Source organism: Gymnoscopelus microlampas, assembly GCF_963454915.1.
Source record: "Gymnoscopelus microlampas genome assembly, chromosome: 20".
NCBI classification, from domain to species: domain Eukaryota; kingdom Metazoa; phylum Chordata; class Actinopteri; order Myctophiformes; family Myctophidae; genus Gymnoscopelus; species Gymnoscopelus microlampas.
Window position 1 is genome coordinate 19,381,574 of NC_139957.1, and position 136,036 is coordinate 19,517,609.

Here is a 136,036-nt window from a genome sequence, read left to right on the forward strand (position 1 = left end):
AGGGACGATAGGGTTCAAGTGGTTAAATTAACACTGAGGATTTTACTGTGTATATAGGCAACTCCTTAGTGTGCGTGCAAAGTGTGCACGTTAATCTGTGCTTTGACAAAATCATTACAGTGATCAAACTCCACTAACAAATCAGATGAATAGCTAGGATAATAGCATTCAGAAGGAAAAAAAAGCTGAATGAAAACATAACATTTAGAACAACAATATTTGAGGAGCGTCTTTTTGTTCTTTTTGTCGACACAGTGTAATAGGTTGTTGAGACCTTTTTACTTAGCTTATAAGATAGGCTTACTGTACAAATCTCACATAAGAGTTCACGCTTTTTCTAACTTCAGGACTCAAGTACAGCTTGGTTTGTTTTGCCCAGTTGTTGGTACAGTACGATGCAGATTTCACATACAGGTTTTACGCACACACACACACACACACACACACACACACACACACACACACACATATATATATATATATATATATATATATATATATATATATATATATATATATATATATATAACACATCCCTAACCTTATGGATTTGTCCAACACAGTATTATTACTTCCTTACAAACTAGACAGATTGCACTGAAAATCGTCACCATTACTATAGCCAGATATAGCGTATTGAGATGGCCACCCAGAATGTCTAAAATCTCCACCAGAAGACAAATAAAAGTAACTAAGACCTGATCGCCTCCTGATTCAAGTAAATATCCTGTGTATGTCGACAGCTGTCCCTGTAGTGACTGACCAACACTCCTCAAGGCAGACACACTAATTCACAGACACAGACTGTGTATCCACTGACATGCAGCACCAAAAAGCACTTCAGAAAGTTTGCTCCCTTTAATAATCTACATTCCTAAACCTTTAGCTACTTGCTGTTACTTCCCTCTAGACATCTCGAGAGTTTCATTCCAAAATGGGATATAAACCTGTGTCTTAACCTATGTGTGTTCATATCAAAGTAAGATATCGCCAAGGAATATTACTGAATACCTGAAGACATTTGATTGTTGTTTAAAAGATTGTGTCATTACTGGCTTTAGATTGACTCAAAATGGACATATCGCATTTTGGATTGAAACCCTTCCTTCAGTATTAACACTGGCCCCGTGACCTCTTAACAGAGCAAAGCCAGTCTGTAGACAATGACTTCCACTAACTAAAGGTCATAATCATGACCTTTCACCTACAATAATACAACAATCCCTGAGCACCTACCTTCATTGCACATAAACATACGTATATTCCACTTCTTTATTAACTAAATAAAGCTATCAAATGCATTTTCCTACTTACTTATTTTCTCACTTACTCACATACTGTATGTGTCCCCATTTTGTAATTCTCAACAGAAGATTTCAATGCCTAATTCATAATATTAATCTAAACATCCTGAGGTGTTTTGCCACCTTTTCATTAAACAATAAATACCACCTACCCACTAGTCAGTGCATTCAGATGGAAGAACCTTGCATTGCAAGTTTTAAAATGCGCAACAGGTGCTTCTACAAGGTTTTTTAAGTCCATTCAGATTTTCACAGAGACAAAACAATGAGAGTCAGCGTGTTATTGAGTTGATAGTAGCCCCTCTGTTTCTCTGATCCAACAGCCCTCTTATTCGCAAGGATGGCTCACTGAGCTCACAGTAGCAGCAGCAGTACAGTATGTGACTCAGCGAGTACATTCACATGCACACAGTATTCTGGATTACTATTGTATCACGGCTAAGGTCTTTTTTGGGATACGCATACCCATGCGGTGGGGGATTCCCATTTGGATGAGCACTAGATGTCTGACCCAGGTTAGAATCCAGGTGGTTACATTGGTTCTGTGACCTGGATCAGGTTTCCGAATAGGGTGGTCATCAGAGGCAGGGAGAATGTAGCAGAGTTGCCCTGCCTGAGGCCCATGAACTTAATCTCCCTCAAATCCACCACAAATAAACCAGTATCTGTGAAATAAACAGATTATTAGGAAATTCAATTAACACAAGCCACAGATGGGATTACGCACCTCAGATTGTTTTCTGGATAATGACAAATCTTAGATCTTTCTCATCATTGGGATACAAGATTATAGCTTATTGTAAATGGATGTTCTTTGACGTGGTGCATACATGCGCCTCTTGACATTCCCCTGTAATACCAGAATATGAATGTGCATGTAAACATACTTTGTGAATTCTGGGGCTAGACAACTTCCGAAACCCCAGCAAGTCACAATAAACCCCACAAAGAGCTGGCATAACAGTGACAAATCCAGACATGAGTGCAACGTCATGCAAAGAAACCCAAATGGAAAAAAGGAAACAAATACTAACGCTAATTATACAAAAAAGCTTTGTCCCAAAGTCATGTGTATGTTTTACATTATTATACAGAATGATCTGCTTCAATCAAACAGAGTTTAGGGGTTGGGGGGTGGAGAGGAAAGCACAGCAAGCCATTCTTAGCAGTCATGAGGGAAATTGTTAGGTACTTAGAGCAGTTGATTTTTTTCATCTTTTTTTCTTTTTTTGTATACAGAACGACATACACACTCGCTAATTATACACATCTTGCTCCCTTGCAAGGTGTGAAGAAACAGTTTCAATTCACATAGTGATATCCTGTAAAGGTTACAGCATGCATTACTCTATGTGCTAACGCCAGAGGGGATTGTTGTTGTTGTTGATGCTGATTCTTTCCAGTAGAGGTCTGGATTTCCTCATAGGATGGAATGGAGTTCTCTTTTCTCTCAGTGCTTGTATACCGTGACTGTGCCTATGGGTACATTGCACACAGACGATTGTGTTTAGTGCTCATGACGGTCACTCTGTGCACTACAGACTGTTTAATCTAAACCCTAGACACAGCTGTTGACCTTTCAAAACATGTTTGTCAACCAGTGGGTCAGAACCAAAAAGTGTTCAGACCGTGTCATGGACCAAGAACGACCTTTTACATTTGTTGGTCTTACCATTAGGATCTGTATACACACATGCTGTACATACATATACATACAGTACATACATACACATAAGTACATGTATGTACTGTATATATAGGACAGTACTTAAAAGAGTACTTTGAAACTCTGTTAGCCGTCAATGCCTTTGCATCAGTCATCAAGACAAATTCCTGATCAGTAGTAACAATTACAATATATCTAAACTTTTAAAATGCTATTAATGATATAAAATAGAAATGCAGTGCATACTTTTTGTCTTTGTTCAATCTGCCTCGGCTGGAAAACAGAGAAGGAAAATATTCAGAGACATACTATGACTCATTTTCATTGGAGAGAAAATGAAACAAAAATGTAGAAAACAAAATGCACAGATTTCATAGTTCATATTACGAGACATTCATCAAATGTGACTCATTTTAAAGGTTAGAAAGGTTAGGTTGTAACTTAGAGAAAAGAAACTAATTATACAATTTAGGCATTTTGCAGATCTAGAGTGACTTACAAAATGCAAGATGCAAGCAAGCGGCATGAACCCTAATCAACTAATCTGAGTGAGAAGGGCTAAGAAAACAACAAAGTAACTAGCAGGTAGACATCTGTATAGTACATGCATCTAGTCTGGCAAATCTGCAGACTGACTTACCTCGGTCCCCACCGTTCCGCATGCTGCTCTCTTCTTCATCTACATCAACTTTAAACCCAAAACCCAAAACTTCAGTTAGGGTTGCTTTTAGCACCCACGTTAAAACACTTTAACACAAACAGGCTAAGAATCTGACAAAAGGAAAACCTAATCATATAAATAGTTAACAGACTAAAAAAGCAAACACAGAATAAAACAAAACAAAAAACCTCAAACTCAAACATGGGCAGAGACAAAATACAATCTAAAACTGGGATACCAGGTATAAAGTGGTTAAAATTAAAGCAACTAGCTAACACTAATAAAGGACAACATCTAGACTAACCTGAATGGAGTTCTTTGACCAGCGATGACATGGTATTTGTGATTGAATCAGCAGCAACTAACAGATCATTCCGAAGATTTCTTGGCACACCTGGAACAGAGGGAGTTATGTTCAACGCCTGGATTTCATTCCAAAATATAATAGCAGATATCTATTTATCTATACATTTTACTTGTATTGATGTTACTATTAGGCCTAGAGCCTGTAACATTTGGTAAGGAGGTCCGCTAGTATCCCTCTACACCAAATCCTTTTGCCGAAAATAGCTGATCTACAAGCTCACAATGCAATGCGCTGTAAACTTGTAGATCAGCTACTTGCACTGAAATTCACGCTAGGGTTAATTGTTTTGTTGTGTTATTATGCAGTTATTTGTATAGGACACTGTAGGGCAGATTAGGGATGCTAGAGTTAACAACATTAATGAATCAAGTTCTAAGTCATTCAGACCGACTCACCGTGAGCAAAGGCCTCCAGCACATCACCTCCTACGCCTGCCAGGCAGTCCTGGGGTGTGTGAGTAGGCGTGGACCCAGCAGAGGTGGACCTTATGGGCATGGGCATTGAGCAGCCTGCACCATGGCTCGGGGACGAATGAGGGGAACCTCCAGACTGGGACTGAAATGTACAAACATTGTTACCAGTTAAAGAGCAACTTGACACTCAACCCATTTGTTTTTGTTAGATAATGACATATACAGTAGGGAAATTATTATTTATTGCAATCACTTGTTTATTCATACAAATCACATAAAATCAGAGACATCCTGTGTTGAAAATGTAAAAAAAAAAGAAAAGAAGTCAGTGATGTTGCAGTGTACTAGAATTACAGTCCAACATCATACTGTGTTGATGGTATTGATGTACCAGCTCAGTGTTTGTACTAAGCACATACTAAACACATTCCTGCCTTAAAGGTGGCCGTTTCACAAAGAGACTTTTTACATGTTGGTAGCCGTTATATAACGGTCTCACATTCACACCCAGTAGCATCATCAGCCACTGCACAAACATGAGATAGGACTAGGAGAATGTAGAGACAGGAAACCTAGGGCAGAAAAAGAATAAGACAATACTAGACAATCGCGGTTCACAAGGAGCACATGTTCTGTGCACTGGCTGAGCCACCAGGCACCCCACATGGCCAAAATGTTTTGACCCTGCCAGAACTCCGCCGTAGCCTACTTACGACATGGATAAGCTTGTAGACAGTCAGGGTCAAGGTCATTGACCCTGTCACACTGAACAACCCAGGACGGTCACAATGAATGATTTTGCCACGTTAATATGCTATGATATGGAAATGTGTCACAGTGTGTGCTCACCTGAAATGTAGACGTAAACAAATGTTTCTAGTCTTTTCTCAACTGATCAGAACCTTTTTATGTACTGTAGGGGTTTACATAACGGCTAAAAAGCATTTAGAATTATAGTTAACCGTTACACCCTGGCAGTACCTGCACACAGAGGTCAGATAATTAATTCAGAGTTGAATCACCACTAAATCACCACATCAAGTCAGTAATGAAAATGTGACTTTTATTAAAGCAAACATACACACACATGTGGCACTTAATTCCTTAAAAGGATGGGGAAATAAAGCAGTAATCCAAATGGCAGATAGCCTTATGGTAACTTTACACCAACTGCCTGAGCAGCAGCTCACCATCCATACACTGTCCATCTATAGTGCACCGTTACTGTGTCCAGATCGGTAATGAGAACCATGTGTGGGCGAGGGGCTGGGGGCTGTGCTGGGTAGGGTGCTATAGCCTGCAGAGAAAAGGGGCACTGTGTGCACGCCTGGTAGCGGGGCAGAGCCCAGGCCTGTGGCATGAGGCCAGGCAGCAGATGGCCAGCCAGACTGCAGTCACATTAGACGGGAGGTTGTTAGCGTTGATGAAAGGAACAGGTCTCTGACATTTCGAGCAAAGAAAAACACAGATCTTGACAACCCGTGCACACCGTAGGCCTGAGAAAAACCTGCTTTAAAAGGTCATATCTGGCATTTAGGCCCGGTCTATGGCTTAGAACGACGCAATGTAATGCTGAGCCAGCCTGAAATGAGAAGACTGATTTGTGTAACTTGGTTAGATAGTGGATTCCTAACATTATCTTTTCATAAGATTTATACCATGTGTATACATGGTCTATATATCTTATAACATTCACACCATTCATTTATATGGAGAGCTAGGAAAGCATTGCAATTCTACACACTATGTGAATCGTCTGTGTAAAGATGGAAGTACAGTGGTGTTACACTAAGTGCTGTGATGTCAGCCAATTATTGCGCCTCGCAAACTGAATTAAGGGCCACTTACTGCCTGCTTTTGCTCTTCATCCTATTAGCCAGCCAAAGGTAAGGGGAGAGAGAGAGAGAGAGAGAGAGAGAGAGAGAGAGAGAGAGAGAGAGAGAGAGAGAGAGAGAGAGAGAGAGAGAGAGAGAGAGAGAGAGAGAGAGAGAGAGAGAGAGAGAGAGAGAGAGAGAGAGAGAGAGAGAGAGAGAGAGAGAGAGAGAGAGAGAGAGAGAGAGAGAGAGAGAGAGAGAGAGAGAGAGAGAGAGAGAGAGAGAGAGAGAGAGAGAGAGAGAGAGAGAGAGAATTAAAGCAGTGAAAGATAGCAGACAGCTTTTCTACATGCACAGTAAAGTACTTTGAAGTGACTACAAGGGATACCTTGGTATTTTAAGTTGTACTCCGCCAGGATATTCATGCATTTGCCCCTGTGTGTATGTGTGTGTCTGTCCACAGCTAAACTTGCATACTACTTGGCCAATCAGCGTTATATTGTTTTTGTGCACGCTACCAGCATATTAGAATTGGCTAATGGAGGATGGGTGGGTGGACCACCGCCACGATACACCCATATATAGGCAGGACCACGGCCACGTCACTATGACTCAGACATAACCATAAACAAACCCGCTATGCCCATATACTGTATGGTTATCTGCATATAGGGGACCGACCGACTTCAAACTCGGCGTGGGCATCGGCAAGGACTCTCGCCATTGAGTCATTCGGATAAGCGGATGTCCAGAACCACCGATCCGACTGATATGCCCATATATGGGCATACCAATATATGGTCATGGTCATATACTGATGACATAGGGGATCTCCATATGTTATGGGCATAAAAGGGACAAGGACAAGGACTGACAGATACAGAGATCTCCATATGGGGATCAAAGGGACACAGGTAGACAGACAGATACAGAGATCTTCATATAGGCTATGGGCTCAAAAGAGACACAGACAGACGGGTACAACGAGTACTCTGACAAAGCCCCCAATACTATGACTCAGACATATCAGCGGTGCGACGTAGGTGTGTGGGCTGCATAGCGGCCCAAACTCTAGATGTGAAGGCTGACGCGAACTCTAGATGTGAGGCCATACGCGAACCTCTAGTCATTAATAATCGCAGAGCAATCATCCCCCCAGGGGATGTGCGTACGTTACCTCTTCATGCATAAAGGATACCCATCCAATGAGGCTATAGACTGGAACTAGCCAATCAGGCGCCTATCTGGCTTATGGGATCTATACTACTAACTAGCCATTTACAATGCTCCTGCCCCTCCGTCTTACAGGTTGTACCAGACTTAGCCAATCACAGACATGCAAATACGGCAGCACAAGTCGACGTTAGATTAACACCAAAAATATATAATTGATAAACATGACAACATAACCCAGAACCCCCAAATCTGGAGAATCTTAATGTCTGTGCACATTCAACTCAGACACAATTTAGAGTGCTGACGTTTGCCAATGCATGCATGCACCAAAACTAATATAGCCAACTACAGCCAGGTCTTTAAAGCGCAGACATGTACAGCTGCTGATCAAGCATACTGGATGTGAAAATGACATGTTTTGCGTGTTTTGATCGGGACATCCCTACTGAATTTAATGTGTCATGCATGCACATGGGTTGAGAAACCAATCTGTGTCTTTTCTCTCTCTCTCCATCACATACACATGAATGTCACACACGCACACACAACTCTTTCCTGAAACTATCCACCTTTCAGATATACCTGTGGACATCTCAACCTGACCTACATGCCATTATTTTTCAATTTCATGTACAGTTGTCAACTTGTGTAGCTGTTATGTCAATGACATTACAGTGCTTACTTCCTCTTGCAAGGACTCGCAAAGTGACTGAGGGGCAGCAAAAACCCAGCGCATTTCAAAATGGTGATACAAACATAATTGATACAGTATATGGCATTAACAATCAGACTTACAGAGACATTTGAATGACAGTACTCTGACAGAAAGATGGAGAGAGGTAGACAATTAATGTGTATGAGAGAGAGGGTGGAAGACAGCAGGACTATGAAGAACTGGTAATCACATGCCGCTCTATTGTTTCATAGCTCTAGGTATAATTTAACTGAATAAAGTACAACCTTATTATTAATAGGGCATGCCTCCTGGCGGAGATTTGCGTTCTACTGAGTGCAGTTTCAAGTGCTTGTCGTCACACATAAGGATTTGAAACGTTTTACCTGTAATGACTTATAGTTAAACTGAGATGCCTTGTCATAATGTCATAATATCCCTTTAAAGTCACTGTCCTTTGTGTCAATTAAATGAACACTGTTCAGTTACCAAGTATCTTACCAGCTTTAAAAACTGTTTTGCATTCTACATAGTCATACATAATTAGCATCAACTGGAACATACTAATTTCATTGTGACAGGGGGCGTGTGTTTACTATCAAAAGCTCTAAATGTGGTTTGTCTAATGTGCTAAGCCGAATTCATATTTCATCATACGACACTGTCGCTAACTGCCGCTCACTGAAAATAACTGATTGAAAATCTGTTGTATGAGTGATAAAGTATAAATGAGGCTTTTTAGACACCTGTGTTCTTACCTTGAGCAGCCTCATGAGCCCCTCCAGTTGCACCATGAGCTCCCGTCTGCTCTCCTGCAAGGCCGACATGCGTCTCTCCAACTCATCTTTCCTGTGTCTGTGGCCAAAGAGGGTGAACAAAAATGTGAAAACAGTGGCTTAGACTAAGACTGCAATTAACGATTGTTTTCATAATCAATTAATATTCATGTCAGTCAAGTCATTTTCTGTCGCACTTTGACCAGACCACGTATATGCAGGTATATGAATAATATTTGTCCACTTAAAGGTAAAGCCTAGCATCCATATTCTGGGGGGAAAATTCGTCAAAAGTAGCAGATCTGCAAGCTCACAATGCGCCACAAAGCTTGTAGATTTACTGTGAAGTGATTTGGTGTAGAGGGGGAAAAGGGCAGACCAAGTACAGAGCCAAACTAAGCATAGTTTAACTATTAGCCTTTCTCCTCCAATTAGACACCTTGTGACCAAATGAGTAAACAAAAGGCACACCACCATTGATGTATAGACAGAACAGAATACAAAGGTTTTATTGACCACACCATCCTATTTAACTGGTCATTACAAACACTTACTGATGTAATTAATACTGGCTTGTATAAGTTTGTAGGCTCACAGTATCTCCGCATCTTCAACAACCACTATACCTCTGGATCGGACCTTTCACTAGTTGTCGGTCAATTTAACACCACCAAATATTGTCATTTTCTGTGAGTTTGGACATCCTCCAAGGTTAAATGTCTGGCGGCTTTGTCTTTGGTAAGGACAAAACTGGCTCATCAGTTCCCTCTGGTGTTCATGGGGTGTACTCCAATTTGAGAGTGAGAATCCCAACACTACAGAGCAGCACTGCTCTCCTGTCTGTCTGCCCAGTGTCCTGGTATCACACTCTCACAAACATCTGCTGCGTCTGACTATCTCTGCTCTCCTATACCCTGGGGCGAGCGCAAAGCAATATCAGGGCAGTCCAGCCAGCCATCCAAACACCAAACACAATCCAACTCCTCTAATTTGCAATCAGAACATTAGATTGATAATATATCCTTCTCCAAGCTCTGAAATCCTCTCCAGGCTGGGCAGAGAGGGGATGTCACACTTGAAAACTGGCTCAAGGAGTCAGATAAGGCCCTTTTAAACGCATTTCAATAACAACAGAGTTTTCCGCCACCGTGCCTCAGCCAAAACAAGATCGTCTGATCCTGATGATCACTGGAGGACTTGCATCAGTGCATACCATCATATCAAAAATAATTACACTACCAAAGAAGAACAGGGAATTGAATAACCAGAAGAGAAAAAGAGAAAAAAAAAGAAAGGGATCAATTAACATAAGCTTCGGTGATTCTCTTATAATGTACTCTTGAGTCACTTCATATCTCTGAATGGATCACACGGAAACTTGAAAAAGACAACATAATCACGTTAATTAATTAAGTACAGCAAGTGTCATTCATGGTAGAAAGTGCTGCCACTTCCCCCAGGATGAGGCTCTATCCAGGCTTGAGCCCAAGATCCCTGTGCTTTGCCTACAGACCGATAACATTCTACAATCTAGAGATGGCGATGAAGCCAATTCAAAGCACAGTCTATAATTAGAACGACTGTAGCTCTACCAGAGGAAAGTATTTTGCTGACACACATACAAGAACCCTCGAGTAGTTTAGTTGCTTGATTACCTCGATACACCCCACTCCTGTTATTCGCCAATCAAAAGAAACACTGCCATGCTGGGCCAAGCTATGGAATTCTAAATTTGTTTCTGTCAGTTGTTATCAGTGTGGAGTAAACTAAGCCACAGGTTTCTTCAGACAAAAGACGGAGCATTTTGCAGAACATAATATATAGAATCACTAGTCCATCCCCGGGGTTGTGCGCATAGCCGCAGGAACTAGGGGTCCTCCCCAAGGTACCACCCCCCACCCCCTCTGCACCCCCCTGGTCAAAACTACTCTCCGAGGCTATGGGTGTGCGCACTCAAAGTGTTTGCAGTATCTATCATAGAGCTATAATATATCTAGAACGGACGGCCCCGCCCCCTAATCATTCTTCCAGGATTGGCTCCAATGTTGCTAAGGTATTTGTGCTTATAACACGATGTTCATTCGAACATTGCGTTTGTGAATAAACGCTGTGTGCGTGGGCTATTGTACATGATGTCCAAACGCTCCCCCACTCATAAAACCCTTTGTATGGACACGGCTCCAAAATCAAAGTCCTTTATAACTGTAGCGCTTTGTACTGCTGGGGTTCTTCTCTGTGTGTGGCGTTGTGCATGAGTGTGTATACTGTACTGTAACCCCAAAGCTAAGTCCACCCACCGGCTGGATCCGTAACCGTGACAACAGAGCAGATCCCATAGCCTGCGGGGACCATAACTGTGGCAACAGATCCTCTGCAGAATTCACAAAAACACTAAAAAAGGGCTTAAATTTGGGGAAAGTGAAAAACGGGCCCCATCACTGTCTTTATATGGCAATGGTCAATGTCTGTGAGCAAGTTCAGATCAATTGCTCAACCCATTGAGGGAGAAAAATGTTTATCAGATTGACGGAGGTTCCTTCATTACTGTACATGATACCATAGTTAGATAACATGGCAATGCACATGAATGTTTACAAAGAGTAAAATCCTAACCTAACCTTTAATTTATACGTTTGTAACTCTGAGTGTACAAATGTAATCAAATACCACAAGTCTTATGATTTTACCCATTACAAGCACATACTGTATACTTACTTACATACACACGCTGTTGTAACATTTTGTCAATTCATGTAATATTGTATGTATATCATCAATATTGTAAAACACTTTTAAATGCATTCTATGTATTAAAGGTGCTATACAAATACAATTTATTATAGTATTACCATATACTCTACCTGAGGAGCCGTAGTTCAGCCAGGAGGGTAGGATTCTGTTGGGCTTTTTCTGGGGTGGGCTGGGAGGCCTGCTCGTGCTCCAAGCGCAGCCTCTGGATCTCCTGAAGGATCTCCCTGAGGAGCCCCAAGATACAAGAAAAATCATCAACACACTAGACCACTGTTTCCCAAACAGAGCTTGTAGATTTGCTATTTTCACTAGTTTGGGTCCCAGTTAATGAGTGAGTCATCATTTGTTTTAGATCTTTGGAGAACAAAAGTGAGTAATTAGAAGAACTGACACTGCAGTTCCCACTAAGGTCAGCCATACTGAAACATTTGGGAATCACTAATCTGTTTAAACTAGAACTCACCATGTGCTTCAATATGTCTTTAATGTGACGGACAGTTGGAAAGCTGACAGAGAGACAGCACAGGAAAGAAGTCTCTGATTGGATTCAATCCTATGCCAGCAGGGCTAAGGTTATAGAGATGGGGGGCATCACCACTGCACTCTGGGCAACTTGGTACACAGTTATGTATGTAGGCTGTCATCTTATGTAAGTAGAGTACTCAATCATATTGTATGGTTACGGAAGCATAATTCAAATTCAGGTCACCTCAGGCGAGATGTGATAAGACTAAATCTGAAGACGTCAATCACTATGATACACAATTTGCAGCATCGCACCTGTTCTTGTTCTCTAGCTCGGCAATCAGCTGTCTTTGCTGCTTGTTGGCGTCAAAGTTGAAACTCAGATCTGTTGGAGGACATTGTTGCTGAAAGACAAATGTATCATTAACATTTTAATTAACAAAGAATAGAAGACTAAAAGTCAAATCCCACATACTATCTGTGACAACAATGAAACAGTAATTTCATTTGTCCTAGTAGAGGGTTTATATTTTATATGTTTTGGGGACCTTCACTCCTGCTGTGATTTACCCTTTTATTTAACAATGCACAAGCTCAGTGTCAGGGCAGCCAATACAATTATTCTGATGCCAATACAATTATTCTATTCTATTCTATAGGGGAAAAAGATTATTATTATTATTTTTACCTTATAGTTCTCAAAATGAGACAAAAATCTCACATCTCTTGCCCTTTCTTCCCCCAACATAAGTGAAACTAACAAACCAAACAAACAGAGAGATTTGCCTATTCTTCAAAATCTTGCCAAGGAAGAAACAGTATTTGGCAAAGAAGTTAAATTATCTCGCCCCCGTTGGCACTTTTTCATTTTCACTTGCTAAAGAAATTAAATTCAGACTATGACAATACAGGATTAAACGTATAAGGATGAACAGTTTTCTGCAGAGTGGATTCATCCAGCTCTTAGATCAGTGTTGAAAAGTTCTCCAGCAAGACAGAAACAGTGCACAGTACTCTGTTGTACGACATAGTATAAATCAGCCAACTTGTCAGAATGGTAAATGTGAAATGCGGGTTGACTGAAGTGGACCACGGGGCATTCTTGGAGCTCACTCACAGTGGAGTTGCCTGCTTCAGCTGCCAGTCGGGCAGCGTAGCGAGCGATGAGGCGGTGCTCTTCGTCTAGTCGGCTAGGACTCTCCAAGACACTGACCGAATAGACAGAAAGAAAACGTTACACAGAAACACACACACACACACACACACACACACACACACACACACACACACACACACACACACACACACACACACACACACACACACAAACACTCTTCCCTTGTACCCTCATTGTTTTCATGTCAAGTAATTTTTTACTAAAATAAACTTCAACTGAACTGCCCATAAAGAATGCCACGTGATTATGACTTGTGTGGTAATGGACTGATTATTGGATATTATGATTTGAGATGGGCATAAGAGATTACCAATACAGTATGCCAAATGCATTGGCAGCTGTTGTGCCCATGACCATTCCCAAATTATCCCAATCCCCATCATTTTAACATTTACTGGAAAAGCCAAATACGTGTGTGACTGTGAATGGCAGTGGGTGTGGTACATGACATGAACAGATGATGGGGAATATGTTTGCCCCTGTTTAGTGAGTGGTCTGTAATGAGAAGAGAAGGAGAGAAGTGAAATGATGCTCGGCTCCCTGCCTGCATACATGAGGACAGCACTCTTGATCTGACTGGGGAGTGAGCAATGATTAAGCCCATTAAACCCAATCTGGCTCCAAGCAAAACACATCAAAAACTAAACTCCAGTCACTATATGTTGCAAAAACGCCAATTTTGTGTGAGAAAAGAAATAAGGAATAAGGTTATTTCACCGATTTCTCTTCTTTCTTTTTGTTTCTTACACCAAGTATCTTGTAATGAAGCAGTTCACCCACAAGGCTTTATTACAAAGTGGTTGTGATTCAGTGAACATTACTGAAATACGATGGCTTACAATACATACAAGTCAAATAATCTTATCTTGGTGGCAGGTTTCTTGTCACGTTTGAAGACTCAACACACATTTAACAAAAATTCTATGATTCTAAGACAATACAAGATTACATTATTTTTTAAAGGAAGACTTTTTTTTGCAGTGTACAGCTTAATTCGTGGTCTAAACTCTAGACGTGCCGGAGGTTTAATCGTAGATTAAAGTAATACATTAAGGTACATCTGAGTCCTTCTCTGTTGGCACATAAAGTGAGTCGACCCTACAGGGGTCATTTGGATCTGGACTTCTCAGGCTATTAATCTGCATGCCTCTCTCTATGACTTTGATTCAGTGCCAAAGTTTCCTGGCACTTACCTAGAATAAATATATCAGACAAGGATTCGTCAGTGATGTCATACACTTCACACTACACACACACTTCCGATTGTTTGTGACATCACTGTCCAATGGAATCTTAATTTATTCTAGGTGCTTGCACCAGTCTCCAGATGCATGTGTGAACTGTATAATATTAAATATGAACTAACATTATTGGCCAGGCTTCCTGCATTGGAATTGATACCCTTCTTTGCTAAGTCACAATTTAGCATTTTAGGAATTTAACTTATGCTCTTATAAGCTACATTTCCCAAATAATCAATCCCACAACCAGCTAAAAGGCAGTACATGAAGTAAAACTAAGTCTATACCACCAGATTAGCTCAAACGCTTGACATCACAAGAGTTGACAGAATATAGATATACCAATGTTATAGATATATCAATGAACATGAATCATTATGTATTTCCAATGTTTAGGTTGTTACAAAGTATATGACATCTAGTATTTTAGGAGATAAGTCTCTGTGTACATCTTGGACGTAATAGTATTGGCACCACTCACACAGCTATGTCTACCACTTGAGTTAAAAGATTTCATATCCACTGACATTTGTTCAATACCCAAGTTAACTCTAAATTAAAAACTCATCCAGCTCCGACAGCAAATTCGTTTTTTTTATATATATCTTCTGGCACCGGTGGTTCTGCATGACTAACGGGTAATAAATTGCGGGTTGTCGGTTCGCCCTTGGAGGACTGGTGGTGAAACGACTGTCTGCGAGAGAGAGAGCGAGAGAGAGTGCGAGGCAGGAGGGTAGCAGATGCCGTGTCAGCACAGCAGACAGTATCAGGGACAGGCTGTGATGGAGGCTGGCTGAGAGCATGACTCGCACGTCTAGACCCGAAAGGAAACACCATTTCATACACACCAGGATGCGCTGCTTTCTTGTCTGCAATGACACCACAGCCTGAGCTCGCAAAATTCTAGGGACCAGAGTGTCCCAACCGAATCAAATGAATTGTCTTTCTTATTACAGTGAAAACTGTAATAGGAATGGGAAGACACACAGGCGATGACATTCAGTCTTGAGGCAGAGAGGCATTGCCACCAGAGGAGATCTGCATTATTTAGCAATGGCATCTTCAACTCACAGGACTTTAATGTGAACAGAGGCAGGCGAGTACGAGGCAAGTGTAACCGTTTCAACAGACTCATCTTTACAAGACAAATGCGGCAGCATATGTCAACTCGCTCAGACCTAGACAGTCTGGAAGAGACTGGAAGTCTAAACAGGCCTGCTCCTTTTTGCGGCTTATCCAACAATATTAACCAGCATCCACGTGGATACTCAAACACAAACCATTTGGCATTGGCACAGTGGCGTAATGTGCCCGAAATATGGAAGCAGCTTTCAAGTTGTTATGGCTCCTGCCCCTACTCTCCACCCCCTCACCCCGTCTCCCATGCTCCGACGCCTTCAGGCGAAAACATTGTTTGGCACGTGACATCTCCCTAGAACAGCTCTGACTCACAGAGCCAAATGTCAAGACAAAGGTTATCGGGCTCTTTCATTACTTGCCACAGTGAAATAAACCCCAGGAGAGCACAGATTTTTTTCTTTCTTCTCTTTACACACTGCAGCATTCCACTGACCTCCGTTGGTCAGGATGAACGGCACGATTTACCGCCTGAGGTGTCTCAATCATGTCAGCTCTCTAAAAATCACCTTTATTCTGTCCACTCTCTCAAGGAAAATATGTAGCTTCCGCATTGCTCAAAATGTTCTCCTTAATGAGACATTTGCTCTAATAGTGAACGTGTTTTTTTTTTTGTATTAAAAATAAAATAATTACTGTCAGTGGGGTGACATTTCATTTTATCTCTTCAGAATGCAAATTATCTTGAATCATAACATTACCTTGACACTAGAGTTGGGATAGAGGAATCTGCCTCATTGTAAGATGTTGGCACTTCTCTGATGAAAGGTCATGAACCATGCGATTCTGCACTGTAAACAAGCTAAATTATCTGCCTCGGTGGCAGTTTTCTTCCACTTGAAGGGAAAAACTGGAATTTGGAACTCAATAATAGATTAAACGACTTGTAACCGTTGGCATTGTTTGCAGTGTGTGTACTGCCCTTCAAGTGCCTTGAGTTTGCTGTCTAGGTAGCATTACAACCCAGCACCATATGGGCATGATGGCACAAATGGAAAAAAATCCCCACATTGGCTTGAAGCACTCAGTACACCACTTTTACACTAACAACTGGTCTTTGTCAGGCAAATTAATCCAGCAGCTGACATAAAATAGTTTGGATGTGAACACTTCTGCTTTTCCTACAGAACAATGGTGGCCATTGCATCAGGACCACTTCATGCTTTCACCACACAACATTCTTTCTATACATTCTATTCTATACATTATGGTATAACATTCAATACGATAAATCTGTATACTGTTAGGCCTAAAATACACAAAAGCACTGTTACAGCACCATTCTTTCTTTGACGTTATGGTGTAACATTCAATCAATATACTAGATCAATATGCAGTTAGGATTACAATTACCACAGACTGTATTTTTCTTTAACATCTCGGTATAACGTTCAGTCAATATACTAAATCAATATATCGTTAGGCTACAGTACACGAATGTGGCATACTGTACCAAATTAGTACATTGTAACAGACATTTCTAATGTCTCTCAGCCAACCGGTTATCAAAACATTCTTTGTAACATATGACAGTTGAAATTTTTGATTTGAAAACAGTTGAACTTATTGAGGAGCAGAAACAGTAAATTCCTCTGAGGTACAAATGGATAAATTAACTCTGAGGATATCACTGTGAAAGGTTCAACAAGCCTGCAGTAAAAAGTAACACTTCTACGATGGCTGCATCCTACAAAGCACACCTGCTCCTCCCTCCCTCTAGATACACGTGTCCTGAGAGAAGTCCTCAGAGAATCGTCTCAGAGTGGTTCCATCTCGCTCGTGTAAATTACTATAAAGATACGGCTGAACAACGAGATGCTGTACGCTGTATGTAATGGGCAGACATGGTGGACAGAGTGCAGACACATTACAGCGCTCTCAGAGTGCACTATTGTTATTGAATTCATAACCACAGCACACTATTAGACGGTTCATTACCATTACAAATAAATAATAATAGGGATGGCCTTTAACTGAGGGGCTGAAATGAAAGGACAATTAGATAGCTTGCACAGAAAGCCTCGCATCTATCTGGTTACACTATAACGGTGTAATTCCATCATGATCTCTTTGTCAAATGAGCCTGCTAAGTGGGTGTGCTCAGATATTCTTCATGACAGCGTAACAAATTTCCCTCTAAAAATACACTCACAAGGGCATATTGCTCGGGATGCAAACAATGTGTGTCTAGAGAAGCAATAACATCTGTAGTCCTGTTGTTCTCCTCCTTTTAGCTTGGAAGAGAAAGTTTGTCTCCCTCCCTTTTTTTTCTCTTCCCATGCGCAAAAAGTGGATATCATTTGATATACAGCGTGTGTGTGCTGTAACTTGAATAAATGCATTGTCATCTGTAAAATATGCGGTACTGGTTTTCAAGTTAACTTGTTCCCACCAAGTCTAATTCCATGGCATAAGTCCAGAAACATCTTCAAAAGCTGTGTGTGTGCAGTGTGTGTTTGTGGTTGTGGATATGCCTGGGGGGCGGGGGGACGTGTACCTGAGGCACTTACCTTTTCGTGGGCGTCGGTGCCCCAGAGGACATTAGCATTGTGTCGTTCATGTTGTTGGTCACTGGTTTCGGCTGACTAAAAGACAAGATTAGAGGTCTTTAATGCTATACTGCAGAGCCCTTCGTGCTTGTCACCAGGGAGAGTGTGTGCATGTGTGCGTGTGTGTGCGTGTGTGTGCGTGCGTGCGTGTTGGGGGAGAGGACATTTGCATTTTATTAATAACCATGGATCAGCTATCCTGACTGCACATGTACAAAATGGTTTTATGTCAGGGAATTATTATCTGAAGTGGTACCCCACACAAACTGGCAATGTGACACATTATACACCAGTTCATTCTAAATCCTACTGGAACAATTGACTTTTCCGATAACAGCTATTTAGATTTCCTCTTATTTATTTAATGCCATTAGCTTGAACCTAATTAAAACAAGCAAGAGGAACAACCGCAGACAAGGAATCTAATTAAACTAGGAAGCATGTGGTAAAAGGCAAGGAAAGGTGACATTGCAGAAGGTAATTTGTGAGAGTAAACAAAGCAATGGAGGTCCAGCTGGTGATAGTCTCTCTCTCTCTCTCTCTCTGGCACCCAGACCTGGACAACAGCACCTCATTAGCAGATCTAAATATCTGTCCGCACATCTCAGGTGTTCCAAGTTCCTACAATAGCACTTCCCAGGGATGGAAAACAAACAGCACAATGACAACGCCATATTCCATATCTGTGTGTACTGTAACTCCCATCGCGATCTCTCCACCACATTCAAATTTGTTTTATATAGTATATTTTTGAATGGATGGTAACACAAAGACGGCAAAGTATAGATAGCACAGTGTTGTGTTCTTGCTGTGCTTATTTCTGAAATGAAGAATTGTGGAAAACTATGAAACTATGAACTGTTCCTCCAGGTCGTATAGAATAGCGTTTCCAGCACAATGTAGGAAAAGCTGTATCCTGCTGCTGGTGGTGTCAACAGTTGAACAGCACACACACAATCTTTTATGTACAGCGGCTGAATACTGATGTAGTAGTTATGTCTGCATGATAGTAATCACAACACAGCATAATTTGTGGGTCCCTAATTGCAAGTAATTTGAGGCATTTTTTTCCTTTTTCCTATTTGTCAATAGGCTGAATTACTTACTTACTGCATGAATTTTCTTTGCTGAGGAGTCAGTATATATGTTGTTCTCACAGAAAGGGCCAATTATGAATTGGATATCACAAATCTAACACATTCAAAGGAAGCCATGGAATCATTTTTGATGGTCCTTCACAAGTAGTTCATGGAGTCATAATGTTCCGTTTCCATAATAAATGGCAGAGACATTAATTCTGCTAATCTGGTTAACTTTCTCACCACAAAATAAAATGGAGAAATAAGACATGGCAGCTGAGGGTATATCCCTGTGAATACTCAAAACTGGAACATGTGGGTGAATATGCCATATAAGAGGCAGACCGTGTACACAAACACCAACATAACACACACTCTAATCCAATTTCACTGAAATCCTTTCTTTCCATACTCTCCAGACATTACAGAACGCCAGCTTAATCTTTCCTTCCAGACACGCGAGCAGCAATACCACTCGAGGTTCTTCTGATTAAGGAAATGGGAGACACGAGGAATCACTTACTTACCTCTGCAAGGATGGAAGGCACCTGCCTGGCTGGTCAAATACATCCAACTACTGCTGCTGCTGTTGTCAGATGCCTTGCTGTGCCCTCAACTGGGCGGGCGAGCATCTCAATGTACTATACTGCTGCTGTCTCCAAGGAAACTCAGCAGTCACGTGCCTCTATGACGACACAGACTCTCTCTCTCTCTCTCTCTCGCCCTCCCTCTGTCTCTCTCTCTCTCATACCCAGTCCCTCGCTGTCTCTCTTCTCTCAGAATTCCCTGTCTCTCTCTCTCCCGCTCCCTCTCTCATGCACTGGCCCCTGCTCTCTGTTCAATCACTTTCTGTATCACATAAATGAACATTCACATACCGGTACATGCCCACAATGAAGGAAAAGGCAAATATCACAGCCCAGGGTTTTTCCTGCATACAGTAGTTGAATTTTTGGTGCCCCCCAAAGAGGTTTTAACTGCCCAAAAGACAGTCACCAGCACCAAAATGGTAAGAATTATTATTTGCCTATCAATCAATAAATCAATCAATCACCAGCCCCTTCGAATAGTTTATGGCATTCCACTCCCCTCTCTCTCAAACTCACTCCCATCCCCCTCCCTTCCAATTTCTTTTTTTTTTTCATTTTGTTAATTGGGGTTTCATTTACAAAAGCATAATCGATAATATTTTTGTTCATCAAATGAAATGAGGTAACGCAGGCTCATTGCCTTTACTGTTGCATATAGTCGCAACGTGTACAGATCATCCTTACTGTCGTGCGTAGTCAACCCTCAAAGACCCATTCTGAGCCAGGAAAAACCCTGCAGCCACGACCTCCAAATAGCCTGGTCACCTAAATTATCTCTCTCTCTTATCTCTCCCTAGAGCCATCTAAGAAAAGAGCATAATTTTGCCCTCCAAATAATTACATTTACATACTCTGACCCTCTCTCACCTGGCAAGTTACATAACAAGCATTTCACCTGTATGTTTTATGGGGAAAAAAAAAACAAACAAAACAAAAAAAAAACTTTTAGAGCACACCAAAATAACTTGTGTGGAGCAGCGGGGGTGAAGTATGAATAACAATACTTGAGGTTGTTATGTAAAGGCTTCATTGTGTGTGTGTGTGTGTGTGTGTGTGTGTGTGTGTGTGTGTGTGTGTGTGTGTGTGTGTGTGTGTGTGTGTGTGTGTGTGTGTGTGTGTGTGTGTGTGTGTGTGTGTGTGTTTCACTGCTACAATTTTGGATCAGTTTAACCGCTTAAGCCCTATAAACGATGTTGCCTATAATAATAATAAGTAGGGACGGCAAGTTAGAAGTAGTTACAGTGATGTTGTTTAACTACAACTACAGCATCATGTCAGTGATGCTGTCAGTGACGCTGCTTTTGGCCAACAGAATGATGAATGTTGATAAATGCCACTATCTCTGTCTCTCTCTCTTTTTTCCTTTCTCCCTCTCTCTTCTGTTTATTTCTCACACTTTCTCTCTCTGTGCCTCTGTATGCCTCTCCTCCCTCCCAGACAGTCTTAAGATTCCCACAGTCTCCATGGATGACAACACATCAAGATGTGACAGAAGTCACAAAAGCGCCCGCACACCATCGGCCATCGCTCCTGCTGGAGCCAAGAGGTACCTCGGAGGTCACACAGCAATAGATTGACTTAACATTTAGGCACTCAAAGATCAGAGTCTGCAATGCGCTAAGCCTCGTGCTACCTGTGTGCCGTGAATGACAATGTTTCCTCATTCTCCTTGTACATCACCTTTAGCAGAAAGGACGGGAGGGGGACTTAAGTCAGGGCTTTGATGGCTTTCCGCTCAGTTCATAACACTGTTCAGCCTCAGTCTATTTCTGACACTGCTCGATGCATGGTAGCATTTGATCATCGTCTCTCGGCTAAAAATAATATGCAAACACAATGAAGCCTCCGCCTCCTATAGTAGCTTCCTGGCAAAGGTCTGTTCTCTTTCTTCCCTAAGCTTGTCAATAACGCCATAAGGCCATTAAAAAAAAAACATGGTCGATGCTAACAGAGAAATTACTTGCGGGCATGTGCCCCCATTTTAATGGCATTAATGGAATTTGCATTAATCGGGAGAATGAATACCTGTGTAAAACAGTGGAAACCATTAAGGAATGCAAGGGGATTTCTGGGGATTATGTAGTTTCTATAAAATTCAGTTAAAAAGGCAGCACTGAAAATTTGACACTGTACTGTATGTAGTATGTGCATTATGCATTCCACATCAATGCAGTGTCGGATTTGGTACGCATTTGTGAATAATTTCTCTGCTTGAAAAGTTTCGGCTGAAGCAATGCAGAACAATAGGTCTGTGTTGTTAGCCATATCCTACATTTAGTGTCTGAGAAGACACTAAACCTATGTCTTTACTCTTCAGTCCCAGCCGCAAATCCCCAAGAATCTCACGGAGAGTTTTGAGATGACAGCAAATGCACAGGTCAGCTTGCTGATAGTCTTTGCTTTCAGGCGCAAGTAAATATTTCAAAACACCATCAGATTAGCTACATATGACTCTGCGGACACATGAATTTGGCCAGCTGGGAGGCTCACATCTGTTCGATTCAGGTAGGGAGTTTGATCAAACCCAATGTTCTACCTTGATTCTGCCATTGTCACTCAGTCGAAAGGTACACACATGCACGTGCTCTTTTACACACACACACACACACACACACACACACACACACACACACACACACACACACACACACACACACAGGCACACGCAAAAATACTCACAAATATTTTACACATCTGGGAGATCATCTTGATCATGGCTTTTTGTGCTAATTTGTTCAACATTTCTTGTATATCAATGAATCGACACAAGACATTTGAATCCATTTTTTAATAATGGACTAAACCGATTACTCTAATTAATCACTGATTAGTCTAATTAACCACTTAAGCCCTGTATTATACAATAGTTCAATGTACAAAAATAGTGAAAACAGAGCATTGTGAGCTTGAAGATCTGCTATTTTCACTTAAAAAATATATATATATTGTTCATAAATCATAAGAGAGGCAAAAGTTTGAAATAATTGTGATATTGATTTGAAGTCATATCCCCCAGCCCTAACTGCTGCAGTAGGTTTTATGACACTACATTCTCTCTTTCTCTCTCACTCTCCCACTCTGTAATAATAAAGAAATAATAGCTACGCAGTCAAAGAGTGTGCAAATTTAAGCAACTATATCTTACTTTACTCGGGAACGAGCTTGAAGTCGGTCGGGCGAACGGTTTTCGAGATACAACAGATGAACTACAGACAGACGGACATTCGTACATACTGGACGTATAGAAATGTTGTGCATTTATTTTAAGATATGTACACTCTTGAGTTACAAATGGATAAATGAACACTGAGGATGTACTCTGTGTACTCTCTTAAATACATATTTTAGGTTACTGTTCCAGTGAGAATTGGTCTAAACATCGTATTCAAATTGAACAAAGCTAGTATAAAGGAAAGACACTGTGTTTCCATTATAAGTCTGTTGAAATCTGCAGTTAGCAGGAAGTATTCATTCAAATTCTAGCAAGTCAAACAGAACAGTTCATATATCAATTTGATTACTTTTGATTAATATAACTTGAATAATATTGTATCTATTCCACTGTATTATGGCCTTTTTAGATCTAATATCACATCATGCTTCTTCATCATATCCCAGACTAACTGAAATTCATGATGTTTCCATCCATGCTTAAAATGTATTGCCTGTTTTATGGATTAGCCTTTAAAAGTCATTTTGTACTGTGATTTATTCAGATGAAATTAGTTAATATGGGGGCATTAGACCTTAGATACAATATTTAAACCAAGAAAGGAAAAGGGCAGACGTGAAAATACATCCTCACTCATTATATTTCAAAATGTCATTAGGTTCACAAACACACATTTAATCATACCATTCTTGATGACTTGCAGTACTTAGATGACTTAGTTCCTGTATTCAACGAACACAGTGAGGTGACGCGAACTGATGCAAACTAATATTCTCACAATGCAACGCATTGTGAGCTTGTAGATTGGCTATTTTCACTATATTGTAAATAGGGCTTAATTCATAATGTACTTTTTCCCTTCCTAGAAATGTAGTTGTGTCAAAAGTACAATATTTGTCTTTGAAATGTAGTGGAGTTAAAGTCATAAGTATCCAATAAAACAAATACTCAAGTAAAGTACCGATACTAAAAACAATTACTTTGTTACTGTCCACCACCGGAGACAGGAAATTGAGTGCAGAAATGGGGGAAAGACATGCAACCCAGGTGGTCGATGCATTAACAGTCATCTACGAGAACGCCCCAGAAATAAAGTTGTTCAGTGAATGCTTCCAGTTATTATCTGTTTGTCTTTTTAGCAAAAATAAACGGTCGAGGGATTATCTATAGATACATTGCTAGTTTTGAGTCAAACAGTGGATATAGCTCTGCTTTCCCACGAGAGCCTTAAAACCTCAAATTAGAATCCTGTTTCAAAGCAAGTCTTTCTGAGAAATAGAATCAATGTGAAGGGCTGTTGTACCATAAAATCCTATACAAACGAAGAGTCCCGGATGAATTCACCCTGATTCTCCAGGAAAGTACTTGATATTCTCGTGGCCCTAGTTTGTGTAAACCAATGAACATTGAGAAAAGGGCATGGATTACCGGTTTCCGTGGTTACCGGAGAGATGTGATCTTCAAATAGTTTTAGCTGCAAATTTTGTTTTTAATCAATATCAATCTACTTGCGTAATGCAATTTCATGCTACACAGCCTGTACCGCACGGGCTAATCCAATCGCCTGATCTCTTGCTGGCGGGAAACATTTGGGTTGACAGTTTATTTTCCGCGTTGTAATGAATTGTAAATTTATGTAAATGTTAACTTAATCTTAAATACATAACTTTGGTTACAATGCAGAAAAGAATCTTTCTGTCAGTGAGCTCCTGGAACTTCTGTGAGAAGTCACTCGAGGATGTTGGATATTTATCATGCCGTAAAACAGGAAATCACTCTGATGTATTTACGTCCTGTCTATTTTCCATGGTAGAGCGAGTTTCTCCTCCCTGATGCAACCGACTATCAATTACTCACTGACACTTGCCATGAGCGGCACATAAAGAAAAATAGCCGACAGCTTAGATTTATGGCCGTGACTTGAATATGGAGCATGATTATGTAATGAAACGTGCCATTAACAAATGCAGGCTTTACATTCAAATCTTCACGTCACAAGTACATTGTGACATTTCAAATGATGCTATGAATACAATGAAGACCATATCATAAATCATTTCAACATTAACCCGTTATGTGCCAGTGGGTGAGGCCATGTCTGCAGACCTAGAGCACAGTGATAAGAAAGATATGAAGCGACCTTAGCAATGTGGACAACTGCAGATCTATCTCGATGGTGGAATTGATTATGGAAATCCTCCTATTTCTCAGCTGAAATGTAAATGAAACTGAAGGCTTAAGACAGCATTGGAATATAATGCATTTTCTATAATGACTTCCAGGAGCCTTCAAAGGCAGAGCGCAGAGATTTATACCATCACTCTAGTTTCATTGCCAACAGACTAATGGGGACGGCTGTGCTGCTCACTGCAGCTCCGCACAAACTCAGATAACATATCAGCATTTTCACATTATCAAATAATCAGGGGCTTGATATCTTTGAATGATGTCAGCCAATACTTGATTTTATGAAGGCAAGATGGAAAGATGGAGGTGGGTTAACATGGCAAGAATAGACCATACATCACCAGTATACTGGACCTTGCCATGCTGTTAATCAACATATCGGTTAGACTTCTGTCATTAATAGCACAAAGACCGTGACAAACGTCTTGAGAACAGCACTTACACTGTGTGGGTTAGCTCCTGTGGTCTTTCAGCCTGCTCTGGGAACAGTGGATGAGGTGACTCTCCGATGGGGACGCAGCCTAGAGATTTACTGATTGCATGGCTCAGCTTTTTGGCCGGAGACTTCTGTGAGAAGGGCAGAGCAGACGTTATATCTGTTATCTGATATCTGCTGCCATCAGCTTGTTCATCTATAATGCAGTACAGTGGCTTATGATTGGATTTAACCTCATTTAGGTGTAGCTTGCATATCTAGAGCTAGAAATGTCACACTTAATGCCATACTATGTCAACAGTGGCTCATTGATTACATGCAATTTCATATGTACTTTTAGTAGTTGCTTTTCACAGCACAATAAATGCATACATTGTCAGTATGGTTCGTCTTGGTCTTAATCAAGCCTCATGTTTAGTGCCACACTCTACCCACTGAGCTGATTTCAACATGCTTTTCCTACTTTCTATGCTCAGATATTTCCTTCTGGTCTTGAGGCCTCTTGAACAATCCTTCTTATCTGTAGAACACTCAACGGGTTGGGAATTGGATTTGGGAAGCAGCGCACATATCTTCCCTTGTTTCAATTACAACGCAATGATTGAGTATTGGGGAAACGAAGCAACACTGAGAATCCAATCAATACAATTTTATTGGCTAAACTGAGTGAACCCCCTATGAAATCCCCTTCTGAATCGCGTTGAATGCATGAGCGATGTGACGAGCAGGCTGGGCGCTTCGCGGTACCGATGGCTGAATTCACAACAAACAGAGTAGCGATGACCACACTGCGCCCTATAACTATAACTATGAAAATATAGTTTTCAAAATTGTTCTAAGTCAAGTGAATGGCAGAGTTCACACCAACTATAAAAAAATGCAATGGTGAACGTCAACGATATAGTTATAGCTATCGTTATAGTTATAGTGCTCAGTGTGAATGGCCCTTTACAGTATGTATCTTTTGGATAGAGGACCAAAAAAACACATTGTAGTATTTGAGTGAAATCCAGGATCTGCCTTACCCAAGACGAATGTTCTTTCATCTGGTGCTGGTTGCTATGGGGACCATTGGCATGGCCACGCCAGAAGCAGCTCTGGCAGAGTTGGTAACCATGGCACTGTTGGCAGCGGTACCGAAAGCCCATCATGCTTTCACTCCGGCAATATGAACACTCCACTGGATGGAAGACTGGGTGGTGAAGAAACCACAGGGGAAATAAATGAACAGGCTGAAGGCAAAACGCTTTAAATTGCCATTTGAAAGGACTTGTAGTTATCAAAAAAATGATTGACAGCAGACAATTTAAAAAAAAAAACTTTTCAAGGGGTAAGGGTTTTGTTTGACAAAATGCCAAGGGCCCAGCTTCCTGCTTTGAAATTGACTCGAATAAGGAAGAGAGTTCAAGTGACAGTTTATATGAATGGCCTGTAGTTTCGCTGTTTTACCCCTGCTGGTGTCAGAAAGAATTTATCTCAACGCAAGTGGATGGGTTTTTGACAAACTTTAGACTTGATTTTCTTACCTTAATAAACTAAGTAAAATAAAATACTATATGCTTCCAGTCGCTAGTTTAAAGTCTCCTTTCAATCATCATGATATGCGTTTTGGTAAATTATGGTCCCATATATTTTAAAATTGACGATAAAGTAGGCTATGCTCTAGGAGGGGCGGGATGATTTGATTGACAAGCTACACAACCAATAGCATTCATTCCCCGCCCCCGCTCTTGATTGACAAGCTACCCAACCAATACTGCTCTGGTTGCATTCTGCAGGATATGACGTGATACGACGCGATATTGAAAGATGGCGGATTTGAAATTCCTGAACAATCGGCTTCATTAGCGGTCTAAAGAAACCAATGGCGTCGCTTTTTCCATTATTTTTATACAGTCTATGGTTTAAACTGATAATACTTTCCCACTATGGCCCTGTATAATGTAAAAATATTTATTGAGAATTTTCAAGTAATTATCCCTCCAACAAAGAGTGTTTTGGTAATGCTAGACCCATATGTTACGAAAGCCAGACTTACCATTTTCAACATTAGCGAGTCGGTGCATGAGAGGTAGCCACACTAGACACTGCGGGGGAGGATCTGCCATCAACACATCCAAAAACGTGTTCAGCAAGATCTTCTTCTAGATATGAACAGACACATGCATTCAGTGAAAAGCATCCAATAATAGCAAGAGAAGTTAAATAAAGATCTGTAGCAAGACCTGATTAAAAATAGCTGTAAAGTTCATTTTGATATGAGCTGTCATCAGGGTTCGATATGTAAAAAATATAACTGAGCGGGTACATTTTCTTAACCTCTTAAGCCATATATATACTTAGTCACATCGTGACGTGTTGTGAGCTTGTAGATCTGATATCTTTGCTATTTTGGAAATGCATACATACATTTTCAGGTGTGATACCAGTTTTACCCAATCAGGAGAGAGAACCTCACAAATATATTTTATCAGCTTAAATCTTATAGTGTATAGTTTCCAATATTGTCTGCTTATTTTTCCATTGTCTTCCAATTTCACTTGTTAACCTGTATCCTGTTGGAGTTCTCTCTCCTGATTTGATGAAATAGGTATCCCACCTGAAAATGTCATTTCTGTTTACTAAAGAGCTGTAGAGCCCTGCATTGGGAGCGGGATCCTACGGTAGTCTACGCAACTTTTGCTGGAGTGGGCAGATTTTAAATACCTGTCGGTGGGAATGGCCGGTCACAAAAACCTGCGTTTTTTCCCGAACTATACCGCAATAAACTGGATATTAGTGCACCTGAACATGTCGAGCTTTACTTTAGCTTGATATGAACACCTTTATCCTGTGGCTAAATGCAGAGGAGAGTGAACATAATATCGAAACATTGTTCCCAGGTATGTGCATAAAGCATCTATTTAATAACATACTGTCAAGCAGTAAATCCAACTGAGCCCACTGTGTCGCTGTCCTCTGTGCTGTAATGGCCAACTTGAAGTATCTCTCTCTCTCTCATTCTGTGTTTCTGTTTCTAATGTTTTTGGGTCCCAATGGAAATGTCACAGGATTATGCAGAACTAGATGGTTATTACGGGATTATGCAGGACTAAATGACTACGTTTTGGTTGCGGGCGGTCAGAAATTATACAATTATGAGCACGGGTGGGAATGGTCAGAAATCCATGAGCAGGACTAAGAAAACTGTCCTAACACGCTATAGCAATGATTGCTATAGAACTATTTAACTCTTATTTTATTTTATATTTAACACATACCACTTACAGCACCTTTTAAGGTGGTTAAGTAATGGGCCAAATAACAAAAGTAGAGGTGTGGATTTCTCCCCCATACCTTCTAGCAAATCAAACCCTGGTTGTTCAAATGGGAGGAGAGGGGCACCAAACGGCGTGAAGAAGAAAAAAAAACGGCGAAAATCTGCGAAATTTAGAAGCAGGGCTCCGCGCACCGAACCGGGTCCAAGCACCGGGCACCACGAAGGGTTAATCCGCCCCTGGCCTCTTACCTGCTGAGGGAAACATGTGCGTACTGAGTGCTCGGTGTAGCCAAACGAGGGTCCCTCAAACACTGCAGTGGGCAGCTTCAACACCTCACGAAGGAACTGGTCAAACTTGGCAAAGACCATCACTCCACTCGAGTCAGAGATCTGTGAGAAAACATCTGAGAGAAAGAAAGATTGTCATGATTTTGTATTAATTTAGAGACAGTCGTGCCTCAGCCAGATTCTTAACCATTCAAGCCTTATCTTATTCTACTTCATTGTACAACAGTGTCGCATGGCAAATATAGCTGATCTACAAGCTCACAGCGTTGTGCAATGAAGTACAAAAATAAGGCTTAAGTGGTTATGAAGGTGGCTGAGGCTTGAGTTTCTCTAAATTAATGTGAGCTTGTGGCTCAAGAGGTGGTAGTGGCTCAGGAGGTAGAGCGGCCGCTTGGTGAACCGGAAGGTTCCCAATTTAATCACGGGTGATCACACCAGTGAGTGAGTGAGTGTCGAAATGTCCTTGAGCAAGACGCTGAACTGAATTGCTCTCGATGAGCAGGTTGTTGCCTTGCATGGTTTCCTCTGCCATCAGTGTATGAATATGGGTGAATGTAATGCACAATCATTGTAAAGCGCCTTGGGTAAAGGCGCTATATACATTTACCATTTGTAGATCTACTATTTTGGCTATTTAAAAAAGAAGACCTATAAAATAACATGCCCAAAATAGGGTTGCTATGTTTTAAGTGGTTAATAATTCCGGTGATCACAGTAATAATAGACAAGATTAGCAAAGATTCTCCGGGTGACTTTACACTTAGAGGAATAACCCACATAGGACGAATCCTTTCATTAGAGTCTCATGAAGAAGTAGTAGGGTCGAATCATTGGTCTGTTTGCAAATTACATTTTTTTGTTTTGTTTTGAAGAAGATCCATGTGCTCCATTGCCTTTCTCCAGGTTATTCCTACAGTATGTGAATTTACACAGTGTCAGAGCAAGAGACTTCTTTGCTGATGATTATATTCATAAGAACAGGATTGTAATGTTGAAGAAGGCAGGGGGTGCTAAGCTCGTCTAATGTGATTGAGATGTTACTAATTAAATCTGCTATTTTTCAGGCCCCATTCTTTTGTGAAAATAACATTGCAAAAATCGCTGTAGAAGTTAAAACAATTCGCTCCAATTGCCTACCCTACAAGAGCAAGTGCAATCTATTAAAACATCTTTAATGTGTACTGGCATGCAATGTTATGTTATGTGTCCCAACAGCGCCCCTGTGTGCATTATTTGAGCCACTACACCAAGTGACAAGTAGCCCCTGAGGGGGTCTTGTGTTGGGATCTGTGAAAAACAAGTAGATAGAATACCAGCAACCCAGGAAAACAATATTCAGGTTAAATACAGTTGACTCTGAAGCATGGTCTGTAAAGTGGTTAAAAAACTTACAGCGTAATTTGTCCACAATTTTCCCTCCACACATAGTTGCCAACATGGATTTCATAGAGAACACTGTAAGCTTCCCATGGCCTTCACTGTAAAAAATAGAGAATACATAATAATAAATACAAATTCATTACAAGTGCACACGTCTAGCCTGGGATCCAGACTGATTGCTACGTTTGGCGTTTTTTGCCCCTCACTTAGCGAAGTCTGGATTCCAGGCTAGCACACGTCATGCTTTTGAACCAACCCACCACATAAGACTTGAAGGCACAGCAACAAAAAAAAAAGATTGTGAACTTGCAATGAACATCTAATCTAACATCGCATCTAATTCGTTTTCAGTCATAATCACTTTCAAGAGTTAGCTCAAGGGGTTAATGGTTAGTATATTTAAATGTTCTACTGTTTAACCTGGTAGTCGCACTGAGATTAATTTGGCGCTCTGGCTTAGAAATGTATATCTTTGCAAATACAGAAGTTGGATGAAAAACAAGTTAAAATAACATGCTGTATATAAAGTAAAAACATTTAAATAACAAACTGTAACAGCCAAGTAAATGGTCTAAATGTACTAGTCGAGTGATGCAGTAGTTCAAGAACAGTCTGCCGGGAATAGGCAGATCTTTATCAAGTCTGCCTCTAGATGCTTTAAAATGATGGGAAGCCAGCTCATTCACGTCTAAATCAGTTTGTAATGAGTTGCGAGCAGAGGGAACAGAACCTTATTTTCTTTAATTCAGTTTGGACCTCAGTGACAGATACTGTAGCAAAAACAACTTCTGACATCATTGGCAGTATTTTCCACCTTTCCACGTTTTTTCTAAAGGCTATAAGAGCAAAAAACATGATAAAAGAAAGCAGACTTGTAAACAGTATAATGGCGCAATAAATATAGCACACAAATCACAAAAATCTCAACGTGAGCTTGTAGATCTGCAATTTTTTCAGCTTTTCTCAGTCGTCCGATGAAGTACAGTGCTTAGTTCATTCCCCTCAGATCAAGTACTCAAGTAACCTACTGTACCACAGAAACAGCCCTGGTAATATAGTAGGCTACAAGTACTTTGTAATTAATTGTATCTTCTGATCAGTCTTGATAGATGTCCAGATGAAAACAAAAGGGAATCTGTGTGTTTGAAGTTACAAGGGGTAGGTTTTTGAACACAGCTTGACTCTACTGCTGAGAAGAGTTCAACCTCTACAGCAGTGGTTCTCAACCTTTTCAGGCCGTGAACCCCCAAAATAATCATATTTGAACTGGGACCCCCCACCCTGATAAGCACTTGGAATGTAGGAGTTGAGGCATAAGATTTAGTTTGACTTGGTTCCACCGATAACTATTGTGAAAATCGCAGATCTACAAGCTCACAACGCATCGCAAATTGTCTAATTATAATTTTTTTGCCACTTTCGTATATTATTTGACAATTTGGCCAATGTTTGACCAGTTACTCTGTTGATTGTTTTTTTAATGCAGTAATTGTCTTTTTCTTTGCTTTCTTTTCTCCTTTTTTTGGTATTAAAAAGTTCTTAAAAGTCCTTAAATTGTCACTTTACTGTCATCTGGGGACCCCTCCAAAATCATGTGCCACAGGTTGAGAACCACTGCTCTACAGTACTTTCCATCTAGTGTCATGCACTACACTCTTACACTGTGTATATGAGATGCCACTGTCCCTGCACCACGCATGTATCAGCCTGTTCTGTACTATTACATAAGATTTGATCTCTCTGCATCAATGCAGAAGAATACAAGAACGCTCGCCCCAAAACACACTCGCCCCGGGTCAAATCCGGCGACCTCGGAACGGTCGCCACCAGGTATTCCTAAACTTAACCTCAGTAAAACTATGCCAAAACCTAGCCTTATTCCCTAACGTAACCTCATTAAAACTATGCCTAACCTTAACCTTATTCCTAACCTTAACCACAGTAAAACAAATATAAAGAATACAAGAACCGCTGGGGGCGAGCGGTCTGCGAAACAAATGGGGGCGTGTGTGTTTTGGGGCGAGTCTTACCATGCAGAGAGATCAAATGCCGACCAGACAAGTTCCTGTACATTTATTGCACTTTGTGAATCCAGAGATTCTGTACCTGTGTGACTATTTACAGCAGTGTAGCCATGCTAAATAATATAATAGTGCAGTGGTGAATGAATGCGTAGCATAAATACTGCACCTACTGTATCTATGTACGCATAAAGTGTGATGTTCAGTATAACATTGGCTACATTGTTATTCTAAATAGACTGTAGTGTTGTTCTGCTTTAGGGGTGCAACATTTAATCGAATGTATCGATTAAAAAAAAAAGAAAAGTATTGTAATAACATTCTATTTTAAAAAACAGCAAAGCTAACTACAAGCTCACGATGTTTCGCATAGCAACATATTGTGAACTTGTAGATTGGCAATTTTCATTAATTTTATGCAACACCATCATACGATTGAGTATAAAATCATACGATGTTGTTAATCAGTTGTTGTTAATCAGACTAATCAATTTAATTGATTATAAAAGATCTGTTCAAATGTTTTAACGTTGAATGGTTGATATAAAATATATGGATATACTATATATATATACAAAGAAAAACGTGCCTCTCGATTTGATTAATCGAAAAAGTAATCAATAGAATAATTGTTAGAAGATAATCGATAGTTGCGGCCCTATTCTGCGTTGACCATAGTGGACACACCTGTCATAGGTGGCCACCATGAAGTTGAGCAGCAGGCCGATGGACTGCTCCACATTGATCTGGTGGGTGGTGGGAAGCCGCTTGTTGAGCTGATAGTAGATGGAAGACAGGATGGTTTCCAACCGTGACACATTGATCTCAGCATTGTGGTCCAACGTGTTGAGGCCGTTGTCACGGAAGGCTTCGATCATATTCCAGACGTCCACCAGATGAACTAGAGAGAGAGAGAGAGAGACTTGAGCACAAGTGTAGCTTACATTCCTCAATTGCCAGCATAATAAGCAAGTCGTATTCCTGAAGACATTTCTATTCTTCATTTTATTATGGTCACATAAAGAGCTAAAAAATAATTTGCTGAAAAGGGCAGGAAGAGAGAAAGTATGTTTCTCTATATGGTTCAAACAAAGGTGTGCTTACGGTTGCATCTCTTCTGCACGAACCGCAGCTTGCAGGCAGTCCTATAGGTTGACAATCTAATAACATCAAAGTTCTGAGCTCCTGTTGACATAAACAAGACACAGTAACAGATGTTTAGTTTACACAGTTCTGAAAAAACATACATATCTCCACTATCAGACAAACATCTTTTACTCGTTACTTTGTATTCTTCACAGTGAAGTAATTAATTTCACTGAAAAGGAACGTCTTTGAGGAAATAAAACCTCTAAAAAGCACAAAAAAGGATTATCCCAAACACATTTAATGACATTCAACATGACATATTGGCTAGGGTATTGTATTATTGGCTAGTATTGGCGTGTGTGTGTGTGTGTGTGCGTGCGTGCGTGCGTGCGTGCGTGGGTGTATGCGTGCGCGCGCGCGGACTTGCATGTGTGTGTGTGTCAGAGGAAGAGACTATAGCGTGCATGTGATGTCCAGTCAGTGATGGAGTTGCATAAGCCCATGCTGTCCGTGAAGGGGAGATTTCTCTCGGTAGAGTCCACTCACTCATTTCCATGAAGAGCTGTCTCTTCTCCACCATGGCTTTGCCTCGTTTGCTGCCCTCCTCGATCATTCTGTGGAACATCAAACAGGAGAGCACGCACCTTTTAAACCTAATTAATTAATACTTTGTTGTACAGCTGTGTTGACCGTTCAGCGAAATGTACAGATTTTCAGTTATTTTTGCTGTACGGCAAAGTATAAAGTGAATTAGCCATTACTTGTGTTTCACACTCAGAAATGTATAGTGTATATAATGAAGGTACCACACAAGGTTTAAGTAACTCATACAGTGAGTGTGGCTATATACTTTAATAAATATACTACTGTTCACACATATTACATACTAGTGTAAGTAAAAGTTGTTTGTTATAGAAGAAGTTTTATGTTAGACTTTGTCAGGCCATTGAAAGGTAGTTTTACCTGTCGCTGGCTGAATTTCAAGCAAAGTGAAGGTCTAAACGCCGACCCTACAGAGAGAAGTCATATCAAGACGGTTAGTAACGGTTTCTTACTTTACTCCAAGAGGTAAACAATTCTTCTCTGACAGAATGCACTTAGCTTTTTACTAAGCAATTAACATCCATTTTCCTTCCCTTGTAGGACTTGATTAAGTCTCAATTTGCACATTTGCCCCCCCCCCCACCACCAGTAGTGTCCGTGTGTAGTAAGTAGTAACACTCGAGTGCCCATGCTCTGTGTAAATGCTAATTCTCTATGACATCCCGCTTGGCAAAGACCACATCCTGTGGGCTAATGGCACTAACCAGGCCACAAAGGAACCACTCGAAGATGGACAAGGAGGAGCATGTTAGAGCTGGCCAGTGAAGGATAAGACCCGGGTAGCACTGACAGCCGAGGCTAAAGGGACTTAACGCCAAAGCATCAAACATGTCTCAGTCACATGTTTGTTACACAGAATGCACTCGTGGACCAACGAGGGCACTACTGAACAAACAGACAGGATGTGTGTGGATCAGCTGCACCAACTGAGTGAAGTAGCTATGGTTAAGCTAACTCCAGGATATCAGCCGATAGACGTGACATTATTCTTGTTTTCTTTTTCTTGTGGCGAGACCACAGTTTCCTCTTCGTTTTCAACATTTCACTCTTCAGTGAGATTTTAAGACAGCGCTCAGTCTAGTGATAAAGTTGCAACACAGACTTCTTTTGGCTCTAAAAGAGGACTCGGGCTCATGGGACCACCAGGGGATTCCTTGACCCCACCAAAGGGGTGCAACCTTTTGCAGTTCAACAGCCAGAGCTTGGCAGAAACACTGCCAGGACCAGGGTCTCGTTTCCCCCTGGACCCACCCATGCAAAACATGCATGTAGGCGTTTTGGATGAATACATCCACCAAATGGAATATATACACTAACTGTGTGTGTGTGTGTGTGTGTGTGTGTGTGTGTGTGTGTGTGTGTGTGTGTGTGTGTGTGTGTGTGTGTGTGTGTGTGTGTGTGTGTGTGTGTGTGTGTGACACACACACACACACACACACACACACACACACACACACACACACACACACACACACACACACACACACACACACACACACACACACACACACACACACACACACACAAAGCCACACAGTACAAGCCTAAGTGTTAATTTCCCTCTGAGTGTACAAATGGGAGCTGTACTTTTTTTCTTTTCTTTTTTTTTTTACAGTCTATACAAAAGTCAGCCCAATTCTGGCCTATATCTTAGTTTAATATCATCATGAGGGGGGAAAGGGTAGAAAACATCAGCTGAGCAGTGGGAGACCTAATAGACACGTCAGCAAAATAACACACAATGGTTCATTGTAAACATCCAGCTATGAAGTAACTACAACAAACTCATGTAGGCAACCTTGTGTGGGAAGACATTGACAGCAAAACTGTGAACAGCCCATGAGGACCTATATGGCGGTTGGTTGAATATATGCCTACCTTAGTTGACTGATTTATGCAATGAAAAGTAATTGTGTACACTAACTGGTGAGTAAAAGTCACAAGTAAGTAAGACAGCCCTTGAGCCTTACATGAGCCTGTATGGGACATCAGAAAAACTGAGTAGGACATTAAAACAAAAATAAGTAATATGCATTACTTTGATTTATCAGTGGGATGAAGCTTCAAATATCCTATAACTTAAAGAATAAAGGCTCTATGCATATAACAGGTTCACTAGTGTTCATCAGTGATCAGTCAGATAAAGGCCTTAGTCTTTGGATTCTTAAATCCATATAATTTGAATAACTGCACCCATTGTGTGCGCCTCTTTAATTTTTGAAAGACAAATTAAACATTTGAAATAAACACATTTGCACAATCATACCAAATATTAACCCAGCTGCCTTTCCAGATGGAGTCTTTATTATTCATCACAGGCCCGTAATAAAGGTGCATTTTACTGTAACCGCACCTTCAGCTTTGAGGTAATGACAACATCCTTTAAGCACTCGGCTACTGCAGTACCTCAGAACGACTCAAATATTCTCCTACTTCCCCCTGTGTCCATAATAAACCTCAAATCTGACCGTGTGGAACACTATAGCACTTGCATTTTTTTTACTCTAGAAGCCACGGCACGACAAAACGCGGCCATATTGATGATTTAACTCCCAATTTACCTTATTTCCGCAATGTGAATGGTGTGTCGTGATGATGCCCATCATTTCTGGATAACAAATACAGATCTTTCTACATTCTTGCTTTCTCCCAAACGATCTCTCTCCAAAAAGCTGGTCGCCGAATAATAAGTGGCATATACTGGACAACTGGCCTTTAATACCAGGGGAAAATCACGCAGGTTGCGTTAAGACCGGAGCAGCATCATCAGCATCAGATGAAGAGGATAATAAGTGGTCCAGGGCGAATAAGGAGGATATATTTCCTCCGTGATTCATCACTGCACTCTCTCACCTTTGATGTATTGCTGTGTTACTGCTGTCCGGGCGATGAGAAGAAACGATCCACACCATCCATCATCATCATCATCACCACCATCAGCATTTCAAGTTCCTTTCCTGTTTCATTCGACTCGATCCTTGCAGAACTGCTGCGGTTGTTGTAGCGACATAGAAACGTACGAGCGCCCCGCTCTGCTCAGCAGCATCATCAACGACCCGACGGCAGAGGACAGCAAAGCAAAGCAGCAAGCAGACACGCGCACGGTACTGCCATGCGCGCACGCGCATGGCTCTATGTACCAGTGTTGCCAGATTTTGGGAGATAAATAAGCAACCAGGTCAAGGAAAACAAGCCCAAAAGAAGAAACATGAGCACTTTAAACCGCGGGCTGTTTGAAAATAGCCGATCTACAAGATCTTCAAGATTGTAGAACGGCTATTGTCAAAAACTCTTGCAATAAAATAATATTTTTCGAAACATTCTAACAACACAAATGCTCCGTGGCACATTTTCATGAACATATTTGAGAACCACTGGTTTAAATAATGATTTAATTTAATATTATTTAAATAAATAAAGCAAGTACACTTTAGAAACAAGCCCAAAAACCCGCAACTACCAATTTTTACAAGCAACTTTACAGAAAAAAAGCCCAAAGTCGCTTATAATAAGCCGACATGGCAACGCTGCACTGATGCTATTTACTAGTGTAGTAGATCCCACAGACCGAAGGGACTCTCTCTGGGTCGCGCTGTGATTGGTTATGTAGTTGTTACTAGGCAACCGCTGTTTTTTTGGGCAAAATTTACGGTTTAAACGCAGCTGCAGCCCAGCTGCCTGAAAATGAATACATAAATACTTAAAATGGTTACTGGAGTTACTATGTCCACATAGTAGCCAATATGCTGTCACATCTGAATGTTTAATACATCCATTATAATTGTGAAAAATGTTCACTTTCCCTTTCTTTTAATACTTACATCATTACGTGGTTGCCTGACAACTAACTAGCCAATCACTGCACAACGGCCGGTCCGACTATGGGATCCAAAACATAATTCACGCATCATGTGTGCACGCAAGGCGCACTACAACTGCTATGACGTCACTTCATTTCACAGCAGTGGTTCTCAAACTTTTTCATGTCAAGTCAGTCAAGGTCCAGGACTCTAAAATTAATATGTATTTGGCCGCGGAACCCCATCTGAAAATATTTTGTGCCAGGGCCCCCCCCACACAAGATTTATGTTTAAAATGTTTCAAAAATAGGTCTACATTTTTCTTTCAAGATCTTTTGGAAAATTGCGGATCTACAAGCTCACAATGTGTCCCGATGCAGTGTGTTGTGAGCTTGTAGATCTGCTATTTTCAAATAGCCGATGTAGGCCTATAGGGTTTAAGTGGCAAAACTGATTTTGATGTTATATTAACACATTTTGCTGGGGACCTCCCCTGGAACCCCCTCAAGAACCCCTGGGGGTCCCCAGACCCCACTTTGAGAACCACTGCATTATACTTTAGCATGAAAACCTAGGCTGTGTCTTCTTTTCTGAGCTAATCACACTTAAATAATTCACACAGTCAACATATTTACTTCTGTGTTATTTATTTATAATAGCCTATATCTTTCGATAAATTGTTTACAAGTGCTGATTACTATATTACATTCACCGCATTTTAACATGGAGACATTAGACGATGCAAAACAGCGATAATGACAGACAGACATTCACCCCTCATGACAAATGTGATAATTTAAAACATTTCTGATTGCCTGACACTTTTCCCAGTGAACTTGATGGCGTACTCCTCTAGATGTACACACACACACACACACACAAACAACAGATAACTAAAAGTCAATGATGAAAGAAGAGAGACAAATGGGTAATCGCTTTCTCAACCCTCTCAAATATGTTAAGATGCAAGCTGCCCTGTGGGGTTGTGATTGATTTTTTTCATTTTCATTTTTTTTTACAGTGCAATCCAGTCCGCAGCACAATTTTCATATCAGTAAATAAGCATTGTAATATTACAAAGACATTCAATCAAATTAGCCAAATTAGAAGGCAGGTGTTAATTAAAATGTAACACGTTTATACTACCAAATATCAGTTTTCATTTTCAAATGTCCATCCTCAGTATTGGGGGAACCAATAGGATTCTACAACTCCACCTTAAATGCATTTTCTAGCTGACATTATCCCTCATTAAGAAACTAATTAACTAGCTATTAAAATGGGTCTGGATAAATGCTTAAAATATACTGGTAAAACATACTTGTTTTCATTAGGACCGTTTCCCTAAATAAGCACATGACCACTACTGATTTCACATATTGTAGTTATTAAAACAGCAGACAGTTTGAGGGCTACAAATATTAGATAATCTTCCCTCTGGAAAAATAAACAGATTCATTCAAAAAACCTGGGCCATAAAGAATCAGAATACTGGGCAATTTAAGTTATAAAAGTAGTCTGTCCACTCTAAACAAAAATCACAGTATATTATTATAGTAAATACCCTGTTGATGTTTTTTTTTCTTAAATTAGCAAATAGATTTGTATATTAAAATATATTAATTAAAATATATTACTTTGATTAACTAGTCAAACATGAAAAACAAAATCAGATTATTTTGTCTGCTTAAGGTGACTTTGGCATATTACCGTTAAAATAATTGCTATAAAACGTAGGCCTAGGTTGGACCTCTGTGAGATTTCAAAATATTATTAATAATTCTTTGATTTGCCATCAGCAAGTACAAACACTCACTTCTGCCTTGCTGAGTCATATTGTACCGCCATGATCTTGTATAGCTTAACTGTGCAATAATTAATTGTTCCATGACATAGCTTTTGCCATTTGATCAAAACTGATGTTTGCTGTTCTTCTCTTTTCCACTGTATAAATCCTTTTGTCATATAAGATGGATATGCTCAAGCAAGCTGTGCAACATTAAGAAAATTAAGGTCTAAATCTAGGCAAATCTGAGCAAATATTTACAGAGAAAATAAACAAACAAGCCCATGAGCGATTATCTTCATTTTCTTCCCTTCCCTCGAGTGTTCTTTTTTTTTCCATTTGTCATTTTCTACCGTTTGTAACGGATAACATTTACTGTAGCTTTACAAACAGATAACAGATGAGAGTATACAGTACACATCAGAGACAGCATATCTACAAGTCTAGGCTTTTTTGAGGAGGCATTATGCGCTCACACAGTAGAAACCGACTTAGAACATGACCGTGGCCAGAAACATCTAAACTTCCTCTCCTCCTCCTTTTTTTTCCTTTTTTAAATGTCTTTTACATCATATGTGAGTGTTAAGTGCTGTACATTATTACTATGGTATATGTAGGTGATTTTTCAAGTGCTCTCCCCTGTAACTGTTAGTAAAAACAAGGTGATGTGCAATCCTCATAACATATTTTTTTATAAAGTATCATTCAAAATTATATATATTTTTAAATAATATCTCTTTTTAAAAGTATAGAATTTTCTAGTTCTGAAATCTGAGTGTGTTCAGTACTAAATATACAGTTTTATATAAAATAGTTACTTTAAAGTTGCACGTCCCTGCCACTTGTACATAGATACCAAATAGGAGGTACTGTACAACCAATGATTATCATTAACGCCCTTTTTTGTCTTTGAACAATCCCAACTTAGGCCCCACAATAAAAAGTGAGTCAGTCTAAAACACAACACAGTCATTATATTCTACAAAAATAGCAACATTCATTTTCCCTCCTCTTTTAAAAACTACAAACATATATAAAAAAATATAGCACACTAACCCTATCTGAGTGCAAAAAATTGCCAGATTTGACATTTGTCACATATCTGAAAGACTACCGATTTGCATCAAACTGATCAACATTACTACCAAAATTGCACAAAACAAACCACTTTTCTCAGCTGTTGGGGGAACATAAGAACATCCAGTGTGAATTCCTGCTTTACTGATAGCAACCACATGCTGGTGTACGGCTACTGTCCCTTACGCCTGGTAACCGATGTTTATCAATCCTGAATGACGTATCTACTTTGTGCATGGATGCAATACAAACCAAATAGATCACAATAACCCGCTATTATTATTACTTTCCTATCATCGTACCACTAAACACGAGACACAAAGTTTAGAGGGGCCGATGCAGTCATCATGGCAGAAAGCTCCGCACCCCTTGCACATGATCATCGCCTTTAGCCGGCAGTAGCATTTAGATTGGACATCCTCCATGCCGGAGCCCTCCATGAATGACTGTTCCGGTGATGGCTCACCCTGGTTACTGTGGTCTAACGAGTGACCGGCAGGTATGGTAGTAACAGTCACTGAGAAGGACATCACGCTCCCGTGGACACCACCGTCACTAGCCCCTGACAGTGAGGCAGAGGAGGCAGCGGTGCTGTGGTTCAAAGTGTGAGGTACTGACATGCTGATAGTGCCACCGTAGCACGGACCTACTGCAGGCTCCTGATTATCGAGCGTCCTCTGCGTTTGAAATACGGTCCGGCGCTGGTGACTGGGGTCCATTGCTATGTGGGGTGATACGAGATATGGCTCGGAATTCCCTTGATTACTATTGCTGGTTTCGAGGTGCCTCCGCTGGGACTGAGGAAAGGGACCGGCATCTTTGGCTCTCATACTGTCGCTGTTATCTGCACCGGCAGCACCATCCTCTGATACGCAGCCTACTGGCAGAGGTTCAGTCTTTACTCTAGAACACTGTGGAAAGCTTACCGCTTCATCTGACTTTGTTGCAGAGTATCCATGCTGCTCCATCTTTACCCCAGAAGGAGGAGACAGAAGTTTCCTGGCTGGCTCCTCATCCTTAGGTCCTCCCTCCTCTCCTTCTGCGTTTTCTCTCTTCAAGTTGGTCACAGTGGTGTTAGGGATGACAGACAGGTGCAACCTCCTGCTGCTCTCTGACCCTCTGCCATATGTAGACACATTGAGGAGGTAATGTCCCGTCATAGCAGGTCTGGCCAACCTCTTACGACCCAGAAAGCCGACAGAGAACCTAGGCCTGTCCTCGCGTTCCTCCACATGCCCCAGTTGGTTGACCGTGTACTGGCTGGGCTGTGGAGGCGCAATGACTCCATAAGGCTGGCTCTGTTGGGCTTTCCTCTGCATCAAGGCCTGTAGTATCTGATCCTGGGTCTCCTTATCAGGCAGTTCTCTTTGATGTCGCACATAGTCTTGGAAAACCCCAGATCGTGCCATTACTGAGGGCTGGTGAGAGACCTGCTTTTCAGATTTGTGGTCCCCTCCGGTGGTTGCATGTGATGTCTTTCCCTTATTGCTAGATGGTAAGCCTGTTACCTTGACCTCCATCTTAGCCAACGGCTTTGGAAGGATCTGTTCCAGGGGAACCTCTTTGCCCTGCAGTAGCTGAGTGACAAGTGGGTTATTTGCAGGGATACAGGAGCTGGACCTGATGGTTGATCCAGTGGATAAAGGGATATCTAGTCCCTTAAGACCACACACAGAAAAGGTACCTGGTTGGACTGATGATGATTCTATAGCCTTTTGGACATTATGAAGCCCTACATTTAAAGGACCAAGCACTTGACCTTTCTGTTTTTCATCATCAGCCCTGCTGAAGGTAGAGGCTTGAGACTGAACCTGGTTTATCTGACCAAAGGGGTCAGATGAGTGGGAAGGAGGTGTGATGGTCTGATTGCTGTTGGTTGGTAACCGAGTGCATGACTCTAATGATGTTGGGCTGGGGCTCAGGGATGATTGTCCCTGCTCACTACTGCCTCCCCCTGGCCCAGGGCCTGGTACTGCACCTTTGCATCCGAACGTCCCAGCAGCTGCAGCCGCTGCTGCTCTCTGCGCTCGGGCAAGCTGAGCTTTGGCTTTGATGTCGGCGAGAGTACGGGCACCGGTGCGGCCGGGACTGCTGAGGGGGGTGGGGAGTGGCGTCCTTGGCGAGACTTGACTTGGCGACAATGGGACGGGAAGAATTCGTGACACTGGAATCTACAGTTGCGAAAAGAAAAATCCTTTTATGAGCACATATCAATGAGAGTCAACACATCAATCATACATGCATAATAACTCATTATAATACGTTAATAAGGAATTTCGATTGACTAATATTTGTCTACCTTGAGTGGTGGAACTCTCTGGTTCGTTGTTGCAGTCGGTGTGGCAGGGCTTGGCATGGATGACGCTGAAGGAGACACAGAGGAAACCGAGGACACTGAAGAAACCGAGGACAACCGGGGCCTCTTCTCAGGGGTCAGTTCAATCTCCAAGTCACTGGAAGATTTCCTTTTCAGTGACTCTGCAGGGCCGGTGGCCACCAGGGTAATTGATGAAGACTCTTCACTCTCCTGCCGGTTAGGCTGATCCACAGATGCTGGCAGGTCTTCCTTTGACTCACAAGTGGCCGTTGGTGGCACGATTTTCTTCACGGGAGACTGAGGGAGATCCTCCTTCTCCTCTTTCACGTCCTCTTTGTGGTCCTTTTCAGGCGGAATGACTTCTTCTGCATCCACTTCGGCGGGTCTCTCCACAGCGAGTGCTGTCATTGCCGGTGCTGGCACTGGAACTTCGGCGGGTCTCTCCACAGCGAGTGCTGTCAGTGCGGGTGCTGACTCTGGACCTTCGGCGGGTCTCTCCACAGCGAGTGCTGTCATTGCGGGTGCTGGCACTGGAACTTCGGCGGGTCTCTCCACAGCGAGTGCTGTCATTACGGGTGCTGGCACTGGAACTTCGGCGGGTGTCTCCACAGCGAGTGCTGTCATTACAGATGCTGGTACTGGAGCAGGTCCAGGTGCCACGGATCTGGACAGCCTTCGATCCCCAATGAGCTGAGATCGCCGTGTCTTCATGGGCTCCATAGTGGTGGGGGCCGACTCTTTCAGGGCAGGCTGTGGCTTTGGAGGCTCCTGTGATAGTGACGGTGCTGACTTCATGTCTCTACTAGAGGCAGCAGCAGACTGGCTCCTATCCTTTGTGTCCTTGGGATTCTCCAGTGTTTGAATAGCAGGTCCTGTACGGTGGGCGGGAGACTGGGGCCTGGCAGGTTCTTGATTCAGATCAGCCTCTGTCAGCTCTTTATATTCCTCATAGCTGAGCCCAGAACTACACACCAGAGAAAGGGGAGAGGGGAGGAGTGTTAAAAGAGACAAAGGAAGACAAGTGGTATGTAAAAATGGTCGAGAAATTCTTATTGTCATTGCATACATCAACAAATCACTGCTTTCTGTTCCAAGCAGGAACACATTGACAGAAACAATTATCTGGAAAGCACAGCTTAAAAGCGCCACTTTACTGGTGGGACATTTTCATTATCAATACATTTGTTTCTAAAACATTGGACATGTGCTAAATATGATTTTTAACTTTTATTTTAAATGTATTTGTTCATGTTTTATTATTAACATTGTGGGCACATTTTCAGTTAAAGTTTTGAGGGATTTGAGATGCTGTGATGCACACTAATAAATAGTTATTGTATGAATTAGTTATGGTGCAAATATGTAAATAAAATGATGTAATTACACAGGAATTTGGTCAGTTTACCATTACAGAAAGTAACTCCAAGCCATTTGACAACAAGATCCATCAAACAGTATTTGTAGTTAAACAACCCTTGTACATAAACAGAACTAGACATACTCGGGGACCACACAAGTATGTCGAGTAGTCGATGTACCCGTTGCTAGAGTACCCACTGCGGTATCCATTACCACAGTAAAAATAATGTTAGATATTACAATCAATGTGTTATTTACGGTATGAATAGGCACTGGCCTACTTGGAATGATGCAAGTTGGGAACTCAAATTCCTGTTGTAGTTGTTGTCAGAGTACCCAGTGTGGTACTGGTGCGTGATTTGGGAACGTACGGGACCGGTTGGCAAACCCCGCCCCCGACTGTCTCCACTGGCTGAATCACGCCTGCTTCAAAGGTACAAAGGTGGGCCTTGCTGTATGTTATGCCACACAGTTAGTGACAGGAGACTGTTACTAAAAAACACAATATAAAAGACAGCTTTTGTGCATTTGTGTAGTAGGAGAGGCGTTCTCACATGCCTTATTTTCCTGTACAGTTTGCGGTATGTACCGTTCTAATTTTTGGCGGAATTTTTTACTCACGTGAGATATATGACAGTACAGACCACTGAGACTAGGCATTTGGTGATGAGAATTATCAATATAGCATCCATGGTCCATCCATCTGCAGGCTGGCAGACGGCTGTTACTTAATCCATTGAAATAAAGAAAAGGAACGGATGGTTTTCTGCTGAGGAAACAGCAATGAAAGCGACCAATTCCAGAATAATCATTATCTCAATATATTCTACATATCATCTATATTCTATAGGGTTAACAGAGCTGCTCCTGCAGTCTAAAATCTCCTCATTCCACTCGGGGGGCGGGGTTTACCAACCGGTCCCGTACGTTCCCAAATCACACTGTACTAGTACCCACTACAATATGAAATATCGAGCTACGATGATCCGTGATGTCGTCTATAACTGCTGACGCTGTGTTGATGACATACATGGACATAAATGGGAGACATACAAACACACAGACAGACAGACAGACAGACAGATACAGAGATTTCGTGCATTGATTTGTAAAAGAATGGACTTGTCACTTCTATTGTGAACACTACCACTATTGATGACACGTGTCACGAAGCTCGGCCCATCTGTCAAGCCGATGGGTTGGGTTGACCAATCAGGGAAGCTGCCTACACCTCCCCCCCCCCAAACAGAGAGATTGGGGCGTCCTCCATAGACCCGCAGACATACAAACATTCATGGATTTTTGGTTCTCGACAACCACAGGTCCGACCAAATGCTTTGTTTGTTGGAGTGGACTTTAATTGTTGGAGGTTCAATGCAGTTTCAACTATTCATTTCTATTCATGCTAAAGTGTGACTTACTTTTCACCATAGTAGTTCTCAAAGAAGGTTTCTTTCCAGTGCTCCACTTTTTTCTCCTTTTCAATTTCTTGTCGCATTCTTAGCTGTAACTCTGGAGTGAACTCACCTGAAAAAACAAAGAGAAAATGTTTTACATTATACTTGATCTCTTTTCACATCCCCTATTTTGTGGGGTTCTTATCATTTCTTCGTGAATTTAATCATTATTTGTTCATGGGTGCAGTGACACTGACCCTCAGCCAGCCTCTCCTTCCATGACTGTGCAGCCGATGTGAAAAACTCGTTGTTCAGGGCAGAACTGGTGACCTTGAGAAGACCCTCCATACATGCCTGGGGAGAAGGGGGGGTAGCCTGTATTAGGAGTGTGAGATGGTAAGCCATGTATAAACCATTAGAACCCTATCATCCCTATTCTGGGGCCTGGGCAGGTCATAATAGGCGAATATTCTGTGAAAATGGGCGACCATTCAGCGAAAATAGAAGATCTACAAGCTCACACCGTGTCATGTTGTGAACCTGTAGATCAGCTAGTTTGGGGAAGATATTTGGTGTAGAGGGAAAAAAGAAGGGGCTAAGTAAGTACAGACCCCTGCAGGACCATGGTCCAAATGACGCAATACATAGTGTCACCAGGTCTCCCAGGTATTCTCTCCACACTCGGTGACAAGATTATTTAAAAGAACAACAAGGCTGCATAAATGTTTGATCCACCTGCTGGTCGACCTCGGGTAGAAGTTTGAGCAGCCTCTGTTGACATTCTGTGGGCAGGACAGAGAAGGTATGCTTGTTGATGATCGCACGCAGGTTGGTGTTGACTAAGATGGAGTCTGGAGTTTCCACATCTATTTCACACTTGTTACGTTTCAGCTGCCCTGGAAAACAAAACAAGGAGGGGATATAAACCTTAACACAGGGGTCTTCAACAAGGGGTCTGGGACCCCTAGGGGGTCCTCAGAGTTGCTACAGGGTGTAGTTACAAATGTTTGTGTGATAGGAATTTTTTTTTAGAATTCCTTTTCTGTGAGGAACATTAGCTGAAAATAGCTGAACAAAATCTGAAAATTAGTAGATCGGCTATTTTCCTATGAAAAGATTTAATCTGCAACATAGTGTTATACAATATGTTGTGGGGGTCCCTGCTTCATCTATCTCTCAGCTAAGGGGTCCTTGGCCTTAAAAACGCTGAAGACCCCTGCCTTGAAACAATGTCGATATACGGTATTTTCGATTTATTGACACAAACCTTTCATGTTTGTGACATGACATGAGAAGACATGACATGACATGTCTATCATACTGGGGAATTTAATATATAACTGCTTGACGTTTGTACTCACGTGCATTGAGACGACTAGACCTCGGGGCTATTTTCCTGGTTGCAGCCGTGTGGCATGGTTCTGTTTTGACAGAGGAAGAGGAACTGGAGGACGAGTTCTGAGGGCTGGCAGGACAGCGATCTGACTGTTTCAGTTCCCATAGTGATGCTGCCAATCATAAAAGTTATGCTGTTTTTTACGACGAAATGATGACTTTTTGTAGTAGGAGATCCTGTGCCACACTACATTGCCAAGCTAAACTAAATATGCTGGGTGTGCTGGCCTGGGGCTGGTTTAAACTGAAATATTTACCACTTACTAGTCTTTGTAGTAATGTTGTCAGTCATATCTTTGACCGTCTTCAGGAGTAGTCTGGGGCTGGAGGTAGTAGCCATTCCACCCTGCCTACGCTGGTTCCTTTGTTGCTGCTGCTTCAAGGCCTAAAACAAGCAAAAGAAAAAAAGACATTAAGGAAGGAACGAAAGCACAATGATAAGAAATGTTCAAAACAAGTCTGTGTGCCCTCCCTCCCCTTGCTGCAGCGACTCCTTCAGTCTGTTGCTGTAAATAAGAATGTATTCTTACTAGTCTGCTCGCCTGCTTGAATAACAGTTTAAAATGGTGTTCCAATGAAATGTGTTGCATAACTTCACAATCACAAATTATGATATGAAGATAACCAACAGATTCCAGAACAATTGATGACATGCTTTTCCTTTCTTTTCAAATGATTGAAACATGTAATAAATTACAAATGAAAAGTAATTACAAAAAAGGGGTGGGGCGGTGGGGGCATAATAAGTACAATACCTCACATTTTAGCCAAACCTTCATCTTACTAGGGTTTCAGTAGCCTAATAAACCAAGGCAATTGGTCTTTAGCTGAACATTTCCACAGGAGTGCAGATGGAGCGAATTACAATCTGTGCAATCAAGTGAAATCTAATTACATGCAACACAAAAGGCATGAGGCAGCCAATAGGAAAATGTTGAAGGGGTGGATTATGAGAACATTAATAAAACCAGCTATAAGCATTTTTTCCCCTGACACCCCATTGTTTTTAAATAACCAGCACAAGATGTCTAAGTAACACACTGGGAATTGAGCATAACGAGAGCCTGTGTGAAAACCTATCACCAAAATTGTGTGCTCAGGCATTTAGTGAAAATGTAGAGCAGCAAAGAATGTAAAAATAAAAACGTATTTTGATATTACAGATTAACAAGGATTAGAGGCAAAAGAACAACTAATATTAATTGTGGCATGTGTGCTATTCAAAACAATCCTTTTTCAGACCACTGAAGAAACCAACAGACTGCAAGATATTGTAATGGTGCTGCAACAGTGCCATGTTAGTAATTGCAGAAAACAAAGACATGTACCTGCTTCAGGGCTTTCTTGCTGTGTTTCTGAGAAGGAGAGATGAGCTTGCTGGCAGGGACAGAGGGTGACGAGCATCGAGGCTGTGGAGACGAGGGCTGCGACTGCAGCTTGGAGGGGACTAAGAAAACAAAAAGCGCAAAGTAGATGTTACAAAATACGCACCCTGAGGGAGCCATACTGACTTTTCACACAGCGCCATTGTTTTGATGAAAGTTAAAACCATTAAGATACACAACTAGGCCTATGGCATTACTATTCTAGAATAACTGATTATCAAAATCAAAATGGCCTAAAAGCCTCGCGGCATAGATGGCTATTTCCTCATCTCTCACAGATGTGCAAAGTTTCCACATACCGTAGCAGAGCTGCTGGTGTCTTTTAGGTGGTTTTCTTAGCATTTGAACTCTTGGCTCTTTGCATAGATTATCTCACAAATAGAAAGAGTCAAGAGTCATCCTCCCACCCTGCTCTGTGCCAAGGTTATTTGCTCGCCAGTTTCTAACATGCATAATGAGGAAGTGGTCACGGGTCAAACTGAGAAAATACAGTTTCCTGTTTCAACACTCGCTCAAAATATTCAAGTGGCAGGGAGCAGTAATGAGAGCCAATAACAGCATTGCCTCAAATAAACAAAATGTATACTTGGGCAAAAGAGTCTTCTACTGAAGCTGCTCTTGTTTATCAGGTGCAGTTACAGTAAGCTAAAGAAGTGGTCTGAAACCGTATGTACAGCAGACACAAGAAAAACAGAAGCCAAAAAACCTTGACTGTTATGTCATCGTGATGAATAACCACAAACTACTCTGTTGGCAATAAATAGATTACTTTTATTGAGACATAAAATATTATAGCTCTTTACATCAGTGTAAACTTACTAGTACCAACAAATCAAACAAAAAAATCTACGTGTCATGAATGAATGTGTATGCCTATTGCCTATATCAGTGCCTGTCTGCCTGATATTGTATATCCCCAGTATAGCCAACCTGGGTCTTCTCATAACCATGTTTCCATTTTCTTATTTGGTTCTACAGTTGTACAACACCTACAGGGGCAGCAGTACAGTTCTGGAAGGGTAATAACAACTTGAACCCTATCATCCCTACCCTGGCCATGTTGTAATAGGCTAATATTCTGCAGAAATAGGCAAACATTATGCAAAACTAGCAGATCTACAAGATCACAACGCTTTTCATGAAGATATATGGTGTATATATGGTGAAATCTTTTCATGTCAAGGACCCCCAAATTGACACTTTCTTTCTTTCTTTTTCCTTTATTTATTCAGGGAAGTCCATTGAGAGCAAGCTCTCTTTTTCAAGGACGCCCTGATAACGACATATAAAATACATGAAAACCTAGCACTTATTAGCCCTCGGACCCCCATTTGAAAAGATATGCCAGAGACCCCCCCATAAGAGAAGATTTTTACGGCAGTGATTCTCAACCATTTTAATTTCAAGGACCCCCACTTTGACATGCATTAGGCTACAGACCCCCATTTAATGTCATTTCTATCTCCGGGACCCCAATTTATATTGTAAAATCAATGTTAATTTAAAGGGCAAGACCACTTTGGTAGAGGTTTGGGTTGTGTAGTTACCTTGCCATGATGTTACTCCAAAGGTGGACAAGAAATCCAAAATAATTGCTCCATTGATTAGAAATGGATAATTCTAAATATGCTCCTCATTGACTTACATTGTACACTGAAACAGCTCTCAAAGTCACTATTTTAGCATGCAAACAAACATAAAAAAAGTTGATTCAGACAGTATAGAGCATCACCAAACCCAGTACTGTTTGTTTTTTTAATAAAAATGTTAGCTTCCTGTTAATTTCGCAAGACTGGATCCACGGATCCGGATCTTCAAATAGTAAAATCAACAGGAAGTTGACATTTTTATATAATAAAAAAAACAGTGCTGGGTTTGGTGATGCTCTATATTGTCTGAATCAGCTTTGTTTGTGTTCATTTATGGGCTAAAAGAGTGACTCTGACGGTGCGTTTTAACAGCGGGCGATTCAGGATAGTATTCTCCGGCAGTGCATTATATGTCTATGAGAGCCGGCAACTACTGGCGATAGCTGGGCGAAGAGGCTTACATTGACTTACATTGCTTCACTATACAATGTAAGTCAATGAGGACTGGAGCATTAATTTTTCCAATTATTTTAAGCCTAGAATCAAGCCATCCAGGATCCTGGTGATTCATGACCATAAAACGTTTGATTCTGTGATCATTATTTTTTTGAAAACCACAAAACAAAGGGTATTTATTAAATATAGTATAATATAATGAAATATTCAAAAACGTTTTTGCACAGAATCAAATGTTTTATGGTCATGATTCGCCAGGATCCTGGATGGCTTGATTCTAGGCTTAAATTAATTGATATAAATATTTTTGGAAATGGGAAAAATGAATCTAGCTGGAATGACCAATGGTCTATCCTCTCTCCACAACTACCATTATGGTGTCATTAGGCAAGGCCCCCCCTATTGAACTTCCCAAGTGGGAATGTGTGAGACTATGTGAGCGTTAAGGATGGGTGCAGGTGCACTCAGGATAGTCACCCTATCCTGGTAAAATAAAGAAATGCAACCAGAACTGTTCTAGGAAAGGAAAATAAAACATACCAAACCTGAATACTGAATTGAATACTGAATACCAAATATCCTGAATACTTGAGTAATGAGTAATCACACTGGTCAAACGCAGCAGGGGGTATATATTGAGGTAGCACACACAGTATTATTTCATTGGTATTTTCTATAATAGCATTGGGAAAATAAATAATATATATATATCACACAGCAAGACAGACACGAATCTGAGGTGAAATCTACTACCAAAATCTGCTGCTACTTTTTGAAATCCACGATGGACTTGTACATAAAGACTAATGCAGCTATAATACATGGTGAGTGATCATTCACTGACCAATGAGTCATGGAACATGTAAAGTATACATTCTGAATTTCTAAGCAAATATGCACAGTACCTCTCCGTCTCCACCTTCCCCTTCTGCCCTCTGGTGCATTGGAATTGCTGTTGTATTCTGTGCTTCGGGAATCAGAGAGATTGTCGCTGCTGTCTTCAGAGCCTTCTTCGGACAGCTCTTTGGCCACATCCGAGACGTCCGTCTGCATAACATGCATATATTAATTACCTATTTGTTACAGGTACAACAGCGCGTGCGTGTGTGTGTGTGTGTGTGTGTGTGTGTGTGTGTGTGTGTGTGTGTGTGTGTGTGTGTGTGTGTGTGTGTGTGTGTGTGTGTGTGTGTGTGTGTGTGTGTGTGTGTGTGTGTGTGTGTGTGTGTGTGTGTGTGTGTGTGTGTGTGTGTGTGTGTGTGTGTGTGTGCGTGCGTAAATGTGTGCTCGACTGCTTGTGTGTGAAATATGATTGTTACTTATCTTTTAAGTGCTGTTATGACCATGAACATACACCCTATTAGGATTGTTTTCCCACCAGTTACTTTTAAGAGCGCTACCATTTTATTATTTCTTTATTATTATTTTTGGAGGGCTGCCAAAGTGGCTGGTACAGTAGGCAAACTGAACAGCCACAGACTAAATGTACATCCTGTTGGCTGGTGTTTTATTCTGCTTGTGGAGAATTGACTTCTGTTTACCCTGTACATCAAGTCAACGTCCTAGTATATGCAAATGTATCTGCCAATAAAGGTGATTCTGATTCAAAGATATCTTATTGTCATGCTAACCTTCAAGATGTAGACTCCCATTCGGCCAGGAACTTTGTAGAATAATCCCTCCTCACCACGGGAGTTTGTGTGTAGCATTGCATTGAGACATGCCAATGGGGAGGTTCCACTAGATCATAAAAGAGAAATGCAAATTAAACATCTGTTTCACCGTTAAAAAAGACGGCTGCGAGGGTGCTGTAAAGGAAAGAAAACCTGTTCTGGTATCTCGGTGGGAAAAGCTATCATGCATTAAGAGGGAAAACATCACTTCAACTCAAATTCATATCAGTGTCACTGGAAGGCATTTGAATGTTTGCTATATAAAGAATCAAATGCATAAACTTGGTTGATCTAAGCAGTACAACAATCTGAAATTCATTAATTAAGCCTAATTTATGCATTGGCAAAAACGTCATGAGACCTGTAGCTTGACAACAATTATGTATTTTTAACTTTTTCAGTTAAAAAGTATTTTTTTTTAAACTGAAAAGTCATTTCATGTCATGTCGCATGGCACTTTTTCACTTAAGCATAAATTAAGCGTTAGACTGCCATGACATACTGTAAAACTGTTGCATAAAAAGCTAATACAATTTAGATTTTCAGCCTGAACAGTTTCCATAGGAAAATAAACACACAAAATGTTTCTTCCCAAGAGAGACAATAACTATTGTGTTAATATTTTGTTATTGTGAACAATATTTCTTCATGACTGATAAGGAACACAATTGCTGCTGCTAATTCACTGTTCACTAGCAGGGTGCTTACAGATGTAGTTGGCTAAAATTTGCCAGATTATTTCTTTGGAAAAAACACGTTTTGAACTAGGCTTTTTATTCCGTAAAATTAAATTTCTTACCAACATTTCTGACAGCTTATCTTTATTAACTAAAGGTCCATAAGACGATGCAAATTCTTAATTGCTTCTGGGTAGAAACCAATTTATTTTTATGCAACAGCTGAATTCAGATGCGTTTAGCAAATCTGAATAAAGGTTGGGCTTACAGGTCTAGTTACACAACGAAACAAAACTGAACGAAAGACATGTTATTGTTAATAACATGCACAAGGTAAGACAAAACAAAATGGCATTGCAGTGAGTTGGTTAACGGGTAAAGTTGGTGGGCAGGTGGGGGGTGGGGTCTAGCTTTTTTCTTACCTTCTGGATGAGAACAGTGACAATGAAACAAAAAGAAATGATAGAATTAGAATTTGAGTGAAATAATCACCACTATGCAAACAAGTTGAAGGAAATGACATGACATGAGCATCAATAAACGAAGGAGAAAGACGCACTGCTTCTTATGACGCTATGGACCCAGCATGAACAACATTTGCCATGATGATAAGACTGATACTGCCAGAAATAAAGGAACTAGAATTATTATTTACCTAATTTCTTTAAGCCTTTCTCTTTGGATGACCTGCAGGATCTCTTTATGGCTCATGGGCGTGTTTGGATACTTCTCCAAAACCTGAAAGAAATGAAACACACTGTTTTATAAGGACCTCAAAATTACAATGATGCAAATGCTGTTTGACTATGCTGTGCAGCATAAACTAATGTAATTGGTTTAATAAACTATAATTCTAAATAATACACCTTTATGGAGTAGTAGCTACAGTAGCTATCAAAATGTCATTTAAATATGCCTTGGGTTAGCCTATGGGTTGCAACAAAGTCAACATGACAACAGTTTTCAAAATCGGTTTGTTAAGTTATAAGAGTGGCATTAAAGCGGCACAATGTAATTTCTTTTTAAATTAATAACATGTAATTTTGTCCAATCTGTATGGTAGAGTATGTTAATACAATATAACTTATACAATTGGGGCGGTTGTATTTTGTCTCCCTGCTCTTCTATTGAGACATTTAGAGGGTGTCAAAAGTCATGTCTCACCTAGACACAGGATCTGACATGAGTTCTGACCCGATGATCAAGATTCAATTTATCCCCTGAACAAGCAGGCAGGCTCGATTAGCTCAATGGTAAAAATGTCAGCACTAGCGCACTAAACCGGATTCAAATCTGGGGTAGAAGAGGAAATTGACATAGTGCAGCTTTACCTAATTTTGACAGCTTGGGCTGGAGCTGGGGAATCCACAGAAATCTAATCTTTGCGTTAACAGCAGTTTGAAATAACATCTGTGGTAACAAATTCCCTTGCCTCTGGCATAATTGCACAATATTGAAAATGCCCACAATAACAAAGACACATACATGCGTACAGACTTCAGTATGAATGAAGGTGTGCTTTTCTACTGTTATAGCATGAACTTGACCCCCAAGTGGACATGTTCTGTACTTTGCAGTAAATTATTCTGGTGATGGAAAGTACTGAATCTAGGCAAATGCTTTTGGTATTTGGGAGGGATCCTCCTGACTGAGGATGCAGTCATTCATTGGCAATATTATCATGTTTGTAACCTACTGCTAGCTACCTTGATATTCTGCAGAGGGGCAATGACATACTGAGACATCTTCCATCACTGTGAGAGGATGCATAGAATGACAGCAGATGTGTTTTGACAGTAGTCACTTAACCATGTCTCAGTTAAACCACAATACTTCATTGCATGTCAAATAGCGAAAATATCGGCTCTATAAGCTCCCAAGTCCCAACAGATAGCATTGCATTATGAACTTGTGGATCTGATATTTCCCCCAAATGTCCTCCTAGTTTTTTTTGTTTGTTTTATTTAGCTCATATATTTAGGCAACTATCTGCATACAAGTTAACTTTGTCTGTAAGAAAACAGTCATCCAACCCAAGTATATTGATGTGAACAGAGCAACCCTAGAGCAGTGGTTCTCAAAGTGGAATCCAGGGACTCTCTGGGTTCCTTTAGGGGGGTCTAGAATGACCCTTACTAGTCTGTAGCTCTGACAGTATACAAATGGAACCATTGTATACCTTCAGAGTTAAGGGGAGACCTTGAAATGTAAAAGTTTGAGAACCACTGCCTAGGTAAACAATAATACTGTTCAGTGTTTTTAATCACAAAAGCAACATTGTTACGTTAATTTATGTGATTTAGCACTACTACACTTGCAAGACTGTAAATACTTTAGTCCTATGGCAAGTATTGATTATATCTCGCTACGTTCGCATGTTAGAGATTAGCTAGGTCAGCCAGAACGAGCCATAGTAGTACAGTAGCTATGTGGACAGCTAAGTGGCTATCAGTGTTGCCATGTCCGCTTATTATAAGCAACGTTGGGCTTATTTTTCTGTCAAGTGGCATGTAAATATTGGTAGATGGGGGTTGCGGTTTATTGGGCTTGTTACAGCCAGAGGGATGTGTCTTTCTGCAAGGAAACACACCGGCACAATAATATAGTGGCTGATAGAGGGAAATGAGGGCTAAATTATTTATATATAGATATATAAAAGTTAAAAGTTACCTAGTTTCCCTTTAAAATGTCAAATAGTTTTCAAGATTTTTTTGAAAATAGCAGATCTATAAAGCTTTTCAAACAGCCAATGTGTGTGTTTAAAGGGCGAAGGGCTCGCTTTTTTAGGGCTTCTTTTCATAGACCTGGTTGCTTATTTCTCTCCCAAAACCTGGCAACACTGGTTGCTAGCACAGCTAGCTTAACTAAGGCGAAACACTTTGACATGTTTTGATTATTAAGGAGAGTTTACTTTAGCTAACTTCACAATGTATGAGACATGTCTGTCACTGACTGTCTAGACACGACACACACGGGTTTGGGTGCACATACAACAAGAAAACACTGGTCTGAAACCAAGTACACATCTTCAAGGCTGGATACAACAACAGACATTAGCTTGTTTTGTTTTTTATAAAGCTTAATAATATGTACGTCGAACGAGCGTCGTGTCTCGCGACAAAAATGACGCGGGTCGCGTCTACTACACTTTTTTTTCTCCCCCCCCAGTTGAATCATTTTTGTAGAGCGACGAACAGCCGTGACCGTGGAACCAACGTCCAAACGTGGATCCCCGTCCACACACACAGGCCTCGTCGCCGGCCGCGGACGCAGCGTTCAAAACTAATTTTATTCCTACTACGTCGTCGTACGATGGTGTCGCTCGCCGACAAGAGCCGATCGGCAAGCTCAGGCGACGGCGTGAGCTTGCCGATCGGCTCTTGTCGGCGAGCGACACCATCGTACAACAAGTCCAGGTCATGAAGTGAACTCATAAACACACTTGCACAAGTGGGATCAGAGCTGCAAGGAAAACAACCACAAACACACGGGCGGATTAGTAAAAAAAAAAGAACGGTATGGATTGGATACCGTCTTGGCTGCTTCTGCCCACGTCCTCCCCTTCTTTTTCTTCTGCCTCTCCCTCATCGTCGCCGTCTTGCGCGGATCGGCGTTTAGTGTTGAACGTGTCCGTCTGTGTTTCTGTTGAAATGTTGCTTTAGTTACCGCGTAAGCTCCTCTCCCCGTCTGCCATGTTGGACTTTACTGTAAAGAGTGTGTCATGTGACTCCGAGAGAGACGTCATCTTACTGTATGGCTGCTGTCATTTCAAAGTCCTCCTGAGTTTTCTCATGTACCGTATGCAATGTGCATGATCATAACATCGCGAAAATTGTAATCACACAGGACGACCATCAACAATTATGACTTAATAATTACGTAGTAATTAATAATAATAATAATGAATAGTCATATTCCATTCTTCAATGTTTATTCTGATGTGTAAGCAAATGGATTTTGCACAATTTCACAACCTTAAGAAAAATAAGGCAGCTAATCAAGAAAGCATCACAATTTTATTCACAAAATGTTTTGCTCATACAATCTAGCAACAGTGAGGGGCAGAAGCAACAATGAACAACCCATCATAACATTGATAACCTATGGGCTAACTAGAGTTCACCATAATTTGGGGACAGTCTTCCCCCTACATTTGAACTTGCACACATTTTCCAATTTTGGGCGTCATGACAATGTAATTATTCAAAAGAACTCTTATGTTAACCTATTGTCAGCAGTACAGTGATAAGGCTACGCTACATCATTGGTATTTTGAGAAAAGTAAAGTAGATCAGTAAATCCATCATTAAGGATTTAAAGACCCCCACCACCCAAAATACTTGTAACTGGTGCTTTTGAATTATCGCAAAGTTTTATTAGTATTATTTGGGTTGTGCTATTCCTAGAGGACACTGTAGGGCAAGAAAACACAGTCACACTCTAAAATCCTGAGTGTTAATTTAACTCTGAGTTACAGTTATTAAAGCTGCAATCTGGAGCTTATCTTAAAGAATAAAACGACAACTACTGGTTGACAAGTTGCCCAGCCTGAAGCTCCTAAGCCCAATATCTCCCCAGGCCAAGTAAGGTTTCCCTCTTGCACTAGCGGTATGTTTGGTTTCCTATGCAAGAAAGCTGGGTTCTTGGGTGTTACAATTGCAATTACCTCTCTCTCCATCGGGAAAGAACATAAAACGAATGGATTGTACAACACTGAGGATTTGACTGTGCATCTGGTAGGGTTAGTTACAATAGCTCCACTGATCACTATGTTCTTCTGACAAACTTCTAAGCATTCTAGTGTTAAAGCGTATACCCAAATGAAAGATGAAACGCTGATTTCTCCTGCGACACCAGATACATGCTTACTGAATCCCATATCTTCACTAATTAATTTAAAATCAATTAAAAAAGTACTGGACATTGAATCACTTATTTTATCCCTTTGGCTAATCAAGAACCACAAGCAGCACTTAAAAACAGAGGCTAGCTGTGTGTATGCAAACTTAAGAGCATTCACACATGTCAAGGGCTCGTCTCACTGGCACCTTCCAGTGGATGATAGGCAACAGAGGATGGTCTCTGTCTTGGAGGTTGAGAGAGGCACTGGGATGATGAGGAGGATGAGATTTGTGGCGCTTGCGGTGCTTGATACCTGTAGTGTATAACGACAGAATAAGACTTAATTTAGTGACACTACACAAAAAAAAAAACTTTTTTTGAAACAGCTACACACCGACACACACAACATATGGATGCCAGTGGGTTGTTAATATACCACATACTGTATCATATCTAGTATTCTACATTGTGCCTCCACTTAGTTTGCACTTTACATTGTTCACTTAATGTGTCTTTTGTTTCTGCAAGACACTCAATGTTTCTTCAAAACATGATTAATGTACTGTAGCTAACAAGTTGAATTGGTTATTACAGTGTCATCATCACACATTAAGCTGGGCACCTTTTGCCATGTTAATATTCTGCCTTTTGAAACCATTCTCTCACCAGGATCGGGACTTCCTGACTCGCGATGCAGTATTCCTCTCCCTGAAGGGTGCACTTGTGAGCAGATCCCTCATCGGTCTGGGAGAGAACACCCGCTCCAGATGAGCTCCATTAAGGTTCAAGGTGAACATTGTGGGTGGAGTCATATCCAACTCTAACAGCATTATATTCTCAGCCTGGAGGAAGAACAGGTAAATAACCTGGTAGGTTTCTCACACAATTCTATGCTTATAAGGAAACACATGGTGTTTCATATATATTTAGTTTTGCTCCAATTTTATGACAAACTAAAAGCTAAAGTCATCTTCTATCATTATCCAATGTATGAATGCTATAGATTCAAGCTGCTGTGGTTGAAATGATCACATGATCTAGACAAAACTCAGAAGATTATCATAAATGTTGTTGTTTGTGTTTAACAAGATCAAGTTCAATATAAGATATCTGTAAAATATAGTTGGCTATTTCATTTGCATACTCAGAGTTGTAAACAACAGTATCTATCATGAGTTAAATAAGGACAATCTTTCTGACCTAGACGTTTATAAAATGCTACTTCACAGTAAAACCATTTTTATGAATAACTAAATACCAACCTGGTATCTGGATGGGGCCCCTGCTGCTGTGGCAACAGCCAGCTGTGCATATTGGCTGATTGGCCTTTTGTGTCCCACGACAGAGCAAGGCCTTTTCCTAACCTGAGTGGGTGCACTGGCATGAAGACATGGAAAACCAAGGGTTAGAAATATGTTCCCTCTTTTACAAAGGGATGGTGTAATAGGTGAAATCATTATCACTGGAATACTCGATACTATGTCTCCTTTATTCTCCTTCCTACCATTTCAATAAAGACAAAAATATTAAAAGTACTCCATACTCCATAGTTCATAAACAGTATATACTATTAGAGAGATCAAATCACTGACCTCTCTGATGGAATGACAGGCCGGATGTGCCATTGGTCCTCCTCACTGTCAAAATGCAGTCTGTTCATAATCTTGTTCTTTTCCTCCGGAGGTATGAAATTCTCAATCAAGAGATACCTGCAATAAACAAGTAAAGACAGGTGTCATTGCCTAGCCTACTTGTTGTTAACTAGTTGCACAAACTCTTGTTTTATTGTTTTATTGGATCTTGTTTATTCGTTAGACTTATTTGTTTTAGCTCTTGCTCATTTGATTTTCCTACTTTGTCTCATCTGTTTATGAAAGTAGGTAGCTGATATATTGCACTTTTACTTTAGCGCTAGGTATACTCTTGGTCGCTGGTTTTAGAAGAGAATGCACTTAATGCTTCTGGTGATTAGTAGTTTCGTTCCCCACCTATGTTGAATGCACTTTTTGTAAGTCGCTTTGGATAAAAGCATCTGCTAAATGACTGTAATGTAATGTAATGTCATTTTGTGAACAGCAGACATAAATTTGATACATGCTGTACGCTCAAAGTGGAGACATTCAATCCTTCATATTCTATTAGTAGCTTTGTAACCTGTCACCTGAGAAAAATATTATATGTATGTGGTTAGCTCTGCAATTCGATCCAATAACAGAAGGCATTCTTTTGGCTTTCCAATCAATGAACTGTGGGAGACAAAATATTAATGTTTTGACACAACAACAGAACAGGCCTAAATGTAGTTTGCATGTGATGTTCTGACTTTTACTGTATTTTAATAAGTTGAGATGAGTAGGCAAGAAACATCAGCGTTATACAAATTGTACTGTAGTACTAAAACCTAGAAGCAAGTTCACAATGGGTTCGGGTTCCCTCACTAGATTTCCAATGCCTTATAATCCCATACGGTTTTGGATTTAAGTGGAAAATAAGGTCTGCGGCTAACATCAGCCTGATGGTTTTGTTCTATATTCCCGTTAATACCTCAACCGTGAACTTTGAAGCTGCTATGCTTACAATAAATGTATTCATATAGAAATGGTTAGGTGAAATAGTCACACAAAGCAAGGTTTGTTATTTAATTATGAGCCAATGTAGTATGAGCATATGTACAGTAGAGCCACTATGTGTAACATTCTGTTTTTGGGGTTAGGACATTTATTTTCTTTTTTTATTTGATCTTCAACATTAAAAACATTTCATTGCCTCATGCCTCCCCCCCAGCACAAATACAAGTTCATTATTATTCTCTCTCTTTTTCTTTTGTTCTCTCAAATCATCATACCCTCAGTTATTTTAGAGACTATATTGTTGAACAGAATATGTGAATAATAGCTTTTGTTTGCTATTAGATTTTTTATTTTTTATTTATCCAAAATAACTAACTTCTGTGATTGCCTACAATAAGACATTGTCATCCCTGTAGCTCTGTATTAGAATAAAATCAAAGGCTAATGTAATATAAATAATACTGTAATACTCCATCTCTGGTGACACATCAACGCTTTCAACGGTCATGTGTGTTTGCTAGTGTGCATTACTCACTTGTACTTAAGTTCTCTGGTGAGCTCATTCTGCGTCTGTTCAAGCTCCTGCCTAGTTGTAACATGCTCATCGATTACATCACCAATCTCTGCCCTCACGAGCTGCAGCTTGGCATATATCTTGATGGACATAGGAATAGTTTACTAGGTTGTGATTAAACATTAAGTTACATTAAGTTAAAGTGACATGGGAATTATAATACTCAGTTGTTAAATTAAACAGATCAAATGGGATGAATGTATAACTGTTTTATAAGGGCTTAAGCACAAGCCACAAACAAAATATATTTTGATTTCTGTGGTGTTGTCATAAATAAAACTAGTATTACTTAATTAAATGTGGGGCAGTGAGTGACACATATTGATGGGTGAGTGAGTCATCCTACCTTCTTTAGCTTCTTAGTTTTGAGTTCCACCTCCTGCTGTAGGGAAGAGAAGGTCTCTCTCATTTCTATGGTCTCTTCATCCTGCAGCATCACTTGCTGTTGAATTTCCCTCTCACATCTTATCTATAAACCCAGAGAAACAAATCAGCTCCAAGGTCCAGAACAAACAGTACAAACACACAAGAATAAGTACACCCATTCTGAACAGCACAGATGTGAAGAAAGTTGGTGTCACACAGACAGTATTTGACTCTTAAGTTAATATTATTGACATTTGACACCCAAAATAACACAATTTACCTGCTCTGAAATTTCTTGCCTCTTCAGCTCCAGTGTTTTTTGTTGCTCATTTGTGTGATCAATTATGTTCTTTCCACCAACTAATAATTTGCTCTCCATAGCCTGAGAACAAAGACAGACATGATGCAATAAATTATTTATGTGGAATTCCTTTGTTCCAATGGTACAGTATGTCAGCTGTTGGATACTGTACTACAGTGAAAGGCAAGTGATTTTATTGCACAGTACCTTATATTTCTCAATCATCTTTTCTAGGGCCTCCTGTTCCTTTTGCATATCCTCCATTGTTCTTACTTTTTCGCCCAGCTGCTTCCACTTCTCAGGGCTTCCCTGGCAGGCATTGGCATTAGCGTTGTCCATAAACTGATGTTTCAGGTAGTATTCTACTTCCCGCTCCTCATCAACAGCCTTCCACAACTCTATTTCTCGCTCTTTAAAGAGCTCATCCTCCATGAAAGCCAGACTCAATCTTTTACTGTGCCTTCTCCTCCTCCTCCTCTCTTTTGCAAGCATACATCGCTCTTCCAGCTGTGCTTTCAGACGGGCAATCTCCTCCTGAAACTCCCTCAGCAAGGCATCTTTGGGGTCCTCATTGATCCGAGGCTTGTTCTTGATGTTCTTTGCCCTACTGGCATACCTCAGCGTTGTGAGGGATTCGTCATGGTGCTTGCCCGATGGTCCCACTGTTGCCACCATAACAGTCTTTGCATTGCCACCCAGTGAATCCTGGAGCAAGCGGGTCAGCTTTGAATCTCTGTAAGGAACATGAGAGCTCTTCCCATCCGCCAAGGCTGATATTACATTCCCCAACGCCGAGAGGGACAGATTAATTTTGGCTGCCTCCTTCAGCCTCATCCCTTTAGCACCTGTCTTGCTCTGGCGCTCACTTCCAGCCAGGTCAACCATGTTCAACTTCCCAACTCGGATGTGGTCCTCACCATCTGCCCCGACCTCGCTGCACTCCACCGTTATGACAAAGATGGCATGGGATCGAGAGCTGTGCTCATTCATATTTGTGGACCCCACAGACCTGGACTCGTTGCCCATGTTCATCACATGCTCCACCTCTGTGGCATTTTTACAGACTACTGAGGACAGGTCTTTCACATACACCCCATAATCAGGATTCTCTTTAAGCTCCAATTTCTTGTCGTTGTCTTTACATAAAAGATCTCTGATTTCCTCCTGGTAGATTTCAAGATATGAAGCCCTCACCAGGTACTTCTGATTCTGAGTTCTGGATATCTGTGTAAAGATGTGCTGAAAGGAATTTGGTATAATTCCTCTCCTCTCTGGGTCGTTTGAAACGCCCAGCATTGTGTATGTTTTACCTGTCCCGGTCTGTCCATAAGCAAATATAGTCCCATTGAAGCCTTGTATCACGGACTCCACAAGAGGTCTAATTCTATCGTCGTAAATGTCGGTTTGTTTTGATTTCCAGTCATAGACCGAGTCAAATGTGAATACCTTCATTGGCCCATCAGGTGGTGCTTTCGGATTCCGGATAGTGATCTGTCCCAGTTTATCGTTCACCTCCAGGATGTTGTCAAAGCCCATCATCTCCTCTCTGGTGCTGAACGGGCGGCAGCGGACCACCACCCTGACAGCCTCGGAATGTTTGGTTTTTGACATTTTGGTTTAACAATCCTCTTACTAATATTCAACGCCTTGTGTAGCCATCGTTCGCGTATAAAACAGCGTTACCTCAATCGTGCGCGTCTTTCTCGTATACAGGTGCGGCAACGTTATTATGATGCACGTTCATTTAGCAAAAGCCGTCACGCAGTCGAGACACACCTCATCTCTCCATCGCCGGAGGCCAGTTTGTATCGTTTAGATGTCCTGATGAACGTTGTGTTTTCTCCACCCTTAGCATCCTTTAGCTGTCAAGCGACGATGCATGATACAAAGGATGCTGCGAAATGTGCCTCCGCCAGAGTCAAAACCCACACACGCCCAACCCAGACTAGACTAGTACCCGATGCACACACCCTACCTACTCTGCGGACAATGGAAAAGACATGTGACTTGCACAACAAATTGGATTTCAGAAAACCTTTCCATGATGCAGCTGATATTAATGCTGTAAATATAATAAATAATAAATACTCCAATTAACACCCATAGCCAATTACAAATATTCATATTGATTCAATAACAAAAGTTTTATTTACTGGTTCAAATATAATACATCAGTGCCCACAACACAGAAAAAGCAGTCTTTAATGTAAAAAAAAAAAAAGAGAAAAAAGTCACTTCAACTTATTAACAGACATCTACTGACCATAGGCCTGCTTATTGTGTCAACTTGGAATTTCTTTGCATCTACATTTTTTAAAACATTTGTAATGTGTGAACAAGCTGTTAGTCTATCAAAACTATTGGTTTTAGGAACTTAAGGAATTATGTTTTTAAAATAAGTGCAAAAAAAGACCATATCCATCTCTGACAATCAGAACGCTTGAGTTTGGACAGAGGACATTGTATTTTGAAATAATTTTCTTTCTCTGCTTGAGTTTGGACAAAGGACATTGTATTTTTAAATTATTTTCTTGCTCTTTTGTGATCCACTCAAATGTTAGGCACGTTCTAGTGGCGGACTGCATGAGTTCGTATCAGCACATGGGGTCCAGGTTCACTTGTGAAACTTCTTGCTGGGGTCCTTTGCATGGTCAAGTAATAGTTGGCATGGGGTGAATTGATTTCCATAGACTGCTTCATATCTCCTCATCTTCTCCACCAGCTTGTCGGCACCGAAGGAGTCCACAAACCGGAATGGACCTGAACAACAGAAGATTACTATTAGGTTTGCTTCACATGATGGGAGACATTACAACATTTAAATGCAGCTAATAGTCAACACTTGCATCATTCAGTCACTGGTCCATATGAGCACGCCCTCAAGAGGCATATTTTTTGCAGCAGAACCATTGTGAAGAGGAAAGGATGACTATGATGTTTGTTATATAAATATATGTTTTTGTGACAATCACAGAACTGCAGAAAAACAGCAATCACTCTACATGACCACCTCCATAGATTCCATCATTTTGAAAACAGTCGCACAAGTCGGGAATAAGAAGCTATTAGACTTCACCACTGGTAGATACTACATCATTGTGCACTGCATATATACACTTTAATGCACCATACATTTCAGTATCAATTTAATGATGTCAAACTGAGAAAAAGTGACATGAGCTGCTCTTGTGAAAGAGCAACATAGTTGAACGCTGACCTCCAAGACAAGGAGGGAATCCTAGTCCAAACACTGCCCCGATGTCTCCCTCCACAGGACTGTTGAGGATGCCCTCCTGCAGACACAGCACTGCCTCGTTGACAAACCGTGAGACCAGGCGATACTGTACATCAGAATCTGAGGACCTGAAGGAAGACAGGAAAAAACGTTGTACATCATTTTATACTACATATTCTGATATGTGCAGACTCAAAAAGTTAATGACAAGACTTGATCATGCCAGATTCAACAGGCATTCATTTTTTTTAAAACAGACCTACTGTTAAATATAATTAAAATGTCTGTTATTTTTTCCACAGAAGCAGAGTGGGCAACTGATTGTTGTAAGTTTAACTACATAACTGTTCATCTTGTAAACTGTTAATCATGTAAAGCCACCCCCCAGGAGAAGAACTCCACGTTATCATGAGTGCAGGTATACCATGGCCACTTACCAACAAAGAAAAGTGGGTTTGTTTATATTTTGTACTTTTACAATTGATAAGAACAGCGCACAAACAATATGTCCCAAACAGCTGCTACAGATTGTTTATTACAGTTATGTTTACATGCAGTTTAATATTAAGGACATTGATTTATAAACTGTTGACAGGGACATGTTTGAGGTTGTCCTTATATCCAATATATTGGCAGACACCTGACAAGTATTTGCTGAAACAAGTATTTTCTGTGGCTATGATATAATTCCACCATAAGTGGTGCCCATATACAAAGAATCAAATCCAGTGATTAAGTCGAAGCCTGGACGACCAGGCGTAATCAAGGCTCAAGCAAAGGTAGATAAAGAGATGCAGCATACAGTATATCAATTATCCAATGTTAACTTACACAGCAGGATTTGGTGTCATCTTGTATTTCTCCAGGATTTCGTCAATATCGGGGTTGACATCTTTGACTTTGAGGCCTGGCTGGTAGACATAACAACCCTTTCCTGATTTACGACCTTTGGATTAAAATGACATGGTAAGGATTAATACATTTATGTAATTACTTTTACTTACTATACACATTACTTGTTCTGGTTTTAAGACAATCATGCGATCTACAACTGATATAGATTTCAAATGTGAAATATGTTATGTAGTTAATATATAATTACAGTCCTTCAGGTAGGAGGATCATACCCTTGAATCCCATGTCCACCATGGTTTTAAGGACTTCCACATTTCCACCACCGAAGCGAGAGCCGAAAGCTTTACCCAGGTCCTCTGCCACATGGGCAGCAACATCAATGCCGACTTCATCAGCCAATGTTGCTGCACCAACTGGGAACCCAAAGCCTGTGGTTAGAGAATCCAGCTTCTTGGGGTCAACTCCTTCCTGTAAGTACAAAAAATAAGTACAGACATAAAAAGTAAATACTCAAAAAGACAGAAACCCAACATAAAAAACAAGTGCAAGGATATAAAAGTGCCCCTAAACTTGAGTGTGATTTGTTATTACAATCAGTGTACTCCATCTTTTGTTGCTCATTTAGTTTGTCTTGGTAATGGTACTGTATGTAATCGAGTCATCGAGCACTTCCATTTACTCAACACTCATACATTCAGCAGGCAATATGAGAGGCTACAACTCATTTTAACTTCGTAGCTGGGTTTCACACTCTGACACTACTAACCTGAAGTACTCTCACTGCTTCAGCCAACATGGGAGCTAAACACCTTGTAGTATAGAATCCAGGTCCATCCTATAGAAGACAAAATCAGAGAAGTCAAAACATGCTTTCATACCCAATTTGTCCCGTAGAATCTTTAAAGACATATGATTCCTCAGAAACATCACTACTTTTCTGGCAAATATCAAGTCGTATGAGACATTTACTTGCTAACAAGAAGCAGCAGTATTTATCTCACCCCCACAACTATGATGACTTTGCCCTGTTTCAGGCCCACTGCCACAGCAGAGGCAGTAGTGTCCTTTGAGGTCTGATCAGTGGTGATAATCTCCAGGAGCTGCATCTTGTCCACTGGAGAGAAGTAGTGCATTCCAATGACCTAGGGGCATGGAAAAACAGAAAGCCATTAAAATGTATGCCAATGTCAGTATTGGCTCTAAGACTTCAACCTTGTATATGCATCTGTCTCATCCCATTGTCACAAAGACAATTCCTGTACAATTATTGTGCCTGGCGATCAAAGTGATGTAATTGTATGTACTGTATATAAGCAAAGGGATTCGTGGCCACATTTACAATTAGGGCATTTAGCAGAAGCTTATCTAGATAAATGCAAGATCAAAGTAAATGGCATGAACCCTAGTCAAACGATAAGGTAAATGATCACATAAATAAGAGTGCAAAGAAAACAAATTTGTAAAAATGATATTAACATAATATTCATATCTAGAGATTACCATTACCCACCTTGTCTGGTCTCTTACTGGCAGCAGCAATATCTTTAATAGGTAGTGCAGATGTGTTGGTGGCAAATATACAGTGTGGGGGAATCACCTGCAAACAAAGGTTTAGTGGATTAATAGCTTAAATATTAATTAAGCATCAAAAATGTAATATTTAAATTAAGCTTAGTACAACTTTTATTTTATTTTTAGGAACTAATACTTTTATGACAATCCCACAATATAAAAGTCCTTTCCTGTTAAAGCACAGGACATAATATGGCATGAAGTTACTTACAGCCTCAACCTCTTTTATGACTCTATGTTTAATGTTGATGTCTTCAAACACAGCTTCAATAACCATGTCGGCCTTTTCAAACCCACTGTACTCTAACTGGCCAGTAAGGTTGGAAAGTATGGAGTCCCTCTCAAAGGATGTGATGTTCTTCTTTTTGGTCTTGTCATTAAGCCTGGTAAAAAAAAAGTATACATTTATTATTCAGAGGTGATTCAACAAAAGCCATACAATTTCCTACTTTGCTCACTCCTACTCAAGTTATATACATGAGACCTGATATACTATAAGTATAATAAACTGAGGGATTGAAGACCTGCATTTAAAAAAAAAAAAAAACTTATACTGACTTGGGAGAACGCACAATTTTCGAAAATGCCATCAATTTGATGCAAATCTTTGATCAACATTCTAAATCAATGTACTCTTAAATAAGGGGGATTTCATGCCTCAGAAACAGACAAGATAACATCATTTGGTCTCTGAAACCCACCCTTTGTAGACCTGCTGCTGTCCTCTTGCCAATCCCTCCACAGTGGTGTCCTTCAGGATTATGTGCACACCTTTGTCCACTGTTACCTGGGCAACGCCAGCCCCCATCAGACCTGCTCCCAAGATGGCCAGTGTTCTGTTCAATAATAATAAAAACAGACACAAAAACAGACACTTAGCTAAGCAACCACTTCAAATGGTAACTAAGGATTGTGAAATTCCATGCCATATTTTAGGGACACAAAGTGGTGTGCAACACTGTCAATAGCTTGGTGGGTGCTGCATGACGTGTGGCATTTTCTGGACTTGAGAAGGGTAAAGTGACGGCGTGGGTTGGATTAGGCTCAAATTATCATTATTGGGTGTGTTGTAGGTGGATTTAGTCATGACCATTCAAATTAATGCTTTTCATTAGCTTTAGGACCAGAGCACTGCACTCAGTGCAAGGATGTACTGGCAATTTTCGTCATGGAAGTGTCATGGAAGAAAAAATGAATAAATATATATATATATATATATATATATATATATATATATATATATATATATATATATATATATATATATTTTTTTTTTTTTTTTTTTTTTTTTTTTCTCCCAAGATCAAACATATATTCATGTGTGGGGGGTAATATACAGAATCTCAAACCGACCACCAATAGCAGACGATGTAAAATTATCTTGGGAGGAAATAAGAAATGCAGATATTATATCTGGCACTGGTCCTATGAGAAGCGTTTCTCAGCGCAGTTCATAATCGCCACATAAAACTGACCTACTGGGTAGACATCTGCTAAGGGTTCACTTTAGGTCAGTGTGGACATAAAGCAGGCCCTGGTCAGATGTCTGCCCAGGAAGTCCTTGCAGCAATTTTTACGCCATGGCTCTAGAAGAGGGTGTGTCTGTCCGGAGTTAATCTCACAAACCGCTTGACCAATGAGCCAGTAAGCCACAAAAGTACCTCCACTTTTTGAAATAATTAACTTACATTTTTAGTAAGTAAGTCAATGGGGCACTAATCAGGGTGAAACTTTGCCAAAATGTGTAGTCAGACATCATAGATAATTATGTCATAGATGACTGACGTCAAATGCTGGCCAAATCAAGTCTGAAGTCCGTATTGGAGCCACACTTTTCCCATGTGGATCCAGAGATCCACAAAAAAAATAACCATGAGAAATGTTGTCTATGAATTTGGGCTGGCATAATCTGAGTATACTTTCAGTAATCTGGACTAAAAAAAGTATACTTCTATATGCCTGCACAGTCCACTGGATTCTCCTTCAATGGCATGAACAGTGTTTCTGTTCCCTGTTTTAAACTCTACACAAGCATCTTAAGAAACAGTCAATGATGTCCCAACACAACCTGAAAGAGGCATTATGTGAAATAATCTAGTTGACCAATCAGTGAGCTTTTTATAAAGGAAAAAGCAATATGGTTATTATAACAGTGTTGTTGGGTGCAAGCATTTATTCATTGTAATGTTAGGGTTAGAATGCATAAAAAACATCCTGAAATATTTCCCCAACTTTAGGTATTCCTACCACAATGAATGGTACGTCAAAACTTCTACAGTATCTGGATGTGCTTGCACCCAACTAAAGTGTGCAAAAATAGCAATGGACGAGCGTGCATCTCGCTACCTGGTCCAAGCAGGCAGGCGGCACAAATCCTGATCACTGTTGACCCCAAAATTGCAGTGCACTGCTGATTTGCACAAAACAAATCCCCTACTGCACTTCTCCCACATACGGTGCACAGCGAGTCCCCAAAATACCAAACACATGCAGGCAGGGAAAATCACACCACTTCAGCTCTGGAATGGTCAATTCACCTATTCGCTGCAAGCCTCACCCCAAAATAGGGCCCTTCAAGTCTCTTTACATTAGCTTACTTCACATCTCTTGCAGGGGTTCCAAAGCGGTTTTTCTTGCAGGCAACTTGGCCATGGTAAAGGCCGATGAGGGCTTCTGACTCACTGGTTCTTGCCAGCTGACCAAAGTTCTAATAATGCAAACAAAAACGTGGAAATTAGTTACAACAGCCACCACAGTATATTTATTGAATGAATAAGAGCATTTGTTTATGTAGAAAAAGAAATACATTTCCCCCTCACCTGAGATTCAGCGAGATATCCAGAAGTGGGACCCTGTTCCACTCCAGCCTTTACAGACTGAAAAACAAATATAATCATTTTAAGTCTTAAGGGGAAAATTCTGGACTAGAACTGAAAAGGAAAAAAAGACAGCCAAATGTAGTGCTCTATTCTATCAAGACAAAAAAGCAAGCAAGCAAGTACATGGATAATGTAGGGTTTTCATAGAAGAGAATAGGGCAGAGGATATTGTATGACAAAAATGTTCATTCACAATAGTTAAAAATGAAAGCTTATAAAAAAACTTTAAACTTGCATCTATGATCTTGAGGGGTGCTGGGTAAAGTCCCTTGCTCTGCTTCATAACTTTTCCATGGACAGTTTTGTAAATTTGATTCCGCACCATCTCATAGCTCATAATGTAGTCCTGAAGCTCTATGGAGAAAAGAAAAATAACTCATTAGTTAATTTGCTTTGATCATAAAGAAAAGGCTACTTTTCAGTTCAGTTTTTACTTACTCTGCATCATGCCTTTTGGTTTGGAGAGTGAGATTTTCTTATTGGCAATTCCTCTGGCACATTCAACAGCAATTTCTTCAAGATACTCCATTGTCCTTTCCTCTGGCCCCTTCAGGCCAGGGCCTAAAACACAACATAGAAAATAGAACCATTAAAACCACAGCCAAAAACAAAACATGCCAAACCTGTCAATTTAATTAGAATATGTTAAGTTAATGTTCATCCAACAAACCAAATTGATGCAAATGAGGGCCAGATTAGGCTTTATGCCGAATTTAAACTTCATAATTATGACAGTTGTTGAAAACCTTAATTGTTAGTGGCATCACTGATTGAGGGTACAATTATACTAAATTATACAGTAGTTCACGCCATTTGTGTCTGACCAGACTTCTTACCTTTTAGTGTAAAGTTAATATAGGAAATGTGATTCTACGTTTAAAGGACTGGTTCTGGAGGAGTCTCAAAAGCACATTTCCAGCGAGTTGAAAGGGCAATCATTATGGAATTCATATTTTTGTAAAAACTGTCTTTTAAATGAAATGATTAATTACCACTGTCACAGGACATGCTGTACTGGTCACGGCTTGCACTACTGAGGTACACAACTTGACATTACAAGTAGAATTTCGAACTAACAATGAATGGAAGAATTAGGGATAGGGCTTTACCAAGCGGGTCTACAAGCTGATCTACGATCCCCATCTTCTTGGCTTTATCTGCTCGGATATTTCTGCCAGTCAACATCATATCAAAGGCACTTGGAAGTCCAACCTAAAAGACAATTACAATATTCGCTTTGTTATACTAAGAGACTGGTGGTGGTGGTAGAGAATACATGGGATCAATCCACGAGAATTTTCTCAACTCTCAAGTGGTATTACCAACCATTTTAGGGAGTCTTTGTGTCCCTCCAGCTCCAGGTAAAAGCCCCAACATCACCTCGGGGGTGCCAAGGACTGTCTTCTTGCTCTTAGTTGCAATTCTGTACTGGCATGCGATGGCAAACTGAAATATATTTTACAATTAGATAATGTCCATTAAAATAAATTGTTAAACTTTTAAAAGAGCTTTTCATCACCTCTAGGCCGCCACCTAAGCAAGAACCATTGATGGCAGCAACAATGGGTTTGGGAGACTTCTCAATTTTCTCAAACATCATTTGCCCTTCCTGAGACAGTTTGGACACTTCCTCTTCACTGTTGCAGGCCTGGATCATACTGCAGACAATTGGAAGGACATTAAAAACAAAATTTTAGACACTCCCATAAATATACATAAAAGTTTAGATAGGTAATAAGTACCCTACTTCCATGTCTGTCATGGAAGCACAACACTGAAATGACACATGACATTGAAATATCCATTCTATACATTATTTCTATTCTCCAAATATTTTCCAAGTCAAAGTTGTTTATATGTATCTATGTAAATAAATAAGTTATCTTCATGCCACACTACTCATTTCAATACACTAGTCTGGATAACTTGATGAGAGCATATCGTAAAAAAACACTTTCAAATCAGCAGATGTACAGAAATCAGAGAAGTGTCATTTAAACATGGCAAGTAGCAGAAATGTAGGTAATATATAGTCTTAAAATAATTATTAAAATAATTCTGTACATAATTGGATACATTATGTAAGGTTAAGATCTTACTTAATGTCAGCTCCTGCAATGAAGCAACCAGGCTTTGAGGAGATGAGAACAGCACTTTGAACGGCATTGTTTCCCCATATCTCCTCCATAACTTCTGTCATCTCCTTTTGCATTTGTACAGATAAAGTGTTGACCTGAAAATACATAAAAGACAGTTAACTTCTATGGTTAGGTACACAGGTCCTAAATGACAACCACCATCAGTACATTTGTGCTGCTTATATGCATTCAATGGTTCATACCTTGGAGTTTGGGTCATTGATCCGAACAACAGCAACATCGTCTTTGACTTCATAGCTTACGTGGGTTCTGGCTAAAAGAATATGAGACAAGTAATGTGCAGTGAGATAGAAAGTTAACCAAATGTACCGTATGTCCACAGCATATGATTGAGTTCATATGATTTTAAATTACCTTGCATGGCAGGTGCAACTGAGAAGGTACGATAAGTAGTGCCTGTGAGGAAAAGGTACGTCATAAGTACACGCAATCACAGAACAAGGACTGTTTCACAGTAAAATAAATCTGAACATTTTATCCATTTGTAAATCAGATTCAGTGTACAAATGTGTACCAAATGGACCCAGATCCATTTGTTTACATTTGTACACTCTCAGGGCTACATGATTTGACTGTGTTGGCTGTCAAATGACGAATGACGAATATAGCCCTGCAGCAGCACAACTGTTATGAAGTATCACATCCTGGCTGGGACAACTCCTGAACTGGCACTCAGACTGACTGACAGTTCTGTGTTATGACCTGAAAAGACCCGCAGTCAGAGTCAGGACACCGCATGCAAATCCACTGAAACGTGCCCTATCACCTACATTCCCCGCCTCCCTCCCACACAGAAAAGTCGAACGAAGAGAAAATGAATGGCAAATTGTCCACACAGCAAAATCACTGTCAATATCCACCATTTCACCAAGAACTGAAGTGAATGCCAATAGATAAATCAAACGTTTAACGGTAATAAAGCTATATACCACACACGTATTATATGATATATCTATCAAACACGGGCCTGGTTCAACCTCGCATCACAAGGCTTTCCGATGTAGGCTACCCACATTAAGTTCTATTTAACTGCTCAGTGCTCAGATCCGGTGTACAAACCGCCTACTGTATCCTGTAAATTGCACACAAACACACAGGCACACAAACAGTTTCCGTATCCATTCCTGACCGGATCAGCAATCTGCAAAACGAATTGATCCCATTCTAGTCTGGTTTTGCTAGCCAGCTATCTTAGCTGAGCTCATACTACTATACTATAACTTCACTTTGAGGTGTTAAATGTTGGTGTCCTCAAGTCCTACGTGTGGAGAAGTATTCACTGACATGACAATCTTGTGTTGTTAGACGTGTGCGAAGTGGAATAATAATATAAAAACAAAGGCTTGGTTGGTATTTATGTTAGCCTTCATTGAGACTATCAGCACCGAGCAAACTTCCCGCTAGGCTAATTATTCCCAAATGATGGTACATTTTTCTTTTAAAACGTAATTCTCACAGAAATTAAGTCAGTTGTTGTACCTGTAATGAGAGCGTATCTTCTAGATGCTATTCTGGAGAGTGCACCAAGGGCTCGAACACCAGCCATGTTGGAAAGGAGGTCAAGTACAGTCAAAAGCAGACTGTCAGACACAGATAATACTGACGCTGCCTGAAGCTGTGTTCTTGATTTTATTTCCGGGAAGACAGACGGAGCCGAGAACAAAGTCAATTGGCTGATCGTAGAGCGGACTCGCAGTTAATTGGCTGTTAGGAGAACAATCCAGCGGCTGATTGGTTGTGGTGTGACACTGACAGTGGTGTAAAGTAACTAAGTACATTTACTCAACTACTGTACAAAAACAAATTAGGTATGTTTTACTTTACTGGTGTATTTCCAATTTTCAGTATTTTTTACTTCTATTCCACTACATCTCAGAGGCAAATATTGTACTTTTACTCCACTACAATTATTTGAAAACTTTAGTAGATTTTTATTATTTTTTACAAAACAAAAAAACTTACCCTACCTCTAAGTAAACATATTACAAAAAAGAAATCATCATACTCAAAGTATATACCATTGTAATGTTGGATTATGGGAATTGTAGTTGTGATTCTGGTGACATTCAAACGTATTCATCGATTGAGCTTGTGCGGATTTATTGCTATCCAACGCTGCCATCTATCGTCAACTATGATAACAACATCAAATATTCAACCAATGGGTGTAGTAGAGGGGAATTCCTTTGACGGAGGCGGTCCACGTGTGATCGACACCAAAAAACAGCCAATCACAGGGTACCTTTTCACATAGCAACCCCAATCGCCGCTGTATGGCTGCGTGGTTGCGATGGTAGTGGTAGTGGTGGCAGTGTTGCCATGTCGGCTTATTATAAGTGACATTGGGCTTGTTTTTCTGGTAAGTTGTTTGTAAATATTGGTAGTTGCGGGTTGCGGTTTTTTGGGGCTTATTTCTGAAGTGTAGCTGCTTATTTGGGCTTTCCTCCTAATGTTGATTAAGCCATTTTCAAACATTTTCATGTCCATCTGAAAATATTTTATGCCAGGGACCCCCATACAAGATTTGTGTTGTTAAAATGTTGTTAAAAAATATTCCACATTTTCTTCAGGATTTTATTTTAAATAGCAGATCAACAATTTCAGTGAACTTGTAGATCGGCTATTTTCAAATAGCCGCTCTTTAAAGTGTTAAAGTGTTCATGTCGCTTCTTTTGGGCTTGTTTTCATAGACCTGATTGCTTGTTTCTCTCCCAAAATCTGGCAACACTGGGTAGTGGTAGTGGTGGTAAAAGCAAGTGTTTCCTTGCGCTGCATTTTCGTGCTGCTACGTTAGATCTTGCAATATTCTGCCAATTTGTATCTTTATATTGTTTTTTTTTTTTTCAAGTTTGATTCCTAATGCAAATGCGTTAGCGTATCTCGCTAAATTCGTCTGTTTTTCATGTTGATATTTCAATCAACTGACTTGCTAGTGTGAATAGCAAGGTGTCTCAACATAAGTGGAATAGGAAATAACGATGCCATCCCCGATGGAGGGATCGTCCAGAGAAGGTGACCTGGTTACAGTGAAACATGAGCTAAAACATGGTGAGTTTGGCTGCCAGCCAGCCGTGCACTTGATCAGCCCGTGTTTACCTGTCCTGTCCGTCCCTTCTTCTTCTTTTGGTGACACGTGTGACAAGATAAACGATAGCGCGTTAAGCTATAGTAGCCTTTAAGAGGCATATTATCTTTTCCCCATCGATGGGCGTTTGCAATTATCCACAACATTGGTGTTCCTCTTATGGCAAAGTCCAAAAAAATCCTAACGTTAGTGAACCGTGTGGACGGTTCACTAACGTCAGGATTTCCTAGCTTTCTGGCAAGCAAACGGTTACCTAACCTTGTTACTAATATACTGTCTGTTAACCTAGTTAACACAGCTAGTGACTTTAACCGTAGCCTGCAAATCATAATAATCTAACAATATAGGGAGACAGAAAACAGAAAAGAGTTTTGTTGGCGGACGTGTCGTTAGATAACTTACTTAAACCACCACATACATGCATACATGCATTCAGATTCAGTGAACAGCTAGCTAACGGCGATGTCTCCACTCTCCACTCAGATAGAGGGGAGTGGACAGTCATAAGAATAACGCCAGGTTTACAAGCTGTAGCATGTAATGTTGTCACATAATGGGCATATATATATATATATATATATATATATATATATATATATATATATATATATATATATATGCGCGCGCAGACCATGGTTTTATTTCTCATTCCATGTCTCAAACTGAGTAAAGAAGACTTATTGATTTAATTTTGTTATAAATAGGTCACTGTTCATTTATACTTATGAAATATAACACGCAATTGGAAGGTAATGGATGCATCCACCAAAACATCATACCGTGAAAAGGAAACAAGCCAGTGCAAGCATCTCCCAGATGTTTGTCATAATGACTGACTGTGTAGAAGAGAACACTCTGTAGCCTAGTCCTGTACTTAAACACAGAGGCTTGCTGAATGCCGTTTTAGTTACACCACTGGTTCTCAACCTTTTCAGGCTGTGACCCCCAAAATAATCATATTTGAACTGGGGACCACCACGAAATAATCATAATTGAGTTGAGGCATTACATTTAGTTTGACTTGGTTCCACAGATAAATATTGTGAGAATTGCCGATCTACAAGCTCACACTTAACTTGTAGATCAGCTTTTTTCAAAATGTTTGCCTTTTTCTTATATTATTTGACAATTTGTCTGACCAGTTTTTATAGTATAGTTTGTTAATTACTTTAGTGTCTTTCTTTTAGGTATTAAAAAGGTCTTAAAAGTCCTTAAATTGTCACTTCACTGTCATCTGGGGACCCCCCCTCAAAATCATGTGGTGGTGACCCCCCTGGGAGTCCCGACCCACAGGTTGAGAACCACTGAGTTACACCACTGGTTTCATTCAGGCACCAACATGCAGAGCTACCCCCCCTTCGGCTTCCATTTACTGTCCTGCCCTAAATATGCAGATAGTCTAGTTGTCATTGTTATCATAATTTCACACAGCAGCCTGGCTACTGAACTGTGCCAATGGCTAATCTTACGCTGAACTTCTTGGAGAAATAAATTGGGCTGGCCTTGGGAAATGTACACATTTAAAATTTCCCACATCAGAGATATAATTAAATGAACACAATGATTTCAAAATTCTTATTTCATTGCATCTTTTAGCAGTGTAAGTCTTTTATTGAAAAGTATTCAATAAAAATTGGTCTCTCTTTAATTTTTCTTTTCTGTTGCTAATGCTTCTCTTGCCATACTATAGCTTCCGTTTTGACCTGTTATCTGATGTCAGTAAATCCAGAGATAAAAAAACCCATCTAGGCACATGAATTGTGCAATTAAGGACATTTATTGCAAATGTTACAATATCAAATATTTACATTTTGTACAATATAAAATCAGTAAAATGATAAAATAGGCCCCTATTATGGCACCCAGTGGCTCACCTTAAGGCTCAGTCTACACAGCCGACACAGGTTTAAAAATGTTGAATCCAACTTGAGGCCATTTGCTTCAAGGCATTCCCCTACTCTCTTTCCAGTTTCCTGTCTCTCTATCACTACTGACTTATCAATTAAGGCAGAAAAGGCCCCACAAAATATCTTGAAACCAAAAATAGGTCTCTGTTAGTGTTACAGGCCACGGAGGCCTGTAATAGAGACTTAGAATATGTGGTAGAATGTGTAGAATATATAGTAGGAGGTGAATCATTTCTGAGTCACGTTGAGTTCAGTTGCCTGCAAAATCAACCCAAAAAATCCTCTTCCAAGAAATCCAACGGTTCAAAGTAATTTATAAAATGGTTAGGTTCAAAGTCCCACTGCTGAGCAGTGGCTGGGCTATTGGTTATTATTGTGGTGGCAACCGGCATTCATTTGTTTGGCTCAGCTCTTCAAGAAGTAGGGCTGCACAATATAGTGGAAATATGCAATCATGTGTGATATCAATTTATTGTATTGTAGTGTATTTAAACCGGTCTCACTCTGACTGTACATGCCGATACTGTTCTCAGCATTGCCAGCAATGTTAAAAAAAGCCTACATTGTCGCCTCCACCTGTTTCTGTTGTTAGATGATATCTTTAGATTCACCACCTTGAAATATTGACCCAGATACTTGACTTCTCTTTTGTGATTGGTCACTTGATATGACCTATAACTGATTATTCTATTATTCTATTCTAACTAGTTGAACAGAATTTAACTTTGGCCTTCGATACTCCATCTTATCTTCGAGTGATCATATTTACTCTGAGCAGATATGATCAGTACTGTGTGTGTGTGTGTGTGTGTGTGTGTGTGTGTGTGTGTGTGTGTGTGTGTGTGTGTGTGTGTGTGTGTGTGTGTGTGTGTGTGTGTGTGTGTGTGTGTGTGTGTGTGTGTGTGTGTGTGTGTGTGTGTGTGTGTGTGTGTGTGTGTGTGTGTGCGTGCGTGCGTGCGTGCGGTCTTGCCTCCCACAATTTTCACATAATAGCATTCAGAGATTGCGGAACAGTTGTCTGGCTACGCGAGACTAGCCATTGAGGGCAGTGGGCATATATGTGAGCCCCAGCGCCTGGGAGAAAAAGTGTTGAGTGGGGCGAGGTAGTGATGTTGATATACTGATAGCTTTTGTGACCAGGGTCGGAGGACTCAGCAATTCTCTTTCCTACTTCTTGAGTGGTGCAGGTCCTGGAGTTATGGCAGGTAGCCACCGATGATCCTTTTGGTTGACCAATTAATCCACTGCAGACCAAAGACTGTTGTGTTGTCAACAAACTTCAGGACATTACACACAAGTGGTTTAGATTTGCTTACCCAGCTTGCACAGGCTGCTTCCTGTCTACTAGGAACTAAGTGATCCTTCTGCAGGTTCAGGCACACTCAGCTGAGTGAGCTTGTCCTGGAGCAGAGCTTGGATGACGGTGTTGAATGCAGAGCTGAAGTCCACATAGGAGGTCCTGGTACTGGAGGAGATAGTGAGGATATATACCGCGGGCCCATATTGCTGCCTGCATCGTCAGACTGGCTGGGGAGGTGGTTGTATCAGATTAAAGGGAAGGTGGGGGCTAAGGAAATTATCTGTTAGGGTTGAGTGGAGTAGTTATTATGATGACTGATGATTATGATGACAATTGTAATCTTCATCTGCTCTGAGCAGGTATGATTGTGCGTAGCTACTGGTATGGGGCAAGATGCCCACCAAAAACAGAGACCAATCCTTCAGAACAAGCATCAACAGCATCTGCTGATGTGCATATGCCACCTGTTTAATGTTTACAATTACATTAGTGAACATTAAAACCAGCAGGCTGAAAGTTGGACAGCTATTAGCTTACTTTGATGGCCCGAAGCAGAAGTATGTATTGTCATGTTTGTGAAAGGGGACTTTTTCTCTGCCGTCTCAATTTTCCAGTTTCCTGTAGCTCAGCCATTCTGACATTGAAGGCCTTTGCAATATGTCTGGAAATATGTGTGTGGAAATTCATGGAAATTCATATTGCACTATATGTAAAAAAAATATGATAACATCATGCAGCCCTACTTTCAACCCCCTCACCCTCCATACTATATCTTGTTTTTCTAGCGTACTTGTTCTGGTATGTCATTTGTCCTTGAGGGAGAAAATACTCTGTCCCTCTCCCTCCCTAGCTCCTGTCTGCTGTTTCGTAGCACTCTTCTCTTACACAATTGTTCTAAGACCAAAGTCATATTTTATGGCAGCTATTGCTTCGATTTTTGTTTTTTGTTTTACAATGTTGGTGGTGATTTACTTACAAATCAAAGCCTTTTCTGCTTATTTGCAAGGTTGCTCTGGATAAAATGCATGCACTGTATATGTCTAAAATCAAATGAAAAAATGGATGAAAGAAAGCTGTTTATTTAGAAGAAAAAGCCAAGATCTTTATGAAAGGAGGATGCCATTCCCCTGCTGCAGGTTCACATGCTTCGTGCAAGCAGAGATAGACTTTAGTAGTTAGGCTATGTTTCTTGATCTGGATGGATACCCTGTCAGTCTATTAATAAACACTGAAATCAAACTTGACCCTAGTAGGGAGAGGTTGATGGTGGTGTTATGCAACCTGAACCCTTGACCTCACATTTGTCAGAAATAATTGATCTGTTGAAATAACATTCACTTAAATTGTCTAATAGCTACTTTAGCTTCGTCTAATCTAATTTGAAAGAGGGACACAGAAAAAAGATTGAATCGGCTGCCTTAATTGTGCAGTGCGGTGTCTATTTTCAGAGTGTGAGACAGAAGGAATGTGTTCAGTACAATGCGCATGCATGTCTATGAGCGTGCTACTGTATGCTCATTCAGCTGGACAGTGGACAGGGATAGTGGGATAGACAGACATCACGACACCAACATGTCGTGATGAAATCATTGGCACGCTAAAGTCCTGGGCCAAATTCCATGAAAATCATGGATGAAAGTTAAGACACTTTTGCCAGTTAAAGAAGACTGTTAGTTCAATGACAATTTGGCCACAGGGTGTTGTTTATTTAGGTGAGTGTTTAATTAGCCGCGGTTACATTACCGGAGAAAAGAGTGGTTGGCCAGCATTTGTCCAGGGAAGGTTTGTTGAGCATGCAGGCTCTTTTTCAGCGCTGACCTGCTACACATTCATTACACATACTCACACCTGGGAGCAGCTCAGTACATCAAATGTCGTCAGCTGTTGGCACTCACTACTAGTAGCCCATTTACACAACCTGTTCAAGGCGGGAATGTTGCTGGCAGCAAAAGAAAGCCAGCATAGTGAGAGATCTTTATGGCAATATTGCGGGATCCCTCTGTATTCAAGGGGCCACTGACTTTCCTTTCTCTGAGCTTTCCAAAATGCACAAGGGTATTCAAACTGGTGATCTTCCATTTCCCTTACGCTTCTTTCACTTATGGTACCACCATCCCTTCTTCTTGTGGGGTCATCCCTATGTTCCCCGGGTTCTATGTTCCCCCACTAAAGGCCTTTACAGAGAAGGTGTGTTTTTTCGCACGGAAAAAACGGACAATATCATTTTTTAAATGCGTTTTTTTTCCAATCAAACCCAGTTCGATTTGTGCGTCTTTTCTTTTCGCATGCGTTAAAAACTGATTGACTAATCGCACCCTGTCTGCAAAGGCCTTAAGGTTAGGGTTAGGTTTAAGTTGGGAAGTACAACGAGTATTGCAACGGGTGGGGTATGCAAATATGCATACCCCACCCGTTTATGCAATACCCGTTGTACTTGTCAGAGTACCCAGTGTCGTACATACCCACTACCATAGCACTACAAACTAGTGTGTGACGTCAATACTTTGATGTCATATTGATGAACATGACAACTTTACTGATATTGGTGCAGCGGCACAAACGTACCGTAAAGCTTGGCCAACCTAACTGATGGGTTAGGTTGGCCAATCAGGGCAGCTGATGCCTACACCCCCTGGCTTTTGTAACGGTGTGATGTTGGTGATTACATGTTATTTCTCAAGCCATCTTTGTCTTTCTTTGCCAGACCCAAGGCGTCGGCCTACATGAGTTTTTGTCCCTCTTTCGTCCATACATGGGCAAAAAAGTCAGTCCCCATTTCGTCCATACATGGGCAAAAAAGACCTCGTCTGTCCCCCTTTCGTCCATACATGGGCATAAAAGGACAGACAGCCACATGGGTCTTGTTATATGTTATATGACATGATATCAGTCGAGAGTGTGTTAAGTAAGGGATATTTAACTGTACTATTGAACCTTACATTATCTGATTCATGTTTTTGCTCTATTTCAGCCAACCTGACAGGCCATGTGGAAAGGGTTGGCATTGAAAATTTTGAGCTGTTAAAGGTGCTGGGCACTGGAGGTAAGCTACAATGATAAATCTCTGCCTGCCTATCGCCACCTATAATAAAATGTGTTGCACATGTGATAATTTAAGAGTTTGAATATCTTAGTTTTGTGATTTTTATTTTTGAAATGATGAGGTTCCTTGTTTATAACCAACAGTGTGTGGTGTTGAAGGCACTTCACATTGAGGTGTGCCGTCTTTGTGATAACATTCCTCCCATGTTAGCATACGGTAAGGTGTTCCTGGTGCGAAAGGTGAGCGGTCACGATGCAGGGAAGCTGTATGCCATGAAGGTGTTGAAGAAGGCCACCATCGTGCAGAAAGCAAAGACTGCCGAGCACACACGGACAGAGCGCCAAGTCCTGGAACACATCCGACAGTCGCCATTTCTTGTCACACTGCACTACGCCTTCCAGACAGACACCAAGCTGCACCTCATTCTTGGTCAGTTTTATCTCGTGATACGGATTACCTGTGTTATCTTATCAGTTACTAGGGTTCGATTTGATTTGCTAGAGGGATGGGGGGGGGGGGGGGGGTAAATCAATGCCTCTGCTTTTGATATCCTTGGTCATTAATTTTCTATCAGTGGTGGTGATATGTTTTGTCACTGCTCCTGATTAGACTGAATTAAATGCATACATTTCCATTTGAGAAATGTAGAGCGTCTGATATGTTTGATCTAATAGCACTATTTAACTATTTAATTAAAAATGTATGTTAATAACTACTAATAATAACCGTGTCTCTATTTTGGTCATTGCGACAAATAGCCTATCTCCAAGCTCACAATGCATCGCTTAACTATTTGTTGTTCGAGCAAGTCTTGGCCTTTTTTTTTTTTTAACAAATCAAACCCTGTCAGTTTCATTAGGCCGGTGAAATAAGTGGACCAACGTTTACCAGCTGGATGATTCTATACACAAGGGGGTTGTTCTAAAAAACAACTGACCTTCCGCAAAGTGAAAATATTTTTGTGGTAATGATATTGCATGCATGAAGTGTTCAATTCCTTTTCATTTCTTTGTCATACACCTCTCATTGTAGATTATGTAAACGGCGGGGAGCTCTTCACACATTTGGTGCAGAGGGTTAGGTTTAAGGAGCAGGAAGTGGCCCTGTACAGTGGTGAGATCGTGCTAGCACTAGAGCACCTACACGAGGTAACTCCCACATTCCACTCAGTTAGGTTTTCTTCAGTTTTGTTAATAGCCCACAGTGCACATTATGCCTGCTGCAATTTTGCTAATAATGAATGTACTGTAATAACAAAAAAAAAGTGTACGATTCACTGTACCTTTGCCCTTGTGTCTCCCCCCCCCCCCCCCCCCTCCTTGCAGCTTGGAATTGTTTATCGTGACCTGAAGCTAGAGAATGTTTTGCTGGACTGCAGTGGTCATATAGTCCTCACAGATTTTGGCCTCAGTAAAGAGTTTGACCAGGTACGTCTGTGTGATAGTGTTTTTGGATTTTCCATCCTTAGTAAGGAATGTGAAAAGTGCTAGTAGTACCCTACCGTGACATTCACATCACACATTCATCCACACTTTTAGTTATACGTTGATTGGGAATCATCAATCTGCTCACTGAAAACTGACTTTAAACATTTTTTAATAATATATACTGTATATGCTGATAGTGTTGTTGCTGCTCTAACCATTATTGTGGTGGTAGTACCAATCATTTGTACTGGAAGGCCCGGGATTCTCAAATCCTGTGTTAATTATTATTATTATTATTCAAATGTTTTTATTGGTCTTTTATGAATGTATCAATAATCACAGACATACTGTATACGCCACAGGACCACATGTAACCACAAATTCAAAATAAAATATCCAAAAACACAGTAATACAGAAAGAAAACAAAAAAATGACAATTCTCTTGTTTTCTTGTCAGTCTAACAATTCACCATCCTATGTCTCAGTGTCCCTAGCCAGAAATTCCAGATTAAAATAATCCAATAATGGCTGCCAAACCTTATAGAATCTCTGGACAGAGGCCCTGGTTGAGTATTTGAGATTCTCAAGTTTTAAATATTCCATCACATCTCCAACCCAACGTGTAATGTTAATGCCATCTACTAAGTTTTAACTTCCTAAACACTTGGGAGTTCTAAAGTATGTCATTCTTGTGTCTTCACACAGGTGGAGAGAGCATTCTCCATCTGTGGCACCATTGAATACATGGCTCCAGAAATTGTGGAAGGAGGGCAGTCTGGGCATGACAAGGTATATTACAGTTTCATGCTGCTTTGCTCTTCTTTGTATCTTTTTATTTCCACTCATTGAAACACACCCTGAGTTCTTCCAGAATGTTATAAGCTTTCTACAGTGAACTCCTTTTTCGTTTTCTATAAAGTGACCTGTTAAGGATGGGTGTTTTCATTGTTATTATGCTTTCTTTTTTACTGTTATTGTACTGCTATTTCTGTCTTTTTTCACTTGATACTGTAATGGAGAAGCCAAGGAATTTTACTTTCTTATACTTGTATAACCCAATTAGACCTGTTACACCTATACGTTGTTAAACCTTTCAAGCCGGGAACGCCTCTGTCATTTTAGTTCCAAAAATTAAAACAAATAATATTGCTATATAGCAACATTATTATTTCTTTTACTTTTTTGAATAAGTTGTCTTTCAGAAAACTTAGGTCAGGAATTAGTAGGCAGTTTTAGAATCGGCCTCAGGTCTACATGGGATAATGGAAAACATTTTTTTTTTAATTAAACATTTAATGTTTTTCAGGCTGTGGACTGGTGGAGTCTCGGTGTGCTGATGTATGAGCTTCTAACGGGTGGATCACCTTTCACTGTTGATGGAGATGAGAACTCGCACACAGACATCGCCAAGTATGGATTCTTCCTCTCTAACATGCAAAAATAATGTAAATTTGACAAAAAAATTACCGTGCAATGATATTTGCTATGCTGTAAATAATCTATATTGAGCAGGTTTCAAGCCACTGTAAGTTGATCAATGCTGTACTGAAATGAATCTTGCAATATATCTCATATCGTTTTGATTACTGACTGTGTCTCCCTGCCCCTTTCCTCTCAGGAGAATTTTAAAGAAGGATCCTCCTTTCCCCAAAGAAATGGGACCACTGGCTAAAGACCTCATCCAGCGGCTACTCATCAAAGATCCAAAGAAGAGATTGGGCTCAGGTCCCAGCGGAGCCGAAAATGTAAAAAAACACCCATTTTACCAGGTGGGACACATCTCTCTGGATATTTCACATTGTTTAAAATATACTTGCAGGGTGGGCTGTTAGCATTGCATCATGGAGCCACTTGGAGGGCATAGCATTTAACTAAATTAAATGTAGTTTTTTTCTCGACAATGGGGAGAAGAAATTGGTGCTGAATAGACTTTTCTTTTTCTCTTTATAATCTCTTTTAGAAAATTAACTGGGAAGATCTGGCAGCTAAGAAGGTGCCCGCCCCGTTCAAGCCAGTAATTCGAGACGAGCTGGATGTCAGCAACTTTGCAGAAGAGTTCACAGAGATGGACCCTACCTATTCTCCTGCAGCTCTGCCTCAGAACTGTGACCGTATCTTCCAGGTGGGAGGAACATGAGGGGGTTTGAGACAGTCAGACTATTTTTGTTGTGGCTCCATAGTTTTGTTATTTTTTATGAAAAGGAGAAAACATTTTGTGTGTTGCTTTTAGGTCATCACACAGGCCTGCATTGATCTTTTCACTATCACTTGTGCTTCAGTTTTTGTACACTATTTTTGGAGGTTTGGTTTCACGGCTGGGCTTTGGTTGCATGCAGTGTAAAATGAAAAACATTACACCTTGCATACTTTTGGTCTGTGACTATATTTGAGATACTCACTCCACAGTTATTGAAATGCTCAAGTGAAATTTTGAATGCACTTGAATGTTGCTTGTGAGTCAACACAAGCCTGTCTGTGTGCATCAGTATTCAAATTGACTGAAGGGGCTTTCACTGAAGGCTTGTAATTACTGCCATATGCAGCTTTTGATTGAGGTAACAGATGTGAATGACTATTTTTGATGTGGCTTTGAACCATAATGTGGCCTGCAAACTCTGCCAGCTGATGTCTGTCTGATGTATCGTATGAATTTTCAACTCTGATTGCCTTCTGGATCCTTGAGCCCAGCAGATCAATAGATCCATTAACAGGCTTCTCTCATAGAATAAAAGGTAACACTTTGAGAGAATCACCATTTCTGTCTCTGTTACGCCTTCAACCTTTGATTGCCAACTTCATCTTGGCTTTTTTCTTTTTTCTCTTCACCTCTCGCCTGCCATTCACAGTCTCAAATTTTGTGGTCTTTATAATTTGCAAGCCTAGCAATCTGTGAGGTAATGGCAGCAAGCCCAACTTTAAACGGTGCGCTTACCCCCAACCCCCCACAATGCTGTCTTACAAAACAAGATTAAAATTGCATTAATGGGCCTGAGATGTAATTTCACTGCAGAGCAATCAAATATTCAAGCCTGGTAATTTAGGGGCTTCTCATGCATTCAACATCCATCCTTCCGTCCATCCATGGCTGTCACTATGTGCCACACAGCTGTGTGGTGTCTCTGTGTGCGTCTGAGTGAAAAGAGGGGAGGGAGACATTAATGCCAGCTCAAGGCCCTGAGCTTCCAACAGCTGGAACCACGCAGGCAGCCTTCCACGAATGACAGCTCTAATAATAGGCACAGATGGACAGCCAATGTCAGTCATCTGTATGTGTGTGTGTGTGTGTGTGTGTGTGTGTGTGTGTGTGTGTGTGTGTGTGTGTGTGTGTGTGTGTGTGTATATATATATATATATATATATATATATACACACACACACTGTAAATCAATTGGATGTTGATGCTACGGTTTAGTCTGAGGCTTTAAATTATGCAAATTGACTTCCCCTTTCAATGTGAACCTGTGTTCTGTAGTACTGTGACATAGGCCAGCTCCATATCGTATGTTTCTCCATGATGTAAACGTGTGGTGGTCCTGTGTGCATGTTTTTGTGCAGGGCTACTCCTTCATGGCCCCTTCCATCTTGTTCAAGAGGAACGTGGTGATGGATGACACCGTCCAGCTGTGTGGGGGCTCTGACAGACCAGGCTCTGCTGCAGTGGCCCGCAGCGCCATGATGAAGGTAAGATGGATGGGCCTGGAACCCACTGCACAAACACACTCGCGTTAATGGCTGCCCTCACTGACAGATAGCTTTTTTCTTTTCTTGTCCTTTTAGCGTTAAAGTCAACTTTGAGCCATTCCCTTGATAATGTTTTGCCTAGTGTTTGCATTTGACCCAGTTTTTTTTTTAGCTTGCTTACAAACATCTTGAGTGTCTCTGGCAGGTTCCCTAGTTATGTGACCAATACGGAGAGAAGTCTTTCAGTTTGATTATCAAAGAGGTCCTTTTGGAGCCAAAGGGACTGTAATTGCATTTGATGCAAAATAAATCAGTCCATAAATCTGTCCAGAACAACGACAAAAAACTTGAATTAAAGAGAGTAAAGGGTTTCACTTAAAAATACATTTCAAATTATCTATTTTGGGGGGAACAAATTAAATATTTCCATGAATTCATTCATAAAAAAAAACATGAAAAATGCAACAGCCTAAATCTTGCTTAAACTAATGTTTTACGATGACCCTAAGAGTAGGTGTCATTTAGCCTGGCATTAGCCAAACTGATAACGTGGATTCACTCTCACGTTCCTCCCCGGTATCAGTCTGGACTTCGGCCCATAGGGAGCGAGTATGAGAAATTAGAAAATTATTTTGATGCTTTTCACTGTTGTACGGACAGCAGTTGAAACGCAGTCACTGATTTCTCATACTCGCTCCCTATGGGCCGAAGTCCAGACTGATACCGGGGAGGAACGCGAGACGCGGGGAGAAAGGCTATTCATGTCCTCCATACATAGTACTTATTATGCTCTTGGATCTGACACATTGGTTTGGGCCATTGTCTCCCCCTTCCACAGGACTCTCCTTTCTATATGAGTTATGAGATGGACATGAAGGACAACGCTCTGGGAGAGGGCAGCTTCTCCATCTGCAGACAATGCACACACAAGAAGACTGGCCAGAAATATGCTGTCAAGATTGTCAGCAAGAGGTACATGCTCATAGTCTGCTTGTATGCTTGTCTACCTAAATATGATCAGTGTTATGTCATGGTTATTTTAATTGAAATGTACCAGCTCAAACGTGCTTGCTTTGATGTGCTTGTTAACCTAGATATTATGAATGAGATGTTATTTAATGGCTTATTAATTTCTTGACAAACTGTTTGATATTCATGGGCAAAGTTAGAAACACTGACTGTCAAGTGAATATGAGCACAAAGCCACACATCTCCGCTAAAAAGTGCAAGAAGCAATCAAGACTGTCAGCAAAAGGTACAAGCTTACACCCTGCTCAGCTCACGCTGACATGTTTGCCAAGCTAGATGCTATTGGCGTCATGTGATTAAGTGGTTTAACCCATTAAGACCGGGAAAGCATTTTTACCACTTTAACCATTATTTTATACTTTGGCTATTCAAAAATAGCAAGCTCATAGCGCGGCACCAAGTACCGCTCTATGAGCGCGTAGCTCTGCTATTTTTGAAAAATCGTGAAAATCGTGTGCAAATCTTTTAAAGCGAACATTTGAAAAATATTTTGTTCCAGTGACCTCCAGAAGCAAAGATTTGAGTTCAAAATGTTGTTTCAGGGGGCACGGTGGCGCAGTCGTTAGCGCTGTCACCTCACAGCTAGAAGGTCCTCCTGGGTTCGATTCCCGCCGGGGACACTGTGGGCGCTGGGGGAGTGTTCTCTCCTCCGTGTCATCATTGCCCATACCCTAGGTGGGATTGGCGAAGGGCCTTTCTGTGTGGAGTTTGCATGTTCTCCCCATGTCCCCTAGGGTAGGTACCCTCACAAAAAACATGCAGTAATCCTGGTCTCTATACTGCCTCCCCCTGGTCAGCCGGGGAGCCTGATGGAGGGGAAAGGAACTGGTTGGAATAACGTATTCCTTCGATGTGCCACGTCCTACCGGGGAAACCCCCCCCCCCCCTGTCAGGTGATAAGAAGCGGCCTGCTCACTCCTCATGCATTGAAGGAAGCATGAGCTCAGTTCGGGGCTCTCCCCCCGGCTGGCAGAGGGAGAGTAGCGCCCAGGATTACATTCCCGTTACCGGATTCAATGGGTTAAAGAAAACATTAATTAATTAATTAATCATTTAGAAAAAATGAGTTGAGCACAAGCATAAAGCCACATACACACTGTAGTAGGCAGAGTTTGTGCTGCAGTGCAGCTGCAGTCAAAATAACCCCAAACATGTTTGAAAGTTAAATATCCCTTTAAGCCCAATCAGAGCCCCCTTAACTTCCATTATTAAAACATGTTTATATTTCATAAAGTATAAAGCATATGTGATTTTTCTTTTTTACTGAACATACTTCTGTAGCCTACTGGCAATGTGCACACAAAATGTGGCACTGATCAGTCCAGCAGGTTGTGAGATTAGCTGAGCGCGCGCACACACACACACACACACACACACACACACACACACACACACACACACACACACACACACACACACACACACACACACACACACACACACACACACACACACACACACACACACACACACACACACACACACTGACCCCCTTTTAGACGGCCGCTAGTCTCCTGCAGAGCCACGCTGTAATAATGTCTGGAATATATGAATACTGGTCTTTTAACCCATTAACACTGGGAAAGCATCTGTTTCATTTTAGATTTTAGCGTTGGCTATTCTAAAATATAGTATAATCCTAAAACAGCGCAAGCTGCGAGCTTGTACATCTGCTATTTTTTAAATGTTTTAAAGTTTGAGAACTACTGCTTTAGAAAGCATTTGTAGAATCGGCCTCAGGTCTTAATGGGTTAAGTACTTGATTAATTGATTTACCATTGTTGACTATCACATTTACAGAAGCACAAGGCCACACAGCTCTGTGCACATTCCCCCGGGTCACTAGACAGCTGGGCTGTTCTTGCTCTGCACACAGAGCTCAATTACAAGCCTAATTTATGCTTCAACAAAAATGTCGAGTGACAGTCACACAACACATATTCGCAGAGGCATAAATTAGGCTTCAAGGTGTGCCGACACCCTCTGACATGAGCAGAAGTTCCAATACTAATAAACTGTGACAAGCAGCCACCCAGAGTGGCTGTAGGAAGACACATTTGACAACACAACCCTCCTGTGATGATGCCCCCAAAAGTGAATGATACTTTAGTGCAGTGGTTCTCAACCTGTGGGTTGGGACCCCCAGGCGTGTCCCCACATGTTTTTTAGGGGTCCCCAGATGACAGTATAAGTGACAATTTAAGGACTTTTAAGACCTTTTTAATACAAAAAAAAGAAGAAATGAAAAAAGACCATTACTGCATCAAAAGTAATCAACAAACTAGACTATAAAACTGGTCAAACATTGGCCAAATTGTCAAATAATATAAGAAAGATGCAAACATTTTGAAAATAGCTGACAAGCTCACAACACCTATTTTCACAATATTTATCTGTTGAACCGGGTCAAACTAAATGTAATGCCACTGTTCAAATATGATTATGTTGGGGGGGGGGGGGGGGTTCCCAGTTCAAATATGATTAATTATTATTTTGGGGGGTCCTCAGTTCAAATAGGATTATTTTGGGGGGTCGCGACCTGATAAGGTTGAGAACCACTGCTTTAGTGAACCATGTCACCCTTGTTTGTATTTGCGCACCAGCTTTTGCCACGAGTTGTAGTAGTAACCCCCTTCTGTGACATACGCGGAACTGCCTCTCACATGGGCGGACCGCTTTAAATAACTCCCCAAACCCTTGTAGTACCACATGGCACCGTAGCGTGAACGTTAAGCATTAGCCTTTCAATCCCTGCCCCTCGGGATCGAATACGTCTCATCGCACTATTTATTTTTCATACAATAATTATTTTATTAGCATTAAGGTTAGGTTTAGGCAAAGGTTTTGTCGCCCCCAGCAAGACGGACTACTCGGCCCGTTTGGTGAAAACAGACGAACAGCCCCTAAGTTATAGTTAGTTAGTAGTTGGCCAAAAAACTGTCGAAGGCGTGCCGTTTCTGGCGGACTTGAGCAACGTGAGGCACCGCCAAGCGAGCCGTTAGGAGAGCGAGTCGCCGTGCCGAACGTTGCGAAGTCCGCCAGAACCGACTCAGTGCCGTTCGAGTTATGTACCGACAGAATCGTAAATTACCCCCCCCCCCCCACGCCGAGCAGTGCTGTTCTACTGGAATGTGGAGCATTACTAGGGGCGAAGCAGTTCTGTGTGCGTCACAGAAGGGGGCGTGCTACTACAACTCGGTGGGAAAGCAGGACTTGCTTCGTATTATGCACAACAAATTCAATTGAATTATAGAAATGGAGTGTCTTTGTGGTTTTGCCTTGTATTGTTCACACTTCAGTTATCATTTTGTCTTTTCTCACACTCACACCTTCAGGATGGAGGCGCAAACACAGAAGGAAATAGCAGCCCTGAAGCTGTGTGATGGCCACCCCAACATCGTCAAATTACATGAGATCTATCACGATCAGGTGAGGTGCAAAACTATGCCTGTATTCACACCAGTGAATTCTATTTGATGTTCACTGTGAATGTCTAGAGACTGCAGCCTTATTAAGTCCTGGAACTGGAACAAAGCAGATTAATGGGGGGTGTTGGGAGCCCTCTGGGCCTCTATCTTTTTGCGTATCGGCCCATAAACACTTTTCCCTGTTTCTGGTATCTCACAGCATATCTATTTTCAAACAACGGCAGCTGCACCAACACTTATTTTGCAGCTCCTTCCTATACAACCTAGATTTACCGGTGCTGTGTTACCTAATCTGGGCCCACACTTGACCTAAACAAGTGTGCATAATGTGAGAAACATGGTGTGCTTGTTCTGCAAGCACACCATGTATCTGTGTGACTGATGGTGCCCAGGTTCATTAGCACCAGCCCTTTGAGCATGGGAGCACTGCTTTAAACTCTCATGAGCTCAGTGGGGTTATTACTGTACCTCAGAGGACCTGTGACCCAGATCAAAGCACTACTTTCTCACCCCAGCCCCTGCCTTTGTTCCCTGGCTCCTGCACTAATGAGAAACTGTGCCCCCCCCCCACCACCACCACCACCACCACTACCAGGCACATGCACATTATTCCCATCACCAATTTTGTTTGGCCTGCTTTTCACTTCATACAATACCGTGTTGGTTTGATCTCACCCTGGAATTGAGGAGGGGGAGGGTGGGTAGGGGGGGCTGATATTTGTCATACAAGAACGATTTGATGCCAGCAGATCACTAGTCTGTGTTTGACTGTTTTCAACTTGCAGTCCAACCTGAGCTAACACGATCAACTACAACACATCAGTCAACTTCAAGTTGTAATTGAACTCACTGTTTGTTGAAGTTGCATAACCCTACAGGAATGTTTGCACATGTAATGCACTGTTGATATCGTCAATATCATTTTTCAATCCATGTCAATGAATAAAGAAGTTGGTGAAGTGTAAAATATACTGTGCGTTTACCGGTCTGTGTGTCTGGGCGTGTGTGTCTACACTTGGAATGGGTGTGTGTGTGTGTGTGTGTGTGTGTGTGTGTGTGTGTGTGTGTATGTATGTATGTATGTGTGTGGCGTGTGTGTGTGTCCCTGTTTCTGTAGCTCCACACATACCTGGTTCTGGAGTTGCTGGGTGGAGGGGAGCTGCTGGAACGGATCCGCAGAAAGCAGCACTTCAGTGAGACTGAGGCCAGCCGCATCATGCGCAGACTGGTCTCCGCTGTCAGTCACATGCATGATGTTGGGGTTGTACACAGAGACCTCAAACCAGAGGTACCCATAATGTAAAATGTAGAGTGTTACCACAAGACTATATTGTTATTGACATGGTTTATACGGTTATCCTGATAGCTTAAGTCAATATTAAACAGCCCCATTTTGCATTATTTTTCATTTATTATTTTTTTAATTTTAAAGAGACAACAAAGTCTCTCTTTAAAATTAGGGAAAAGATGAGGAAGTGCGGGTCTGAACCGGATTTAGGGTGACCACATTCAAACAGACCCATTGAGGGACAGACGTACCCGTTCCGCGGGACATTTTCTGCGCGGTTCTGGGCGGATTGGGTTCGTTTTTTTTCAGTTTTTGGTTTCTTTATTTCGGTTTTAGGGTTAAGATTAGGGTTAGGTTAGGGTTATGTTATTTAATTCTGATTTTTGCCTGATTTTACCGATTTATTATTAAAAAAAAACTTTTTTTTTTTTTTTTTCATATCCTTGATTTTCGGGACATTGCTCTGCTTGTGCGGGACGCGAATTTCGGGACGGGTGGTCACCCTAACCGGATTCTATAAATGATTACCATCTCTGTCCAACTTGCCTCACAGAACCTGCTCTTCACCGACGAGAGTGAAAACTTGGAGATAAAGATCATAGACTTTGGTTTTGCTCGCTTAAAACCTCCAGATAATCAGCTTCTGAAGACACCTTGCTTCACGCTGCAGTATGCCGCGCCCGAGATCTTAAAGTATGATGGCTATGACGAGTCCTGTGACCTGTGGAGCCTGGGGGTCATCCTGGTGAGTGGCCCTATGAGATGCAAAAACTGTGTGGGGCACTGTGGGAACCACTGATTTATAGGACCATCAAGTAAAAAAAATAATAATAAGAAAACGACACTTGGGTGTCACAGCAGCTCCTACACAGGTTGGTCAAGGCGCCTGTTCAGTGGGGTGTGCAACTAGGAAGAATAAGGTGTACTGTACATTCATACTTGCATTGCGTCCTCCCAGTAAAACTCCTCACTCCTCACTGTCGGGTGTAAAGAAGTGGCCTTGACATCATGTTGTATCGGAGGAGTCATGCGGTTGTCTGTACTCTCCCTGGGACCAACTGTAGGAGATGTAGGAGACATTCAAATCGGAAGATGTTTTTTTTTCAGCATTATCTCACAATTATTCAAAACAAAAACGCCAAACATGATCACAGAGTAAAGTAATTGACCACAGTGACTTCCAAGACCTGCCAACCACTGTTGTATCAGTCTAACAGATTTCTGGAAGTTAGCATCTCATTGAGGGTTGTTTACCCACAGTAGACTAGTAAAACCTACAGTACTAACTGCAGCTCAGTCTTATTCATTCTGAGACTAAAAACTGCCCAAAAGATTCTAGCATCAACATGGTAACATAGTGTATTAATCATGTTCGCTGTACTGGTCTTCACGTTGTAAATCAAATGTACAAATCTCCCCCACCCCCTGGTGGAGATCTGACCTCCAGTTTGAAAACTGTAGCTTGGGAGTCTATACTAATACATTGCAAGTGAGTGCTGTTTTCATGGGTTTCCTCCATACATTGTTCGTGTGTTGATTTTATTTTCCAGTTTATGGGTTAGCCTTATGCTGCAGGGTGTTCTCATTAGGCAGCCCAGTGTTACATTGTTAAGCCGTTTTAGTTTTTCCAAGATATTGTGTGTGTGTGTGTGTGTGTGTGTGTGTGTGTGTGTGTGTGTGTGTGTGTGTGTGTGTGTGTGTGTGTGTGTGTGCGTGTGTGCGCTACTGTATGTGTGTTGTTTTGTTTAGTCAGGTTTGTGTGATAACCATCTCCCTCTCCTGTTCAGCACTGCATGCATTGGTGTCCTGTGGTGTGCTGACACAGTTTTTAACATGCACCACAGACCCACTAGTAACCAGCTGTTTAAAGCTGAAGATTGCATCCTTGTGAGACTTGGCTTTCCCCGGCAGCACAAATGTCATTCTAACTCAACAGCACTCTGCACAGACAGGAGGAGTAAAGCCTGAATTATACTTAGTTGTGTCGCCCAACAAAAATGGCCGATCTACAAGCTCATAGTCACAACGCGTCACCCTGCAACACGTAGACCAGCTATTTTGGTTGCACGACACCTGCGTGCAACCAAGTAAAATTCATGCTTAAAATTAAAAGCAGAGATTGTGGATAGAGGGCACGCGTGAGAGAGAGTGAGAGACTATTCATGCATGCAGAGCTCTTTCTCCCTCACTCACTCCCGCTCACTCTCATTTCTCTCGCTCTCTATCTCTGCAAGCACTGCTCTACACTGTCGCCCCCTGGGGGGGATAGGGGAGCAATGCCGCCTCATGGAGCCATGACGAAATGGCTCCTGACAAGCTGCCTGCACAATGCCCTGGAAACATAGCGAGCCAAGGAGAGTCCGAAAAATTCATATAAACAGAGTGCATTTCCACAATATGCATGTGCCAGAAAGCGAGGAGAAAACGGGGGAGAGATATTAGGGCACATCTGAGTGTACACAGCCAAAAGCCCTCTGCTGTGACTAAAGGCTGATTTTTACATAGTTGCATGCCGGTCTTGTGTGCCGAAAATAGACGATGTACAAGCTTGTAGATCTGCTATATCTGGCATGCGACACCGGTCGCAAAACTAAGAATAAATTAAGCATAATGAGAACATGGAGGGCAGATATAATCAGGCCAAGGTGAGAGTGTTCTCTTCTGGCAGCTTTGCACAGAGATCTCTGCTATTTGTTCTGAGACACAGCAGAGATCCAACCATGGTCAATAACACACAGTACTGCAGCAGTGCAAATGGCTAGAGATGCCAGTAAACCGCTCTAATTAAGCATGCCAATGCTTTCCTAGGCTGTTAGGCTTAATAGTAATCTCAACATTATTTTTGACCCTCATTTTATGGCATAGCCACAGTACAGGCAGATAAAAGTCACAGGCTATTGCCATGTTGTTGCTGCATTACTACTGCAGATGTGGTATGGACGGTGATCTCGGTTGACTTCTGAATTATTTATCATAATTACAGTAGAAAGCCATGGCATTGGATTAGCATTTTTTTAATATAATGAGTAATTTATTTCTGATCGCTTTGAAATATAGGAGAAGCACTCTGCGCAAGACCAGAATACCATGATTTGGAAGCGGAAGCTATTTTCGCTATTTGACATACAATGAAGTATAATAGGATTTAAAATATGAATGTTGAATTAAAAGGTTATTTTTCTATAGTGTAGCAGTGGGTTCCAGTTAAACTGTGTAACAAAATTCTATATTAAATGCCCATCAATAGCCTACCAAATGTCACAAATGTTCAAAATGCGGATCAGTTGTGATAGCATAAGACCAATTTAATGTAGTGCTTGTTCATGTTACAATGCCTACTCGATTTCTTTAGGAAGACTTATTATCCTCTAGCCTAACTGCACTAATCTCTTCTCATCTCTAGCACACTGATCGTCATAAAATAGTTAAATATATTCTTGAAATATATATTCACATAGCAACTCTTTGTGGAAACGTGAAGTGTTGCCTAAATTCCATGTCCATGTCACTGACTCCTTAAATAATATGGTATTTAGTCTTCAAGTAATAATATAATGTCTAAAAGCATGTTTACATTAGAAATCCAGCAATGGAGGGGCGTGGTCAGCGTGCAATGGAGTAAGCTGTGTTTCTGCGAGGCTCCGCTCCAAACGGCTCTTATTTACTACTTTAATAATTAATACCGCAACATTCAATGTCCATCACTCGCCTTAAATGACGGGCAGGAAAAGTACGTTGAGACCACGACTACACAAAAAAAAGAAAAATAATACAAGTGAGAATATTTCTACAAACGGGGACTCGGAAGACACTAGCGACAGTATGCTAGCAGAGGAGCTAACCGGTGGTGGCGCAGCAGCTAATCCTTCCACGGCTGATTTGATGAAAGCTATCGCCGGCCTGCAGAAAACAGTGGAGACTAAGCTCGCTACTATCTCAACTTCTATGAGCTCCATGCAAGCTTCACTGGCTACAGTCACTGGAAAAGTTCAAGATATTGAAGTAGCAGTGACCAGGCATGACGACAGATTGGAGGCACAGGAGACGATATGTAAGGCTTTACAAGATGGCTACAAAGAGGTCCGCAAGAAGCTGCTAATACTCGAGATGCACTCAAGACGTCGGAATATCAGGATAACAGGTATAGCCGAAGGAGAGGAAAAAGATAATCCGACTGACTTTGTGTCTACTCTAATTCCATTGCTGTTGGGGGCCGAGCACTTTCCTGTTAAGGTCCTAGTTGACGTAGCACACAGAGTAGGCCCGAAGCCTACTAACGGCAGCTACTCGCGCGCACTCATTGCAAAAATACATTATCTACAAGTGCAGATGCTTATCACCAAGCTAGCCCCTAAGAAAGCTCCTCTGCGCTACAAGGATGGCAAGGTCTCCATATTCCCTGATCTACCGACGGAGGTGTTTCAACAACGCAAGAAGTTTCAGGACGTCCGGAGCAGATGCAGGGCCGCTGGCATGCTAGCGGGGTTTATGGGCCAGCAGACTCGACTTCGCATCACCGTGGATGGAGTCACACAGTACTTCGAAACACCCGAGGCTGCTGGTAGATTTCTGGATGAAAAACTAGTCGTCGGCGAGGAGGAGGAAACCGAGGAAGTCGAGGACGGTGAACTCCCTGCATGATTCTCCTGCTTTTCAACATGGGCTGAGGAGCAAAGGGTATGTTAATCACACACATTTTGTTTCGTTTGGCTGGACCTGAGAGGGGTTTTTTTTTTTCTCTCCTACAAGACTCTTTTATTTTCTTTTTGAAAAAAAAAGAAAGCAACTTTATTTTTTCTTTACATGGACACCTGGACTTTAGCTAATGTGGCCCACCTAATTTTTTTCTCTTATACTTCTCATATTATGCTTGTTGGTCTCAAATTGAAATAGTTTCTCTCATTGTGATGATGCTTATGCTATATATATGCTCCCTGATTTTTTCATTATCCTCCTCTCTTTTTTCTCAATGAGGGTGGGCTACGTTAGTTCATGGACATTGGAAAAAACATTTTTTTGAGTACTATGCAGCAAGATTCTTCACTTATTTTTTATTTTTTCATATATATATGAACACTGGGATTAATGCTTGTTTTTCAATGCAACCCTTTTTTATATTTTTGATATATATATATATTTTGTACTTTTATTTGTATTGGGTGACATGGGAACAGGTAATGATGATTAGCTTAACTTGGATGGTGTTTATGGACATGGCTGTTAAAATGCTGTTCAAACCTTTATTTTTATTTTCATGGTTTTCTTATATTTTTACTTATGGGAGTCTTGTGCGAGCGGGCCAGGCCGGCGAGGGTTTAGGGGTTCGGTTGGTTACAACTGATGTATACAGATTTTCTCAGTAAATGTGTGATTTTGTTACCCTGTTATAATTATATTGCAATAAGGTATTTTTTATTTCTTTTTATTGTTTATTATGGAGCGGAGCCGTAGGTGGGAATGTTACCTATGCCTTGGATTGTATTAGGGAGGATAGAGAAGGGCGCCAATAAGGGGTGTCCCTCTGCTTGGGGGTGGGGGATGGGGGGTAGGAAAGCTGTGTTATATGTTTTGTGTTTGTTTTGGCTGTTGCTACGTGCATGTTTGGGGCGGCGGGCGGTGTCACTACTTTTCATCCTGATGTGTGTCAATGACACATAAGGCAGTAGGCAGGTTACCCAACGGGGCTCTGAGGTTTGTCAGCTGGAATGTAAAAGGACTAGGCAATCCTGTCAAGAGAGCAAAAGTTTTGGCTCATCTTAAATCCTTACAGCCGGATATTATTTTCCTCCAAGAAACACATGCTAAACGCAATGTGCAGTCAATTCTTCGTGCTAACTGGCTGGGTCAGGCATATCATGCTAACTTTGGAGCTAAGGCGAGAGGTGTAGCGATATTATTTAGGAAAAATATTCCATTCACTCAAACTACTACAATAACTGATCCGGATGGTAGATACTTAATTATTACTGGTCACCTGGCGTCTCTGCCTGTGACCCTGGTGAATATTTATGGCCCGAATTTTGATTGCCCGGATTTTTACAAAAAACTGTTTAATTTGATTCCCGATATACACCATACTAATGTTCTGATTGCGGGCGACGCTAACTGTGTTATGAATACTGCACTGGACAAAAGCTCGCCTCTTTCCTTGCAGCAGTCAAAGGCTGGATGTCTTTTGAATACTCTGCTAAATAACTCAAATATTGTGGATATTTGGAGATTGGTCAACCCCGCGGGGAGAGAGTATTCCTTTTTTAGTCCAGTACATAAAACCTCAAGTCGCATTGACTACTTTTTCCTAGATTCTAAGCTCATTCCTGCGGTGATTGATAGCACTTATCATCCAATATTAATCTCAGACCATAGCCCAGTAACATTGGATTTGCAATTTCGTGATTTGGATAACAGAAATAAGAAAGCATGGCGATTTGACCCCCTACTTTTGAAAGATGAATCATTTATTGACGAAATGGAGGGACACATCTCATTCTTCTTAACCACAAACGACAATGGCGAGGTCGATGATGTGGTGTTGTGGGAATCCTTGCAGGCAGTTCTGAGGGGACATATAATAGCTTTTTCATCTGCCAAACGGCGGTCACAGGATCAGTCCCTCAGATTTATAGAGGCTACTATTACTCAATTGGACAAAGATTATCTAGCTACACCGTCACCAGAACTGTTGGGTAGAATTATAAAACTAAGATATGAATATAATTCAATTATTACAAAACAGGTCTGCTCCCAACTACTAAACTACAGACAGAAGATATTTGAAATAGGTGATAAGCCACACAAATTGCTTGCTAGACTGTTGAGGCAGTCACAAGCCTCTCAAGCCATTCTCTCTGTAAAAAATAAAAAAGGGGACCTAGTTACTGTCCCAAAGGAGATTAATAAATGTTTTGAGGAGTTTTATCGTGATTTATATAGTTCTAAAAGTACTTCTAGCCAGGCCGCAATTGATAGCTTCTTAGAGGAATGTGATCTACCTACTTTGGATGATGAGGCAGTATTAGCATTGGATGCAGATTTTACACTGGAAGAAGTTCAGCTCGCTATTCAGCAGTCACCAAATAACAAGGCCCCTGGACCTGACGGTTTCGGGGCTGAATTTTATAAAGCTTATTCTGCTCTGTTGGCTCCTCTTATACTTCGTATGTTGAATAATTCCAAAGAGATGGGCTCTTTACCAAAAGCTCTCTATCATGGTAGGATTTCTCTCTTGCTAAAAAAAGGCCGGGATTCAACTTTGGCTTCCTCATATAGGCCCATTTCTCTTCTTCCAGTAGAAACCAAAATTTTGAGCAAAATACTCTCCTCTCGCCTCAAGGAGTACATAACAAGAATCATTCATCCTGACCAGACCGGTTTTATGCCCAATCGCCACATTCAGTTCAACATGAGGAGGTTGTTTAATGTTATATATAATCCGGCTCGTAGCACAGAGGACGCGGTCGTGATCTCCCTTGATGCGGAAAAAGCGTTCGATCAGATTGAACATCCCTACATGATGTCTGTTTTGGCAAAATTTGGATTTGGACAAAATTTTATTAATTGGATAAAAATTATTTACAAAAAACCATCTGCCTCAGTCACCACCAACCAGAATGTATCAGAGCCATTCAGGCTATTTAGAGGCACGCGTCAGGGGGATCCGATTTCCGCTTATATCTTCGCTCTGGCGCTCGAACCGTTAGCGTCAAGAATACGAACTTGTCCAGAGATACATCCTATAATGCAATCTGGTACATCGCATAAAATATCGGCATACGCTGATGATGTGGTGTTGTTCATCTCGAAGCCAAGGTCTTCCATCCCTTCCTTGCTAAATCTTATAAATACATTTGGTTCCTTTTCTGGGTATAGGATAAACTGGACGAAAAGTGAGCTGATGCCTTTGTCACAGGTTGTGGACAGAACTTTTTTGGAGTCCACCCCATTTAAAATTGTATTGGATAAGTTCACAAGTTTGGGTATAATAGTCACAAGTAAATTGAACCAGTTACTGAAACTAAATTGGGGGGACAAAATTAAGCAATTAGAGAAAAACATAGAGTTCTGGAACACTTTGCCCATTTCAATGGCCGGACGCATAAATGCCATAAAAATGGTAACTTTACCCAGATTCCTGTACATTTTTCAGTCAATTCCGATAAGTATCCCCCAATATTACTTTAAAAAATTGGACTCTGTTGTTTCCTCCTTTATCTGGTTTGGAAAAACACCCAGAATAACTAGGTCGCATCTATGTAAAAGTAGGAGTGAGGGTGGATTTGGGCTTCCTCAATTCAGATTGTATTATATGGCGGCTCAGCTGAATTGGCTTTCTTATTGGTATGAGTGTTATCCGGGCTATAGCCTGGAGAATATGCCTTCCTGGCTACAAATTGAGCATTTATCATGTGTAGGGTCGTGTCTACCAGCACTTCTCAATAGCCCTACTAAGATCAAGGGAATCACTTATGGACATAACCCTATAATTCAAAACGCTCTGAAGGTTTGGTCTCAGATATTAGCATTGATTAAGGCCCCTAAAATGTATCTATATACCCCCATATGTTCCAATCATGCTTTTAAGCCAGGATTGGTTGACCCTGTTTTCTTGGCATGGAGGGAGAAGGGTATTGGTTCTTTGAGAAATGTATATATTGATGACCATCTTGCATCTTTCCAGCAACTGCAGCACTCCTTTCAGCTTCCGGCATCACACTTTTTCCGTTTTCTACAGCTGAGACACTTTATCAGTTCACATTTCCCACAATATGAGCAAAAACCCCATAATCCTGTTCTGGAAGAAATGATGAAAATTGAGCCTTTTAGCAAAGGTGCGGTTTCTCGATTTTATGGCATATTACAGGCCCTGATTAGCCCTTCTTCACATTCATACAGGGACAATTGGCAAAGGGAGTTGGGCATGGAAATTTCGGACGACATGTGGGAAAATTGTATCGATAATATACACCGCAGTTCAATTAATGTCAGACACTCTTTAATCCAATTTAAAATTGTTCATAGGCTGCATTTCTCCCCAGCTAAATTGAATAAGATTTTTCCCAATTCTTCTCCCATGTGTGGGAAGTGCTCCATTGAACAAGGAACTCTGTCTCACCAATTCATTACATGCCATAAATTGCAAAATTTCTGGAGTCAGCTGTTCGACTTTCTTTCCAAGGCTTATAAAAGGGAACTTCCCCCTGCCCCTTTGACAGCTCTTTTTGGAATTGTGGAACCAGGAATGGCCCTCAGTAAATATGTAAACCAGGCTATCTCACTATCTACCTTGTTAGCCAGGAAGTTAATACTACAGGCCTGGAAATCAGAGAAACCCCCGACAATCAATATGTGGCTAAGGGAGCTGGGAGGAGTGTTGCACCTGGAGAGGATAAGGTTCACTCTTTCTGATAGGGAGCCCCTATTTCAGAAAATCTGGGCACCTATCATTGGGTTGCTAGATGAGATGACCTGAGTGAATATAGTGTCGTGTTGCCCCCGGAGTGGTACCTGTTGTATGCCTTTATATTTTACTAGATTTTGATGCTGTTCGTTTTGCCCTTTGGATGTGTACTGTCATCAGCCTCATGTTGTTTGTATGTCATTCAGTTTAGTTAAGTTGTGTATGTTGTTGTTGTGCTTTGTATGTCTCTGTTTTGTTTCATGTTGTTTTTTTGTATTTTCTTTATCTGTGCAAATCCTGTTGTCGATTTTTTTGAAAAATTCTTATGTGAAAAAAAAAACAAAACTGCAATAAACAGATGTTTAAAAAAAAAAAGAAATCCAGCAATGACAGATTCATTGGTTTATTAAGCTGTTCATGATGCTGAAACTTTATGTATTTAATGAAACTACATAAAAATGCTTGTGTGTGTGTGTGTGTGTGTGTGTGTGTGTGTGTGTGTGTGTGTGTGTGTGTGTGTGTGTGTGTGTGTGTGTGTGTGTGTGTGTGTGTGTGTGTGTGTGTGTGTGTGTGTGTGTGTGTGTGTGTGTGTGTGTGTGTGTGTGTGTGTGTGTGTCGTACTGGAAATTAGAGCCGCCAGTGTAGCAGTTTAGATCCCCCTAACAACCTAAACCCTATACTTCAGGCCTGTCAGGCCAAGTTTCCTTTCAGTCTGGAATTTGACACACAGTTGATGCTCTTGTTCGTTTCAGTACACTATGCTGTCAGGCCAGGTGATTTGACTCACAGTTGATGCTCTTGTTCGTCTCAGTACACTGTGTTGTCTGGCCAGGTGATTTAACTGACAGTGATGTTCTTGTTCGTTTCAGTACACTATGCTGTCGGGCCAGGTACCATTCCAGTGCCAGGAGAAGAGCCTTACCCACACCAGTGCAGCAGAGATAATGAAGAAGATCAAACAGGGGGATTTCTCTTTCGAGGGAGAGGCCTGGAGGAATGTGTCCCAGCAGGCTAAGGACCTCATACAAGGTGTGGGTGGACTCTGTGGTCCCTATTTTAAACCTATCGCTAAACACTGCTACAGTAAGTTTAGCGGTAGTATCATTGCTAGTTTACAACTGACGTAGTTGTCATTGTCACGCCCAGCGTTAAGGTTGTATAATTACCAAATGTACTTGGCTCATCTGCACACTGATGATACGACACTCTGATTGGTCTAATTATGTATTATGCCCAGTTATTTTATAGGTGCTACAGTATGCTGTGTTGTGTCCAAAACATACCCATGACATACTTTTTTGGGGAACGGAGTAACCTAACGCGTTCATTTTGCAATTAGAGTACTCGGTTACTTAGTTACCTTTTCCTAAATAATGGCGTCATTTAAGACCTATATTTCCCTGTTCTTTCTGTTGCCACAAAGGAAAAGGAAAATCCATCCGACGCGTTTCATGATAAATGATAAGCTCGTCTCTGTCAACAGACACTTGCACGGATGTTACACGAAAATTGGTGACCAGGCCAGCAGTCTGTGGTGATTGCGTACTCATTCTAGTCAATGGGTCACCACTTTTGGTGTGACGCAGGTCGCGACTGACGTTATTACTGGTCTTGTTTATATAAATTTGTTGCACGTGTGCAACATACAGAGATTGAGAGAAGACAGAGAGGTTGTCCTTTAGTACGGTCGTGGAATATTCACACTATTTTTGGATGTATTGGTGAAAGGAGGAGAACGTCAATGCAAATTAGCCTTGGTGAAGGCCAGCACAGCTCCACAACACTCCGGTAGGCTGCACTCTTGATTTTATGTTTACCAAACTTCCTCGCAGGTGGATTTTAATCGTCGGTAACGCAACAAATATCTAACAAGTTACTTTTCTCAGAAGGTAATCCTGTAACGTAACAGAATACTTTTTAATGGCGGTAATCCTGTAACATAACAAGTTACTTTTAAAAGTTACGTTACTCAACACTGCCCATGACTAATTCAGCCTAGTCTTACGCCTATAAAACATGCTGTTTAACTAACAAAATTGGACTGGACACAACCCCAGCACAATTGCGACTTGCGGCCATGGATCATTTAAATAGGTCAAATTGACCAAGGTCTATGTTGATCTGTTTTGTCACCTCAGGCTCATACTTCTTGTCCCATACGTCTTGTCATTACAATTTTTATTTTCAACAAGGTAAAATCTAATAATGTGAGCTGTTTGCGATTTAGACTGGGAGGAACGTTTTCAACAGGAAAAATCTAATAATGTGAGCTGTTTGATGTTTATACTGGAAGGAAAGTTGAATCCTTTTCATTAATCTCATTTTGCTTAAAGATATAGATTTGAGTTGACGGCAATGTGTATCTTTTTTAGTTAATGTCTAAACTCTACTGAGCAGCTCAGTTTGGTTGAACTACCTGGCCAGGGAAATGCTTGCTCTTTTGCAGTTCACCTTTGGCTCACCCTTTCAGAAGAGCTGATGTTAATGGTTTGAGTCTGGCTTCCCATAGAGCTGCTGACAGTGGATCCAAACAAGAGGATTAAGATGTGTGGTCTGCGCTACAATGCTTGGCTCCAGGATGACAGCCAGCTGTCCTCCAACCCCCTAATGACCCCAGACATCCTGGGCTCTTCCACCGCCAACGTTCACACCTATGTCAAAGCCACCTTTAATGTACGAAATTACACACACACTTTGTGTTCATTTTGGTTTTTCAATCATAACATTTTGTATAACTGGTTTGACAGTCCTGTATTCTTGTAAGATTTGTCCACAATCCCTTGGCCTTTCACAGGCATTCAATAAGTGCAAGCGAGAGGGGTTCCGCCTGCAGACAGTGGATAAGGCGCCACTGGCCAAAAGGAGGAAGATGAAGAAGACTAGCACCAGCACAGAAACGCGCAGCAGCTCCAGCGAGAGCACCCAGTCCTCCTCGTCCTCCTCCCAGTCTCAGGAGAAGACTCCACCGGAGAGCGACCCCTCCATGCCCCAGCCCTCCTGCAGCACCCCTGTCAACACACCCCTGACCTCGGGTACAGACTCGGAGCACACAGACCAGCCAGCGCCTCCAGCCTTCCGCTTCTCAGAGGGTCAGTGAAAGAGATATGGAGCGACACGGGCAAATATTGTTGAACTAAAGGATGGATAGGAACAGTGTAGAGATCCCTCTCTCCCTCCCTCTCCCCCATCTCTTTCTCTTCCTCTCACTCTCTCTTTGGCAGCTCTCCGCCTCTGGCAGAGAGCTCAAATGCATGGACAAGAGCATGACTCCGAACCAAGCATGCAACAGGAGCAGCAACCACCTCAACCAATCAATCAATCAATCAATCAATCAATTATGTCTAGCAATAGCCTTTTAGTAATTCCCTTAGTCTTTGACATGTCCCACCCTCTCTCACACGAGACGGTATCAATCAGGGAGTGTACCAGGAAGAGTTGTCACCAAACAAATGCGCTGTCCTACTGCCCCAGTGCGTCCAATGTGTTGAGGCGAAGTTATACTTTGACACATTTGTCTTTAACCATTCTCTATTTTGGCCATGTGTCCAGAGCTCTAGAGATTTTAAAGGGAAAGTTGCAGTATGTTTTTTACAGTTTATTGGTAAAGGGGTCCACTTCTCTCTTCTTCTGAGAAAGGTCTCTGCAGAATGGAGCAGGGTCATTTATATGTAAAACTTTACAGACTGAAGTTTATTTATGATGAGCTATATTGTTTTTATGTTAAGTTATTTGTGTGTGCTTCAGATGGCTCTGAAATTAATCAATGGACACGGTGTGAGTATTTTAAAAACTAGATATTTTGTGTATGTAGAGACATTTATGCTTTGAGCAAAAAAAATAATAGAAAAAAAGACCAGACAACATCTCTATGTAATCTTCACAGTTGCCAACTCGTTGAGATTAATTAATTCCAACTCTCAATGTGAGACACCATGACTACACATAAGTATAGTAGAGTCAATGTCAGGTGTCTAATCTTCAGAAGCATGGTGCAAAATAAACACTAGCCCTCAGCTAAATGGTTGTAATTGTTTTGCTGTGGGTAAAGTTTCTCAACCCTACCAGCTGCTTTAGTGTGCCAGGGTAGGTCATTCGGTAGAGCACTTATTTTTGAATCACAAGGTTCTCAGTTTGATACCAGGCGCCGCCAACTACGTGTATGAGTAGCATGGCTTTGTTTTTTGCATAAGTATTGGGAGCTGACAGTTGGTGGGGTGCTCCACCTCAGCAATCCATCTCCCTGGTCTAGGGCCTTGTTGTTAGGGAGATCGATGCCCCTGTTGCTCGGATGATACCGACAATAAGCCACTTCGATCTACTTGCTTGCTTGCTTACTTGACATGCATTGTCGCTTTTTATGGTTCCTGTGCGGTTCTTTTTTTGCTTAAATATTTATTTAGGCTTTTAAAGTAGCGTAGCCTGTTAATAAGAAAACGTGTACATATTACCATAGTCAACCAAATGCAGTTGTGTCAGTCAAACACCTGAGTGGAAGTGACCCTAATAGAAAAGATTCCAAACAGAATCAGTCCAGAATCTTGGTTATTTAGCTTGGTAGCTGGAATAATGATGACTGTGTTACCATGGCTGACATACCACATGGTTTGATACTTAACCCAATATGTGGGTCTTTAGCGCAGTGGTTCTCAATCTGTGGGTCGCGACCCCCAGGTTGATTACTGCATCCAAAGTAATCAAGAAATGATACTTGAAAAACTGGTCAAACATTTGCCAAATTGTCAAATAATATAAGGAGGAGGCAAAAAAAAAAAAAGCCGATTGGCTATTTTCACAATTTCACAATCTCAACTCCTACAATTCCAAGTGCTTATCAGGGTGGGGGGTTCCCAGTTCAAATATGATTATTTTGGGGGGTCACGGCCTGAAGGTTGAGAACCACTGCTTTAGCTGAACTGTCTTGGGACTTGGGAGTAGTTCATAGTAGGTGGTGAAGGACCTAAAAGTTGACATAGTCTCAACATGAAAACAAAGAATTGGACTGGTTGGAATATCCTACCAGAACATTCAGATTGGCCAGCCCTTGGGTAATGAGCTGTTAAGTTGAGGTTGCTGAGTTTCAACGTGCCAAAAGGGGAAGTTAGAGTTGCTTTCCTCTTTAGATATATTATGTGCCAAAATAAAATTACTATCTGACCTGGTAATTGGCCATATTCACGTAGTGGCCATTTTGCGCTTACTTCATACTGGGGGATTGCCAACATGGTCAGTTGGTCAGACACATATGACCAACTGACATCGGCAATCTGCTGGTAGTGTTAACATGGATAGTTTTGTAGAAGGGTTGTCTGAGGAGGTTAGGAGGTATATCAGACAGCAAATAATTAATGGAGAGAGCTAGCACACACATTGTCCATCGTGTCTGTCGCCAGAAATGGTGAGACAAATGATGTCAAAGCGCGTCGGAGGTTGATGTAAACAAACAGAAGAGATCTTTGGTAAAATCACTGTTCCAGAGCTGTATACAGTAAGAACAGCCAGTATAAAACCGTTTGTTCTCAGAATAAATGTTTGAATTCCTTTCGGAGTATGCTGCAGGTTAAAGGGTGGTGATGGATGGTGCTTCTTGACCTGGCAGCAAAAGACAGGGTGAAATAAAAAACTATTACATTGTTTACTGGCAACAAGGTGTGCTGTGCAACACAGTGGAAGCAGCTCCTCTGTCACCCATGTCCCTCAGACTTGCCGCAAAAAAAGTTGTAATTCTAACCGCATCCGCTTATAACAACTCGGGTTATAATCATCCTTATACTTGGGATGAACATTCATTAGAATGCATATTAAAAGATGAACATGGAAAATTACTGTTCATAAATAAATAATGTGCTCTATGACCTAAACAGCAGAGAGCTCTGAAATTGGAGCAAATTCTCACAACATATTTATGAATGCACCCAAATATTACATTTGTATGGTGCCACACGCTACGTGTTGCCATTGGTATGTGTATCTATTGTAAGAGTGAACATGCCATTATGGAATGATTTGTCACAAAATATGGTTATTGATGTGATTCCGATTTCCGACATTTGTGTGTGCGTGTGCACGCCCAAATAGGGCCACCCCTGGTAAAAAAGTCTGGACATGCCACTGAGCTGATCTACAAGCTCACATTGCAGCGTAGCATGTTGTGAGCTGTAGATCTTTTTTTATAATTTGTTTTTATTTGAATTTCACCAATAACATGGCCAAAACTGGCTTGCAGGGTTATTATAGCGGTTAATGGTTGGGGCGTGCTGCAAAACTTATATCCTATATGACAACATCAAGTTCATAATGAGGAACTTAAACCAATTCTGCTTTTTCTGTTTCTTCCAAATCACTTCCTCTCTTTGCCATGTTGTACTGCATGACTGAAATAATGATCTTTGCACTGTGTGATAACTTGCATTCTTTTATGATGCTGATACTTAAGTTATTTATACTTGTTTATTTTTAATATGAGTTTGTTTAAATTATTATTCTGTGACATTTGGAGCTACTGGAATGTTAAGGGACAGTGCATTTGAACAGCAAAGGCCCTTAAAATCGTTTTATCTATATTTTTTTTAAACCCAGAGATGATCCCTGCAATATAAGCCACCTTATCCCATGTTCTGTTCATATTTGCATTATTTAGGATATTCTGTTAACATAGAATATGAAGATGCATTGCATACAGCATAAAAGGCTTCACCATTTTAATGCACTCAACAGTGAGAACCAAATCAAATTGAAAAGCAACTTTAAAGTACCTGCTCTTAAGCTGCATGAGATATTCTCTGTCATGCAAATATTATGCACAATTGCTTCTTTCTGTCACATTCTTTTCTGTCCAACTAGTAAAATATGTTAAATATTTTTAGTCAAGAATATCTTTTAGTAGCAGGATATGGTATGCTTTTTGCAACTTAGGGTTAGCCATTAAAGGACTTAGTATCAACATTCAGTACATTTCTTCACTCAGAACTATGCATCCATGTACATCTATTCAATTGATTTATCATTTTAACAACCACTTTATCCCCATTAATTTTGTTTTAATGTAGATCTGCTCTTTTTGAAACAGGGAAAACAATTGAAAATGTTTGCCTATATTGACCTGCTTAAAATAGGGACGCGGGGTTGATAGTGGTTAAGCAGGCTAACCGGGTCAGAAGCACTTGAAATAGCCAACAAAAGTTAACCTGTGCTTTGGCCCATGAATTGCATTAACCACAGTGGAAATAGACAAGTAGTATCTGTTGCCTCTATTAAAAGCTGGAACCCTTGCAGCTAAACACCACAAATCTCTGTGTGCATGAGTTCCCCGTTGCTGCCTCATTACCCCTCCTCTCTTTTGTTTGGGTTTATTAATAGCTTAAGCGGAGGAAGGGGAAGTGGAGTGTCCTATATTGAACTACCCTCTGGGAGACGTGCTCTATTAGCTGATGCACTGCTGCTACTGCAGCAGCAAGGCTTGTTTGTTCCAAAGAAAAGTATTCCACTCACTGCCTCGGTGGGGACCCAGGTACGCTGTCAGAGAAATGGTGTGTTTTAAGTACCACAGTCTCTTAAGGCTGGTTCCTAACTAGTCCCCCTCCTGTCTTTGGAACGGCTTGTTCAGAGTGCCAGTTATGGAGATGGAGAGAGTCATTTTTTGGAGGTTTTGTTTCTGATGTAATTTTGATGTCTGTCCCGTGGAGTTGTGGTGGTAGGCATCTTCTCTGTAGTGCTTTATTAAAGCTCTAGATATCTGAACTGAACTGAAAACACTCTAGCTAATTAGCTGTTTTTACTGTTGCATGTCCCACATTAGTTAGCTTTTCATTATAAAAGCTATTTACCCAACTCGGTGTCTCTTTGTAACGTTGGCATTCAAATTTTCTCTCAGGCTGTTGTCTGCTGTCACTGAGCCAGAGGGATCGGCAGATGCTCCTGTTGCCTTTTTAGATGGTGAAGTGTGGATGAGCTTAAGATAAAACACCTGGCTTATAACCAAAAGAAATAGTCATACTGAATATGTGCCATAACTATAGGACTGCTGCTCGGGTACTGCAGCTCTTTGCCTTGGAGCATCAGGTGTTTCGATGGGATTGTGCAACTCCTCTGCAATGCTTTCAAGGACATTGCAGTGACCTGGTTGTGTCAGTTTTGGGATCAGCAGTTAAGACAGTTGGGCTGGAGCTGTCTAAGGCCCCTTCTATCTGTGCTGATGTTGATGTGCTGGTGTTGGGAAACCATAGGAAGAAGACATTGTCAGAACGCAATACTTGGTCAGCATGGGTACATGTGGGCCTAGAAATAGGAGTCTTGTTGCACCATCACAGGGTACAACTGCTGGCTGCAGTCTAGTGGAATTGGTGCGCCAACAAAGCCAATAATACTGGATGGTTGCTAGTCATGGCACATGGTAAGTAATGTAGCTATGCATTACCCACGGTCCTTAGTGTTTGATTCATTGCCGGCCGTCAGGGAGGGTTTGTGCTTGTCAAGCCATCATAGTTGTTCTGCATGCTACATGTATGCTATTGTTGATGCCATTGCCTTACAGTACTTTTCCTGGTTGAAGCTTATCTGAGTACTGTTGCAGCAAATCCCTTTGAGACTAGCAAATGTCCCACCTTTGAAAACATGCAATCAATCTTTAAGGGCAAGGTTTTGCAGGTATGTTCTGTTGATCGTGTGCTGTTGATTTGTCTTGAATGGTGAAAAATATATATTTTTCCTTTATGGTCAGACGCTAGACTTTCGTATCACCTCTCAGTTGCTCTGTTGTTGTCTGTTGTCCTGCGTTTATTAAAAGACAAAACAGCTATATTTGAACCACTGTAGTAACCACTGGTTGCTACTTCAGTTACTGCAATGAGATACAGCGTACAGTATATACTTTTTGGGCACTGTGAATACCATCAATGAGGTCTTAACAGGGATGGTATGAAAATAATATGTGAAATCTGAGTACATAGATTTATTTTTTCTTTTGCTTCACATTTATAAATGCTTTACTAGCTGGCTGAAAATACCTGTATGTTTAATAACCTGATATTATTGATGTCTGAACCTGTTAATCTTTTGATATATACAGTACTTGGCTGCAGTTGCATATAAGATTGGAATTTACATTTTATGGAAGATATTTTACGGAAATATTTTGTAATACCAGGAATTGAATTTGTGTATATATGAGGCGTCACCAATCATGATAAAATGTAAAAATTCCCCCAGTTTGTTTAAATTGTACTCGGTGACTGACTTCTAAAGGTATTCTTACTCTGACTTGGCACAAATCTGTTCACGTTAACAAAAAAGTATTCTTGTTTGAAAGACATGTCATGAAATACAAAAGCTTTCGAAATTATAAAGTGTTATTTATTTTGTACTTTTAATCATCCACTGAAATGTTGTATTCTAGGATGTGCAGTTTTAACATACAACCTCTAGATGGCAGTGTTTGATTAAAAGACCACAGGTTCAACAGTCCAAACCTCTCCTGTGTATCTGATCAGCTTCTTCTCACTGTGCAACATGAGTTCTTGACAGTATTTGATATTTATCCATAGACAACTCGGTATACAGAGAAAACAATGTTTTGTTTTATACCTATATCAATATGTATTCCCATGTTTTCTAGCAGGGCTAGAGATTTACATGTACAGTTCTAAGTTCACACTGGAATTCAGTTGATAAATATACATTTAAAACCAAATAAAGGTTATTTTTCTTTGTGTCTTAAAAAAGGGTTCTGTAAATACTGTAAATGTTCAGTCATTGTATTAAGTCAGAGTATGACTTCATGTTCAACTACATGTGTGCAGTGTGGGATTGATAAAGAGGGATTCATTCATTAAAGAAAGATATGTTCCTTTTACAGAAGGTTATTTAAAAGTTGAATTATTTTTGTTTCTCATGTATTTTATATTGCCAGTATGTTTTGACACAAATACTGGTGTGAGATTTCAGGAGATAGTGGTCTGGGAAAGAGTTGAATCAACTCTGGAATTGTGGACAGTGAGGGACTGATGTTCATTTGTAAAGTAAATGTTTGAGCTTTGTTTGTGTTTGCAGAATTTGCCTGTTCAGTGTTTAATATATCTGTGAGGAAAACGTTTATAAAAAAAGAGAGAGAAGAAGTTAAGGGCTTTAAGGTTTTTGAATCCTTTATAGAAATGATCATGTTGTTCCTGTTTGTCACATCTTCAAATAAAGTTTTTAAGTTCACTAACGCTCAGTCGCTCTTGTGTTGTTTAATCCATCCAAGCTTTGCTGTCATATAATGCGTGCCTCCAGGGGGCCACTGAATTGGATAATTTGAAGACTTTCTTATGGTTAGTCAGTGGTGGAAAAAGCACTTTTTTACTTAAGTAAAAGTATCTATACTGCAATGTATAAATACTCTGTTACAAGTAAAAGTCCAGTAATCAAAATTGACTTGAGTAAAAGTACAAAAGTATTGGTATAAAAATATACTTAAAGTACCAAAAGTAAAAGCACTCATTATGCAGAATGTCCTGTTTCACAAGGTATCATATGTATAAAATGTATTAAAATCTTTTGAAAATAGCAGATCTACAAGATCGCAACGCATCGCATTGTGATCTGACAATCATCTTCCCAACACTGCTCTCTGTTGCTTTTAACAGATCTACAAGCACACAATGTCAGTGCTTTTGTAAGGTTCTTGATTCAAGGCCACCACTTGTAACATTTTCTCTCGACATCTAAATCCTCCGAGGTAAGTATTTAGATCACACATTTTCCATGCCCCTAATAGCACAGGTGAGATGTAAGAGGTTTGTAGAAAGGAGTTTCTTTTGTGTTCAAACCCACCTCTTGGAACATTTTCACATACCATCTAAATCAATTACAGGGTAAGTATTTCATTTGAAGAAATTCATCAGGGTGGAAAGAAGAGGCACTCCAAAATAAAAGTTGCAAGACTGAACTCGATTAACCATTTATTTTATTCGGACGTGGCATAAAGCCAAAGACATTTTTTATGGTTTTCAACGACATGCAATAGCAGTGTTCCTCAACCTTTTTTTTGGGCCAGTGCTCCCTATCCAGATCCCTTACCGGCAGCAAAAATGTGCCAAAATGGCCTGTTAGACTTTTCTGGTGGAATTCACTCTCGTTTTGTCACTGTTCAGTCGGTATTCACCTTTGTAGCTTGGAGCATTTAAGATTGCACTCTCCCACAGTACTATGGACAAAATGATAAGAATGTTGGCCATACACTTCACTAATTTTACGCTCAGTTTCAGTAGCGTGTGGAAGATCCATATGCAGCCACAACAGCTTCGCACCTCCTCCTCATGCTGGAGCCAGTGGCGGTCCCATACCTTCAGAATATGGGACCTAATGCCATCCTCCAGGATGACAACGCTCGGCCCCACAGAGCCAGGATCATCGGAGAGTACCTCCAGAATTTGGGAGTGGAGAGGATGGAATGGCCTGCCGTGAGTCCAGACCTCAACCCAATTGAACATTTGTGGGATCAACTTGGGCGTGCTGTACGTCTTAGCGTGACCAACAGAACCACATTGGCTGACTTGCAACATATCCTCATTGAGGAATGGGATGCCATCCCACAGCAGAAAGTGGCCAGGGTGGTGACCAGCATGAGGAGGAGGTGCGAAGCTGTTGTGGCTGCATATTGATCTTCCACACGCTACTGAGGACCTTGAAACTGAGTGTAAAATTTGTGAAGTGTATGGCCAACATGTTTCTTTTTCTTATCATTTTGTCCTTAGTACTGTGGGAGAGTGCAATCTTAAATGCTCCAAGCAACAAAGGTGAATACCAACTGAACAGTGACAAAACGAGAGTGAATTCCACCAGAAAAGTCTAACAGGCCATTTTGGCACATTTTTGCTCGGCGCTACCCACACGTTTGCCTGTGTTGCTCATTCCATGAATGCCCGATGCTTACAAGCTGTACCTCGTTGTAAAGGTGACTAATCACAGATAAAAATGATATATAACACTTTACTGATTGGTATTAGTAAAGGGGAGATATAATGGCCCAAATTCAAGTTTCCTTACATTTTGTGAGGGGTTTATAATGTTACGATTATAAGAGTAAATTGTTTATGGATGTCTGGCCCTGTCACATCAGGCCCCTCTCGCAGCACTGAATGGCAAGGCTGTCATGACCCTGTCACAGGCCCTGCCATGTTACCATGGTGACCATCATGGATTTTGTGTTATCCTTTTAGCTTAAATGTCTGACAGTACCTCGTGCTGTTTACATTTCTGACTAATAAAGTATTCAATACCAGCCCTGTCACAGGGCTTTCAGAACGCCCCCTTTGTGTCAACAACCTTTTGTCTAATAGAGCACATTTCGAGTTGTCAGTTTGGATCTTTAAAATAATTACAGTTGCTATAAGGTTTTCAATAGGTATCTCAAACAGTGTGGTACTACGCTTATAACTTCTTGATTCGCTGATTTTAGTTTAATTGAAGACATGGTATACAGCAATCAATGAACAATCATAGACTGAGCCCCATAGTTGTGAAATCCATTATTTTCATATTTTCTTATTTTTAATTTTAGAGAGTATTTTGCCTGTCTGATAGCAGTCTCATTCTACTAAGGGAGAGCATGCTTTTTGTAATCATTTGAAAGTCATATATATTAATGTAAATATATGAATGTCAGAGTTAATGTCTATTTTGTTCTACAGTGTTTCTGCAATATTGTAATTAAGGAACATCAGTGAAAAAGAACCATGAGTCAAAGTCTTAATGCATTCAATGGGTGGCATACAACCACTTCCATTTTAAGTCTTTATAACAACCACCAATCTATTAAATACAAATACTAGTGTATTAGTGCTTGTGCTGTGAATAATTTGACAATATACCAAGTGTTATGTCATGACTAAACAGTACTGTTCTCATGTCAATGTATGGTGACTATGCTGACTATGGTTACTGACTAAGGTGCTGAGTGCTGACTATGGTGCTGACTATGGTGCTGACTATGATGCTGACAATGGTAGTGACTATGGTGCTGACTATAGTGCTGTGGTTACTGACTATGGTACTGACTATGGTTCCGGAATATTATACTGACTGGTTACTGACTCTGGTTCCATTACTGACTGTGGTACTAACTATGGTACTGTATGGTACAGGCTATGGTACTGACTATGGTTACTGATTATGGTTACTGACTATGGTACTGACTATGGTTACTGATTATGTTACTATGGTTACTTATTATGGTACTGACTATAGTGCTGACTATAGGCTACTGACTATGGTACTCACTATAGTGCTGACTATGGTGCTGACTATAGCACTGACTGTGTGGTGCTAACTATGGTTACTGACTATGGTACTGACCGACTGGTGCTGACTATGGTAGTGACTATGGTGCTGACTGGTACTGACTATGGCACAGACTATAGCGCTGACTATGGTGCTGACTATGGCACTGACTGCATGGTGCTGACTATGGTTACTGACTATGGTGCGGATTATGGTAATGACTATGATTACTGACTATGGTGCTGACTGGCTACTGACTATGGCTACTGCTATGGTGCTGACTATGGTGGTGCTGACTATGGTGCTGACTATGATGCTGACTATTGTAATATAGTTACTGACTATGGTATTGACTATGGTACTGCCTATGGTGCTAACTATGGTTACTAACGATGGTGCTGACTTTGTTACTGACTATGGTGCTGCGAGCACATTTGGTGCCCCCCCGATCACTTCTTCAGCGGGTTGATGAAGTGACTGCTCCATTAGCTGGTTGAGGGGTGTTGCCGTCGCATTTTGCAAAAGTAAAGGTTTTTTTTGTAAAGTGTATGGGCTTATATTAATGCCAATATTATTTTGTACTTGTAAAAAGATTTTGTATTTGTAAACAAATTGTAAGCCCACTAGAAGTTCGGGCCGCTACGCGGCCCGAACGTCTAGCGTGACGCGTCGTTCACTTTGCAGTGCCACCTTACAGGCACCTCACAGTGTGAGAGAGAGTTTTGTGCTCTCCTAAATCCACGGCAGGCTTTGAAAGTACCCACTTCAGAAAGAGGTGACGTGCATCACCTCTCCAATGACCAAAACCCACTTTGTGATTACTCAGACCTGGTATGGCAGACCTGTGGGGAGTGTGCAGTGGTGTACAATGTGAAAAGATAGTTGAAATCGCAGGAGATGAAGTTAGCAGTTTATTTGTGTAAAGGGTCGTCGGCGTGGGTTGTGTTGAGGATGGAAGCCGTCGAACTGGTGCATCCTACCTATTTATAGGTAGGATGTGATGTCATGCTGTCGTGAGATTACGTCACACTGGCGTGTCTCATCGTGATGTCACGACCGTGATGTCATATGACGTCACACTGGCGTGATGTCAGATTACGTCACACTGGCTACATACAACGTTGTCTCATCGTGATGTCAGATTACGTCACACTGGCGTGATGTCAGATTACGTCACACTGGCTACATACAACGTTACAACGTACATATTTCGGGACGACCGTCTCATCGTGATGTCAGATTACGTCACACTGGCGTGATGTCAGATTACGTCACACTGGCCACATACAACGTACGTACATACTGACAACCGACATGGCGCAGGATTCAAATTGTATATATAGATAGATAGAAGTGCTTTTTGGCAAGGCATTTGGTTGCCATAAATTCATACAGATTTGTCAGTAAAAGATGATGAATAAAATACATTAACATCAATAGAATACAGTGAAAAACTATAAGTTATAGGAAATAGGGAAAAAAACTAAGTAAAAAAACACTACACGGTCAAAAAAACAAAAAAACACAGCTATAACTACAATATAAATGATATGGCTAACCTCCTCCCACCTTCTCTTTCCCCCAGTGCTTCATTGTCTAATGGCCCTTGGAATGAAGGAGTTCTTAAATCTGTCATGAATACAGTGATTTCACTTACATCCTTAGGGGGCACCACAAATGTGATATTTTCCACCAAATTAGGCACAAAATGGTCTCATGCTTCCTTTGACAATGGCTGGCTGTCAATTTTTTTTTGATACTCCACATCGTTTGCCTGTAATTGCCTTCACAAATTTGTGGGCTGGGACTATTTCTTACAAACAATGCCATATATCATGCAAGCCATATATCATGCACAAAAATCATACCCAAATTGCCATTGTCTGTTGAAGGGCCTCTATAGAGTGCACCTCCAAAACACAAACAGTTGCACCGTCTGCTGTATAAACTCTATTTCCCCTCACAGCTTCCTGTTGGCTGCACCCCAAGACTGATAAAGCAGACTGTCTTTCCCTCCACACCTCTAATATGGTCTGTGCAGTGTGGAGGCGCTTGGGGAACGCCCCTGCTATGGGGACACCTCCTCTTCATCACTATTTTTATTATTAGTATTATTATTATCAGTTTATTCTTTTCTTTTTTCCATTCAGATTCAAGATGTTTGGAGCATTATAGTATGAGGGTTTTATAGCTTAGTATGAATTTAGAATGGATTTCTACTACTATGGATGGAGGACAGAAAAGAGACAGGAAACTGAGGCCATAGTCAGAATTTGCATTGATGTTAGGCTCTGACTTACTTACTTATGCCTATCGCTCCTTTTCATGTTGACTACAGTCGGCCAGCGTCCTCTATCCTGGGCCTTCTTTTCCAGCTGTTCATGTCAGTCCACACTGCTTGCTGTCAGTCTCAAGGTCCCTGCGCCAGGTGTTCTTCCTCTCTTTCTTGTGCCTTGCAGGTTCCATCTAAGGGCTTGTCTTGTGATGCTGGTATTGGGCTTCCGGTGCGTGTGGCCGATCCATCCCCACCTTCTTCTCTTAATCTTCTCTTCCACTGGTAGACCCGCGTTATTGCTAATGGTGTCTGGCCAGCGGATGCTCAGGATCCTCCTCAGGCTGTTGATGAATGTTTGTACCAGTGGTGGTAAGTAACTAAGTACATTTACTTAAGTACTGTACTTAAGTTAAATGTTGAGGTATTTGTACTTTACTTGAGTATTTCCAATTTCCAATACTTTTACTTCTACTCCACTACATCTCAGAGGCAAATATTGTACTTTTACTCCACTACAATAATTTGAAAACTTTAATTACTAGTTACTTTTCAGATACAAATTATGATATTATGAAACATACATTAACCACTTTAGCCCTATTTAATGCATAGGCTATTTGAAAATAGCCGATCTACAAGCTCACAACGCGTCGCATCGCGACACGTTGTGAGCTTGTAGATCTGCTATTTTCAAACATTTTAGTACTTTTACTTTTGGTACTTTAAGTACATTTTGATGCCAATACTTCTGTACTTTCAATTTTGAATTCTGGACTTTTACTTGTAACGGAGTATTTCTATTTAGCAGTATTGGTAATTAATTTGAGTCGTTTTTCCACCACTGGTTTGTACCTTCATCGTTGTGGTATTTGTTGTCCTCCACCTCTCTGATCCGTACAGTACAGTCCGTACAGCTTGACGTTAGGCTCTGAGGCATGTTATAATCTGTGTGTGCATTCATATGTTCATATCCATGTGTGGGTTTGCATGTACACCATTGGTTGTTAAACATAAATAAATGTCCACGCACATGTACATGTGTGTTTCAATGTATGGACCTTTTGGCCAAACAGTAGAGAGCTGAAGTAGCACCTTATCCGCACGAAACAAACACATTAATTTTCTTGCGCTCCAACATGTCTTTTGACTGGGCCGCTCCAGTGCATGAGGCTGTATCCATTTTCCAGCGGTCCAGAAACAATCCCCTCCATCCCGTCAACCCCCCTCACCCCCAACCCACTCTTCCCTACACTGGGCCCGATCCCAAAACGATTGACATTCCTGGGGGGCCACCAGTGAAGCAGCTTTAGATGAAGGGCCACTGGCTCCTGGGTGGCCTCTTGTGCACAGGCTCCGAGGGGAGGAGACAATGTCTTATTAATTGACTGGGCGTCTTGGGCAGGAGTGCAGGAATTTGCAGAAGGGGGTGGGTGGAAAGTTGGGAAGATGGCGGGGCGGAGGGAGAGAGGTGGGACGATGGGGGATTCCCAGTGCAATGGGGGAAGATTCACTGACCTCTTTCTCAGATTTATTTCATTTTGATTTACACTGTTGCTGGCCAGGAAAGAACAATGCCCTAACAGTGATAAATTGCTGCCCTGCTTGACCAAAAGCATGTGTTTAACGGTCACATATTCTCAGTCACATACTGTGTGTGTGTGTGTGTGTGTGTGTGTGTGTGTGTGTGTGTGTGTGTGTGTGTGTGTGTGTGTGTGTGTGTGTGTGTGTCATTTTTATTAAATGACACAGTCAGTTTTCAGCATTGGCATCTTTTCAGGTTAGTGAATGCATAATCACACAGCTCCTACACATCTACGCACAGCACTGACGTTCACAGCATAAAAATGGAATCATGGTGGGCATGAAGCCATTCCTTTGTTTTTGTGCAGGTTTGATGGAGAGGGACGGGGGGGGGGGGGGGCGGGGGTGAGACAAGTGCAGCATCTCCCCATGTGGTCCCCCCCCCCAGGTGTCCTTACCCTAATCCTGTTACATGTGTCCCCCATTAGCACTAATGGAGCCTCCATTGTCTGCCTGTTGTGCCCCCCTCCACAGGCCCAGTCACCTTGAGTCAGTAAACTCCAGCCCCATGCCTGTCATGTTTGGACTGCTTCCCACACACAGGGGTCACCATGACGACAGTGGACTCCCACACCCTCGCTGACATCGCTGACATAACACTGCCAAGGCTGCTGGTGGGAGAGAGGGGGAGCAGCCGGGGGGTGAAGCAGAAGGTAAGCTTAACTAAACTCTGTATTGGTGAATTATGTAGCCCGGTTTATTTATTAATATAGAACAAGTTCCTTGTTTGCCATAGTTACCATACCATGTAGTTTACAGTTAGTTCAAGAGAATAAAAAAAGATTCATACAATTCTGCAAATATTACTGCCATTCCATTTGTGTCTGATCATCTTATAGCATCCGATCACCAACTGTAATTAATTGTAACTGTGGTATAATAATGGATATATCACGGCCCCAAGTGTATTGTTGCCGGATGCCAGTGATTAGCAGCAAGATTCACCCACAATTTTAAACAAAACCTCTCGGAGAACTTCAATGCATTCCAGTGGGCGGTTCCAATTTGACCGTGTTATAATTAAGTAAAGCAAGTAGTATGAACAAAACGGAAGGCAAAAACACTTTCATTCCCTATTTAACATTTGTAACTTTTGTACAGACGGATGTTCAAAACTATGCTGTGTAATGAGTGTGAGTGAGAGGAAGGGCCAGATAAAGCGAAAGAGAGCGACACACAAAAAGAGAGCTGAAGAACGGGCGATAGAACAAAAGGAACAGCAGGACGGTGAGTGCTAGTCCACAGTCTCCAACGTGTTTTCAGGTGACCCGGCTGCCCACGCTGCATCCATCATACGAGGGCTGATTGAGCTGACCTTCAGGCGTGCCCTGTCGACCCCTGGGCTTCCTGTTCTTTGTCACACACTCACAATGCCGTTGGGTATCACACAGACATGTGGGGGAGGTCTGAGAACCGTCCAGGGAGTCCACGCAGGCAGAGGAACCGAGGAGAGCGGAGTGTGAGTGTGTGTGGTGGTGGGGTTGGGGTGAGTAAAGTGGGAGTGGGTGGGCAATTCTGGGGAGGAGTTGCACCCCCACCCCCCCAACACACACACACACACACACACACACACACACACACACACACACACACACACACACACACACACACACACACACACACACACACACACACACACACACACACACACACACACACACACTCACACACACTCACTCACACACACTCACACACACACACACACACACACACACACACACACACACACACACACACACACACACCCCAGTCTTTCCAAGTGAGAGAAAGGGAGAGAGTGGTGTCCTCTGTCACCCTGTCACACAGGGACTTTTTTTTTCTTTAAACAAAAAAGCAGCCTCAGTGATTTCTCAAGTGAGGGTTCTTCTCGAGGGACAAAAAAGAAAAAGGTTGGGGGGGGGGGGTGACCATGCCGAAGAATTCAATTGTGGTCCTGTGTGTGGCGGACTGGCTGTGCAGGGATGGCCACTCTAGAGTTTGTAAAGGGTCCTAGCCGTACTTGTCCTCTTTCTCTCTCTCTGGTCCTGTGAACCCTGAGGCTTGAGCCCGATTTATACTTCAACGTACGAATGCATTGCGGACCGTAGATAGCCTGATCTATAAGCTCACAACGCATTGCATCCGCAAAGCGCTGTGAGCTTGTAGAGCTGCTATTGTCGGTCCATGACACCGTTGTACGATGGAGCATAAATTAGGCATTAGCTTGATCAGTTGAGACAGACTGCTCAGTCTTTCTAAGGTAGCTGTAAGTGAGAATATCACAGTCAGGACAGGGTTAGATGGAATCAACCCTGTAGTCATCAGCAGAGTTTCACACCTGTATTAGAATATCTCTCGTAATAATAATGTCTCTACACTGTACATCTGTGTCCCTGCTTCATTTGTTCTCTCTCCTTTTGTCCTTCTCTCTGACTGTACTATATCTACGACGTGCATGTTTGTGTGTGACCTCTGTGTGTAAACACACACGCACACCCATGCACACACAGACTAGCATTTTGTGTAGGCCTACTGTAATTGCAGGTACAAATCAAAACATGCTTTGCTTAAAATCCCCCCCATGGTGGGATTTGAAGCCAGGACCTTGGGAACATGTAGAGAGCATCTTCAAATTCTGGACAGATGCGTGGAGCTTTTGCAACTTGTGAAATGCTCCCTGGTTAACTATGACGCGAACGGCCTTCTTCCATGCAGTTGAAGGCACAATGGGGCGGGGCTGGCGGCGGGCTATGTTAGTGCAGTGAGTGGCAGTTGGGGCAAACGCAGTCCCCACAACATCATTTACGATTCTGTGCCTATCGGTACATAACTCGGACGGCGCTTAGTCGACTAGCAGGCCATCGGCCGAGGAGGCGCGCCCGAGCGCCTCCAGGCGCGATTGCCCGCGCCGACCGGCCTATCGGTACATAACTCGGACGGCGCTTAGTCGACTAGCAGGCCATCGGCCGGTCGGCGCGGGCACTCGCGCCTGGAGGGGCTCGCCCAATAGGACAACAACTGCATGGAAGAAGGCTGTTCGCATCTGTCGCAACTATGACAATACTTGACGGTTTTGCCTATTACTCCCCTTTGCTGTTGATATCATTTAGATTTGGCCTTGGGTTACATACATTGATTGATTTAGTTTTATTTAACATGGACATCACAATTACACTGGACAAACCAGTACCCGTAAGTGCTTTTTGTTTTTGCTCATTCTCAACATTGTCCACAGTAGGCTTAAAACTAAAATGTTAATAGAGCAAAGCAAAGCAAAAAGTCATAAACTATTCATGTGAGCACTGTTGTTTTGATTTTAGCCATAATTTGAAAAAAACTGTTTTAGACCGGCAGCGGTATAGAGTTCCAAAGTTGTGCCCCCTTTACGGAAAAGACAGACTGACCAAATGATTTCTTTTTGTGACTGTATGTAACTTTGGAACAAGACAATTGCCATTAATGGAAGCTTGTGTATTGGCTTGTGTATTGTAGGTGCTGTGACACTAACTAATTCATCATCATGTCTGTCTGTCTGTCTGTCTGTCTCTCGCTCTCTCTTTCTGTGGCACAGTGAGCACACTGAGCTCCACTTCTTTCTTCTGTCCTATTTCATTTGCAATGCTAATGGCCAGGAGACAGCTGTCTTCTTGCACAGATCATGATCAATCCAAAACCAGAGAGAGGAGAAGGAAGCGGGGTAAACAAAACCGTAGGATAAATAGGATGACCTATTATCACTGGCCTTACATGGGTAAGTAGTCCTTGAGAGAATTAATTTTAATCAAAGTCCCTTTCACAGTGGGAGGAAGAAAACAGAATGAAATATGGAAAAAGATTAGGATACAGAAACAGTAGTTGTTTTTTGTTTTGTTTTTTTAAATTAAAACAAAACCAATGAAAGCAGATGGGTTTTGTTTTCTGGAGCCTCGTTAACTCAGCCGTGGAAGGGTTCAAGAAGCGTTGGTGCTTGGTCGGGAAAATAGAGATTCTATAATGTACACACGTACTGTAAGGACTCTTCATTTGAATGTAGATATCTCTTTTATTGAGAACACACTGGCACATTCATGATTACTGCTCAGGTGGTTTCCCATTTCCTGCAAGGATGTTTCTCATCATTGTTAATTACAATCCAGCCCAGTGTTGTTCAAGTATTTGCACTCAAATGGATACCTTTTCCCCTGACTGCAGTAGATATATCCCTGCAATAAACAATTAATTCATAGTATAGCCACCTCCACGCCAACTCACGTCACAGAGATGTGACTATTATTTTCCACCCACTGTTATCAATATATTCCTCAGAATTAGTGTTTGCTGTATTCACCAAATCAAAAGCCTCTCCATCAACATACCCCCTCCCGCTCCCTTAGGTCTGGTGCTTCCAACCTCCTGGTGGTCCGCAGGACAAAGCGCCTAACCTGGGGTGACAGGGCCTTCTCTGTTGCTGCCCCCTCCCCATGGAACTCACTCCAAACATACATTAAAGCTGCCCCACCCTCTCCTAATTTAAAAGCCCCCTCAAAGCCCACCTCTTCACACTTGCCTTCCCCACCTAATCTAATTCCACTTTTTACCATTCTAATTTTAACTCTTTTAGTTATTTTGTTTTGTTTCTAGATGTTATTTTATCTTGTTCTTTTGTTTTTGTAAAGTTCTTTTGTTTTGTAAAGCCACTTTAAGTACTTTGACACGGCGTCAAATGCAGAACAAAGATACTGTTCTAAAGCTGTGTTGTAGTACATGTCATCATAAATCAAGTAGGCCTACTAGAACATTCACTGTCTGTCTATTTCAGAAGCAAATCACCTGAGGTTTATCTCTAAATAAATTTAATTGGAGAATAAAGATGGATATAGTCTGTACGGTAATAGGAGGAGTGGGCACTAAGGAAGAGTTGGCACCTCGATGTAAAATTGGCTATTTTTTTCAAAATGTTAAAAAACATGATTGAACATTTGGCAATTCTTGTTTAATATAACTACAATTGCTACAAATTGCTACGCAACCAGTAAATCCAATCATTTTGGCAAAATAAGAAGTTGAAGGGTAATTTTAAGTCTGATAATAATGTACCGTGCACGTTCATATCATGTATACTTTACATTACTTAAGGCTATTTTTCGAATATTACAATTTTTTACATTTTGGACAAAATAGACAATTTTACATTGAGGTGGCCACTCTTCCTTAGTGCGCACTCTTCTTCTATCCGTCTGTACTAGTGCAATTATTTCATGAATCAATACAGATGGCACTTTATAATGGATAACGGTTAACCTAGTTTATTTTAATGCTCATATATATACATAGTTAGAATTATGGAAGAGCAGCGTCACTTGTAACAAATGGTGGATATCTTAACTTTGAACAAAACTTCATGGTAAAAGCACTCAAAACATAGTCTGCAATTGGCAAACCATATGGGGACAACAGAGGTCAGTGAAGACACAAGATGCTATTACTTACCCTTCACTGCATGCACTTTCACTGCTAACAATGTTTGCCTAAGCAGTGTTAGGGGAAATGAGGTGGAAAACGGCAAGTGTGTATGTGGGTGGGGTGTGTGTCAGTATAGTGGGTGGGTTGATTTGGCATGGTGAGGGGGTATCAATTGATCCCTGTCGTGAAGGAACAGCGACAATGCTTCATCTTAAGATGTCATCTCACTGGGTTTTCTGTCTGTGTCGCTCCCCTACTCCCCTCCTCCCTCCCTCTCTGTGTTGGTGTCAGGGCGGTAGTAATCCCTGTGCTAGGACAGCCCCGGATCATTATAGACTCTGATCTGCACTCCCTGAAAAGGGGAATTAGCCGGGAACACAATCCCAGCGACCTTTGTGACACGGGGACAAAGCCTCAGCTGTCTGGGGGTCTAGCGCCCTAAATCAGTCCATATGGCTCAGACAAAACTGTTACAATGTCCAATACAAAGGAAACACAGTGGGAGGGACTGCTTGTGTGTGTGTGTGTGTGTGTGTGTGTGTGTGTGTGTGTGTGTGTGTGTGTGTGTGTGTGTGTGTGTGTGTGTGTGTGTGTGTGTGTGTGTGTGTGTGTGTGTGTGTGTGTGTGTTCCTGTCAGTTTGCTTGTCTGTGTGATCTCAGCCTGTGAACTGTACTGAGAGCTCAAATGAACTAAAGCATATGATGCTTCCAGGACTTCAAAATTATAGGATTGTCCACCAAATTAAATATGAACAGTATATTGTACATTTTGTGTGCAATTGCACACAGTGTGATTTTGTTCCAATAGGTAGAAGGTAGAAGAACCCCCTCTTACACCGACAGGGGGGCATTAGTTCCCACTGGGGCCACTACGTGTACTCATGGTCATAAAAAAGGGGATTCACCAAATGCTTTGTGTCATGTTAAAGGTGCTATAAGTGATTATTTTTTGTTAAAATAAGTGTTAAATAGCTCTACAGTATATTCCCATAGTAAGTGTTTGCTCAGTAACAAAGGTTCCCCCGTCTCTCCAGCTCTTTAATAAACAGCGCAGTCCCTACATTCTACTGTTATGCCACCAAAATGTGGAATGCCCTGCCGACAGCCATCAAAAAGTGCGACTCCCTACCCTCCTTCAAAAGCACCATAAAAGAGCACCTGTCTGCAATTTGCAACAGGACCTAGACAAGTCCTCTAGCTTCCAAAAGAAATTACCCACTGTAAATATACCTTTACTGCTCCTAGTATTGATGATCTCTTGTATAGTATTGTATGTCTTTATATATCTTGATGAATTGAATACGCAGGATCCCAATAGAAACGAGCCCTCAGGGCTTTTGGTGTTATCCTTTTAGCATTATAACTGTACCTTTTTGCAAACTGTTTCAATCAATCAATCAAAACAGAAAATATATTTCCATGACGGCTTACCAATTTCATCCAATCACAAGAGAGAACTCATACAGTGAAATTGGAACTGATGAAAAAAAAAATAGCAGACAAAATTGGAACTGGACCACTATAAATAAGAGTTGGAGAGACAGGGAGACCCCTGTTACCGAACAAACACTCTATTGTATTATTACAACGATTACTATTGGAATATAGAGCCTTAAATATTTAACAAAAAACGTTTTTTTAAAATAAAAACATCAGTTACAGCATCTTAAATATTGCCCCTCATTTCATGGATCCCCAGAGGATGTGGGTAATGGTATGTGTGTACTAAAGTGTGCATGCATCAACAGTTACCAACATCTTTCTCCATAGGCATCACTCCATTCTTCCCTGTCATTTTCCTCTTTGCACAGTAAACTCCTCAGTAAGGATGAATCTTTACATCATGTCAGAGTTAAATTAACACAGGAGGAAGAATTTACTGTGTGCTTGATATTGGAGGAGAGGGTCAGTTTAGAGGTTGATGCACTCATCTAATCGTTTCCTTGTCTGGTCTTCTATATGTCTTTCCTTTGCCCTTTCCCTGGGAGCTGATGAGTTTTCCGAAAGCCCCCCTGGTGAGTACATGTGGGGCAGCTCTTTGTGTTTGTGGAGAGTCGGAAAGACACCCTGCTTTTAGAATATACACACACAAGAGCACTCTGCTCCCTCTGTGTTTGTCACTCCTACGCACGCACGCACGCACGCACGCACGCACGCACGCACGCACACACACACACACACACACACACACACACACCCAACCAACCAACCAACCAACCACACACACACACACACACACACACACACACACACACACACACACACACACACACACACACACACACACACACACACACACACACACACACACACACACACAGACCTCCAGACATTCTCTTTGTCTCTCTATCTCTCTCTGCCAATCACCCTCCCGTACTCACATAGACCGATACATTAGTGTAAATTTTGACATTTTCTTTTTGATTCTTTTTACCAACAACAAACCTATTATGTATTTTGAAAATAGATTCTCAGGTAGATTTGAGCCTGAATATCAGCCAAGCTAATGATAAAAGCTAATACACACTTTGACTTTGGGATCAAATTGTATTATCTTCGGAGATGTTTTCGCCCCTGTCCGTCTGCTCGTCCGTGTCTGTGAAATTAAGGATAAAATCTACCTTAGTTGACCATTAGTTGTGGAGATGATGCCATAAGTTACCATACTGTACCGTGTTACTGTACCTTGCACTTCTTTTCATATATTCATGAATTCATGAGAAAAAAAACATTATCAATACATACCCTAACTCAGTGGTTCTCAAACCTTTTCATGTCAAGGACCACCAAATTGATATGTAGCCTATTTGTCCACAAACCCCCATCTGAAAAGAGTTTATGCCAGGGAAGATTTGTGTAAAAAAGTGTAAAAGTTTTAAATAGCCTTAGTATAGAATTTGCTTTAAGTGGTTAAACTTATGCTATAATGCTATATTTATAAATTTGGCTGGGGACCCCCTGGAACCCCTGGAGGTCCCCTGACTCCACTTTGAGAACCACTGCCCTAACTAGTCAAATACAGTCCAACAAATTACATGTGAAGTTATTATTGCTGTATCATAAGCCTTGATTTATCATAACAATTAATACAATTCACTGACAAAGAGCTCCATGTGCTCAGTACAGCTAAATGGTTATAAAGCTCCTGTTTTCACATATCTGGATGTGTTATTTCTCTAATGGTCCTTGGTAAAGTAAAGTGGGTTTGCGAGTGGACCAGGTTCCACTCATACAGAGCAGCTCTGATTCATAACAATGGCAGAGAGATGCTGTGTTATTGAGTTACAATTCAAGCAGAAACAAATCACGATGACATGAAAATATGTTTGGTTTAAATGAAATTTCCTACAGATCATAATTGTACATAATGGATACAAATACTGAAGATTCATACCGATAGTTGTAATATTGAAACATATTGTTTTCAATAGTAGTCACTCAATCGAGCATAGCGATAGTTCAGGTAGGTACGGCAGGCAGGAGGTGTTCACTCTTCTCCCCCCATTCTCATTCGCTAAGAAGTTAATGCATTCATACACCCCGGGCTCTATTCTGTGGCACGCTATACCCCTACCCGTTAACCTTTACTTTTTTTTCCAACCCATTACCCTCGATAAGGGAGCTGGCGCTGTCCCTAAACGCTATTCTGCACCTGCTATACCCGTTCTCTATTAGGCAATCAAGTCCAGAGCTTAGAACATCGGGTATGTGTGCTCCATGTTAAATCCCCACAGTGCGGCTGCAGAGTGTTTGCCAGAATTTGCGAGAAATAAGCAACCAGGTCTATGAAAACAAGCCCAAAAGAAGCGACTATAATAGGCCACATGAGCGCTTCAAACCTATATATGTCGTCCATTAAAACAATGTGCATATTATCGTTGCTGTCCGGCAGGAACCAGCTAACCGACACCATTTTTCTGCTGTTGCATGTTTTTCCATAAATCAGGGCCATTGAACACCCTTTACGTCTGTTCGTTGGTAAAACAAATATTGAACCAATGAAAAGTATTAGAAACTCCATTGGATCCTCAAACGTTCTGCTAACTCCAGCAAAGGGGGGTGGAGTTAGCTGGTTTTGCTCACTCCAGACTCCACCCCCTTTTGACCTCCAACCTCATTGTGAGCTTGGAGGTCCATTCAGCTGTTCTTATCAATGATGAACAAAACTTCCTAACTCCATTTTTGTTTTGTTTTTTGTATTTCCTGAAAAATGAACATTTTGGAGTCAGCTGGTTCCTGCCGGACAGCAGAGATATGTTGGCTACTACATGCTCACAACCGTTCTACCATTGTTTACAAGCCAAATGTGGCTTATAATAATCAGACCAGGCAACACTGCAGACAGGGAGATAGGAGAGCGTATATTGGATTGGGGATAATGGCTAGTGCAGTCTTCTCTTAAAGGTAATGGCATCTGGCACTCTTAACTTACAGTAACTGAAAGGCTCAATATCTTAAATGTATGTTTCTGTGGATTGTATGTTACTACAGGTTCGGGCCGCACCACTCTCAATTGTATTATAGGATATCTGTATCTGGGTTCAATTTATGCTTCTGGAGGGTTTGTGATCTCAGATTCTGTGTCATGCTTGCGCAGATAATCTGTAGTATCACAGGAGCAGAGACACACCACCAAATTGAATGCAATAGCATTGCAATAAAAATTGTTAATCCTGAGGAAGTGTCTGAATTGTACTTGTTCAAGTGTAGTGTAGTATACTAGTATATCGTAGCTGTAGCTGTCAGAAACCTTGTATATTTCATCTTTTAGTTTTTTTCATACATTAATACCATATTTTATACTTGCTCACAACGCGTTGCATCATGACACAGTGTTATGTTTGTAGATCTGCTAATAATTGAAACATTGTTGAATATTTTTGAAATGCTGTGAGCTTTAGACATATAATATATACATTTTTACATTATACATAATTTTATTTGGTAACAATTTGTGACACATTTTGAAAAGATTTTGTCTATAATGACACCCACAACAGGAATGCCAGGTTGAAAGTGCTTTATGTGTGTGTGGGTTTTATGAATATTTAACCATGAAGTATTAACAAGAGCTTATGTGACTAAATAATACAAGGTTTCCGCTGGACAGCGACCATGTATTATATAATCTCTAATGCTGCCATGTGTGTCATAAGATGACCAACTTCATGATGTGCCTTTCTCTTTGATTTAGCATAATGCCAAGGTTGTTATAGCAGAGGTGCACTCTACATGTACTTTGGGCCCTTATTCTACTTTTTTTCTCCCCTCTCCACCCTCTCCAATTATGGGAGCTCCAGCTGTGCTGTAGTGTAGCCAGGATCAGAGGCTTCCTCTATTAGCCAAATCTATTTGTGTGGTAACTGAAGCACTGCCCAATCTTCTCCTCCATCGGGTTTGTTTATGGTTATATCTTCATAGTAATGCTGCGGTGGTCTGCCGACCGGCCGGCCGGGCCATTTTAATATAGTATGTGTGTGTGTATATAAATTATATATATATATATATATATATATATATATATAAAAAAGACGGATGGACCTTCCATAAGGAACGGACTGCACACTCCAGAGAAACAGAGATGGACAACTCACTACTCGCATTGGCTGTATACACCCTGTGTTCCCTTCATCTTGACTTTAAGTGCTAAGCTTTAAAGAGGTGGTGCCATGGTTTTGCACTTTTTCTGTTTTTCATGTGTCTATGAGGTTGATAGAACTTCATTATGCCCCCTGGTGGTGTTTTTATGGTGTTTTATGTCTTCTCTGACTATTTTGAGTTTCTTCCTGGAGGCTGAAACCTTGAGGGTCAAACGTGCCAATAGAAAAACAGCCATTTAATGACACGGTAAAAATATGCCCTCCCCCTCATTATCATAACACAACAGTTGTGGGCATGAGGAGGAGGGACTAGGACAGGTGGGTGGTGCTAAGGTGGTGGAGGAGGTGCTAAGGTGAGAAACAGGTATACTTAATGAACTGGAGGCGTGCCCACATAAAAATATAATTTTAACACTTTCTGTACACTTTTTTGAAAAAAATCTTCCTCCTAGTATAACCATAATACCTGATGATTATGTTTTAGGGGCGGGGGAATCACTGAAAATCACGGCACCCCGTCTTTAACTTTTTCAACATTATACAACTTTGTTTTGGTAACAATTCCTATAAAGCCCTTATCTATAATACATTATAAACATACTGTACCTTTAATGCATTATAATCTGCTATAAACATACTGAAATGAAATAAATAAAATCCACATTTAAATAAATAAAAAATCAATTAACTACATTAAAAATACAAATAAATAAATAAATAAATGTATTTCTTTATTGCATTGTGTTTTCATTTCATTGTGTTTTTTTTTTTCCATTTATTTCATTGTGGCTTTTCATTTAAAAAAAAATCATGATGAATTTTCATGGTCAATTTGTGGTATTGCTCTATGACCATACTAGCGGCCAGGCATCAGTGAATCAGGCACAGAAGCAGCTATTCACCTAGAAGGGCAGAACAATTGATGGACTCCCCCCAACACGAGCTGCACTGATTCAACATACAAAGAGGGCAGCCTACCAAGCTGGCCACTGCTGGGGACAGGCGATGGTTGCAGCCCCTGAACTCCCATCCCCAGGTGAATGGGGGTGGAAGAGGAAGGAGACAGGTGAATGCAAATAATTTAATCCACTTCTTTACACTTGTAAACCTGTGATCTGACAATAAAGCTGATTCTAATTTTGACAGGAGGATGGGAAGTGCACTGGACCACACAGAAGCGAGCCTGGCCTGTCGGGAACTCTTCCGCTGTGGTTGCAAAAAGGGATGCAGTGGACAATGCAGATGTGTTAAGGCAGCACTTCAGTGTACTGCCCTTTGCTACTGTGGTGGACTGTGCAACTAACATTGTGTAGATTATCTGGCTTTTTTGAATAGACCCCTTAACAGACGACGTCACACTGCTAAGAACCAGTATGTGCGGAACCAGTATGTGCGGAACCAGTATGTGCGCAATGAAACCCATTCTATCAGGTCTCGCTAGGACGCACCTCACTAGCCAACACACAAGAGGGGGTTGGGGTGTGCTGAAACCAGCGCACCCCAAAACAACAGGTTGAGAATTGATTGTGTGAAACATTCACCTGTGCGTCCAGTCTCAATGTTGGTAAACAAATAATTGGTCTATATGCCATTAGGCTATGACTCATGAGTACTTTGTCTTTGTTGTGTCTTCATTTAAAATAATTATGCAATACTACTACTAATAAAAGAGTGAAAACAGTGAAGTACTGCATTCTTGACTCTCACGTGTCAGTTTGAAAACATGTAGGCTACTGTACTACATCATTACATATTTTGATGGGTTTACAATTATTTAATTAACTGAATGCCAGATATATGTTAGTTAGGTAGTAGCATGTTGTAAATAGTACCACTGTATTCCTCATCCTTGAAAATGTAGGATTAGTCACCAGAATCAAGATCCTATAGGTCTAGCACCTGAGTTATTGGTAAAATGACAGCAGGTGGCGGCCATTTTGGAAAATGGCTGCCATAGTTACCACAGGACAAAACTGCGATGGCCCTATAGCCAAAAATGTTCCTTATGGCATGCCCTAACGGTGTGCCAAATGTCATGCTTTTATCGTAAAGTGTACGATTTTTGCTCAAAACGGCCGGACTAATATTGTGTTGAGTTTATGGACGGTTAGCTTGGTTTGTTATCGGTTCATGAAATACAGATTGAAAAGTATTACAAAAAAATGACAAACATCACTGAGTTGTTAATTAGGTGTGTAAGCCTATTAGTGATCTGTTTAATGTTTTGTTTCAAATACACTTTCTTTTCTCTTTTTATCCCACGATTTTTGTAACCCATTTTTTTCACCCAGTGCCAATTGACTAAGCTGTAATCCTGGGCACTACTCTCCCTCTGCCAGCCTGGGGGAGAGCCCCGAACTGAGCTCAATGAGCTTGTAGAACTGCTATTTAAAAAATATATGTATTGAATATGTATATTCTTTTAAAGCGAACATTTGTAACTCAAATCTTTGCTTCTAGGCTTCTAGGGTCCCTGGAACAACATGGTCTCCCCTACGTCCGTGTTCAAATACATATCACTTTGGGGGTCCTTGACATGAAAAAGTTTGAGAGCCACTGATATAGCATCATTTTTTAAAACAATTTGTAGACTCCCTCAGAAGCAAAGATTTGAGTTACAAATGTTCGCTTAAAAATATATAAATATATATTCAACGATTTGCACATATTTTCACGACAAAGATAGCATATCTACAAGCGCATAGCCAGCCAAGGATATGAAGACTGACAGATGAATTCCCCCAATCACATGACACCCCTCTACTACTTGCCCCGCCCGTTCTCTGTCTCTGCCACATTCTCTGCTGTGAATCCCTATTCCCGCAGAACCAACCTGGCAACCTGCACTGCAGCTGCACTGCAGGAGAGATCACTGAGAGCGACAGAGTCACAGAGCCCAAACAAATTAATACTAATCTAAATACATATGGAAGCCACACAAGACAGCACACACACCTTGCCCATCATCTCAGTCTTGCCAGAGTTCCTTTCTGATAACATTGGTGAGTTGCTACAAACTTTTGTTAGCCACTTTAGCAGCTAAGCAGGTGTTCTGTAGTGATACAAGGACAGGACCATTGCTAAAAATGCATTGCTTGATTTGTTTACCTCTTGTTCAGCATAAGGTATATTGAAGGACTTTGAATGAAAGAAATGTATTTCTGCAACAAAGGAATGTGGTGCTATGGATAATAAGAACAAACTAAACCAGAGTTGAGTTTGCTACTCTTTCTGTAAAGTGTGTTGAAAATGAAAGGTTTGAATTGTACATTGCAAAGGAAGGTATTTGATATGACTGTATTTCATACATTATGGTTAAAAACACGTCATTATTTCATGTCATTATAAGCACTTGAAAAAGGTTAAAAACAGTGTTTCATGAGTTAAAAACAACTGCTAAAAAATGAAAAAGACAAGTTCATTAGAATAAGTGATGATGTCGAGGTCATCTGCCTTAATTCATTGTAAAGTAATTACAGTAATGCTGACTGATCGTCAAAGCCATGTTAAAAAGCACTTTCAGTACAGTTTGAATGTTCTATTATTTACATTTGGAGCTTAAGTGAGCTAGTGTTATGATAGCCACCTGTTGTTCTTGCACACAGTATGGGAAACTAACAGAGTATTTTATTTGTTTTTGTACTGTCTTGCCAGTTCTTACGTTGATCTTTGGATCGTAATCAATTCATGATCAGTTCAAGTCTTATATCTTTCGGTGGGGACCGCTACACACAACTTGATGAAATTGTCTGAAAATTCCAATGCACTGCATGATTCTTTGATGCCTCTTATTCCACATGATGAACAAGAAAGGCGAAATGATTGGTTCTCAAAGGTCAATAAATATAAAGATGGATTCATTAAAGATGTTGATGCCTGGTTCTCAGTAGCCAGAGGACCCCCAAGCCAACCTCAGCTAGAGGCTCATGACAGGCCTACTGAAAGGCCCCAGCAGCAGAAGTAAAAGTAAAGCAAGTAAAAGTCTGGAATTCAAAATGTACTTGAGTTAAAAGTACAGAAGTATTGGCATCAAAATGTACTTAAAGTACCAAAAGTAAAAGTACTCATTTTGCAGAAATGTCCCATTTCAAGTTTTCAAAATGTATAAAAATCTTTTGAAAATAGCAGATCTACAAGCTCACAATGTGTCGCATCGCGATGCATTATGAGCTTGTAGATCGGCTATAACTATTTTCAAAAGATTTTTATGCATTTGAAAACTTGAAAAGGGACATTCTGCATGAGTACTTTTACTTTTGGTACTTTAAGTACATATACTTTGGTACTTTATGCCATTACTTTTTTACTTTTACTCAAGTCAATTTAGAATTCTGGTTTTACTTACGTATTTCTATATTGCTGTATTGATTGTTTTACTTAAGTAAAACATTTGAGTACTTTTTCCACTACTGGTCTATCAGGGGCGTCAATTGGGTATAGCAAGGTATGGCATTATTTTCAATCATACATGCAAGCATTAAAAGGATATGCTGCTTGCTATTTTCCAAATGGAATAGTTACAAGACATGTGCTAAATAAAATAAAATCATGAATGTGATCTATGTCTACAGCATTGATTATTATGTTATTAAATTACTGTAAAATAACTACAAATTCAAATTAGAACAAAATGATGGCTTTCACAAGGTATTATATTCTCCACAACACTTGTATTCCCTCTATCTTGACAAATGGTATATTCCCCGGTTCAGTAGGTCAGCACAGGTGCAATGCATTATTGTTAAGATTTTTTTCTAGTCAGTGGCAGACAGTTGTACCACTGTTTGACTAATCATGCCTGTTTCATTAAGTTCATCTTCACTTGTCTTTCTTTCCAAAATTTGGGGTTCCTCCCTGGGGGAGACTAGGGTTGGATCTGGAAGTCTGGAGTCGGTTCATCACATTAGGGAGCGTTTCACACTGTCAGAGCTGGTTTGTCTGTTATACAATTACAGTACGTAACCCAGAGAGTATGCAATACTGCATGTATGATTGCATGTTCTGCCCATCAGTCAATTGTAATCCCTTGGTGTGTTATTATTACATTTAAAACCCTTGCTGCCATTTCTGTTGTTGTGCCAGGCAAGCATTGTCTGTAAGTGTGACTCTATTGATTATTAACTCCTTAGACCTGTATTAGTTAACTTTGTTGTGTGAAGGTGATTTGGGATGTCTTCTTATGCTTAGATTTACACAACCATGTGGGTTACATAAATTGTTGTTTGTGTTATTTTTCTTTTGAGAGATTATTGTTTAACCCTCGTAGGGTCCTCGGGTCCTTTTGACCCGGTTTTACATTTTCAACATGAATTAAAAGTATGTAAAAAATATTTGTTCTCTATGAAACTTCTTCTATTTGCCTTATTTACTGTACTAAACATGTGATATGAAAATGAAAATTCAAGCATGTGCACACCCCCCCCCTCCATCACCCTAAAACACCCAGGGTCTTCGGGTCCTTTAGACCCGGCCATTGAAAATGAAGGCAAAAATGGGTCAAACAGGGTAAACAGTCGGATTCCCCTGGTCCGCACCAGTTCTAAGTCAGCTGCTAGGCGCCAGCCGAGTCAGCCCGCCTGAGCGACCCCGCCACGAGTGACGAGGGCCCACGGCGAGTACCGTAGCTGGAGAGATCCGCGACGACCGCCTTCCCCGGGCGGGCTGAGCCGCGCCCCGACGGCACCCCCCCCCCCCCGTGAGGACAGACCGCGAGAGCACCGCCAGGAATACGACCGCCCACCCGGCTCCGGCGGCCGGCGAAGAGGAGGCGCCGGGGCGACCGCT

The 136,036-nt window shown here is 41.1% G+C and overlaps 5 protein-coding genes across 12 annotated transcripts; 1 reads left to right on the forward strand and 4 right to left on the reverse strand.

The window, feature by feature from the left end:
* Positions 1-521: 521 nt before the first annotated feature.
* Positions 522-37,287, reverse strand: dtnbb (dystrobrevin, beta b). 5 transcript variants are annotated; one of them, XM_084045329.1, is made up of 20 exons: positions 37,128-37,287; positions 34,635-34,681; positions 34,218-34,285; positions 33,687-33,767; positions 33,270-33,483; positions 30,574-30,659; positions 29,143-29,297; positions 27,673-27,775; positions 26,660-26,826; positions 25,641-25,765; positions 18,132-18,206; positions 13,184-13,274; positions 12,382-12,470; positions 11,712-11,825; positions 8,833-8,929; positions 4,394-4,553; positions 3,936-4,025; positions 3,611-3,658; positions 3,217-3,243; positions 522-2,780 (listed from the first exon to the last, which is right to left on the reverse strand). In XM_084045329.1, exons 3-19 carry the CDS (start codon positions 34,282-34,284, stop codon positions 3,230-3,232), a joined length of 1,776 nt encoding a protein of 591 aa, XP_083901455.1. In that variant the 5' UTR covers position 34,285; positions 34,635-34,681; positions 37,128-37,287; the 3' UTR covers positions 522-2,780; positions 3,217-3,229. The 5 variants fall into 5 exon arrangements, with proteins under 5 accessions (XP_083901455.1, XP_083901453.1, XP_083901454.1 ...); XM_084045327.1 differs by having other exon boundaries at positions 27,673-27,778; XM_084045328.1 differs by lacking the exon at positions 37,128-37,287 and adding an exon at positions 36,836-36,897 and having other exon boundaries at positions 27,673-27,778.
* A 1,417-nt stretch (positions 37,288-38,704) lies between these two features.
* On the reverse strand, positions 38,705-56,882 carry asxl2 (ASXL transcriptional regulator 2). 3 transcript variants are annotated; one of them, XM_084045309.1, is made up of 12 exons: positions 56,714-56,882; positions 53,838-53,920; positions 52,464-52,572; positions 51,741-51,882; positions 48,734-48,852; positions 47,670-47,790; positions 47,372-47,518; positions 46,746-46,906; positions 46,268-46,364; positions 46,035-46,140; positions 43,237-44,218; positions 38,705-43,108 (listed from the first exon to the last, which is right to left on the reverse strand). In XM_084045309.1, the coding sequence occupies exons 1-12, from the start codon at positions 56,768-56,770 to the stop codon at positions 41,231-41,233; spliced, it is 4,002 nt and encodes a 1,333-aa protein (XP_083901435.1). In that variant the 5' UTR covers positions 56,771-56,882; the 3' UTR covers positions 38,705-41,230. The 3 variants fall into 3 exon arrangements, with proteins under 3 accessions (XP_083901435.1, XP_083901434.1, XP_083901436.1); XM_084045308.1 differs by having other exon boundaries at positions 46,268-46,385; XM_084045310.1 differs by lacking the exons at positions 51,741-51,882; positions 52,464-52,572; positions 53,838-53,920; positions 56,714-56,882 and adding an exon at positions 49,090-49,228 and having other exon boundaries at positions 46,268-46,385.
* A 1,325-nt stretch (positions 56,883-58,207) lies between these two features.
* Positions 58,208-63,446, reverse strand: kif3cb (kinesin family member 3Cb; the record flags this gene model as incomplete). The annotated part of the gene is made up of 8 exons (XM_084045322.1): positions 58,208-58,337; positions 58,691-58,866; positions 59,287-59,401; positions 59,617-59,733; positions 61,130-61,248; positions 61,515-61,637; positions 61,815-61,916; positions 62,043-63,446. The coding sequence occupies 8 exons, from the start codon at positions 63,444-63,446 to the stop codon at positions 58,208-58,210; spliced, it is 2,286 nt and encodes a 761-aa protein (XP_083901448.1).
* Positions 63,447-63,960: 514 nt separating this feature from the next.
* Positions 63,961-74,147, reverse strand: hadhab (hydroxyacyl-CoA dehydrogenase trifunctional multienzyme complex subunit alpha b). The gene is made up of 20 exons (XM_084045321.1): positions 74,015-74,147; positions 72,890-72,931; positions 72,718-72,788; positions 72,476-72,609; positions 71,896-72,034; positions 71,703-71,822; positions 71,486-71,588; positions 70,815-70,937; positions 70,612-70,730; positions 70,317-70,373; positions 70,095-70,204; positions 68,199-68,333; positions 67,709-67,880; positions 67,436-67,522; positions 66,927-67,067; positions 66,692-66,760; positions 66,198-66,393; positions 65,902-66,016; positions 65,053-65,198; positions 63,961-64,595 (listed from the first exon to the last, which is right to left on the reverse strand). Exons 1-20 carry the CDS (start codon positions 74,079-74,081, stop codon positions 64,450-64,452), a joined length of 2,292 nt encoding a protein of 763 aa, XP_083901447.1. The 5' UTR covers positions 74,082-74,147; the 3' UTR covers positions 63,961-64,449.
* Positions 74,148-75,276: 1,129 nt separating this feature from the next.
* Positions 75,277-112,328, forward strand: rps6ka5 (ribosomal protein S6 kinase, polypeptide 5). 2 transcript variants are annotated; one of them, XM_084045320.1, is made up of 18 exons: positions 75,277-75,583; positions 81,799-81,870; positions 82,081-82,299; positions 82,903-83,018; positions 83,196-83,297; positions 84,004-84,087; positions 84,605-84,708; positions 84,917-85,067; positions 85,259-85,420; positions 86,854-86,979; positions 87,818-87,951; positions 91,344-91,437; positions 92,554-92,724; positions 93,278-93,469; positions 102,874-102,894; positions 103,012-103,150; positions 104,631-104,794; positions 104,916-112,328. In XM_084045320.1, the coding sequence occupies exons 1-18, from the start codon at positions 75,514-75,516 to the stop codon at positions 105,216-105,218; spliced, it is 2,424 nt and encodes an 807-aa protein (XP_083901446.1). In that variant the 5' UTR covers positions 75,277-75,513; the 3' UTR covers positions 105,219-112,328. The 2 variants fall into 2 exon arrangements, with proteins under 2 accessions (XP_083901446.1, XP_083901445.1); XM_084045319.1 differs by lacking the exon at positions 102,874-102,894 and having other exon boundaries at positions 102,991-103,150.
* The last annotated feature ends 23,708 nt before the right edge of the window (positions 112,329-136,036 follow it).

Coding starts and splice junctions, on each gene's coding strand:
- dtnbb (XM_084045327.1), bottom strand. CDS start 34,284: ATGATCGAGGAGGGCAGCAAACGAGGCAAAGCCATGGTGGAGAAGAGA. Junction 26,827..27,672: donor ACTCGCTAATGTTGAAAATG/GTAAGTCTGGCT, acceptor TTCACCACCCAG/TCTTCCATCCAGTGGAGTGT. Junction 12,471..13,183: donor CTGAAGCAGGCAACTCCACT/GTGAGTGAGCTC, acceptor TTTGTCTTTCAG/CAACAATGTCCTCCAACAGA.
- asxl2 (XM_084045308.1), bottom strand. CDS start 56,770: ATGAGGGAGAGGCAGAAGAAAAAGAAGGGGAGGACGTGGGCAGAAGCA. Junction 47,791..48,733: donor GCAAGAAAGCCCTGAAGCAG/GTACATGTCTTT, acceptor TGCTTGTTTTAG/GCCTTGAAGCAGCAGCAACA. Junction 44,219..46,034: donor GAGAACTACTATGGTGAAAA/GTAAGTCACACT, acceptor TCTGGTGTGTAG/TTCTGGGCTCAGCTATGAGG.
- hadhab (XM_084045321.1), bottom strand. CDS start 74,081: ATGGCTGGTGTTCGAGCCCTTGGTGCACTCTCCAGAATAGCATCTAGA. Junction 70,731..70,814: donor ACCAAAAGGCATGATGCAGA/GTAAGTAAAAAC, acceptor TTTTCTCCATAG/AGCTTCAGGACTACATTATG. Junction 67,523..67,708: donor TCATAAAAGAGGTTGAGGCT/GTAAGTAACTTC, acceptor CTTTGTTTGCAG/GTGATTCCCCCACACTGTAT.
- rps6ka5 (XM_084045320.1), top strand. CDS start 75,514: ATGCCATCCCCGATGGAGGGATCGTCCAGAGAAGGTGACCTGGTTACA. Junction 84,709..84,916: donor TCGCACACAGACATCGCCAA/GTATGGATTCTT, acceptor CTTTCCTCTCAG/GAGAATTTTAAAGAAGGATC. Junction 104,795..104,915: donor ATGTCAAAGCCACCTTTAAT/GTACGAAATTAC, acceptor GGCCTTTCACAG/GCATTCAATAAGTGCAAGCG.